This window comes from Ranitomeya imitator, chromosome 5, assembly GCF_032444005.1.
Source record: "Ranitomeya imitator isolate aRanImi1 chromosome 5, aRanImi1.pri, whole genome shotgun sequence".
Classification (NCBI taxonomy): Eukaryota; Metazoa; Chordata; class Amphibia; order Anura; family Dendrobatidae; genus Ranitomeya; species Ranitomeya imitator.
Genome location: NC_091286.1, coordinates 622,507,638 through 622,629,486, shown reverse-complemented (window position 1 = coordinate 622,629,486; position 121,849 = coordinate 622,507,638). Strand labels below are relative to the sequence as shown.

The 121,849-nt window shown below is 47.7% G+C and overlaps 3 protein-coding genes across 6 annotated transcripts; 1 reads left to right on the top strand and 2 right to left on the bottom strand.

The window, feature by feature from the left end:
• Positions 1–6,795: 6,795 nt before the first annotated feature.
• On the bottom strand, positions 6,796–32,963 carry IAH1 (isoamyl acetate hydrolyzing esterase 1 (putative)). Of its 2 annotated transcripts, none has more exons than XM_069728073.1 (7): positions 32,889–32,963; positions 12,508–12,576; positions 10,760–10,812; positions 10,385–10,533; positions 8,576–8,737; positions 7,847–7,968; positions 6,796–7,208 (listed from the first exon to the last, which is right to left on the bottom strand). In XM_069728073.1, the coding sequence occupies exons 2-7, from the start codon at positions 12,553–12,555 to the stop codon at positions 6,996–6,998; spliced, it is 747 nt and encodes a 248-aa protein (XP_069584174.1). In that variant the 5' UTR covers positions 12,556–12,576; positions 32,889–32,963; the 3' UTR covers positions 6,796–6,995. The 2 variants fall into 2 exon arrangements, with proteins under 2 accessions (XP_069584174.1, XP_069584175.1); XM_069728074.1 differs by having other exon boundaries at positions 32,901–32,921.
• A 5,067-nt stretch (positions 32,964–38,030) lies between these two features.
• CPSF3 (cleavage and polyadenylation specific factor 3) lies at positions 38,031–91,509 on the bottom strand. The gene is made up of 18 exons (XM_069728069.1): positions 91,357–91,509; positions 90,617–90,680; positions 89,951–90,048; positions 81,665–81,793; positions 73,189–73,366; positions 72,457–72,546; positions 71,361–71,511; positions 69,086–69,261; positions 68,830–68,988; positions 67,635–67,781; positions 66,004–66,156; positions 65,379–65,487; positions 65,185–65,283; positions 63,670–63,764; positions 54,152–54,239; positions 39,499–39,568; positions 38,629–38,725; positions 38,031–38,361 (listed from the first exon to the last, which is right to left on the bottom strand). Exons 1-18 carry the CDS (start codon positions 91,425–91,427, stop codon positions 38,257–38,259), a joined length of 2,079 nt encoding a protein of 692 aa, XP_069584170.1. The 5' UTR covers positions 91,428–91,509; the 3' UTR covers positions 38,031–38,256.
• ITGB1BP1 (integrin subunit beta 1 binding protein 1) lies at positions 91,456–117,729 on the top strand. Of its 3 annotated transcripts, none has more exons than XM_069728071.1 (7): positions 91,456–91,585; positions 95,394–95,493; positions 96,962–97,040; positions 101,895–102,031; positions 104,095–104,187; positions 112,624–112,773; positions 116,300–117,729. In XM_069728071.1, the coding sequence occupies exons 2-7, from the start codon at positions 95,422–95,424 to the stop codon at positions 116,381–116,383; spliced, it is 615 nt and encodes a 204-aa protein (XP_069584172.1). In that variant the 5' UTR covers positions 91,456–91,585; positions 95,394–95,421; the 3' UTR covers positions 116,384–117,729. The 3 variants fall into 3 exon arrangements, with proteins under 3 accessions (XP_069584172.1, XP_069584171.1, XP_069584173.1); XM_069728070.1 differs by having other exon boundaries at positions 91,462–91,585; positions 95,394–95,488; positions 116,300–116,527; XM_069728072.1 differs by lacking the exons at positions 91,456–91,585; positions 95,394–95,493; positions 96,962–97,040 and adding an exon at positions 101,764–101,817.
• Positions 117,730–121,849: the final 4,120 nt, after the last annotated feature.

Sequence of the window (121,849 nt, the reverse complement as noted above, 5' to 3'; positions counted from 1 at the left end):
TGTGCATTACTCTGGTCATTGTCGTAGTTTCCTTGCTCCACACAGAAAGCCACCTCTGTTATATCTATGCAGGCTGACACAGTACAGCAGGAGCAGAGCCAAAGACCTGCCCCTACTTCCTGTGGAGAGGCAAAAGACCTGCCCTACTTCCTGTGGAGAGGCAAAAGGCCCACCCCCACTCCCTGTGGAGAGGCAAAAGGCCCACCCCCACTTCCTGTGGAGAAGCAAAAGACCTGCCCCGTTTCCTATAGAGTCAAAACACCCACCCCCACTTCCTGTAGAGAGGAAAAAGACCCGCCCCCCACTCGCCATAGAGAGGCAAAAGACCTTTTCACCCACTTTCTTTAGAGAAGAAAAAGACTTTCACCCACTTTCTGCAGAGGCAAAAGACCCACCCCCACTTTCTGTAGAGAAGATAAATACCCTTTCACCCACTTTCTGTAGAGGCAAAAGACACGCCCCCGCTTTATGTAGAGAAGAAAGACCCGCCCCCACTTTCTGTACAGAGGCAAAAGACCCGCCCCCACTTTCTGTAGAGAGGAAAAAGACCCGCCCCCACTTTCTGTACAGAGGCAAAAGACCCGCCCCCACTTTCTGTAGAGAGAAAAAAGACCCTTTTACTCACTTTCTGTACAGACAAGAGACCCGCCCCCACTTTCTGTAGAGGAAAAAGACCCACCCCCACTCTCTGTAGCGCGGAAAAAGACCCGTCCCCACTTTCTGTAGAGGCAAAAGACCCGCCCCCACTTTCTGTAGAGAGGCAAAAGACCCGCCCCCACTTTCTGTAGAGAAGATAAATACCCTTTCACCCACTTTCTGTAGAGGCAAAAGACACGCCCCCGCTTTATGTAGAGAAGAAAGACCCGCCCCCACTTTCTGTAGAGAGGCAAAAGACCCGCCCCCACTTTCTGTAGAGAGGCAAAAGACCCGCCCCCACTTTCTGTAGAGAGGCAAAAGACCCGCCCCCACTTTCTGTAGAGGCAAAAGACCCGCCCCCACTTTCTGTAGAGAGGCAAAAGACCCGCCCCCACTTTCTGTAGAGGAAAAAGACCCACCCCCACTTTCTGTAGAGAAGATAAATACCCTTTCACCCACTTTCTGTAGAGGCAAAAGACACGCCCCCGCTTTATGTAGAGAAGAAAGACCCGCCCCCACTTTCTGTACAGAGGCAAAAGACCCGCCCCCACTTTCTGTAGAGAGGAAAAAGACCCGCCCCCACTTTCTGTACAGAGGCAAAAGACCCGCCCCCACTTTCTGTAGAGAGAAAAAAGACCCTTTTACTCACTTTCTGTACAGACAAGAGACCCGCCCCCACTTTCTGTAGAGGAAAAAGACCCACCCCCACTCTCTGTAGCGCGGAAAAAGACCCGTCCCCACTTTCTGTAGAGGCAAAAGACCCGCCCCCACTTTCTGTAGAGAGGCAAAAGACCCGCCCCCACTTTCTGTAGAGAAGATAAATACCCTTTCACCCACTTTCTGTAGAGGCAAAAGACACGCCCCCGCTTTATGTAGAGAAGAAAGACCCGCCCCCACTTTCTGTAGAGAGGCAAAAGACCCGCCCCCACTTTCTGTAGAGAGGCAAAAGACCCGCCCCCACTTTCTGTAGAGAGGCAAAAGACCCGCCCCCACTTTCTGTAGAGGAAAAAGACCCGCCCCCACTTTCTGTAGAGGGGCAAAAGACCCGCCCCCACTTTCTGTAGAGAGGCAAAAGACCCGCCCCCACTTTCTGTAGAGGAAAAAGACCCACCCCCACTTTCTGTAGAGAGGCAAAAGACCCGCCTCCACTTTCTGTAGAGGAAAAAGACCCGCCCCCACTTTCTGTAGAGGGGCAAAAGACCCGCCCCCACTTTCTGTAGAGAGGCAAAAGACCCGCCCCCACTTTCTGTAGAGGAAAAAGACCCACCCCCACTTTCTGTAGAGAGGCAAAAGACCCGCCTCCACTTTCTGTAGAGGAAAAAGACCCGCCCCCACTTTCTGTAGAGAGGCAAAAGACCTGCCTCCATTTTCTGTAGAGAGGCAAAAGACCCGCCCCCACTTTCTGTAGAGGGGCAAAAGACCCGCCCCCACTTTCTGTAGAGAGGCAAAAGACCCGCCCCCACTTTCTGTAGAGGAAAAAGACCCGCCCCCACTTTCTGTAGAGAGGCAAAAGACCTGCCTCCATTTTCTGTAGAGGCAGAAGACCCGCCCCCACTTTCTGTAGAGGCAAGACCCGCCACCACTTTCTGTAGAGGCAAAAGACCCGCCCCCACTTTCTGTAGAGGGGCAAAAGACCCGCCCCCACTTTCTGTAGAGAGGCAAAAGACCCGCCTCCACTTTCTGTAGAGGAAAAAGACCCGCCCCCACTTTCTGTAGAGAGGCAAAAGACCCGCCTCCACTTTCTGTAGAGGAAAAAGACCCGCCCCCACTTTCTGTAGAGAGGCAAAAGACCTGCCTCCATTTTCTGTAGAGGCAGAAGACCCGACCCCACTTTCTGTAGAGGCAAGACCCGCCACCACTTTCTGTAGAGGAAAAAGACCCGCCCCCACTTTCTGTAGAGAGGAAAAAGACCCGCCAACACTTTCTGTAGAGAGGTAAAAAACCCGCCTCCACTTTCTGTAGAGAGGAAAAAGACCCACCCCCACTTTCTGTAGAGGCAAAAAACCCGCCTCCACTTTCTGTAGAGAGGAAAAAGACCCGCCCCCACTTTCTGTAGAGATGAAAAAGACCCGCCGCCACTTTCTGTAGAGAGGAAAAAGACCCGCCCCACTTTCTGTAGAGAGGAAAAAGACCCGCCCCACTTTCTGCAGAGAGGCAAAAGATCCTCTCACCCACTTCCTGCAGAGGCAAAAGACCTTGTCCCCCCCAGTTCCTTTATTTTTTTCTGTGCTGTTTAAGGGTATGTGCACACGTCCGGATTTCTTGCAGAAATTTCCTGAAGAAAACCGGAAATTTTCTGCAAGAAATCCGCATTTTTTTTTCGCGTTTTTCTTAGCATTTTGCAAGCGAAATTAGCTTGCAGAATGCTAAAGTTTTCTGTTGGTCACACTTGTCAAACATAGTGTTTGACAAGTGTGACCAACTTTTTACTATAGATGCTGCCTATGCCGCATCTATAGTAAAAAATAGAATGTTTAAAAATAATAAAAAAAATAAAAAAAGGTTATACTCACCCTGCAGACAGCCGATCTCCTCAGCGGCGTCCATTCCTATAGATGGTGTGTGTGTGCAGGACCTTCGATGACGTCGCGGTCACGCGACCAATCACAGGATCGCGACGTCATCGTAGGTCCTTCACACACACCATCTATAGGAACAGAAGCGGCAGCATGCAGCGCAGAGAGGCGGGAGGACTCCGGGGCCATCAGAGGGTGAGTATATGACTATTTTTTATTTTAATTCTTTTTTTTTTTTTTTACTAATTATATGGTGCCCAGTCCGTGGAGGAGCGTCTCCTCTCCTCCACCCTGGGTACCAACCGCACATAATCTGCTTACTTCCCGCATGGTGTGCACAGCCCTGTGCGGGAAGTAAGCAGATCAATGCACTCCTAGGTGTGCGGAATCCCCGCAATTCCGCATTTTTAATGAACATGTTGCTTTTTTTTCCGCAATGCGATTTTTTTCGCGGAAAAAAAAGCAACATTTGCACTAGAAATGCGGAATACACTGTAATTAATAGGAGGCATATGTAAGCGTTTTTTTTTGCGTTTTTATCACGTTTTTATAGCGAAAAAACGCGAAAAATCCTGAACGTGTGCACATGGCCTTAAGATGGCTTATACTTGGATTACACAACAGACCGTGAATAGCATGTTGAAAGGGAGTCACTTATCCTGCAGGTGTATGGGCTGCCAATCACCTGATGAAATTACGGTAAGTATTATTCAGACTATAAGATTCACCAAAGGTTTAGGTATGAGAATTCAACCCAAATCATTCATCAACCATAAGAAATTCTAATTTAGTAACTTGTGATAAGTGGGTGACAGGTAGTCCCATTGTAATTGCTGGTCTACATGCAGCTCATGGATGCCTCCATGGAGGGAGGGGGTTGCATATTAAACAGAACATGTTCGTATATCACTGATCTTGTTAGATACAGATTCAGAATATGGAGCCCACAGACTGCAGAACTGTAATAAAAGACAATTGTGGAAGAAGGTGCCTCACAAAGGCAGATGGCACCTACCATATGATACGCATTACTGACAATAATTTGCTTACTTGTTTCCCAGCACATTTCTGGATACAGAATGAGTTATTGAAGCCTCTGTCAGTGAGCTCATTTTGGTCTGATGAGGAATCTATTGTATATGTCTATTTCTGCTGCTGTGAGAATCAGTGGGGGGCGGGATTATGTGTGGTGGTGGGGGGCGGGATTGTGTGTGGTAATGGGGTGGAGGGCGGGATTGTGTGGTGATGTGGGGGGGGGGCAGGATTGTGTGTGGTGATGGGGTGGGAGGCGGGATTGGGTGTGGTGACGGGGTGGGGGGCGGGATTGTGTGGTGATGGGGTGGAGGGCGGCATTGTGTGGTGATGGGGCACGATTGTGTGTGGTGATTGGGTGGGGGGCGGGATTGTGTGTGGTATTGGGGTGGGGGGCGGGATTATGTGTGGTGGTGGGGGGCAGGATTGTGTGTGGTGATGTGGTGGGGGGGATTGTGTGTGGTGATGTGGGGGGGCAGGATTGTGTGTGGTGATGGGGTGGGGGGCGGGATTGTGTGTGGTGATGGGGTGGGGGGCGGGATTGTGTGTGGTGATGGGGTGGAGGGCGGGATTGTGTGTGGTGATGGGGTGGAGGGCGGGATTGTGTGTGGTGATGGGGTGGAGGGCGGGATTGTGTGGTGATGGGGTGGAGGGCGGGATTGTGTGTGGTGATGGGGTGGAGGGAGGGATTGTGTGTGGTGATGGGGGGGGCGGGATTGTGTGTGGTAATGGGGTGGAGGGCGGGATTGTGTGTGGTGATGTGGGGGGGCGGGATTGTGTGTGGTATTGGGGTGGGGGGACGGGATTGTGTGTGGTATTGGGGCGGAGGGCGGGATTGTGTGTGGTATTGGGGTGGAGGGCGGGATTGTGTGTGGCGATATGTGTGGCGATGTGGGGGTGGTATGTGTGGCGATGTGGGGGGCCGGATTGTGTGTAGTGATGTGGTGGGGGGCGGGATTGTGTGGTAATGGGGTGGGGGGTGGGATTGTATGTGGTGGGGGGGCGGGATTGTGTGGTAATGGGGTGGAGGGCGGGATTGTGTGGTGATGTGGGGGGGGGGGGCAGGATTGTGTGGTGATGGGGTGGGAGGCGGGATTGTGTGTGGTGACGGGGTGGGGGGCGGGATTGCGTGTGGTGACGGGGTGGAGGGCGGCATTGCGTGTGGTGACGGGGTGGGGGGCGGGATTGCGTGTGGTGACGGGGTGGAGGGCGGGATTGCGTGTGGTGACGGGGTGGAGGGCGGGATTGCGTGTGGTGACTGGGTGGAGGGCGGGATTGCGTGTGGTGACGGGGTGGAGGGCGGGATTGCGTGTGGTGACGGGGTGGAGGGCGGGATTGCGTGTGGTGACGGGGTGGAGGGCGGGATTGCGTGTGGTGACGGGGTGGAGGGCGGGATTGCGTGTGGTATTGGGGTGGAGGGCGGGATTGCGTGTGGCGATGGGGTGGGGGGGGCGGGATTATGTGTGGCGATGGGGTGGTATGTGTGGCGATGTGGGGGGCGGGATTGTGTGTAGTGATGTGGGGGGCGGGATTGTGTGGTAATGGGGTGGGGGGGCGGGATTGTGTGTTAATGGGGTGGAGGGCGGGATTGTGTGGTGATGTGGGGGGGGGGGCAGGATTGTGTGTGGTGATGGGGTGGGGGGCGGGATTGTGTGGTGATGGGGTGGAAGGCGGCATTGTGTGTGGTGATGGGGCAGGATTGTGTGTGGTGATGGGGTGGGGGGCGGGATTATGTGTGGTGGTGGGGGGCAGGATTGTGTGTGGTGATGGGGGGGGGGGCGGGATTGTGTGTGGTGATGGGGTGGGGGGCGGGATTGTGTGTGGTATTGGGGTGGGGGGCGGGATTGTGTGGTGATGGGGTGGGGGGCGGGATTGTGTGTGGTGATGGGGTGGGGGCAGAGCTACTGTGCAGGGGGCAGGATTAGCGAGTAATCACGATGCTATATATATATATATATGTGTATATATATATATTATATATACACACCTCTAAGATTGTTCATATCCATTAAAGGGATTCTGTCACCGAGCTTTTGCTACCTCATCTGAGTGCAACTTAATGTAGGGACAGAGACCCTGAATCCAGCGATGTGTTACTTAGTTTACTGCAGTTATGATACAGTTGTTAGCTGTAGCAGAGCTCAGTAAGCTGCCCCCGCCTATACCAAGTGTACATTATTGGACCAGTGCTCACATGGTCTGACGGTGATAATCTCCTTCTGGTAAAACACTATTTGTATTGGTCATTCTTCATAAATGCAAAAAATGGTCGGTCAGTGTTTTGGATCCAAATTTCATCAGTATTTGCTCAGTGTCCGTTTTGAACATGAGTGATTTTCATGGATAACAAAAAAAATTGAAAAGCTTCTGCAATATAAATCAGACAGTGCACTTCTGCAATCTGTGATTTTCATGGACCCATAGACTCGTATGGGTAATTTTGGTCCACGGGACAAATAAAAAATGGACAAAGTTCACCAAAAAACCCCAGACATGTAATCCGCTCCATAGATTTTAATGGGTACGTGTTGTATCCATGAGAAACACTGATGTGAAAAACATCCGACTGCACGAGGCCAGAGTTATAGATCTATGTGACACAGAACCTTCAGACATTTTGGTGTCAGATTTATTGTTTTCTGTCTCTAAGACCCCGCCGGTCACCGTGAGGAATGATGGGATTAGGTATAGAGCAGCAATGTAAGCTAGCGATCCGGAGAAGAAAGGTGCAATGTTGTCTATAGATTGTATGGGGGGATCTTGTCAATACAACGTTGCGTATCCCCCATATTCCTGATTTTGGGGTATAACCTAGAGAGCAGGAGCTCGAGGCAGTGGATCATTATTCCACAGCTTTGGAAAAAGCGAGGATTCTGGGTTATTATTGTCTACGTCGTTCCAATAAGGTAATATAAAAGGAAGGGCCCCCAACTTCTTCTCCAAGAGGGGCCACAATTTGGACTCAAGGAACTGGTTCCCTTCATCTGATAAATGGAGCCCATCAGACAGGTACAGCATGTAGTCCTGAAATCAACACAACACAATCATCAGGCTACAAGTAACAGGGACGTACGAGTACAACATGACGACTACCCCCGAAATCAAAGTCACGGCCTCCTCCACATAAACCCCCTCGTATAGTGAGAAAACCACCCGTTATGGTGCCAGAAGAAAAATAATGTCTTGTTGGGTTTTCAAACCTTTATATTCCCATTTAATTAACATATATTTTATGCAAAACTGAACGTTCGAGTTGAAGAAAACGAGTTGCAGAAGTTGATACAGCGGCCCCCTAAAGAGGTGCGGTACCAGTTTCAACCACTAGATGGTAGAATTATCTTTGAATTCTCATTACCCCTTTTCCAACAAGCACTGTATGTGTATGGCGCCTGTCTCATGCGGGAGTATAGGTCTGAGCTCGCTTCATACATTCCCGCTGCCGGATGTGCTATACAGCTCTTACCACAGCGATCGGAGCTAGCTCTGTCAATCTGACAGCGGAATTCAATAGCCGGCAGGGGTGGTAATATATATATACTCATATATTTATATATATATATCCCTCATTCTCAGGTCCTGTTATTGCGGCCCTAGGTTCTCTCTCAGCATCTCATCCTTTGGTGGCATTTTTCTGATATATATATGTTCCCGATTCCTCTTACCGAGCCCCCATCCTGCATCAGCGTCCACAAATCCACAACGTCTGCCCCGTATTCCTTGCCAACCTCCGCACAGGCCTTGGCATAAGCCCCAGTCACAGAGTTCAGGCGATTTAGCTTGGATCCTATAAAATTAGCAAATGTACAGCGTTATCTGTGTGAGTTAATCTATGTCACCTGCAATTATCGTACACAACTGGTAATGGGGTTAGTGTAAGACCGATGTTCTTCTATAGGACTGTTCAGATGAGTTTTTGCAGACGGACCGAAAAATGGGAGCATGCACTATTCTCTTTCGTAGCTTCGATGAGACTCGCCCATTCAAACATATGGTGCGCAAATAAATTGGATCCCATAAGGATCATCCGTATAGCGTCTCGCTTTTACTGCCACATTTCCATTTATTACATTGACCCTGTACAATTTTAATCACCGCTGATGTATAAACCCGAGTGATGTACCGACGATGATACAGAAGGAAAAACATGTTTTCTCTGGATGAAAATTAGTTTATTTTTTATGTGAACTCAGCCCTGACTTTGCAACTGTCCCAAAAGTTCGGAATCTCTGCGATCCATAAAAGGCTGCTTGCCCCTTTTCCTATGTGACTTGCTGAATGGGGGAAGCAGCGTGGCAGCAATCCGGCTGCGATATAAATTAGATGGAGAGCGTGAAAAAAAAAGCGTGAAGGAGGATTGATGGCGCTCAGCAGTCTTATCCTGACGCTAGTACCTTTAGTGAAGCACTGCTTTTCCCAAGACGGTTCATGAATAGGTGGCGGCGTAATCAAAACGATCTTCTCCTGCTTGATACCGACGCTCATCAAATGCTGGATCATACTTCTCAGATTCTCGGTGTATTCTTCCAGGGGGACGTGCTGCTGAGGGTTTTCTTCTATGTAAACGGAGGTAAAAGAAAAGAAAATGAAAAGTAATTGTGTATTATTCCCAGCATGGCGCTGAGCGGTGGAGCTTTGTGCCCAGCAAGGGGCGTCCTCATTACTTGTGAAGGACGTTTTGCAGGCAGAGTCTGGAGCGATGAATAATGCAGAGTAGAGGAGACATTTCCAGGGATCATCAGTATGTAGGATTAAATTGAGAGACATATAATGTGAGAACCCTGGACGATGGTGGAGGTCGACCAACACTACCCCCCCACTAATCTTTTATGGATCCCCTCAAAACAAAGAGGGAGAACCCATGCACATGGGTATTCATCGCTCCATTAATTTGCTACCTAGGTTACCGGCCACTGCTGCAGCCTATGAGAGGTGGCCCGTCTTCTAGCCAAGGAGCTTGCGCTTGTAAGCGCTGCTCTGATGGATCCGGCCAGGTTCAGCTTCCCCGCAATCTTCCGATGCTGGCACTGGTTGCAGAATCGGCGATCGCACAGTTTGGGTCAGCAGTACGACCCTGCCACGGGTCCGAACTGTCAATCATCAGGAGCACACCGCGCCCCGACAGGAAGCTGAGAGGCTGGGGAGCGGTGTGCTCCTGAAGAAAGAAGAGGAGAACAATAATTTACAATATTTCTGTGGGTTATTATGGTCAGGGTAAGTGCAGGATTTTTTTAATGTAATGATTGGGGAAAAAGTTATTTGATACTAATTGCAGTTTTTTTATTATTATATTTTAACTTTGGTCATGAGATTATTATATAGAATCCTTCTATAAATCCTATCAGGTATTATAATTATTGTCATTGAGGGACAGGTTGGTGTTAGAGGAACAGTTAAGGTATATTCACACCCAGCGTTATTACTGCATTTTTTCATTTTTCATTCAGAACGTTCATTCATTCTACAATCTCATTCACATGGTGCGTTATTTTTAATTTGCGTTTTTTGACCCTCGGTGCGTTTTTTTAATGCTATTTTTCAGCTGCTGTGCGTTTTTTTTTTTGAGCTGTGGTATGTTTAGTTTCTTTAAGAGTCAGCATGTCAATTTGTTCAGCGTCTTTTTGCGGTGGTTTTTTGACTATTCACCTGAATACTTAAAATAAACGCATAAAAAAAATGAAAAACGTATGTAACGCAGCATTTTTCCTACTAACACCGAGTTTTTCATGTGGGATAAAAAGCACTGTGTGAACATTCCCTTATTTAGACAGTCCACCGTGGTGGGGGTATACAGATTCCCTATTCCCTAATTAAGTAAGTGGAAATCCTGGTGACCTGAAGAAACGACAGAAACCTCTTTTGATCATGATTGGGTCACTCTTGAGCCAAGAATTAAATGAGATGTCACCGATCTCGGCAATTAGAGCAGAGGGTCGACTATCAGTAGACAGCACTAGGACACCGATCCGGGTGTGAAGTATGTTAAAAAAAATAAAAAAAAAAGGGTTTCACTTGCAGAAACCAAATAGTCGATACCAGCATTGCAAAACTGAAATAAAACGATTGTCATTTTGCTGCATGGTACTCGGCCACGTGGCACCGTACCACAGCCCGTAACCCCGGACTCCTTCCTAACAGGGCATAGTATATCCGGTACTTATAGAGGAAGCCATACACAATGATGTCACATAAAGTGAACTTACCTTTTAGAGAACCATCATTGGCACCGAAGAAAATGGTAACAGCAGCAATATTCTCAGCATGGGAACTATTAGGGATGAGTTTGGGCAGGATGTGTTTAGCCCATCTGGTGTTGTACCCCGACAGGCCACGGTTGAGGACATCACACTTTCTGTAAAAAGAGAGAAACCGCATTATATTCCCGTCCAGCATCGGGAAGAGGTCACAAAATGTCGTATTCATGGAGACTTTTCCATCAATTACGCCTGTTTGAAATGAGGACGGGGCTTCAGATTGTATACAGTAAGTGTGGCAGAAGAGGAAAGACTGGTGCACGGCGGTACGGGCTGCCATGATAACACGCTGCCCCCTGTATGTCCTAGGAAGCCTGCACTCACCTTACAAGCTTATTAGCCAGTGTTGCTCCCCAGCCATTTGTTTCAAAAGAAAACTAAAAAAAAAAAAGAGAATATTACAGATCTGTGCTAAAAATAGTCTTGATCGCCTGCAAATAGGGACAATATGCTGGGACCGCACAATGATTTTATGGGACTGCGTGCGCAATGTATTAATATTGCCTGAGGGGGCAATCCTAAAGCATATGGACACCCTCAGAGGCCATTACTTTTTGCTAAATTGCACGTATTTTGAGCAAACAGGTTTTGCTATTGGGTTTTTACTTAGAATTATGCATTGTGTGTATTTTACAGGCTTTGTTATGCTGCACATTGCTGAAAGCAGAGTGAGTTAACTAAGAATCTGTCAGTAAGCTTCAACGGATAGGGCTCATTCATATATCCGATTTTCATGTGCGAGTACTATCTGTGGTTTTCTCCGAGAGCGCTCCTACCTGTGATAGTCTGTGGAGTCATTCACTTCTCTGTGATTTTTCATTTTCAGATCAAAATCAGCCATTCAAGTCAATGGGTCCAGGAACAAATTAGACCGCACTCAGATGACATCCGAGTGTGGTCCAATTATCACAAACTGTCAGAATGGAGAAACTTACATTTTACCAAGTACGAGATTGATTGATCTATGACCACATCAAAGTTCAGCTCTGCTTTGATACGGTCGTAAATCAGTACAAAGGAGTCCAGAAAAAAACTATGCAAAAAAAAAAGTCACAAACTTTCCATCAGAATGAGCTCACAGTTGGATTCTCAGATCACTCATTCTGCAGCCAGCAACATGAAGGAAAACAAAGAGGCTGTGAAAACCAAACGGAGAACATTTTTTGATAAAACCGAGTTGCAAAAAATATGTTGCACTTCTGTACAACAAATATAAAACTAGAAATCTGTAAAAGTGAAGTCTGACAATCAGCTGCTCTGTAACAACTCATACTGGTAAGCCCCCAGTGACCAGCGGAGCGAGGCCACGGCTGCCCAGACTGTTCTTCTGCAGTTGCCAAACATCGGGTATTAGCATCTATCAACGGGATAGATGATAACTAGTGATGAGCGAGTGTACTTGTTGCTCGGGTGATCTCCGAGTATTTGTTGGTGCTCGGAGATTTAGTTTTCATCCCGGCAGCTGAATGATTTACAGCTACTAGCAAGGCTGAATACATGTGGGATTCCCTAGCAACCAGGCAACCTCCACATGTACTCAGCCTGGCTAGTAGCTGTAAATCATTCAGCTGCCTGGATGAAAACTAAATCTCCGAACACTAACAAATACTCGGAGACCACCCGAGCATGCTCTGGAAAACCTGAGCAACGAGTATACTTGCTCATCACTAACGATAACTGTTAGATCGTTGTGGATCCGAGCACTCGGAACCTCACACATTTCCAGAATGCGGGTCCGGTGGTCCACCGAAATGGAAGACTCTGAGATGGCAACTTTCTACTCTAATAGTGTGGCCCCCAGAACATATAGGAAGGGGTGTCTTGTACATTTTGATTGCCAAGGAGCGGTACATTGCAGGAGCTCGGATGCCAGCGCTCAGATAATCTGCCAGCGATGTCTTTATAGCGACACGATGAGGCTGCAGGGCGGTAATGATTATAAATGACCCTCTCCGGACAGGACGGGGTTTATACACTGAAGCGACATCTCAGCACTTTCTTCCACTTACAGCGACTGCAAATCACGTTCAGTATGAAGACTGCGGATGCAAGCAAGCGGAAAATCTCCTTACCTGGGTGATTGAATCTCCAAAGAGGAGGATGAGCGGCCAAGAAATCATCTCGATAATCAGGGTGGAATTCTACAAGACGCAGAGGATGGAGATTAATAACGGCTCGCTGGCGGATAGGCAGCTTTCATTATCGGTGTATCACATACTATGAGAAATTGTCCATGTAAACGACCAGAGTAGAATAAGTCACAATGATGGGGCTACACTGGGCACCTCCCCATGGGGTCCTATGCAGACCCTACATCGTCATCCAAACCCTGCTAGTTTCCCTGACTCCCCGATGCTGCAGGGCGACATCGCCCCACATTTACTAATGTGCTACTATGTGACCCGTTTGGTACCACTTACATGTAGTTAGGACTTTCTCCAACATACGCCCTTAGGACCATCTGAATCCAGTCATTTGAACTTAAAATTCCTGATCCTTCCTATCCTCCAGAAGATCCGGCACCGCCACGTGTCTAGGGAAGCAACTTGCCCCCACTCTCTATTGAAAACACACGAACGTTCAACAAGCCGAGTGTTCATCTGTAGGACCCCACTGTGTGCTAAAGGGGTTCTCCAACTTTCAAAGAAATAACTCCTAACCAATAGAGAAATTAAGTAGCAACACGATCAAAAATTTATAAAAATATAAAGAACTCTTTATTATTAATGTTACAAAAATCTTGAGAAAAATTAATCTAAACAACAATATCACATCCTATAGATTCCAAGTGGAAGGGTTGTACACTCCCTGACATCATGGACAATCATAACAGTAGACAGTACATTATAGGGGTCTATGACCTATACATCCTAATAAAAATGCATACTAAAATAGTCATATGTGCATCTATGCTGGTAAGTAAATAATTATAACAAATAAATAATAATAACAAGTAGAAAACTTACATGCCAGCATACATGTCCATATATATATAGGGTTAACAGGCCCGCAGTGTATGAAACAAGTACTCATTATTTACCATCCGAAAAGCTATGTGAAAGCTATCTATACTGACGGCTAGGTATATAGTCATGCGTAAGAGATACATAAATTACCTGCGGCCATATTAACAACAGGATGAAGGTCTGTGGCTACACCTCGACACGCGTTTCACCGCCTCTGCAGTTTCGTCAGGAGGTAGATAGTGTGGTGTCCGGAGTCTTTTTATATCGTAAGCTGATTAGGTGCCTGCAGCTATAACGGCGTGTTCCTGGCATGCTGCCACTCCGGAACGAGAGCGTCGCTCTGAGCTCACGTCTTCCAGTCACATGATCCATAACCAAGTCAAAGCAACGCCCATATACAGCGCTGCCTCTTGCACAGAGTAGCGGCGCATGCGCAGGACGCACTCAAGTCTGTACATCCCTGCCATTTGTTATCTATAGGATGTGATATTGTTGTGAGATTATTTTTGCTCAAGATTTTTGTATTATTTTTGTAACATTTATAATAAAGGGTTCTTAATATTTTTATAAATTTTGGATTGGGTTGCTACTTCATTTCTCTATTGGTTATGAGTTGATGGACGTGAAGAGGATCATTGTCATTTCTAAGAGGATTTGTTTTAGTTTTTGTGATTACAAAGAAATAAGCAAGAAAAGGAGATTTTTGTGTACTCACCGTAAAATCTTTTTCTCTGAGCCAATCATTGGGGGACACAGGACCATGGGTTGTATGCTGCCTGCCACTAGGAGGACACTAAGTTAACCACAGAAAGATTAACTCCTCCTCTGCAGTATACACCCCTTCACTGGCCAGGATTCAACCAGTTTGGTAGTAAAGGGGTAGGAGTATTAAACGAAAGACAATAAAACTATGTCAAAACCAAATAAGTAACAACAAGCCAATAGGCTAACAGGGTGGGTGCTGTGTCCCCCTATGATTGGCTCGGAGAAAAATATTTTATGGTGAGTACACCAAAATCTCCTTTTCTCCTACGCCTCATTGGGGACACAGGACCATGGGACGTCCTAAAGCAGTCCCTGGGTGGGGAGCAACATATCTGCTAATACCCCATGTACCGCTGGCTTACAGCTAAGGTACCGCCAATTGCAGAATGCGCCTGACAAGGGCGGCGTCTGCAGAAGATAGAGAATAAATATGGTAATGCTTTGCAAAACTATGTAAGCTGGACCATGTCGCAGCTTTGCAAAGCTGTTGTGCTGACGCCTGGTGTCGAATGGCCCAAGAGGCGCCCACCGACCGAGTAGAATGGGCCTTAATCCCTGCTGGGATAGGAACACCCTTGACACGATAGGATTCCTGAATAGCCGATTGAATCCACTTGGCTAGAGTAGCCTTGGAAGCGGGAGAACCCTTCCTTGGTCCCTCTGGAAGTACGAATAGGACATCCGACCTGCGGAAGGGAGCCGTCCGTGAGACATACCGTCTAAGAGCCCTCACCACATTGAGAGTGTGCAGAGCTTTCTCAATGCGATGGACTGGAGCCGGACAGAACGAAGGCAGAATAATCTCCTCGTTGAGGTGAAAGGAGGAAACGACTTTGGGCAGAAAAGAAGAAGTCCTCAAGACTGCCTTGTCCGTGTGAAAAATCAGAAACGGAGGTCGGCAGGAAAGTGCCGCCAACTCCGAAACACGCCTGATGGATCCTGATGGATGTAATAGCCACTAGGAAAACTACCTTCCAGGAAAGGAAGTTCAGAGAGACGTCCTGCAGTTGTTCGAAGGGGGCCTCCTGAAGGGCTCCAAGGACCAAATTAAGATCCCACGGATCCAAAGGCATCTTGTAGGGAGGCGCCACATGGGAAACTCACTGAAAGAACGTCTTAACCGGTAATCTATTGGCAATTTTTCGTTGGAACAGGACTGACAATGCTGACACCTGTCCCTTGAGGGAGCTAAGTGCGAGACCCGACTCTAGTCCTGATTGGAGAAATTCCAATATGGAAGGGATGGAAAAAGCCAGAGGCGATCGTCCATGTGCGTCGCACCATGCGAAGAAAATTCGCCAGATACGGTGGTAACTGTGCATGGACACAGGTTTCCTAGCCCTGATCATGGTGGAGGACACCTTGGGAGTGAAACCCGCTTGGCCTAGAATCCAGGATTCAACGGCCAGGCCGTCAAAGACAGGGCCCCTGAGTTCTGGTGGTAAATCAGGCCCTGTGAGAAGATCCATGCGATCTGGAAGATGCCAGGGGACGTCGGCGACAAGCTGAACCACTTCCGCGTACCATGCTCGGCGCGGCCAGTCCGGCGCCACGAGGATCACTGGCACCCCCTCTGCCTTCATCTTCTTGATGACCCTCGGTAGCAGGGGGAGAGGAGGAAAAATGTACAGGAGGCGGAATTGACGCTACGGCAGGACCAAGGCATCAGCTCCGACGGCACGTGGGTCGAGGGATCGGGCAATGAACTGTGGGACTTTGTTGTTTAGCCTGGAGGCCATGAGATCCATGTCCGGGATCCCCCAACGATGACAAATCTGTTGAAAAATTTCCGGGTGGAGGGACCACTCGTCCAAGGCAAGACCCTGGCGACTGAGGAAGTCCGCCGCCCAATTCTCCACACCTGGTATGTGGATTGCTAAGATGGGCGAATGGTTGGTTTCGGAGAATGTGGGACACCTCAAGCATGGCCGTCTTGCTACGGGTTCCCCCCTGACGGTTGATGTATGCCACAGCTGTGGCGTGGTCAGACTGGATTCTGACGGGGTGACCCGCCATAAGATGGTGAAACCTGAACAACGCTAGCCTGATAGCTCGTATTTCCAGGATATTGATGGGGAGACGAGACTCTCGAGTGGACCACCGCCCCTGTGCTGTGTGGTGGTTAAAAACTGCCCCCTAGCCCATGAGGCTGGCATCAGTGGTCACCACCAGACACTGCAATGGGAGAAAAGACATTTCCTGGCTCAGGGAGGACTTCAGCGTCCACCACCTGAGGGTCTTTCTGACCTGTGGGGATATAATGAAACGGCGGTCGAGGGGGGACGGGTTCCCGTTCCACGCCGACAGCAGCGCATGTTGTAGGGGACGGAGGTGAAATTGCGCGAATGGAACCGCTTCCATGGCTGCTACCATCTGCCCGAGAATGTGCATGGTGAAACGAATGGAGTGGGAGACTGGATGGGAAAGACTCCGTGCTCCCCGCTGCAAGGCCAAGGTCTTGTCTGGAGGTAGAATGACCAAACCGCGGGAAGTGTCCAGTGTCATTCCCAGAAAGGTGATCCGTTGAGTCGGGATCGGAGAGGATTTTTCGAAGTTTATCTTCCAACCCAGGCAAGAAAGAGTATCCACCGTGAGATCGACGGACTCTTTTCAGGCTGGGTATGATGGGCCTTTTATCAGTAGGTCGTCCAGGTACAGAAGTACCACCACTCCCCTGTAATGAAGAATGGCCATGGCAGCCGCCATGACCTTTGTGAAGACTCGCAGCGGTGGCGAGGTCGAAAGGTAAGGCCACAAACTGGAAGTGTTCCTCGCGAAATGCGAAGCGAAGGAACTGTTGAAGAGGAGGAAAAATTGGGATGTGGAGGTAAGCATCTTTGGTGTCTATAGATGCTAGGAAATCTCCTTTTTCCATGGACGCGATGACAGAGCGGAGAGATTCCATTCTGAAGCGCCGAATTTTGACAAATTTGTTCAGAAGTTTTAGATGTAGAATCGGACGTAACGATCCATCCTTTTTTGGGACCACGAATAGGTTCAAGTAAAACCCTTTGAACCTTTGGTCTTGGGGAACAGGAATGATGACTCCATCCTTTTGTAGTGCCCGTATGGCCTGGAGAAAAGCCGTTGCCTTTGGATTGGAAGGATACGACTGGAAAAACCGTGTCGGGGGGGGGGGGCGGCAGAAAATTCTATTTTGTATCCGGAGGACACCAGTTCCCTGACCCACTCGTCGGAGACGACCGAGAGCCAGGCTTGACGGAAAGAAAGTAGGCGACCTCCTACTTTGTTGATGTCCTCTGGATGTTGCAACGAGTCATTGGGTGAAGGATCTAAGGGATCTGGATCCCTTAGACCCAGATGACCGTGGTCTAGGTTTCCAGTTACGGTTGGGTCTGTATGAGACCTGGGAGCCTCGGTACCCGCGCGCACCTCATCCTGATGCGGGGGAGAAGGATAAAGATGACCAATTGGGATTGTTGCGAAAAGGCCGGAATCGAGATTGTTGTTGATACCGAAACAGCCGGTAGGCTTTTGTTGGGGGAGAAATTTACTTTCCCCCCGGTAGCATCCGAGATTATTTGGTCTAATTTTTCTCCAAATAGGCGACCGGCTTGATAGGGTAGAGATGTCAATGAACGCTTGGAAGCACAATCTGCTCGCCAATCCCTGAGCCACATGGCTCTTCTGATGGAAACTGCGTTTGCGGCTGCCTGGGCAGCGCAATTGGCCGCGTCTATCGAGGCGTTAACTACGACGTCCCTGGCCTGGGCTATCTGGTTAGCCAGGTTGATCGCCTCTGGAGGGAGATTACCGTCTTGGATGGTCATGGTAAGCACCTCAGCCCAAGCGACCATAGCCTTAGCCACTCAAGAAGTGGCGAAGAATGGAAAGAGAGACTCTCCTGTGGCTTTAACCCCTTTACCCCCAAGGGTGGTTTGCACGTCAATGACCAGGCCAATTTTTACAATTCTGACCACTGTCCCTTTATGAGGTTATAACTCTGGAACGCTTCAACGGATCCTGGTGATTCTGACATTGTTTTCTCGTGACATATTGTACTTCATGATAGTGGTAAAATTTCTTTGATAGTACCTGCGTTTATTTGTGAAAAAAACGGAAATTTGGCGAAAATTTCGCAATTTTCAAACTTTGAATTTTTATGCAATTAAATCACAGAGATATGTCACACAAAATACTTAATAAGTAACATTTCCCACATGTCTCCTTTACATCAGCATAATTTTGGAACCAAATTTTTTTTTTGTTACGGAGTTATAAGGGTTAAAAGTTGACCAGCAATTTCTCATTTTTACAACACCATTTTTTTTTTAGGGACCACATCTCATTTGAAGTCATTTTGAGGGGTCTATATGATAGAAAATACCCAAGTGTGACACCATTCTAAAAACTACACCCCTCAAGGTGCTCAAAACCAAATTCAAGAAGTTTATTAACCCTTCAGGTGTTTAACAGGAATTTTTGGAATGTTTAAATAAAAATGAACATTTAACTTTTTTACACAAAAAATTTACTTCAGCTCCAATTTGTTTTATTTTACCAAGGGTAACAGGAGAAAATGGACCCCAAAAGTTGTTGTCCAATTTGTCCTGAGTACGCTGATACCCCATATGTGGCAGTGAACCACTGTTTGGGCGCATGGGAGAGCTCGGAAGGGAAGGAGCGCCGATTGACTTTTCAATGCAAAATTGACAGAAATTGAGATGGGACGCCATGTTGCGTTTGGAGAGCCACTGATGTGCCTAAACATTGAAACCCCCCACAAGTGACACCATTTTGGAAAGTAGACCCCCTAAGGAACTTATCTGGATGTGTGGTGAGCACTTTGACCCACCAAGTGCTTCACAGAAGTTTATAATGCAGAACCGTAAAAATAAAAAATCATATTTTTTCACAAAAATTATATTTTTGCCCCCAATTTTTTATTTTTCCAAGGGTAAGAGAAGAAATTGGACCTCATAAGTTGTTGTCCAATTTGTCCTGAGTACGCTGATACCCCATATGTGGCAGTAAACCACTGTTTGGGCGCATGGGAGAGCTCGGAAGGGAAGGAGCGCCGTTTGACTTTTCAATGCAAAATTGACAGAAATTGAGATGGGACGCCATGTTGCGTTTGGAGAGCCACTTATGTGCCTAAACATTGAAACCCCCCACAAGTGACACCATTTTGGAAAGTAGACCCCCTAAGGAACTTATCTGGATGTGTGGTGAGCACTTTGACCCACCAAGGGCTTCACAGAAGTTTATAATGCAGAGCCATAAAAATAAAACAAAATTTTTTTCCCACAAAAATTATTTTTTAACCCCCAGTTTTGTATTTTCCCTAGGGTAACAGGAGAAATTGGACCCCAAAAGTTGTTGTCCAATTTGTCCTGAGTACGCTGATACCCCATATGTGGGGGGGGGGGGGGGACCACCGTTTGGGCGCATGGGAGGGCTCGGAAGGGAAGGAGTGCCATTTGGAATGCAGACTTAAGGTACTGTCACACTAGACGATATCGCTAGCGATCCGTGACGTTGCAGCGTCCTCGCTAGCGATATCGTCCAGTGTGACAGGCAGCAGCGATCAGGCCCCTGCTGGGAGATCGCTGGTCGGGGAAGAAAGTCCAGAACTTTATTTCGTCGCTGGACTCCCCGTAGACATCGCTGAATCGGCGTGTGTGACACCGATTCAGCGATGTCTTCACTGGTAACCAGGGTAAACATCGGGTAACTAAGCGCAGGGCCGCGCTTAGTAACCCGATGTTTACCCTGGTTACCAGCGTAACAAAACAAACAGTAGATACTTACATTCAGCTGTCTGTCCCTTGCCGTCTGGTTCCTGCACTGACTGCTGGCCGTAAAGTGAAAGCAGAGCACAGCCACAGCGGTGAGTCACCGCTGTGTGACTCACCGCTGTGCTGTGCTTTCACTTTCACTTTACGGCCAGCAGTCAGTGCAGGAACCAGACGGCAAGGGACAGACAGCTGAATGTAAGTATGTACTGTTTGTTTTTTTACGCTGGTAACCAGGGTAAACATCGGGTTACTAAGCGCGGCCCTGCGCTTAGTTACCCGATGTTTACCCTGGTTACCGGGGACCTCGGGATCGTTGGTCGCTGGAGAGCTGTCTGTGTGACAGCTCTCCAGCGACCAAACAGCGACGCTGCAGCGATCCGGATCGTTGTCGGTATCGCTGCAGCGTCGCTAAGTGTGACGGTACCTTTAGATGGAATGGTCTGCAGGCGTCACATTGCGTTTGCAGAGCCCCTAATGTACCTAAACAGTAGAAACCCCCCACAAGTGACACCATTTTGGAAAGTAGACCCCCTAAGGAACTCATCTTGATGTGTTGTGAGAACTTTGAACCCCCAAGTGTTTCACTACAGTTTATAACGCAGAGCCGTGAAAATAAAAAATCTTTTTGTTTTCCCACAAAAATTATTTTTTAGCCCCCAGTTTTGTATTTTCCCAAGGGTAACAGGAGAAATTGGACCACAAAAGTTGTTGTCCTATTTGTCCTGAGTACGCTGATACCCCATATGTTGGGGTAAACCCCTGTTTGGGCACACGGGAGAGCTCGGAAGGGAAGGAGCACTGTTTTACTTTTTCAACGCCGAATTGGCTGGAATTGAGATCGGACGCCATGTCGTGCTTGGAGAGCCCATGATGTGCCGAAACAGTAGAAACCCCCCAATTATAACTGAAACCCTAATCTAAACACACCCCTAACCCTAATTCCAACGGTAACCCTAACCACACCTCTAACCCTGACACACCTCTAACCCTAATCCCAACCCTATTCCGAACCGTAAATGTAATCTAAACCCTAACCGTAACTTTAGCCCCAACCCTAACTGTAGCCCCAACCCTAACCCTAGCCCTAACCCTACTCCCAACTGTAAATGTAATCTAAACCCTAACCCTAACCTTAGCCCCAGCCGTAACTGTAGCCCCAACCCTAACCCTAACACTAGCCCTAACCCTAGCCCTAACCCTAATCCTAGCCCTAACCCTAGCCCTAATGGGAAAATGGAAATAAATACATTTTTTTTTATTTTTCCCTAACTAAGGGGGTGATGAAGGTGGGTTTGATTTACTTTTATAGCGGGTTATTTAGCGGATTTTTATGATTGGCAGCTGTCACACACTGAAAGACGCTTTTTATTGCAAAAAATATTTTTTGCAATACCACATTTTGAGAGCTATAATTTTTCCATATTTTGGTCCACAGAGTCATGTGAGGTCTTGTTTTTTGCGGGACGAGTTGACATTTTTATTGAAAACATTTTCGGGCACGTGACATTTTTTGATCGCTTTTTATTCCGATTTTTGTGAGGAAGAATGACCAAAAACCAGCTATTCATGAATTTCTATTGGGGGAGGCGTTTATACTGTTCCGCGTTTGGTAAGATTGATAAAGCAGTTTTATTCTTCGGGTCAGTACGATTACAGCGATACCTCATTTATATCATTTTTTTTATGTTTTGGCGCTTTTATACGATAAAAACTATTTTACAGAAAAAATAATTATTTTTGCATCGCTTTATTCTCAGGACTATAACTTTTTATTTTTTTGCTGATGATGCTGTATGGCGGCTCGTTTTTTGTGGGACAAGATGACGCTTTCAGCGGTACCATGGTTATTTATATCTGTCTTTTTGATCGCGTGTTATTCCACTTTTTGTTCGGCGGTATGATAATAAAGCGTGGTTTTTTTGCCTCGTTTTTTTTTTTCTTACGGTGTTTACTGAAGGGGTTAACTAGTGGGACAGTTTTATAGGTCGGGTCGTTACGGACGCGGCGATACTAAATATGTGCACTTTTATTGGTTTTTTTTTTATTTAGATGAAGAAATGTATTTATGGGAATAATATTTTTTTTTTTTTCATTATTTTTGGAATATTTATTTATTTATTTATTTTTTTACACATTTGGAAAAATTTTTTTTTACTTTTTTACTTTGTCCCAGGGGGGGACATCACAGATCAGTGATCTGACAGTTTGCACAGTACTCTGTCAGATCACTGATCTGACTTGCAGCGCTGCAGCCTTCACAGTGCCTGCTCTGAGCAGGCTCTGTGAAGCCACCTCCCTCCCTGCAGGACCCGGATCCGCGGCCATCTTGGATCCGGGGCTGGAGCAGGGAGGGAGGGAGGTAAGACCCCCGCAGCAACGCGATCACATCACGTTGCTCCGGGGGTCTCAGGGAAGCCCACAGGGAGCCCCCTCCCTGCGCGGTGCTTCCCTGCACCGCCGGCACATCGCGATCATGTTTGATCGCGGTGTGCCAGGGGTTAATGTGCCGGGGGCGGTCCGTGACCGCTCCTGGCACATAGTGCCGGATGTCAGCTGCGATAAGCAGCTGACACCCGGCCGCGATCGGCGGCGCTCCCCCCGTGAGCGCTGCCGATCGCTATGATGTACTATCCCGTCCAGGGTCAGATAAGCCCAGGGCACCTCGACGGGATAGTACGTCTAAGGTCACAGAGGGGTTAAAGACGAAGCGAGCCAGGTAGTCAATTTGGCGGTCAGAGGGGTTCTTGACTGAGGAAGCGTCTGACAGTGATAGTATCGTTTTGGAAGCGAGAAGCGATACTGCAGGATCCACTGAGGGAGACTGTAGCCAGTCCTTGGCTAGTTCCTGAGCAAAGGGGTATTTGGCCTCAATAGGCTTTTGCCCCATGAAGCGTTTGTCAGGGCGGTCCCTGTGTTTTTGTACGATTTCTTTAAACTCAGGATGAGTGACAAATACTTTTTGGACACGTTTTGTCTTCTTAAAAGGCACCGCGTGTTCCGGAGTGGATACGGATTCCTCGTCCACCTTCAGGGTCTTGTTGACCGCTTCAATGAGAGAATCCAGTGTCTCTTGGGAAGTAGAAGAATCCTGGACGCAAGAGTCCTTGGACTCATATTCAGAGTCATTTAGGTTCTCTGGAGAAGGGAGAACGAGAGACTGAGCTCGCGGATGCTGAAAAACAAACACGCCCGTGGTCGGGGGGTGAAACATGGGTACATAGTAACATAGTAACATAGTTAGTAAGGCCGAAAAAAGACATTTGTCCATCCAGTTCAGCCTATATTCCATCATAATAAATCCCCAGATCTACGTCCTTCTACAGAACCTAATAATTGTATGATACAATATTGATCTGCTCCAGGAAGACATCCAGGCCTCTCTTGAACCCCTCGACTTAGTTCGCCATCACCACCTCCTCAGGCAAGCAATTCCAGATTCTCACTGCCCTAACAGTAAAGAATCCTCTTCTATGTTGGTGGAAAAACCTTCTCTCCTCCAGACGCAAAGAATGCCCCCTTGTGCCCGTCACCTTCCTTGGTATAAACAGATCCTCAGCGAGATATTTGTATTGTCCCCTTATATACTTATACATGGTTATTAGATCGCCCCTCAGTCGTCTTTTTTCTAGACTAAATAATCCTAATTTCGCTAATCTATCTGGGTATTGTAGTTCTTCCATCCCCTTTATTAATTTTGTTGCCCTCCTTTGTACTCTCTCTAGTTCCATTATATCCTTCCTGAGCACCGGTGCCCAAAACTGGACACAGTACTCCATGTGCGGTCTAACTAGGGATTTGTACAGAGGCAGTATAATGCTCTCATCATGTGTATCCAGACCTCTTTTAATGCACCCCATGATCCTGTTTGCCTTGGCAGCTGCTGCCTGGCACTGGCTGCTCCAGGTAAGTTTATCATTAACTAGGATCCCCAAGTCCTTCTCCCTGTCAGATTTACCCAGTGGTTTCCCGTTCAGTGTGTAATGGTGATATTGATTCCCTCTTCCCATGTGTATAACCTTACATTTATCATTGTTAAACCTCATCTGCCACCTTTCAGCCCAAGTTTCCAACTTATCCAGATCCATCTGTAGCAGAATACTATCTTCTCTTGTATTAACTGCTTTATATAGTTTTGTATCATCTGCAAATATCGATATTTTACTGTGTAAACCTTCTACCAGATCATTAATGAATATGTTGAAGAGAACAGGTCCCAATACTGACCCCTGCGGTACCCCACTGGTCACAGCGACCCAGTTAGAGACTATACCATTTATAACCACCCTCTGCTTTCTATCACTAAGCCAGTTACTAACCCATTTACACACATTTTCCCCCAGACCAAGCATTCTCATTTTGTGTACCAACCTCTTGTGCGGCACGGTATCAAACGCTTTGGAAAAATCGAGATATACCACGTCCAATGACTCACCGTGGTCCAGTCTATAGCTTACCTCTTCATAAAAACTGATTAGATTGGTTTGACAGGAGCGATTTCTCATAAACCCATGCTGATATGGAGTTACACAGTTATTCTCATTGAGATAATCCAGAATAACATCCCTCAGAAACCCTTCAAATATTTTACCAACAATAGAGGTTAGACTTACTGGCCTATAATTTCCAGGTTCACTTTTAGAGCCCTTTTTGAATATTGGCACCACATTTGCTATGCGCCAGTCCTGCGGAACAGACCCTGTCGCTATAGAGTCACTAAAAATAAGAAATAATGGTTTATCTATTACATTACTTAGTTCTCTTAGTACTCGTGGGTGTATGCCATCCGGACCCGGAGATTTATCTATTTTAATCTTATTTAGCCGGTTTCGCACCTCTTCTTGGGTTAGATTGGTGACCCTTAATATAGGGTTTTCATTGTTTCTTGGGATTTCACCTAGCATTTCATTTTCCACCGTGAATACCGTGGAGAAGAAGGTGTTTAATATGTTAGCTTTTTCCTCGTCATCTACAACCATTCTTTCCTCACTATTTTTTAAGGGGCCTACATTTTCAGTTTTTATTCTTTTACTATTGATATAGTTGAAGAACAGTTTGGGATTAGTTTTACTCTCCTTAGCAATGTGCTTCTCTGTTTCCTTTTTGGCAGCTTTAATTAGTTTTTTAGATAAAGTATTTTTCTCCCTATAGTTTTTCAGAGCTTCAATGGTGCCATCCTGCTTTAGTAGTGCAAATGCTTTCTTTTTACTGTTAATTGCCTGTCTTACTTCTTTGTTTAGCCACATTGGGTTTTTCCTATTTCTAGTCCTTTTATTCCCACAAGGTATAAACCGCTTACACTGCCTATTTAGGATGTTCTTAAACATTTCCCATTTATTATCTGTATTCTCATTTCTGAGGATATTGTCCCAGTCTACCAGATTAAGGGCATCTCTAAGCTGGTCAAACTTTGCCTTCCTAAAGTTCAATAAAGTACGTTTCCTGGCACCCCGAGCTCTTAGTGACAGAGGTCGCCCCCTGCCGATGGACGGATCCGTACCGTCGCCAGAGTCCTCTGCAGGCTGACTTAAAGAGGGACCCCGGAAGGAGTCAATTGCCTTGGCTAGGGAAGCCATAGATTGTGACAGGGAAGTGGTCCACTCAGGGGGACTAGGCTCTGCAGGGTCGGCGGCGGCTGCACAGAGGCCGGGTCACAATCCATACATAATGGGGTATTGTGAGCTCGGGGCAGGGCCGTATTGCAAGTGGCACATGAAGTGAAAAACACTGTGTGCTTCTTGTTACCCTTTTTGGTCTCCTTAGGTTGAGATATAGTGTTTTTAGAGACAGGATATGCACTGTGGTGCAGGGAAGGGGTTAAGCTTTCTTGAAGCAGCTTACCCACAGTCCTGTGCCTGTGTCCCCAGGAAGGAATGTAGCTGCGGCGGTCCTGGTAGTACCAGTCAGCGTGAGCCACCTTCGGGGTCTTGCGTCCCCGCAGGAGATGAGTGGCAATATGGCCCCCGAGATTCTGCAGGGTGCCTCTCGTTCTAGATGAGAAGCGCCGATATAGGGGGCAGGGTTACGGCCATGGGCGGATCTGCACTCTGCGGCCTAGTCCGGCTGAAAAGCCTGGGACTAAATTTCTGGGCCCTGCCGGCGATGCGCGGCGGCGGCCACGACGGAGCGGTGTTGACCACCGCTGACCCCCGGCGCAGGGAGGGTATGTACTCACAGTGTTGCAGGCCCTCCTGTCACTGTGAGGGTGCGGACTCAATCCATTCACCCCTGATGGGGGATGGAGAGGCCCCTGATACATATTCGTCTGTCCCCTAAGGGGGCTTTGTCTTGCGGATGTGTGATGCCATCAGATGTGGGCCTTGTCTCAGGTGGTACATCCTTCTCTGTCGGGCCCCGGAGAGGGACATGAGAGCCGGGCTCTATGTGCTCGCCGTCTTGCAGGGGGGGGGAGATCGGGACCAAGGAGGAACCGTCGCCCCAGTAAAATTTGGCGTGCCCCAGACGTCGCAGGAGAGGGACGGGGAGGTATACTCGCCGTGCTCGCCTGTTGATGGTTCGGGGGAGAGCGGACCCTATAAAAGGAATTTGTCGCCCCCTTCGCTCTGTTAAATAAAAAATAAAAATTTACGGAAAAATAAGAATTAAAATTAAAATAAGAAAGTTGGGGTCTGAAAACAGACCCAAGTGCCTCCTACAGACTCTAAGCAAGGACTGGTTGAATCCTAGCCAGTAAAGTGGTGTATACTGCAGAGGAGTTAATCTTTCTGTGTTAACTTTGTGTCCTCCTAGTGGCAGCAGCATACAACCCATGGTCCTGTGTCCCCCAATGAGGCGAAGGAGAAATGATATTTAATAATAAAATAAGGTACAATCACTGCATCTAACCCACGTGGGTCCAGCACAGGCTCTGGTGGTCTCCGCCAGGCCAGATAACGCTCTAAGAGCTGACGCCTGAGATGTACTACAGTGGTCTGGTGATTTGGGTGGATTTGGTTAGATACCTACTCCAGGTTTACATCTGGGTAGAGTCTGAAGGACCCTCAGGCCACTGGCAGCAGAGAAGCAATGACACACAGGACAGAGGGATACGGAGGTGGAGGCATCAAACTGTATGGGGCATCATAGTATGTGTGGGGGGGATACGGGGATGGAGTCATCAATCTGTATGGGGGCATCATAGTATGTGTGGGGGGATACGGGGGTGGAGGCATCAATCTGTATGGGGGCATCATAGTATGTGTGGGGGGATACAGGGGTGGAGGCATCAATCTGTATAGGGGGCATCATAGTATGTGTGGGGGGGATGCTGGTGTAGAGGCAGCTGTATGGGGGGCATCATAGTATGTGGGGGTATAGGGGGGTGGAGGCATCAATCTGTATGGGGCATGATAGTATGTGTGGGGGGATACGGGGTGGAGGCATCAATTTGTATGGGGGCATCATAGTATGTGTGGGGGGGATACAGGGGTGGAGGCATCAATCTGTATGGGGGGCATCATAGTATGTGTGGGGGGATATGGGTGTGGACGCATCAATCTGTATGGGGCATTATCGTATGTGTAGGGAGGATACAGGGGTGGAGGCATCATTCTGTATGGGGGGCATCATAGTATGTGTGGGGGGAAGCTGGTGTGGAGGCATCAATCTGTATGGGGGGCATCATAGTATGTGTGGGGGGAAGCTGGTGTGGAGGCATCAATCTGTATGGGGGGCATCATAGTATGTGTGGGGGGAATGCTGGTGTGGAGGCATCAATCTGTATGGGGGGCATCATAGTATGTGTGGGGGGAAGCTGGTGTGGAGGCATAAATCTGTATGGGGGGCATCATAGTATGTGTGGGGGGATGCTGGTGTGGAGGCATCATAGATGGCACTGTACTGTGTGGGCACACTAATGGAAGGATACTGGAGAACATGGAGGGATCCACATGGGATTATCGGGTTACCAACGTAAATAAATCCAATAACTCTTCAAGACATTTTGGGGAGATTTTCACACCTAGAATAGTCTGGGCTTCTCTTGGTTGCTGGACAGAATGGGGTTAGTGATGGCCGCAGACTTGTCATTGTTTGACCCATGGGGTGGCGATTGCAAGGTATTAAATTCAGGTAGTTAAAGGAAGCGATTGGGTTGAGGATGCTGTTGCAGGAGAGCAAACCTAATTTTCTCCCTCAGTAGCACTGGGTTATTAGTTTAGGAAATCCTATATCTATGATATATAATATATATATATACATACATATACAGTATCTACTATATAATTGTCTAAGGGTCACTTCCGGCTGTCTGTCCTTCTGTCACGGTTATTCATTCGCTGATTGGTCTCGGCAGCTGCCTGTCATGGCTGCCGCGACCAATCAGCGACGGGCACAGTCCGATTAGTCCCTCCCCTACTCCCCTGCACTCACTGCCCGGCGCCCGCTCCATAACCCCCTCCACTCACCGCTCATACAGGGTTAATGGCAGCGGTAATGGACCGCGGTGTAACGCACTCCGTTACCCCTGCTATTAACCCTGTGTGTCCCCAACAATTTACTATTGATGCTGCCTATGCAGCATCAATAGTAAAAATATGTCGTTAAAAATAATAATAAAAAAAAAAACCTGCTATACTCACCCTCCGCCGCCTTTCCCGCTCCTCGCCATGATCCCGGGACCACTCCATTGCAAGCGGCAGCTTCCAATCCCAGGGCTGGTGTGCGACAAGGACCTGCCGTGACGTCACGGTCATGTGACCGCGTCGTTATCATAGGTCCTGTTCACACCAGCCCTGGGACCGGAAGCTGCCGCTTGCAATGGAGTGGTCCCGGGATCATGGCGAGGAGCGGGAAAGGCGGCGGATGGTGAGTATAGCAGGACTTCAACGGGCCTTCGGAAGGTGAGTATATGTTTTTTTTTTTTTTTTAAGTCTCTATACTACGTGGCTCTGTGCTGTATACTACGTGACTGGGCAATATACTACGTGGCTCTGTGCTGTATACTACGTGGCTGGGCAATATACTACGTGGCTGGGCAATATACTACGTGGCTCTGTGCTGTATACTACATGGCTGGGCAATATACTACGTGGCTCTGTGCTGTATACTACGTGACTCGGCAATATACTACGTGACTGGGCAATATACTGCGTGGCTGGGCAATATACTACGTGGCTGGGCAATATACTACGTGACTGGGCAATATACTACGTGACTGGGCAATATACTATGAGGCTGGGCAATATACTACGTGACTGGGCCATGTACTACGTGACTGGGCAATATACTACGCGGCTGGGCAATATACTACGTGACTGGGCCATGTACTACGTGACTGGGCAATATACTGCGTGGCTGGGCAATATACTACGTGACTGGGCCATGTACTACGTGACTGGGCAATATACTGCGTGGCTGGGCAATATACTACGTGGCTGGGCAATATACTACGAGGCTGGGCAATATACTACGCGGCTGGGCAATATACTACGAGGCTGGGCAATATACTACGTGACTGGGCCATGTACTACGTGACTGGGCAATATACTACGTGGCTGGGCAATGTACTATGTGACTGGGCAATATACTACGTGACTGGGCAATATATTATGTGGCTGGGCAATATACTACGTGACTGGGCAATATACTACGTGGCTGGGCAATATACTACGAGGCTGGGCAATATACTACGTGACTGGGCAATATACTACGAGGCTGGGCAATATACTACGTGACTGGGCAATATACTACGTGACTGGGCAATATACTACGTGGCTGGGCAATATACTACGTGGCTGGGCAATATACTACGTGACTGGGCAATATACTACGTGACTGGGCAATATACTACGTGGCTGGGCAATATACTACGTGACTGGGCAATATACTACGCGGCTGGGCAATATACTACGTGACTGGGCAATATACTACGTGGCTGGGCAATATACTACGTGACTGGGCAATATACTACGTGGCTGGGCAATATACTACGTGACTGGGCAATATACTACGCGACTGGGCAATATACTGCGTGGCTGGGCAATATACTACGTGACTGGGCCATGTACTACGTGACTGGGCAATATACTGCGTGGCTGGGCAATATACTACGTGGCTGGGCAATATACTACGTGACTGGGCAATATACTACGTGGCTGGGCAATATACTACGTGACTGGGCAATATACTATGTGACTGGGCAATATACTACGTGACTGGGCAATATACTACGTGGCTGGGCAATATACTACGTGACTGGGCAATATACTACGCGGCTGGGCAATATACTACGCGACTGGGCAATATACTACGCGGCTGGGCAATATACTACGTGACTGGGCAATATACTACGCGGCTGGGCAATATACTACGCGGCTGGGCAATATACTACGCGACTGGGCAATATACTACGCGGCTGGGCAATATACTACGTGACTGGGCAATATACTACGTGGCTGGGCAATATACTACGTGACTGGGCAATATACTACGTGGCTGGGCAATATACTACGCGACTGGGCAATATACTACGTGGACATGCATATTCTAGAATACCCGATTCGTTAGAATCGGGCCACCATCAAGTCTACTATATAATAATTGTCTAAGGGTCATTCCCGTCTGTCTGTCACGGTTATTCGTTGGCTGATTGGTCTTGGCAGCTGCCTGTCATGGCTGCCACGACCAATCAGCGACGGGCACAGTCCGATTAGTCCCTCCCCTGCTCCCCTCCACTCACTGCCCGGCGCCAGCTCCATAATCCCCTCCACTCACCGCTCATACAGGGTTAATGGCAGTGTTAACGGCCCGCGGTGAAACGCGCTCCGTTACCGCTACTATTAACCCTGTGTGTCCCCAACTACATAAAGTTGTATGGAGCTTCCTGCAGAATGCCTGTGTTCCTCCAGCTCCTCCCTTTCCATAGAACTGTGAAAGCACCAACTGTCATCTCCTATCTCAGTAATGGGAAGTTTCATTAATCTGGGAGGAGCAAAAAGCAGCTTTCTCCGATAAGATCAATTATAAAGTTTCTTATTTCCCACGCTGCTTCTACTGTAGGCGCCATCGGGGCGGGCGGACATGTAGCCCCCTGGGCCTCACTAGGACCGTCTCTGTGTAATAATATACAGGTCCTTCTCAAAAAATTAGCATATAGTGTTAAATTTCATTATTTACCATAATGTAATGATTACAATTAAACTTTCATATATTATTGATTCATTATCCACCAACTGAAATTTGTCAGGTCTTTTATTGTTTTAATACTGATGATTTTGGCATACAACTCCTGATAACCCAAAAAACCTGTCTCAATAAATTAGCATATTTCACCCATCCAATCAAATAAAAGTGTTTTTTAATAACAAACAAAAAACCATCAAATAATAATGTTCAGTTATGCACTCAATACTTGGTCGGGAATCCTTTGGCAGAAATGACTGCTTCAATGCGGCGTGGCATGGAGGCAATCAGCCTGTGACACTGCTGAGATGTTATGGAGGCCCAGGATGCTTCAATAGCGGCCTTAAACTCATCCAGAGTGTTGGGTCTTGCGTCTCTCAACTTTCTCTTCACAATATCCCACAGATTCTCTATGGGGTTCAGGTCAGGAGAGTTGGCAGGCCAATTGAGCACAGTAATACCATGGTCAGTAAACCATTTACCAGTGGTTTTGGCACTGTGAGCAGGTGCCAGGTCGTGCTGAAAAATGAAATCTTCATCTCCATAAAGCATTTCAGCCGATGGAAGCATGAAGTGCTCCAAAATCTCCTGATAGCTAGCTGCATTGACCCTGCCCTTGATGAAACACAGTGGACCAACACCAGCAGCTGACATGGCACCCCACACCATCACTGACTGTGGGTACTTGACACTGGACTTCAGGCATTTTGGCATTTCCTTCTCCCCAGTCTTCCTCCAGACTCTGGCACCTTGATTTCCAAATGACATGCAAAATTTGCTTTCATCAGAAAAAAGTACTTGGGACCACTTAGCAACAGTCCAGTGCTGCTTCTCTGTAGCCCAGGTCAGGCGCCTCTGCCGCTGTTTATGGTTCAAAAGTGGCTTTACCTGGGGAATGCGGCACCTGTAGCCCATTTCCTGCACACGCCTGTGCACGGTGGCTCTGGATGTTTCCACACCAGACTCAGTCCACTGCTTCCTCAGGTTCCCCAAGGTCTGGAATCGGTCCTTCTCCACAATCTTCCTCAGGGTCCAGTCTCCTCTTCTCGTTGTACAGCGTTTTCTGCCACATTGTTTCCTTCCAACAGACTTACCATTGAGGTGCCTTGATACAGCACTCTGGGAACAGCCTATTTGTTGAGAAATTTCTTTCTGGGTCTTACCCTCTTGCTTGAGGGTGTCAATGATGGCCTTCTTGACATCTGTCAGGTCGCTAGTCTTACCCATGATGGGGGTTTTGAGTAATGAACCAGGCAGGGAGTTTATAAAAGCCTCAGGTATCTTTTGCATGTGTTTAGAGTTAATTAGTTGATTCAGAAGATTAGGGTAATAGGTCGTTTAGAGAACCTTTTCTTGATATGCTAATTTATTGAGACAGGTTTTTTGGGTTATCAGGAGTTGTATGCCAAAATCATCAGTATTAAAACAATAAAAGACCTGACAAATTTCAGTTGGTGGATAATGAATCTATAATATATGAAAGTTTAATTGTAATCATTACATTATGGTAAATAATGAAATTTAACACTATATGCTAATTTTTTGAGAAGGACCTGTATGTATACCCGACCCGAGGTGGGAGGTCTGCTCCGACCCTGCAACTACAACTCCCAGCATGCCGCATCATCCAGTGGCTTTCATGGCATGCTGGGAGTTGTAGTTTTATATCTATACCCAGGAAGCATTCTTATATTCGGACTATAGTGGGGTGCTGGCGCTGCAGTCAGTGGGCACAGGGTCCGGTTACGGGAGGGCGTGGAGTTTCCCCATGTATTTGATGGCGCCGGTCAGAACTCTCTGCTGTCCACACCTCACACGCACTCAGCCCACGACGCAAACACTCACAGATCCACGCACGAGTGTGTGCCGGTCCCAGCTCCGGGAGAGGACGTGTCACATGACCAGCTCTGCACACAAGCCCCGCCTTCTTATGAGGAACCTAGTGCGGCGGCTGCTTTTCCCTCCTCTTCAGTCAGAACAGCGCCATCTAGTGTCTGTTACTGGGTACTGCGGACGGACCGGCCACGACCAGAGGATTTCCCTCAGTGATGGCTCCTGTGTTCACATTTTACTTTCCAAAAGTAGGAGGCCAAAAAAGTCTAGTTGCCGTCTATGCAAGAGGTAATTATAGAGTTAAAGGGGCATTCTCACAGGTGATGGCCGGTCCTCAGCGGAGGTGCGCATTGCTCCAACTCATCCATTTGTGGTGCATGGGACTGATGAAAAGTGCCAAGTGTGCACTCTATAGGCCACGTTCACACGATCAGTATTTGGTCAGTATTTTACATCAGTATTTATAAGCCAAAACCAGGAGTGGAACAATCAGAGGGAAAGTATCATAGAAACTCGTCACCACTTCAGTATTTATCACCCACATGACCTTTGAATGAAGAGAGGGGGCTCCGTAGTGCGGCCTTCTTGGGGGTCCTAGAAGTCAGACCCCCAAAGATCAGTAATTTATCCCCTATCTGCCCTTTGAAGACCCCACTATGACGGCCACATGGTAAGCTGACACTTTACTGCACAAGACTCTGTTCACATCTGTGATCTTCAGGCCTGTCATAGGGCCAGTAACAACAAAGTGGCAGCATTGCTGGATCCGTCTTGACAGACACCGACCATGCCCATTGGTGTCCATAGACTTCTATAAGGGCTGCAAAGTTTCTACCATTCACCTTAGGAAAAAACATAGCGCAGCGTGCGGACGCCACCAACACGGAGAAGAACGCAGCCGAAACGCGTGGTCACTGACAACCATCCAGCTGTTGGTACAATTTTAGACGCATCAATGAGAACCCAGGGTAAAGGAAGCATGTGAGACCCTCGCGGTACTGTAGGCCCAATGCGCTCATTCTCTGTGCCAAAAAGTCTGGGAAGAATGAGACTTTCTGCCCTCCAAGCTGAGTATCTTGAGTCTCCCGAGACTTCCTTAAAATTACCTCCCAATTTTGATCAGGACAGGCCGCAGGGGTCTGCTCGCTGGGCCCGGCCTTGTAGGGACCCTGTGAGCTCTCTCTACTGCAAGAAAATGTGAACGGACATCTTACCGAAGGTATCAAGGAGCCATTTTTCAAAGTTATCAGGGTCACTCCCCTCCGCTTTCTTCGAGACCCCACCAGCCTGATATTATTTAGTCGCTGGCCATTTTCCATGTCCTCCACCCTGGCCACAGATTTGCCGCCACCTGTGTATGACTATCTCTATGGACAGGGCGACAGTCACCCTCCAGCTCACTAACTCTTCCCTCACCAGCAGTGGGACGCTGCACCCCTTCTGCACTTCGTGAGGGAGCATTGAGATGGTCTCCAGAATGAATCCCACCAGCCCAGCCAGAATATCAAGGGTGGGATTGCATTTATTGACTGCGTTCAGCACAACCAGTAATGAGGGAGAATCTCCCAAAACTTTACTTACAGGTGCAGCTTTTCTTTCTCCCTGCCTCTGGGGACCTCTGAGAAGTGGAGGTCATTTCTGGGGGACTATCGTCTACCTCCTCCATTTCTAGGGCTGCATACCTAGACCCTGTTGAGGACTTATTTAAGGATCCCAAGTGCTCCCTCATGACTTTTTGCTCCTTTACCCTATGAGGAAACTTCTCCAATCTGGTGGCCACTTCCCCCCTGATGTCTCGCTGTCTCTTCACACCAGGTGTATGGACGTCATCCTTAATTTAACGCTGTGTTGCACTTTCTCCCTCCCAGATCTTTTATTGAGTGCCATTTTGCCTGCCCTCCGGCCAAAGACCTTAACACAAGGCCCTCTTCCCTCACAGTAGGGATATTGCCAGAAGCCGGGGACAGGAAAAGCAGTCTGTGCAGAGATGGTAAATGGCGCCAAGGGGCGGCGGCGGGGGAGAAGTGGAGAGTGACCACCACACACTCACCCAATCGCTTTGAAGGCTTCCCCAGCAGAGGCACCTCGTTCTGTAGCAGACAAGGTTCCCCTGTACCCAGGCACCTTCCTTGCTTGCCTGCGATCCACACACTATTTGTTCTTGCGCAGTTCTCGGACCCGACCCAGCAGCGTCTCTTTCTCCCGCCCGCTGAGAAGATAAGAGACCTTACATCTCATGGAATCGGAGATTGCAGGACCGACAGGACCACCGGATTCACAATGATGCCGGTGGGTAACTGCGGAGTGACCCCTCACAAGCCCCTCTCCTCCACAATATTTCAGCAAGGACAAAAATTACCACTAACCAAAATTTTCTAAATCTAGCAGCAGGTTAGAGATTACACATTAAAACTTAACTTTTACTTATATTATTAAAATCACAAGCGTGACCATAGGTGAACAGGGTGCCAGTGTTTTTAAAAACCAAAAACAATAACAAAGACCACAACACAACGAACAGGTAAGAGTTCAATGGAACAATATTTGTGGAGCATTCATATGTTTCAAAGATTTCATACATATGGAGCTACACAACAATGAGCAAGCTCAAAAACCATATAAGGTGGGCCAATCCCCAACCTATTTTATTCGCACCACCGATAGCACTGGAATACATATATGCCTCACCACATTCTTTGTGTACATTAGCATATGTTCAGTGTCTATGCGTGGGTTCATCTAGTAACAGCGTTTTCAATTTATACTCATCTCTGGGGCCAATGCTGTCAGCGGTGCCTCCTTAGAGTGTCCGGGGCTTAGGGGCGGATCATACCGCACTAGCTATAGATCCCCGTTAGATCCTATGTATCCCGATGCGTTTCTTCTTTTGATTCATCAGGGGAGCAGTGACAAAGGTGCTGTCAAATACGCGAGCATTGCTAACCCATGTGCCCCTTTACCTGTCTTAAATAGACTCCATGTGTTCCTTCATGCGGCGCGTACCCGGCTGCCGGTGACTCATTTCCGGCTGTTCTCACCCGCGCGCTTGCGTAGTTTGTATGACGCGCCCACCTTGTGCATCCTGCGGCCGCGTACTTCCGGCCCGACATGCACGCGCTGCGTGCCGCGCACCTTCTGGTGCCGTGTAATGCTGCAGAGCCTGAGTGGGCGGATATATGGGGATGCACCCGTCATTTCCAGTGGAGAATCACAGACGGTGCATTGCCCATAAGCGTCACGTCCGGCTTGCGATCAGGTGATCAAAGCCGAGGTATAAGTTAAACATGTGAGCTCCCGATTGGTCGGGCCGGCCCACGATGCTAAACATCCACCGAGGTGCATAACAGTGCACACACGTGGATGCTGTCCGTTCAATAAAGGTAATGTGCCGATTTATACAGTCCACATCCTTCCCATACCAAAGGAGGAGTATTGGTCATTACAGTGTCTCCTTATCCGTACGGCACACACACGCAGATACAGGTCCTTAAATAAGATGTAAAATACCACTAATGATGGATGTGCATCCACAAATACGAAAAGACCATAAAAAAGGGTGATAAGACCGGAAAAATAGATAAAAAACATATAAATCCAAATACCATTTGGGACTGCATTTATCGACTGCGTTCAGCACAACCAGTAATGAGGGAGAATCTCCCAAAACTTTACTTACAGGTGCAGCTTTTCTTTCTCCCTGCTTCTGGGGACCTCTGAGAAGTGGAGGTCATTTCTGGGGGACTATCGTCTACCTCCTCCATTTCTAGGGCTGCATACCTAGACCCTGTTGAGAACTTATTTAAGGATCCCAAGTGCTCCCTCACGGCTTTTTGCTCCTTTACCCTATGAGGAAACTTCTCCAATCTGGTGGCCACTTCCCCCCTGATGTCTCGCTGTCTCTTCACACCAGGTGTATGGCCATCATCCTTAATTTAACGCAGTGTTGCACTTTCTCCCTCCCAGATCTTTTATTGAGTGCCATTTTGCCTGCCCTCCGGCCAAAGACCTTAACACAAGGCCCTCTTCCCTCACAGTAGGGATATTGCTAGAAGCCGGGGACAGGAAAAGCAGTCTGTGCAGAGATGGTAAATGGCGCCAAGTGGCGGCGGCGGGGGAGAAGTGGAGAGTGACCACCACACACTCACCCAATCGCTTTGAAGGCTTCCCCAGCAGAGGCACCCTCGTTCTGTAGCAGACAAGGTTCCCCTGTACCCAGGCACCTTCCTTGCTTGCCTGCGATCCTCACACTATTTGTTCTTGGGCAGTTCTCGGACCCGACCCAGCAACGTCTCTTTCTCCCGCCCGCTGAGAAGATAAGAGACCTTACATCTCGTGGAATCGGAGATTGCAGGACCGACAGGACCACCGGATTCACAATGATGCAGGTGGGTAACTGCGGAGTGACCCCTCACAAGCCCCTCTCCTCCACCAAGCGCCCCTCACCTCACAGCACTAGGTCCTGACCTCCAGATGGTCACGGTCGTCCCCTTGGCAGGCAGCGAGGTGGAAGTTTTCAGCCCAGAGATATCATCCAGCCTCCTCTTTTCAGCCCCGCAGAATCTTCACAGCCTCAGATAGGCCCAGCGCAGGGAAGCGTGAACACGTGGATTCCTTTACAGGTTATATCAAGATGATGGGAGTTCTGCTGAACAATGAGCGTTCCGCTCTACAGCATAACCAACGCTGCCGCTACCCTCACTGTACTGTAACCTGCGCCCGCAGGACACGATCACACGACCAGGACGGCAAACAACAAGCATTGTGAACAATGGCTGCAGAACCGTCTTTATACAATGAGCAGAATTAAGGGAATTTCTATAGATGAGTGCAGCCAATAGTGATCCTATCGTGTGAGGCGCGCTTATCAGTTTCCATGCAGAACACACAATTTCCACTATTCCTTTTTTAAATAACACTTTAATACAAGAGGTTTGGGGAGAGAGTAGAAACATAATTGGTTAATTGCAATTATTTAGGTTTTTTTACAATATTTCAGCAAGCTGCCATGTTTGCACATCCTGTGCTTGCCGATATTGTACTTGTAATTTACTGGCGATCATCACCTTCGCTCCGGACGGCTTCCCCTTCATCCATCCATGTGGATAATACTTTATTTTTTTGGGTCATTGTATATAGAATAAAATGCACTGGAAGAAGCGACCATTTATAAAATATTTATTGTTCCTATTCACAGCGCCGGTGTCAGCCATTTCATCTATTTACATCATGGGACGATATTTTATAAATCACCTCTTGAAAAAAATTGTGAGCGCAATCACAAAACAAGCCGTAGGGACATTAAAAAAAACAAAAACAAAAAAAAACAATAACTAGAAAAACAGAAGGAAAGAAAACAAATAAAACACAGCAGAGTAACAAGTTACAGGCAGGCGGGGCTGATAGCATCGTACAGTCTCTGAGCCGCTAACTGCACCAGTTCCCGCAGGGACTCGTCTTCGTCCAACCCTTCCTCACACTCCACCGTCTGAGAGGGAAAATAAAGGAGATTATCGTAAGGAAAACCAAAGGCATTGATAAAAGACAGTCGTGTGATGTGTGAAATCCAGACACGGGACCCTCCATTTCCCCCAGTATAAACCCTGTGGCCGTAAATGGCCGCCATATTGGTTGTGACTTGACCTTCACAAATAGATTTTTTAAAAGCTCCGATATCATCAATGCTGGCTTATATGGCAACGGTCTGTATACCCGCACCTCTGTGTATCCAGATTAATGCTAGTATCTCACATACCCGAGTTTCCAAACACAAGTTGGCCGACTTCCCGTCCACGGTGACTGTGACAGTGGTGTCATTTTCATTGCTCACACACTCCTCGCCAAACATGTCCCTGTAGGAAGAGGACCACGTCAGACATAACCCAGGCATTTTATATACACACAGTGATAATCCCATAACCCTGAAAGTGAGACTGCAGTACAACATGGAGTCCCATGGGACCCGACTGCGCACAAGGGGATAAAAAAAACGATCAGACACCTAGTGTGGCAGATTGCGGTGTGCACATTATTACAGGTTTCTTTCTACACCCACCTAACAATCCAGAAGATTTGATAATCTTCCACATTGGAGAGAATCTGTCAGAGCAACATAATGTAGGGGCTGAGCTCCTGATTCCAGCATGTGTCACTTGCTGTCATTTTCATGCAAATCCCGGTATTCTCTGCTGCAGATCTAGCAGTGCTCTGAATGCTGAGCAATGTATAACCCCGCCCACACCACTGATTGGCAGTTTTCTGTGTACACTGTGCATAGGCAGAAAGCTGCTAATCAGTGATGAAGGCGGGGCTGGACCAGGAGGCACAAGACACCCAGTCTTCTAGTGATAATCTTCTGCTGATAAAATGGAATTTATTGAAACAGACACACAGGCTAGTAAGTGACACATCACTGGAATCAGAGTCTCTTCTTCTACATTATGCTGCTCTTAAATTACACTGCAAAAACCTGTAGACAGACTCCCTTACACGCTAGATAAAAGACATCTGCATGCATCAGTTGGAAGGAATAGTTCGGTAGTACAGGGACCTTTATAAGGAAAGCGTTCATAAATTATAGCCAGAACCTCAGAGAACAGCTCCATAACCTTCCGGCCAAACTTACTGCAGCATAATCTCCAGTCTCTTCTTGTACGCTTCCATGTCCACCTTTTTACTGGCTCCATGGCTCACCGCTAGGGAAAATATAAAAATACAGACACAGGGAGTCATTGAACAAACCAGGCACCAAGTAATATTTCCATAATTCTAGAATATGCAGGAGACAACAGAGTCGTCGAGAAACTAGGGAATCCTGAATCTTCAGTACCAACGCTGGCACCTGATTTTTCTATCCAGAGCTCCTTGCTTAAAAGTAGAGGCGGGAAATGCAGAGTGATCACATGCAGAGGGCAGCAAGGTGACAGAACTTGTCTATAAAACAATTGCTAATACTCAAAATCTGATAAATTGTAACAGCAGCACATAAGTGGATACTGTCAGGAAGCTCTGATCTTTCCATTAGTATGATGATCATGGCTGGACTATAGGGAAGGGGAGAGACTGCGGTTTAACGACTCCACTTTTACAAAGCTCCTGGTCCATAAGGCTTTGTCCTCACAATTCACAAGAAACCCAAGAAAGCTATATGCAGGCACGAGTCCCTGGAGCTCTCCCGCTGTGCGGCCGCTCACATGTCCGGCCAAACCACCCACCACATACAAGTGCTTCTCACTAACTTAGAATATCATCAACACGTTAATTTATTTCAGTTCTTCAATACAAATAGTGAAACTATATAGAGTCATTACACACAGAGTGATCTATTCCAGGTGTTTATTTCTGTTAATGTTATGGCTTCCAATGAAAACCCAAAAGTCATTATCTCAGTAAATTAGAATAACAAAAGACACCCGCAAAGGCTTCCTAAGCATTTAAAAAGGTCCCTAAAGGTACCGTCACACTCAGCAACTTTCCAAGGATTACGACCAGCGATACGACATGGCCGTGATCGTTGGAAAGTCCTTGTGTGGTCGCTGGAGAGCTGTCACACAGACAGCTCTCAAGCGACCAACGATGCCGAAGTCCCCGGGTAACCAGGGTAAACATCGGGTTACTAAGCGCAGGGCCGCGCTTGGTAACCCAATGTTTACCCTGGTTACCATTGTAAATGTAAAAAAAAAAAAAACACTACATACTTACATTCCGGTGTCTGTCACGTCCCCCAGCGTCAGCTTCCCGCACTGACTGTGTCAGCGCCGGCCGGCCGTAAAGCAGAGCACAGCGGTGGCGTCACACTCGCCGATCCAGCGATGTCAGTGGGTGATCCAGCAACGAAATAAAGTTCTGGCCTTTCAGCGACGACCAGTGATCTCACAGCAGGATCCTGATCGCTGCTGCGTGTCAAACACAACGATATCGCTATCCAGGACGCTGCAACGTCACGGATCGCTATTGTTATCGTTGTAATGTTGTTCAGTGTGAAGGTACCTTTCGTCTGTTTCAGTAGCTCCACAATCATGGGGAAGACTGCTGACTTCACAGATGCCCAGAAGGCAGTCACTGACACTCTCCACAAGGAGGGTACGCAACAAAATGTCATTGTAAAGAAGCTGGCTGTTCACAGAGTGCTGTATCCAAGCATATTAATGGAAAGTTTAGTGGAAGGAAAAAGTGCGGTAGAAAAAGGTGCACAAGCCCATGGCAATTGGCTATATTGCGTGGGAATTCTTGTGGGCAGTACTTTGAAAAGTTGGCATAGACCCAAGCCTAATTTCATGGATAAAATTGTTATATGGGAGACCCATGGCTAGGTTAAGAGTAATGGTGGGGTATCAGGGGTTATCCGGGCATTGTGTGTTTTTGGCTAGGCTAAATCAGGCATTAGAAGTACATAAGTTTAACCTCATGCGATTTGATTTTCTGTTTTTTTTTTGTGGGCTTTTATTTTTTGCTCCACTTCTTCCCAGAGCCATAACTTTTTTATTTTTCAATCAATACGGCTGCGTAAGGGCCTGTTGTACTGGAAAACGGGGAAAAAATTCCAAGTGCGGCGAAATTAAAAAAAAAAATGCAATGCCACAATTTTTATTTTATACCATGTTTACTATTGTAAAACTGACAAAGCATTATGATTCCCCAGGTCAGTATGAGTATGCAGATGCCAAACATAAATAGGTTTGTCAAGGTGAAAAGATATATCTTCATACACTTTTTGTACTTTTATATTCTTATGCTGTGCAACAATAAGTTTTCCCCTTTGCTTGCTTATGCAAATGTAACTGTATTTAACCCCTTAAGCCCCGAGGGTGGTTTGCACGTTAATGACCGGGCCAATTTTTACAATTCTGACCACTGTCCCTTTATGAGATTATAACTCTGGAACGCTTCAACGGATCTTGGCGATTCTGACATTGTTTTCTCGTGACGTATTGTACTTCATGTTAGTGGTAAAATTTATTCGATATAACTTGCGTTTATTTGAGAAAAAAACGGAAATTTGGCGAAAATTTTGAAAATTTTCCAACTTTGAATTTTTATACCCTTAAATCACAGAGATATGTCATGCAAAATACTTAATAAGTAACATTTCCCACATGTCTACTTTACATCAGCACAATTTTGGAACCAAAATTTTTTTTTGTTAGGGAGTTATAAGGGTTAAAAGTTGACCAGCAATTTCTCATTTTTACAGCACCATTTTTTTTTTTAGGGACCACATCTCATTTGAAGTCATTTTGAGGGGTCTATATGATAGAAAGTACCCAAGTGTGACACCATTCTAAAAACTGCACCCCTCAAGGTGCTCAAAACCACATTCAAGAAGTTTATTAACCCTTCAGGTGTTTTACAGGAATTTTTGGAATGTTTAAATAAAAATGAACATTTAACTTTTTTTCACACAAAATTTATTTCAGCTCCAATTTGTTTTATTTTACCAAGGGTAACAGGAGAAATTGGACCCCAAAAGTTGTTGTACAATTTGTCCTGAGTACACTGATACCCCATATGTGGGGATAAACCACTGTTTGGGCGCATGGCAGAGCTCGGAAGGAAAGGAGCGCCATTTGACTTTTCAATGCAAAATTGACTGGAATTGAGATGGGACACCATGTTGCGTTTGGAGAGCCCCTGATGTGCCTAAACATTGAAACCCCCCACAAGTGACATCATTTTGGAAAGTAGACCCCTAAAGGAACTTATCTAGATGTGTGGTGAGCACTTTGACCCACCAAGTGCTTCATAGAAGTTTATAATGCAGAGCCGTAAAAATAAAAAATCATATTTTTTCACAAAAATGATCTTTTTGCCCCCAATTTTTTATTTTCCCAAGGGTAAGAGAAGAAATTAGACCACAAAAGTTGTTGTGCAATTTGTCCTGAGTACGCTGATACCCCATATGTGGGTGTAAACCATTGTTTGGGCGCATGGCAGAGCTCAGAAGGGAAGGAGCGCCATTTGACTTTTCAATGCAAAATTGACTGGAATTGAGATGGGACGCCATGTTGCATTTGGAGAGCCCCTGATGTGCCTAAACATTGAAACCACCCACAAGTGACACCATTTTGGAAAGTAGACCCCCTAAGGAACTTATCTAGATGTGTTTTGAGAGCTTTGAGCCCCCAAGTGTTTCACTACAGTTTATAACGCAGAGCCGTGAAAATAAAAATTCTTTTTTTTTCACAAAAATGATTTTTTAGTCCCCAGTTTTGTATTTTCACAAGGGTAACAGGATAAATTGGACCCCAAAAGTTGTTGTCCAATTTGTCCTGAGTACGCTGATACCCCATATGTGGGGGGGAAGCACTGTTTGGGCGCATGGCAGAGCTCGGAAGGGAAGGAGCACCATTTGGAATACAGACTTAGATGGATTGGTCTGCAGGCGTCACGTTGCATTTGCAGAGCCCCTGATGTACCCAAACAGTAGAAACCCCCCACAAGTGACCCCATATTGGAAACTAGACCCCCCAAGGAACTTATCTAGATGTGTTGTGAGAACTTTGAACCCCCAAGTGTTTCACTGCAGTTTACAACGCAGAGCCGCGAAAATAAACAAATCTTATTTTTCCCACAAAAATGATTTTTAGCCCCCCACATTTTTATTTTCCCAAGGATAACAAGAGAACTTGGACCCCAAAAGTTGTTGTCCAATTTGTCCTGAGTACGCTGATACCCCATATGTTGGGGTAAACCCCTGTTTGGGCGCACGGGAGAGCTCGGAAGGGAAGGAGCACTGTTTTACTTTTTCAACGCAGAATTGGCTGGAATTGAGATCGGACGCCATGTCGCGTTTGGAGAGCCCCTGATGTGCCTGAACAGTGGAAACTCCCCAATTCTACCTGAAACCCTAATCCAACAACACCCCTAACCATAATCCCAACGGTAACCCTAACCACACCCCTAACCCTGACACACCCCTAACTCTAATCCCAACCGTAAATATAATCCAAACCCTAACCCTAACTTTAGCCCCAACCCTAACCCTAGCCCCAACCCTAACCCCAACCCTAAACCTAGCCCTAACCCCAGCCCCAACCCTAGCCCTAACCCTAGCCCTAACCCTAGCCCTAACCCTAGCCCTGATGGGAAAATGGAAATAAATACATTTTTTTTAATTTTATTATTTTTCCCTAACTAAAGAGGGTGATGAAGGGGGGTTTGATTTACTTTTGTAGCGTTTTTTATATCGGATTTTTATGATTGGCAGCTGTCACACACTAAAAGATGCTTTTTTATAGCAAAAAAGTTTTTGAGTCTCCACATTTTGAGACCTATAATTTTTCCATATTTTGGTCCACAGAGTCATCTGAGGTCTTGTTCTTTGCGGCTCGAGTTGACGTTTTTATTGGTAACATTTTTGGACACGTGACAGTTTTTGATCACTTTTTATTCCGATTTTTGTGAGGCAGAATGACCAAAAACCAGCTATTCATGAATTTCTTTTGGGGGAGGCGTTTATACCGTTCCGCGTTTGGTAAAATTGATAAAGCAGTTTTATTCGTCGGGTCAGTACGATTACAGCGATATCTCATTTATATCATTTTTTTATGTTTTGGCGCTTTTATACGATGAAAGCTATTTTATAGAAAAAAATAATTATTTTGGCATCGCTTTATTCTCAGAACTTTAACTTTTTTATTCTTTTTGCTTATTATGCATTGTGGCGGCTCGTTTTTTGCGGGACAAGATGACGTTTTCAGCGATACCATGGTTATTTACATCCGTCTTTTTGATCGCGTGTTATTCCACTTTTTGTTCAGCGGTATGATAATAAAGCGTTGTTTTTTGGCTCTTTTTTTCTTTTCTTACGGTGTTCATTGAAGGGGTTAACTAGTGGGACAGTTTTATAGGATGGGTCGTTACGGACGAGGCGATACTAAATATGTGTACTTTTATTTTTTTTTTTAGATAAAGAAATGTATTTATGGGAATAATATTTTTTTGTTTATTTATTTAGTAATTTTTTTTTTTTTTTTTTTTTTTTACACATGTGGAAATTTTTTTTTTTTAACTTTTTTACTTTGTCCCAGGGGGGGTCATCACAGATCGCCGATCTCACAGTTTGCATAGCACTCTGTGAGATCGGCTATCTCACTCATCGCTGCAGGCTTACAGAGCTGCAGCTGCAGCCTGCTCCTGACCCGGAAGTACTCCCTGCAGGACCCGGATGCAGCCCCGCGGCCATTTTGGATCCGGGGCCTGCAGGGAGAAAACCTCGGTACAAGGTGAGCACATCACCTTGTACCGATCGTCTCAGGGAAGCACGCAGGGAGCCCCCTCCCTGCGCGATGCTTCCCTGTACCGCCGGCACACCGCGATCATGTTTGATCGCGGTGTGCCGGGGGTTAATGTGCCGGGAGCGGTCCGTGACCGCTCCTGGCACATAGTGCCGGATGTCAGCTGCGATAGTCAGCTGACACCCGGCCGCACTCCCCCCGTGAGAGCGGCCGATCGCCTATGACGTACTATCCTGTCGGTGGGAATTAAGGCCCACCCCACCTCGACGGGATAGTACGTCATATGGGATTAAGGGGTTAAGATGGCTGCCAGTATTCACCTTTGCCCTAGTTTCGTTTCTGAAAAGTTAAGTATCATTTCTGCTGAAATTGAAACCAGAGTGACGTGGAGAGAGGAGGATCCACCAGATGACGTCAGGACCAACCAGAAGGACTGGATACTAGACACATATTGCTTAACCCCGCCTATTGCACACCTTCCCCTCATAGAGTATATAATGCTGTGTATCAGGAAATAAAGTCAGTTGCTGTGATCGTTGCAAAAACTTGTAGAAGCACGAGCATGCACTGAGATTGAACCAGCACTTTGTCTGACTCATTCTTACCCGGTACCAATGCTCATAGTCTAATTTGGAATGACTGGTGAATGAAGGGTATTGTCGTGACGACCCCAACAATTTGGCGCAACCAACGTGGGGCGTGGCCAGCGATCTGAGACCCCCTGGACCCATCCCTGGACGTCCGTGGACGACACCCGTAGTGGCTGACCTCGAGGACTGATCACCCTCCAAACACGGTAAGTGGAGATCACATACTCTTTATGTGTCACACTTGCTAGTGTTTCAGCCATTATTGGTTTGTCTGTGGTCTCCTTGGGTCCGAGGGGTGACCGGTCGAGTGGTGAGACCGAGCGCGATCCCGTGCCACGCTTCGAACCAGCAACTGAGAGACGTTGCATTCTGCGCGTCCTCGTGTACACCATACCTCCTTCACCGGTCATTGTACTCCATTCAACCACCCTACCCGTGACTATTGTCTAGTAGCGAAGTAGAGTGAAAGATTGAGAAAGTTGTAGATTGGGGGGCGGCTTAGAGAAAGGGATAGGAGACGCAGCCTCTGTGATATTGTCCAGATAGGTAATTAAGACGTCCCGAGAGGGGACCACCTACATTTCCGTGGAGGGCTCTCACTAGGAGACCGCCTCTCAACGTTTAGAATATCGTGACAGGACAGACTGTAATCACTGGTGTTCAGGTTAGGGACAGGATATCGAGCGCGAGGCTCTTTATTCACGTTGAACGAGAGGTTCCGTGCTTTTAGGGACACAGTGTTGTTGTCGTTGTCAGCGGCCTGCTGCAGAAGGGCGTAGTATTCTGTGAGTCATGTTGCGTCTCTTAAAGCAGAAGAAGTCCGTGCCCCACAAGTTAGATGAGGATGCTGTGGAAGTCAAGACAATAGTAGAGTCACGGGAGGGCAAGAAGGCAGTCAAGAATGTTGAGAGGTTGTACAAGCATGTAGGATTGCCCTCGTCAGGGAGATTGTAGCCGTCTACATGGCACAATCTCATAGAGAACAAAAGGGGCATGTTGAAAGATAAAGGATTGTTAGAACAAGCGCAAGCTCATCTGCGAGTTGCGCGAGGCTTAAAGAACGAGGGATGGAAAGAGGTTGATGGAGAGGGAGGATCAGAGGATGCAGAGCCCGTGTTTGGTTATAAAATGCCTCAATCATTGGTTTTTCTAAGGTGTTCTGGCATATGAATTGTGTGATGAAGGTTTTGTAGAAATTAATTAAGTCTGAGAACTGCTGTATTCCGTTACTGTGTGTAGATTTTTAAGATACCCGATGGGAGGGGGGAGTCAAACAGCTGCGTTATTGTTTTTTTTTTCCTTCCTGTGCTGAGGAATGCGGTGATGTTCTTATCTCTGTGTCTCTGGTATGGAGGGGGCAAGTCGCTGCGTTCTCTCGGAATTTTATGTCCTTGTGTAGTATGTGCTGGGAGATCTGTGTTTTGTTTGAAGCAATAGTACAATATTGTATTGAATTAGAAAGAAATATTGTAAGTTTAAAGTAAAAAAAAAAAAAATGGCGCCTTGTTTTAGAAGGAAACTTGTAAGTGATAATTTGGTTATCAGTGTAATTGAAAGATTGGTAAAAGATTCACCTGCTTCAAGTTGAGTGGTTGATATATAGCAAATTGAGGATTAACAGAGGAAGTGAATTCGGATTTGTTTTTGTTACGTTGAAAAAGGAAAGTTGTCTATTGCTATGACAAACACTGAATGTTTGTGGTGCAAGAAGGAACTGAGAAAGTGATTGAGGGTAATGTGTTAGAAAGACAAGTAATTAAAAAAATAATAATCTGGAACAGGGGGGCTCCCCTTTAGATAATATGGTCCCTCCCCAGGAAATTAAGCCTCTTCTCCCGACTGTAAGCTCTGTGCCCCTTAACCCCAAGGCACCAATATATCCTGGGCTGCCGAGAAGTTCTATGGGCGTCTTATGGTAGTATTTAAAGATCTGGGGTTTTCACTGTATAATAAAGCCCATTTACACCTTTTTGTGGCAGCTTTGATGTCCGAGCCTTAAATCTGAATTGAAAGAGGCAATAATGTCAGTCAGATCCGATATTGAGATTTCCATTCCGGACGATGCATTGAAAAAAGTAGTACAAAGTTTTCAGAAGAACTTAACCCATTCTGTATCAGCAGGGAAATTAGAGGTTAAATCAGCAGCTGCAGTGATCTTTGCTCACTCTCTAGCCCCCACCGCAGCAGCTTCAAGGAGCCGCAGCTTCAAGGACACAGCTCCGTTCCTTATCAGTGGCTCAGACTCCAGCTCCAGCCCTCCTCCCTTACACAAATCCAGTCCCATACTCCAATATCCCTTTTTAACCCTATGTCTGGGAATCTCCCTCGCTATGTCAATTCTCAGATCAAGAGCTTGTTTTAATTAGAGTAGATGGCAGACCAAATAAATATACTCTCACAAAACCCATCCCTGTGGGACCTTTCCCTGAAGTTACTGCTAAGTTCGTAATCTCTCCCTCATGTCCGGTAAATTTACTGGGGGCAGATTTATTATAACAGTTCCGCTCCAGAATATAATTCCAAGATGATGGTCAAATGGTATTTACGTTATATAACCCCTATGCAGATGAACACAATGAGATGTGTATCTTACATGTCCTTTCCACGGTTATGATGGCCCTGATAGGCCCAGATTCACCCCAATAATACCTGTAGAACCAGTAAAAGTGTTTCTCCCAGATTGCCAGTTTCTGTTTGCATACACTTATCAGGGACGACAATTGATGTGGACAGTTAAGTCACAAGGGGCCCAAAACAGTCCCAATCAGTTTGCAAAAAAAAATAAATAAATATGGGCGAGTGTCTTTTACCCTGGCAGTTAGAATATCCTTATGTCACGCTGCTTCAGTATGTGGGTAATCTTTTGTTGTGTGCACAGACAGAGCAGGAAGCCATTGTTGCCACTGTTAGCCTTCTCAAGTATCTGGCAGATCTGAACTGTCAGGTTTCGGCCTCGAAACTTCGGTTCTGCCTTGGTCAAGTGATATTTTTGGGTCACTGTCTCCTTCAGGGTGCCAGACACCTCACAGAAGAAAGAAAAATAGCTGTCAGCTCCCTTCCTTTCCCAAAAGATGAGACAGCACTCCAGCGTTTTCTTGGACTATGTACTTATTGTTGTCAGTGGATACCGGATGCATCCCGCATAATGCAACCTCTCTACAATGCCCTGAAAGACTGTTCAAGATATGCTGATGATTTTGGCAGATTCCACACCGGATACACTGTTACTACGGAAGACACTGTAGTGCCCGGAACTGCACTCCCTCCCTCACTGTCAGCACAAGAAGCAGAACTTCAGGCTCTGTCTACTGCATGTGTTCTGGCCAAAGACAGGCGGGCTAATATATACACGGACTCACAGTATGCATTTGGTATTGCTCATGATTTCGGAGCCCTATGGGCCAATCGAGGGTTTATTACTACTGCCGGGACTCAGTGAAGAATGCTGAAGCTGTTAAAACTCTCATGGACTCAATCAAATTACCTACTCAGGTGGCCATTTTCAAAGTTAAGGAGCACGGTACTATGGAACAGTCCACAGACTGTTGGTAACACCTTTGCGGATATGCAAGCAAAAGTTGCTGCTCTCTTACCCGTTGAACCGACCATACCAGCTTTGGTGACCACACGCTCTAAGCGTAAACAGTTACAAGAAACACTGACTCTACAGGAACCTGATGATCTATGCTAGACTGAAGTTTTCTGCCGGACCCCGCGAGACCGCTTAATGACAATGCAGAGAATGTCCCCAAAGGAAGAAGTGAAGCGGTGGAAAGCTGATGGAGCATGTATGGACAATGGTCACTGGAAAAAGGACCAACTTGTGTGTCTCCCTAAGCGGATGTACCCTGCTATTGCCATGTGGGCACATGGGCCCACATATCGAGGTAAAAACCAGGCCCTAGCCCTGGTACAAAAATTCTACTGGGCTCCAGGTATTTCCACTGTCCTGACAGCACTCAACCGTGCATGTAACATCTGTCAGACCTGCAATCCCGGTCAACTTCAACGTGTACCCCCAAAGCATCTTGCTAAGCCCGACTATCTTTTCCAAAGGCTCCAGGTGGACCACATCACGTTGCCTAAGTCTGGAAGGTATGAATATTGTCTGGTGGTTGTCGATATGTTCTCTAGTTGGCCAGAAGCATTCCCCATTACCAACATGACTGCAAAGACCACAGTGAAGAGTTATATGCAGATATGGTGTTCCAGAAGTTGTCGAAAGTGACCAAGGCCCGGCCTTTTCTTCTCATGTGTATCAGGAGGTTCTGACAATGCTTGGATCCACTGTAGCCCTCCATACTCCGTACCATCCACAATCCAGTGGGAAAGTTGAGAGGCTGAATGGCACACTGAGGGGACAATTGACCAAAATGATGCAGGAGACTACGGCTCCATGGCCAGAGCTCTTACACATTCGTACTACTCCTATTGCAAAACATGTCCTGTCCCCATATGAGATATTGTTTGGTGCTAGCTCCTCAGTTGCAAATTTCCAGTCTCAGTAGTTGTCAGAAGAAACTGACCGTGCTGTTCAATATGTTATTCAGCTTAGTAAAAATGTTGCTAACACCCATGTTTTAGTTTCTACTTCCCTTGCAGATTCAGCAGAAACCGACATTTGTCACAACTTGAAGTCTGGTGGTTTCATGGTCGTGAAAAGCTATGTCAGAAAACACGGACTAGAACCCTTGTATGACGGTCCCTACCAAGTCCTCCTCATTACTCCTATGTGAGTAAAGCTGGAAGGAAGGCCGACGTGGATCCACGTATCGCACTGCAAGCTGGTCAAACAGACTAGTAGCAAATAAGGGGACATAATGTTTTAGTTTTTCGTATTTCCATTTAATAATATTGGTAACCGCATGGGACAGCCTAAATTCCCCAATATCCTTTTTTTTATTTAAATAGATTTTTATTGAGAATAAACATGAACATTACATTTTATCCATCTTCCAGTGTATTACAAACAAAGTTTCTTCATTTTCCAAACCCCCTACAAACCCCAAACACCCCCCCCCCCCCCCATGACAGCTCCTTCCCAATGATACTTTTATTACTAGTATTGATGGCTCTTTGAGCCGCTTGACTCACTTATGACAGCTTATTCCTCTAGCAATCTCCCCCCTTCAAAGGCCCTCATCCTCACATTTCCTATACCTAATCATCCCAGCTCGAGCCACGGAGACCACATTTTGTCAAACATTTCTGTTTTCCCACGTCTTTTGTAGACCCCCTTTTCCAGATTGAGACAATGTTTAACATATTTCAGGAATTCACCCCTTGTAGGCGGCTCCTCCTTGATCCAATTCCGTGCTATCACCTTCCGAGCCATATATAATAGCCTAGCTATTGCTATCTTCCAGGTGTTATCCACTCTAATTTCCTCCACATATCCCAGTAGGCACACCATCGGATCTCTCGGCACTCTGCATTTATACGCCCCTTCCACACGACTCAGTACTATCAGCCAAAAAGCAATCAGTCTTGGACATGTCCACATCATGTGATATATTCCTGCATTCTCAGTCCTACATCTCGGGCATTCAGAGTCAGCACGCAACCCTGCTCTATGTAACACTTCCGGTGATTTATAGACTCTGTGCAACAAAATTAATAAAGGGGATGGGAGAACTACAATACCCAGATAGATTAGCGAAATTAGGATTATTTAGTCTAGAAAAAAGACGACTGAGGGGCGATCTAATAACCATGTATAAGTATATAAGGGGACAATACAAATATCTCGCTGAGGATCTGTTTATACCAAGGAAGGTGACGGGCACAAGGGGGCATTCTTTGCGTCTGGAGGAGAGAAGGTTTTTCCACCAACATAGAAGAGGATTCTTTACTGTTAGGGCAGTGAGAATCTGGAATTGCTTGCCTGAGGAGGTGGTGATGGCGAACTCAGTCGAGGGGTTCAAGAGAGGCCTGGATGTCTTCCTGGAGCAGAACAATATTGTATCATACAATTAGGTTCTGTAGAAGGACGTAGATCTGGGGATTTATTATGATGGAATATAGGCTGTACTGGATGGACAAATGTCTTTTTTCGGCCTTACTAACTATGTTACTATGTATAGCTGCGATAGTCTATACGGCTCGCTTAGTGACACTCGTGGAACCCACTCCAACACCGACTCCCAGGTTTCATTCTCCATTGGGCCTAAATCTCTTTCCCACTTAGCTCTCGCTTTTAGAGGAAAATCCAGCAAATATGCATGCAGTAGGTCCTTATAGAGGGTGGAAATGACTCCCCTTGTGGACCCATCCCCACACACGTATTCCAAAACTATGTCCTCTTGGATCCTAATGCCATCGCCCCTGTTTTGAGCTCCAAAAGCATGCTTCATCTGGGCATATTGATACTCCCCAGTCGGTCTCAGTCCAAACTCCCCCTGCAGCTGAGAAAAGGATTTTAACACTCGTTGTTGAATTATCTGAGCAACAAAATAAATTCCTTTAGCATGCCACTCTGTCAGCACTCCCAGAGCCGCAAACTCTACCAAATTATTATTAAGCCATATCGGCGTAAATTTAAATTCCCCAATATCCTTGAATAATAAGTTTGTACAATGTCATGAAAGATTAGTAGTAGAGATGGGTATAACCAATAAAATTGTCAGTTACACAAATGTGGGATAAATTGGTTAGGGCCACAGATTATCCAGATGATCAAATTTGGGATATATTGGATATACTTAATACTACTGTCGCTGTCCAAAACTAACTTATCATAGTCACTAATCAATACACTGTAGTACTGGACTACTTAACAGCAGCACAGGGTGGTATGTGTCAGGTTATTGGACCCACTAGAGTATGATGGCACTGATCCAGGGGAGATCCCTAAGTACGTCCCCCTCAAGAAATTAGACAATACCCCCTACTCTCAGATGAAGCTAAGAGACTTACTCTAGGGACAGCGGGAGAACTCTATGTGAGGCTAGTGAAGGGTTCAGCTGCCTGGAGGCCTCTCGCAAGGGGAGAGCTTCTGAGGTGTCTGGATGAAGAAATCCACCTCCCCTTTCCCCGTCACATGGATAGTCTCGAAGGATCTTTCTTTTTAGGGAAAAACTTAGTGTTTAGGGGGGATTGTCAAGGTGAAAAGATATATCTTCATACACTTTTTGTACTTTTATATTCTTATGCTGTGAAACAATAAGTTTTCCCCTTTGCTTGCTGATGCAAATGTAACTGTATTTAAGATGGCTGCCAGTATTCACCTTTGCTCTAGTTTCGTTTCTGAAAAGTTAAGTATCATTTCTGCTGAAATTGAAACCAGAGTGACGTGGAGAGAGGAGGATCCACCAGATGACGTCAGGACCAACCAGAAGGACTGGATACTAGACACATATTGCTTAACCCCGCCTATTGCACGCCTTCCCCTCATAGAGCATATAATGCTGTGTATCAGGAAATAAAGTCAGTTGCTGTGATCGTTGCAAATACTTGTAGAAGCACGAGCATGCACTGAGATTGAACCAGCACTTTGTCTGACTCATTTTTACCCAGTACCAATGCTCATAGTCTAATTTGGAATGACTGGTGAATGAAGGGTATTGTCGTGACGACCCCAACATGTTATTTATTTATTTTTTTAAGTGGTGAAAAAAAATCCAAAAATTGTTAAAAAAAAAAGAAAGAAAAAAAGTCATTTTCTGAGGCCCGTAGTGTCACCATTTTGGGGTGGGTGAGGGCTTATTTTTTGCGTGCCGAGCTGACGTTTTTATTGATACCACCTGCCTTGATCCACTCCCGCCTGGACTACTGTAACGCTCTATTAATTGGCCTCCCCCTCATTTGACTTTCCCCTCTCCAGTCTATCCTTAATGCAGCAGCCAGGGTCATCTATCTTGCTAATCGGTACTCGGACGTGTCCGCACTGTGCGAGTCATTACACTGGCTGCCCATCATTATAGGATCCAATTTAAACGGCTTGTTCTCACCCACTCCACAGTGCGGAACCCCTACATCTCCTCCCTCATTTCTATTGGCCTACCTGCTCGTTACGCTCTGCAAGCGACTTTCGACTAACCTCTGCACTAATCCGTACCTCCCACTCCCGACTCCAAGACTTCTCCCGCGCTGCGCCAATCCTCTGGAATGCTCTACTCTCAAAACACATTAGTTCAGAGCGGCCTATCACGTTCACTAATCAAAGTCATGTTATGTTTGTGTGTGTGTAGTGTAGCCCCTTCACTACTTCCATCTATCCCCCACCCCCTGAAGATGGCTGGACCATAATTGTAAATACATCTTTGTAAATACACACCTGTACTTTGTATCTCCCCACCTCATTGTAGATTATAAGCTCTGACGAGCAGGGTCGTCTTATTTTGCTTTAATTATTGTATTATTTTAAACGTTGTTACTTATGACTGTTGTGTTACGTCCAAGCTCATTAAGAGGTTAAGGTTCAGCTACGGCCATGATATCCTGGCCGTTTTACCTTTCTGGATGCGAGGATTTGATTGCAGCTCCAGGACCACTGTGGCCACGGTGTCTGCATACATATCATTGGAAGGGTTAGCCACCCACTGGAAGGAAAAAGAAAATGTATCCAGAATAAGCATGTGGATAGTAAATCCGATAACAAAATAACCCTTTATTCTAAACATCCAATTCTATAAGTCACCGCGTCTCCCACCAGACTGTTAGCAACACCAAGGTAAGGCAGCAGTGCTAACCCGGAGCCAGCGTGCAGCCACACTCAATGCTTATGACACTTCTGAAATAGGGATTTTTGTGTTACTCACCGTAAAATCCTTTTCTCCGAGACGCTCATTGGGGGACACAGGACTGTGGGTGTATGCTTCTGCCACCAGGAGGCTGACACTAAGTAAACTTGAAAAAAAAGTTAGCTCCTCCTCCATCGTATACACCCTGACACTGGCTACCAGAGACTCCAGTTTGGTACAAAAAGCAGTAAGAGAACAAAAACACAAAAAATAGTATAACTGCATAAATACAGAAACTTTATGTCTAGAAAAGATCCTACTGACTAATGTAATCAGATATAACCAAAGCAGCCATAAGGCTACCAGGGAGGGAGCTGTGTCCCCCAATGAGCGTCTCGGAGAAAAGGATTTTACGGTGAGTAACACAAAAATCCCTATTTCTCCTTCGCCTCATTGGGGGACACAGGACTGTGGGATGTCCTAAAGCAGTCCCTGGGTGGGAAAAATAACTCACCAGTAAAAGACATCCAGATAATGTTTGTCTACAAATGCGCCACTGCCGCTTGAAGAATTCTTCTACCCAGACTTGCATCTGCAGAGGTCTGGGAGTGAATATTATAATGCTTAACAAATGTGTGCAGACTAGACCAGGTCGCAGCCTTGCAAACCTGCTCTGCTGAGGCCTGGTGCCGAACGGCCCAGGAAGCCCCTACAGCTCTAGTCGAATGAGCCTTGATTCTGGCCGGAACCGTCATGCCCATGGAGCGATAAGCCTCCTGAATGGTCGCCCTTATCCACCTGGCCAAGGTAGATTTTGAAGCCGCGCATCCCTTCCTGCGACCCTGCGGAAGGACAAACAGAGCATCTGTCTGGTGAAAAGGAGCCGTACGGGAAACGTACCTCCTCAGAGCCCTCACCAGATCCAACGTATGGAGAGCTTTTTCTACACGGTGCGCAGGTGCCGGACAAAAAGAGGGCAGAACAATATCTTCATTGATATGAAATGATGAAACAACTTTCGGCAAAAAGGACGGTGATGGTCTGAGCACCACCTTGTCCTGATGAAAACGCAAAAAAGGAGGACGACAAGAAAGGGCTGCCAGCTCCGATACCCGTCTTATGGACGTTATGGCCACTAAAAATACGACTTTCCAAGAAAGAAACATCAAAGAAACCTCTTGAAGAGGCTCAAAAGGAGCGTCCTGTAAAGCCCTTAAGACCAGATTAAGGTCCCAAGCTTCCAAAGGAGTCTTATAAGGAGGGACCTTATGAGCGACTCCCTGAAAAAAAGTCCTGACTTGACGATTAGGAGCAATCTTGCGCTGAAAAAGAACTGATAAAGCCGAAACCTGCCTTTTAAGAGTACTAGGAACAAGCCCAGAAACCAGGCCTGCTTGAAGGAAGGCTAGAATGTTTGGAACGGAAAAACGCAGAGAAGGCAGCCCGCGCTCTCTACACCAGGAAAGAAACACCTTCCAAGTATGATAATAAATCCTGGCCGAGACGGACTTACGTGCACTGATCATGGTATCAGCCACTTCTTGAGAAAACCCAGCCTGAGTTAAAACCCAAGATTCAACGGCCAGGCCGTCAAACGTAGGACCTCTGAGTTCTGGTGGTAGATCGGCCCTTGAGATAGAAGATCCGGCCGATCGGGGAGCCGCCAAGGAACCCCGGCGAGAAGTTGTACCAGGTCTGCATACCAGGTCCGTCGTGGCCAATCCGGAGCTATCAGGATAGCCGGCACTCTCTCTGATTTGATCTTCTTGATTACTCTCGGGAGCAGTGCCAGAGGAGGGAACAGATAAGCGAGACGAAATTGGTTCCAAGACAGTACCAGCGCATCCACAGCGATAGCCTGGGGATCTCGGTACCGAGAGACAAAACTGGGCACCTTGGCATTCAACTTGGATGCCATTAGATCCACGTCTGGAGTTCCCCAAAGATGGCATATCTGAAAAAAAACCTCGGGATGGAGAGACCATTCCCCGGAGGCTAGGCCCTGACGGCTTAAGAAATCTGCCGCCCAGTTTTCTTCGCCCGGAATGTGGACCGCCGAGATCACAGAGTGATTTCTCTCCGCCCAGAGTATAATCTGTTTTACCTCCTTCATGGCTGCCTTGCTGCGGGTGCCCCCCTGGTGATTTATGTAGGCTACCGCCGTTGCGTTGTCCGATTGAATTCGGACAGGGCGACCCGCCAGAAGGTGGTGGAAACGCAACAAGGCTAGCCGGACTGCTTGAATCTCTAAGATATTGATGGGGAGATCTGTTTCCTGAGGAGACCAGCGTCCCTGAGCTGTATGATGGAAGAACACTGCTCCCCAACCCAGGAGACTGGCATCTGTTGTGACCACTAGCCAATTGGTTGGGGGAAAAGGCTTTCCCCTGAGTAGAGATGAGCTGTTTAGCCACCAAGCGAGAGCCTGCTTGGTCTGGAAAGACAACTGAAATTTGCGGTTGAGAGAGAGAGGATTTCTGTTCCATACTGAAAGGATTGCACGCTGGAGGGGTCGAAGATGAAACTGTGCAAACGGAACCGCCTCTATGGTTGCAACCATCTTTCCTAACACCGTCATCCACGACCGAATCGTATGAGGGTATGGTTGTAGAAGATTCTTCACTTCCCGCCGAAGGGCTAAGACCTTGTCCTGGGGAAGGGTAGTTAGGGCTTGAGAGGTGTCGAAGATCATGCCTAAAAAAGAGATTTTTCGAGACGGCTGTAGGGAAGACTTCTTTAAATTTACCACCCAACCTAGACGGGAAAGGGTGTCCAGAGTGATGCCGACATTTTCCCTGCAAGATAGAAATGTCGGTCCCTTGATCAGCAGATCGTCTAGGTATGGCAAGACGACTATACCTCGGGAGTGCAGAATGGACACCACAGTCGACATGACTTTTGTGAACACCCTGGGAGCGGAGGCCAGTCCGAAAGGTAATGCCGTGAACTGGAAGTGTAGATTGTTTACGGCAAACCGGAGAAATCTTTGATGGAGCGGAAAGATGGGAATATGAAGATAAGCATCCTGAATGTCTACTGAGGCCAAAAATTCTCCCTTTTCCAGAGAAGCGATGACCGACCGTAGAGACTCCATCCGAAAGTGACGAACGCGGACAAACCTGTTTAAGAGCTTGAGATCTAGGATAGGCCTCACTGCTCCATCCTTTTTGGGGACTACAAAAAGATTGGAATAAAAGCCCTGAAACCTTTCTTCCTTTGGAACAGGAGAAATGACACCGCTGATACGGAGAGACTCTATGGAATTGAACAGGCTTTGACGAAGAGATTTGCACCTGGGAAGACGGGATGGGAAGAACCGAGGAGGAGGCAGCTGAACCAGCTCTATCTTGTAACCTGAAGATACGAGCTCTGCCACCCACTGGTCGTGGATTACCTGACACCAGACCTGGCGAAATAAAAGTAGACGTCCGCCTACTTTTTTGGAGACGTCCGGAAGAGGCCTCCAGTCACTTGGCCGAAAATCTTTGCGTCCTAGAACCTCTGGATCTAGAGGACTGGGGACGCATTCTTCCCCCCTGGCTGGCTGTATAAGGGGTCCGACCGTCTCGGTCCTGCTTGGGCTGACCCTGCGCAGGAGAACCTGCTGCTGGGGCCCATCTGACATAGCGAAAGGTTCTGAAACGGGCCTGGAATTGGCGCCGAAAAGGCTGTCTAGCCCTCTGCTGAGGAAGAAACTTACTTTTCCCTCCTGTGGAGTCAGAAATGAGCTGATCCAGCTTTTCTCCGAACAAACGACCACCCTGATACGGCAGGGATGTAAGAGATTTTTTAGAGGTAGAATCAGCCCGCCAGGACCTTAACCAAAGGGCCCTTCTGATGGCAATAGCATTAGACGCAGCCGAAGAAGCACAATCTGCCGCGTCCAGAGATGCGTTAATCAGATAGCTACCGGCCATAGCTACCTGAGACGACATTTCAGCCAATTCTGCTGACACATTACCTTCTTGGAGAGCCTTAGATAATGAGTCTGACCAAGAAATCATAGCCCTGGCAACCCAAGTTGCTGCAAAGGAAGGAAAAAGTGCTGAGCTTGAGGCCTCAAAGACGGAACGAGCCAAGCTCTCTATAAGACGATCCGTAGGATCCTTAATTGATGATCCATTAGGGAGAGATAGCAACGTGTTAGAGGCTAAATGGGACACTGGAGGATCTACAGAAGGATTTTCTGCCCAATCGCTACAAAGTTCCGAAGCAAAGGGATACCTAGCCTTCAGAGCTCTTTGCCCTGAAAAGCGTTTGTCCGGGTGCTCCCGATTGCGACGAATCAGGTCCTCGAACTCAGGATGAGAGGAAAAAACCTATGGGCCCGTTTAGTCCGCTTAAACGAGACCTTATGATCGGAGGCAGAGACGAGCTCGTCCTCTATCCCCAAAGACTGATTGACAGCTTCAATTAGGCTATATCCCAGAATAGAAGAAAGACAGCGCCACAACGGTCAGTGATGAAGACCTTACGTGTTTAATCTGCCTCCTGCGGCGACGTTTCGGTACAATAACCTTTATCAAGCACCGAAACGTCGCCGCAGGAGGCAGATTAAACACGTAAGGTCTTCATCACTGACCGTTGTGGCGCTGTCTTTCTTCTATTCTGGGATATGGACTTGCAGCCGGGCCGGACCCCTTGGCATTGACTTGCGCCAATATGCGAATGGAAGCTGTATGGACATAGGGTGCGGTTTTTCTCTTTTTGGATAGCTTCAATTAGGCTGTCTACTGACTCCTGAAATCCAGGTTTATCAAAATTAAGAGACCCTTCCGACTCTTCAGTCTCAACTTCACCGCTTTCTGCAGGGGAAGGAGAGCGAGATACGGAACTCCAAGATGCGGAAGCACCTGAGTGCCTGGGAGACGCTTTGCGAATCCGCTTTCCATGCGTCTGTCGAGTGAGAGCGCGGCCCCTGCAGGCCGAAGACTCCTGAGATCCCGAGGCCCTCTCTGAGACAGGTGGATTATCGGTCCCGACCGCCGGGGTCTGCAGAGATTTGATCGCTTCAGTAAGGGACGCCATGGATTGTGACAAGGACGTGACCCATTCCGGAGGGGCTACCACAGCGTCTGCCTGAGGGACCGGAGCCGGAGAGACTACTGGAGGACTGTCAGGGGGGGGCTCCTGGACACGTTCAGCGTCACAGGCCTCACATAGGCGACTACTTTGGGCGTGCGGAAAAAGGGTACTACAAGATACACAACTGGAAAAAAGAACCGTGTGAGTCTTAACCTTTCTAGACATAACGATCCGTAATGCTATACCCAGGGCCAGAGACTGGGACAAAAAAGAATGCTTCAGCCAGATGCAGGAAGAAGCACTTACCCCAGTCCTGTGTCCCCACGAGTACCGAGATGGATCCTAAAGGCACGATGTGAGGCCCAACAAACACTGTCTTAAATGTACAGCAGGCCTTAGGGGGAGGGACCGCCAGAGATGATGCGGCCTGGAGCAGGCCCAAAGCCGGGGCTTCAATTTTCCCCCTGTAGGGCACGGAGAGCCGGAACCGGAAATGACGCACCGGAGGGGGCGGAGCCTCACAGCGCGGTCCGAAGGCCGGAAGTCCCGGCTCCAGGAAGTTGCCCCATGAGGAGAAGCAGCCAGGCAGGTCCGAAGCCTATGGGGGGATAGCGGCGCCGTACCTGCAGCGCTGCTCCTAACACCGCGCACCGCTGGACCACGCTGCAGCGTCGCTGCGCTGCAGCGCCGACAACGCTACAGCGCCGCATGACACAGCAGCCGGGGCCACCCGGATCATGCCGCAGCGTCGCGCCGGCCGCTGAAAAGAGGTACCGCACTCCCGGAGGATGTACAGGTAAAGCCAGAAGCCCCCCTTGTGAACCCTCCTATAGATATTGGCGGGGGGGGGGGCTGTGAGATGGCTCGTAAGTGGACATATCCTTTCCAGCACAAACCAGTGGACAAAGAATCCACTGGATAGACGCCGACTGTTAGATTGGTGCCGACGTCCCCGCCACTAGATCCCTCAACGAGGGGTAGAAAAAATGACGGTGCAGGAACCCTATCTCCATTATCCCCAGGATAAGGAGAGGGACCGTCACCACCCCAGCTAACACCCACAGGGGTGTAGAAATCAGGGGGAACACACGGACAACTCACGGGCACCTGTACAGCCTGGAGTCTAGGTACCTCAGGGTGGTCAGGGCTAAGTCCGGTGAATAATCCCACGTAGCGGGAAAGGATACGTGGAGAAATATCGCACGTACTTGCCCGTTGATGGTTTGGGGAGATCGGACCCTCAAAAAGGTCCGTCGCCCCTTCAATCCAAAGGTGTTGAAAAATCGGGTCCACGATCCAGGACCCAGAGATGTGCCTCCTTGAGACACTAAGCATAAACTGGAGTCTCTGGTAGCCAGTGTCAGGGTGTATATGATGGAGGAGGAGCTAACTTTTTTTTCAAGTTTACTTAGTGTCAGCCTCCTGGCGGCAGAAGCATACACCCACAGTCCTGTGTCCCCCAATGAGGCGAAGGAGAAATGAGAATTCAATTCTGTCCTATTGAGGTCACTGAGTGATGCCGTCAATACATTATAAAAGTGTCAGGGGTGTACTCACTTTTGGGATATAGTAGTAAATATTTTATTATATATTTTCATGGGACAATACTGAAGATCAGACACGTAGTTACAATGTACAGTAGTCAGCGCACAGCTTGCATAACAGTATAAATTTGGTGGCCTCTAATAACTCAACACACAGCCATTACTGTCTAAACTGCTGGCAACACAAACAAACAAGTACACCCCTATGTAAAAATGGTCAAATTGTGCCAAAGTGTGAATATTTTGTGCGGCCATCATTATTTTCAGCACTGCCTTAACGCTCTTGGGCATGGAGATCACTGGAGCATCACATGCGGCCACTGGAATCCTCTCCCAGTCCTCCATGACGACATCACGGAGCTGGTGGATGTTGATGACCTTGCGTTTCTCCAACATCTGCTCGAGGACGCCCCCCAGATACTCAGTATGGTTAAGGTCTGGAGACATGCTTGGCCAGTCCGGCACCTTTACCCTCAGTTTCCTTACCAAGGCAGTCTTGGAGGTGTGTCTGGGGTAGTTATGTTGTAATACTGCCCTCCGGGCCAGTTTCCGGAGGGAGAGTATCATGCTCTGCTTCTGTATGTCACAGTACATGTTGGTATTTATGCATCCCTCCATGAACTGTAGCTCCTCACAGCCGGCAGCACTCATGCAGCTCCAAACCATGACACTTCCACCACCATGCTTGACTGTAGGCAGGACATATGTCTTTGTATTCCTCACCTTGTTGCCGCCATACACGCTTGTCACCACCTGAATCAAGTTTATCTTGGTCTCATCACACCCCAGGATATGGTTCTAGTAATCCACGTCATAGTGTCCTTGTCTTCAGCAAACTGTTTGCGGGCTTTCTTGTGCATCATCTTAGAAGAGGCTTCCTTCTGGGACGACAGCCATGCAGACCAAATTGATACGGTGTGCAGCGTATGGTCTCTGCACTGACAGGCGGACCCCCCACTCTTGTAAGCTCTGCAGCAATGTGTATGGCCTGAGCACTGACAGGCGGACCCCCCACCTCTGTAACCTCTGCAGCAATGTGTATGGTCTCAGCACTGACAGGCGGACCCCCCACCTCTGTAACCTCTGCAGCAATGTGTATGGTCTGCGCACTGACAGGCGGACCCCCCCACCCCTGTAACCTCTGCAGAAATGTGTATGGTCTCAGCACTGACAGGCAGACCCCCCTCCCCTGTAACCTCTGCAGCAAGGTTTATGATCTGAGCACTGATAGGCAGACCCCCCACCCCTGTAACCACTGCAGCAATGTGTATGATCTGAGCACTGATAGGCAGACCCCCCACCCCTGTAACCTCTGCAGCAATGTGTATGGTCTGAGCACTGACAGGCGGACCCCCCACCCCTGCAGCAATGTGTATGGTCTGAGCACCGACAGGCGGACCCCCTCACCCTGTAACCTCTGCAGAAATGTGTACGTCTCAGCACTGACAGACGGACCCCCCTCCCCTGTAACCTCTGCAGCAATGTGTATGGTCTAAGCACTGACAGGCGGACCCCCCACCCCTGTAACCTCTGCAGCAACGTGTATGGTCTGGGAACTGACAGGCGGACCCCCCACTCCTGCAGCAATGTGTATGGTCTGAGCACTGACAGGCGGACCCCCCTACCCTGTAACCTCTGCAGCAATGTGTATAGTCTGAGCACTGACAGGCAGACCCCCCACCACTGCATCAGTGTATGCTCTGAGCACTGACAGGCGGACCCCCACCCCTGTAACCTCTGCAGTAGTGTGTATGCTCTGAGCACTGACAGGCGGACCCCCACCCCTGTAAACTCTGCAGTAGTGTGTATGCTCTGAGCACTGACAGGCGGACCCCCACCCCTGTAAACTCTGCAGTAATGTGTATGGTCTGAGCACTGACAGGCGGACTTCCCCACCCCTGCAGCAATGTGTATGGTGTGAGCACTGACCGGCGGACCCCCCACCCTTGTATTTTCTGCAGCAATTCTGGCAGCACTCATACGTCTATTGTGAACAGACCATCTCTGGATAGGAGACTGAGCAAGTGCCCTCAACTTCTGTGGTCAACCATGGTGAGGCCAGTTCTGAGTGGAACCTGTCTTGTTACACCGCTGTATGGTCTTGGCCGCAGTGCTGCAGCTCAGTGTCAGGGTGTTGGCAATCTTCTTATAGCCTCGGCCATCTTTAGAGAAACAATTCTTTTTTTCAGATCCTCAGAGAGCTCTTTGCCATGAGGTGCGGCCAAGAGTGTGAGAGCGAAAACACCAAATTTACCGCACCTGTTCCCCATTCACTCCTGGGACCATGTAACATTAATTAGTCACATGACACCGGGGAAGGAAAATGGCTAACTGGGCACCATTTGGCCATTATCACTTAGGGGTGTACTCACTTTTGTTGCCAGCGGTTTAGACATTAATGGCTGTGTGCTGAGTTAGAGGGCACCAAATTCACACTGTAATACAAGCTGTACTCTGACTACTGTACAGTGCATCACAGTGTCAGATCTTCAGTGATGTCCCATGAAGATATAATTAAATATTTACAAAAATGTCATGGGTGTACTCACTTTTACTCACTTTTGTGATATACTATATGTGTAAAACTTCACTGCAGGCCAACAGATATCAAGAATCTTTTTTTTTATTTTTTTATATGCAGATATTTGGGTTTTCATAGTTTTTGTTCTACAAAAAATGCCCCAAAACAACCTTGAGAGAAATCAGAAGATTCTGCTCACCTCCAGTATGACCATGCTTTCCTCCTTCACCACTGTGATTGCTTTGAAGACCCTCAGACACTCCTTCTCATTTACTTCAATTTCTTCCACTTCACCTGAAAGAAGAATAATACATTTAAAGAGATTGGGTTTTTTTTTCAAAGAAGTGAACAATGCTGTAAAATAAAGCAAGAAAAACTATTACTAACTTCTTTATTCCCACACTAATCCAGTGCATATGTGCTGACGGACCCAAGATGACTTATTTACAAGCCGTCAGTGATATGGCACGCTACTAGCCTTCGGCAGCCACGCGGGGGGGAGCTACCGGCCTTCGGCAGCCACGCGGGGGGGAGCTACCGGCCTTCGGCAGCCACGCGGGGGGGAGCTACCGGCCTTCGGCAGCCACGCGGGGGGGAGCTACCGGCCTTCGGCAGCCACGCGGGGGGAGCTACCGGCCTTCGGCAGCCACGCGGGGGGGAGCTACCGGCCTTTGGCAGCCACGCGGGGGGGGGGGGGGGGGGAGCTACCGGCCTTTGGCAGCCACGCGGGGGGGGGGGGGAGCTACCGGCCTTTGGCAGCCACGCGGGGATGGGGGAGCTACCGGCCTTCGGCAGCCACGCGGGGGGGGGCTACTGGCCTTCGGCAGCCACGCGGGGGGGGGGGGGGGGGGGGGGGGAGCTACTGGCCTTCGGCAGCCACGCGGGGGGGGGGCGGCGGAAATACTGGCCTCAGCACTAGGATACACCAGCAAGTGCGGTACATCATCACTAGGGGCAACGATTGGCATTTGAGGGGCTATCACTCTAAACACTGTAAATAAATGGCGGTCCATGAAAGCATCTGCACTGGATTGGCAGTAAAGTAAAAAGAGGAGCACTGTTTTTTTTTTTTTTTTCCTCTTTTCCTGTAAAGATACCTTTCTGAAATAAACCTTGCAAGAATTTCTTAAAGAAAGGGGGTTGTTTGGCACCGCTCACTTCCGCAGTGGGAGGCAAGCAGAGCCGGATGATTTTGCGTCCACACACTGATTTGCCAGGGCTCGTGCACAATTGGCAGGTATCATGCACAAGTCTTCTTTATTAGAATATGCCAGATGAATGATAGCAGCCGATTGTACACACGCCCCGGCAAACGTGTAGACGCAGGTTCAGCGCACACTTCGCCGCCTGATGTTAAAGTGACAACCATTCTAAGGAATTCTGCAGTTCGCTAAGTACAGTGACACATGAGAGGTTTTAGAAGATAAACTGCTGAGTTATAGAGAAAACATATTGCAATAAGAAGTAAAAAAAATACACACAAAAAAACAAAATAAATATCCGTTGGGGTCATTACAGTGAGAAGAAAGGACATTTGTAGGTTTATTTTAATATACTTAAAATTATTTTTATTATTATAGCTCCATTTATTCCATGGCGCTTTCCATATAACATCTTCTTGCTGGAGATTGCAGAGTATAATACATCTGCTAATAGAATCAGAGGGGATTGTGCAGTCCCATTACAACGGGAGCAGCGTGGAGGAATCACAGACCTGTGAGCTGCTGTAAGTGGTAAGATAACAAGTTGAAAGGGCCGGTGTAAGGAATGGCTTGTGTCTGTGTCACAGTGCTCATCGCCAGATCTGTGTAACCTGCAGGAAAGCAGAGACATACATGTACACCGCAGTTTTAGGCAGAGCACTCAGAAATGTAATAATAAAAGGTGTGTTCTATACGGAGCGCTCACTGGAGAGGTCACTTGGAGAAAGGATATGGTAGTTGAAGTTTCTTTTCACGAGGATCCCAGAGACTCTCTGACTTTGTTCTGGCTTCTTATCAGCAAGCAAACCCATCACCTTTGAGGAATAAAGATAAATCTTAGAAGGATACTCCACATCCAAAATGGGTACAGTATGATTTCAAAGTGGTTGTAAAAACAATCATACGTTACTACAATTTTTCCCCGTTCTCCCACAGGCCCCACTTTTTTTTTTACCATTCGAAGCCAGGGAAGCATGGTACAGCTGCTGTCCAAGAGTGGTGGCCAAAAACATGCAATGTTGGCAAGCTCCTTCTGCTAGGGCCTGTAAGTCCTGCACAGAGGCCGTCTGTGCTCGCTGGAGTGCACCGTCCGCTCTCGGTCCCCAGCAGCTCGGATGGTGCGGATGTGAAGCCGCCTGGTGTAGCGGCATCTGGACACACACAGGCTGGCAAGCATGTCCCAGACATGAACAGTCACTTAATCAGGAGCGCCAGTAACCGGGGAGTCAGGAGGTTGGGGTATTGAACACCTCAAGATAGTGTCCCTTACGCAGAGATGGGCATATCCCATAGACTGACGCTCACAAGGCTACTGGTATAATGCTTCCTACCTTAGCAAGTTTTTCTCCTCTGAAGTTTAGGGTCACAGCTTCTGTATTCCTGGGATTGTGAACCTCAATATCGACCTCATCGTTATCTTCATATTCGCGGATAAGAGCAGCTTTAAGACGTGCCATCTCATTCTGCTCACCGTGCACCAGTATCTGGAGGTTTTGCAAAGACACAAATAGGCGGGCACCGCACACAATATATCCCAAAGGGATCAGCCACGTGCATATAAAAAGTATCAAAAAAAACAAAGAAGAAAAAGGACTATGCACAAAGTGGGATCAACCTTATAAATTTAATTTTATTCCAACAATACACCTTACACAAAGGCACAGAAAGGGAGAAACAGACATTAAAAACATTTAAAACTAAACGGACCCACCCACATCCCCCCATATGCAATAACAAGGATCCATATAGCACCATATAACAAATATGACAGTAATACAAAAAGGCACTTGAACAGCTAGGCAGATCAATATAATGACCAACACATATATTTAATACTTTATGCTGCCCACTTAAAGGACCCTAATAAGAAAAAGGCGTTATACGATGTAAGGACCCAAAAGTGAAAAGAGATACTCCCCTAGAGGCCTCCATCCCCCCTTTCTTTTGGATCTCCCCGGTCTTGGTTCCATCTTTCTGTCCATCCTGACCTTACCTGGATGCACATATTTTTGTGTGTTTGCTGCTCTTTATTCTTTGCTCGAGGGCACATCCTGCTACTGATATCATTGGGGTATTTACCCCTTAGGAACTGAAAAATCGGTGCCACATTTTGGTATAGTATTATATGGGGTGTTAGTATTAGGGTCATATGGCAAGTTAGATGCATCAGGTATTTCACTGACTTAGCACCTGACTTTTGCCTAGGACAGTACGTCTATTGATCACAGGTTTGCTGTGTGACTAGGGGAGTATCTCTTTTCACTTTTGGGTCCTTACATCGTATAACGCCTTTTTCTTATTAGGGTCCTTTAAGTGGGCAGCATAAAGTATTAAATATATGTGTTGGTCATTATATTGATCTGCCTAGCTGTTCAAGTGCCTTTTTTGTATTACTGTCATATTTGTTATATGGTGCTATATGGATCCTTGTTATTGCATATGGGGGGATGTGGGTGGGTCCGTTTAGTTTTAAATGTTTTTAATGTCTGTTTCTCCCTTTCTGTGCCTTTGTGTAAGGTGTATTGTTGGAATAAAATTAAATTTATAAGGTTGATCCCACTTTGTGCATAGTCCTTTTTCTTCTTTGTTTTTTTTCAGTATCTGGAGGTTACCACAGATCTACATAGTTATGCTCCATTCATTACATCACTAATATACCATTCTTTGCAGGTCTGTGAACATTTTTTTTTTTTTTTTTTATTACTGAGGCTACCTTGATAGCCCAGCCCTCTGTGCTGTCTGTATAGTGGTAATGTTATGGCAATCGGTGGGCATGTGACCCTAATCGTCATTCAGCCTCACCCCCCACACCTGCGCTAGTCACCTGCGCACAGAGTGTGTCACAAGAGGAGACGTCCCTCCATCAGCAGCCACCATGCAAACGACACAGGGGATGGGACGATCAATGGGAAGTGACCTCAGTATAAGAAAATTGTGTGAAACATCAGTCTGAATGCCTTACCACATGAGGGGGCTTTAAAGCTCGGATAAACTCGCTGGTTTGCTGGTAATCGGTGTGCGCAGAAAAAGAAATGTAATCCACAGACATCTTCAGAGGCAGCTTCTGGCCAGACATGGTGGTGATCTCCTCAGGCTCCGACATGATGTGCTGGAAAGAGAGGATGTCATTAGGTATCTGGTATAAATCAGCCATGGGTTGGAAAGATTATTTACCCAACTTATTGTGCTGGTTTTCCAGTACACAAAGTAGTGCTTTCCAATACCTCTTGAAAAAAAACAAGTCAAATACACCGGGGATAAGGTGTCGTACACTGGGGACCGAATATTATACACACCGGGCAAGGGGGACTGAAGGATAAACCTGAATTCAAAGATTAAAAAGTGCATCCAGTAGTTTTATCCATACAGTGCATTGGCATGTTATACACTGTATAGATCTGGGGTAAATCGAGTCTCCACTTGGGTCATGCCGGTGGTAGCTGCATAGGAGCAGGAGTATCCCGCCCTGGCGCTATGTCATGTGGGCCACACTACAGCCATGACATCACGCCAGCCCGGCTATTCAAAAGACCCACACAAGCCAACAGGTAAAAGACAATCCTACTGCTCCCGTGATGGGCCGCAGATCACGGTCGTGGCTGATTGAATGAGATGTATGAAAACATTTGCATGAAATAATACTGTAGGGTGAAATATCACTACTGGGAGAATTCCTTTAATTATATATTACCGTAAAACACCACCAATTGTTAGACTCCGATTCCGATGCCTATTTCAATTGATTTTCTTGCAGACTTTATCCTATCATCTGCAAAAAAACGCTCTTACCACAGTGACGATGGCCACCAGTTTTCTTGCAGTACAGGACAATGCATTTCCTGAAGACAGACCTGCTGCCGATCACATGCTAATAACATGAGCACACGGGAAGCGTCGGACAAGCACGCCTTTCACAAATAATAGTACATGGCGCTGAAAGAACGATCTAAGTAATGAATGTATGTTAAGTCCTCCAGGGTGAGAGTTATACTTTGTTGGGTGCTTCTGCTCTGGTTATGGGGGCTTCTGAGGAGAAGACATACATGTCTGCGGTGTCCATATGGAAAAGAGGGACGAATCTTCTCGATGTCACTATCACATAACTGCAGTTTTTCAGCAAAGCTAGCGAAGATCTGCTGACGGAGACGGCCCCTTACCTTGGCTAGCGTTCCCTCCACACAGTATCCGGCGATAATCACTCCGTTCCTCTTATCGGTGCACCAGCTCTCGAACAGCTCTCTAGACAGACCGCTTTGCATCATACCCGGGGAAGCCATCACCACGCTGGGGCCAATGTCATCAAAGTGATCCATGCTCTGAAATAACACCGGACATGTTCCTCTTGCAAATACAAAGTATTTACTGCATTTATATGATGTCTACAAGCTCACAGCGCATAATATAAAATCAGACCTTCAGGTTGCTGATGTGCTTGAAGACAAAGGGGTTATTGATGTTGATTTGCTTGCGGATCTTGTCATTCATGGCGTTCACGTAGGTCTGGTACACTGCCATACATTTCTTAGCCAGCGATGAGGCATAGTATATGGGGATGTCGTGCAGCTCTGGGTGGTTCTGCCAGTATTCATCTGTAGGGAAGATTAGGATCAGTCTATTATGTATCGAGAGGTCAGCACACAACTTCTCTGTATGTAGTTATGGGGAAAGAGTTGTGCTGATGACACTCCACCAGAAGTTGTGAGTGAGGTGGAAGACTGGCAGAAGGGATTTTTCTCTTTAGATACTGAACACATACAATTGCAAAATAGATTTATTAGCAAAATGCACAAACTTTCTGCTGTCACCAGTAAAATAATTCACAGGAACACTGCCAGAAGATGGTGTCTGGCTTTACATCACAACTGCATAGAGACCAAGTACTGAATATGCTCATCATGGAGGAGATGAAGATTTCTGAGACTCCAGTAATCAATAAAGGAACTATCTAGAGGAAGTAAAAGTCGTAACAGTAATCAATAAATGGTGTCTGTCAGACCCAAAACGCAAATTAAACTACCGTACTTATATAGGGGACTTAGGCTTTTTTTTTTTTTAAATCACACTAGCAGTATACATTTTTGTATTTTAGTGTCAAAGAACAATTTTTATTTCATATGAAAACGATGAAGCTTAGGTGCACCCTTGCCGTGGCCAAGGATGCCATGCACAGTTGCGTTACCAAAATTTGGATTCGGTGCAATGTCCCTGATTGAGAACGCTCACTTTCCTACAGTGAACAGTGCATGAACTTAATCCAGATTACCCGTCACTGACAAAGCCCGGTGGCACTCACACAGGGTCAGCATAGACGCAGTGCAGTGTTGGTGCTGGCACACTCTCATACCTGGCTGTTGTCGGTAGCCAACGTTCGCTGCACTTCCAGTATCAGAGTAGTGAATGGCAGCCACAGACAGGAGCCAGGGAAGAGAACCCGATGGCACCCACACCGTGAACGTCTATGCTGAACCTGTGTGAGTGCCACCGGGCTCCTTCAGGGTTGAGGTACCGCAGTTTGGGTTCATGAAGCGCTCGTTGTGGGAAGGCGAGAACCATCAATCAGGATCAGTACTCAGAATGCAAAATGAGGCAGAGTAAAGAGCCAAGCGTACGCTGAAGCTCACTTCTTTACATATGAAATAAAACTCAGTTTCTCAGTCACCAAAATGTAACATACATAGTAACATAGTAACATAGTTAGTAAGGCCGAAAAAAGACATTTGTCCATCCAGTTCAGCCTATATTCCATCATAATAAATCCCCAGATCTACGTCCTTCTACAGAACCTAATAATTGTATGATACAATATTGTTCTGCTCCAGGAAGACATCCAGGCCTCTCTTGAACCCCTCGACTGAGTTCGCCATCACCACCTCCTCAGGCAAGCAATTCCAGATTCTCACTGCCCTAACAGTAAAGAATCCTCTTCTATGTTGGTGGAAAAACCTTCTCTCCTCCAGACGCAAAGAATGCCCCCTTGTGCCCGTCACCTTCCTTGGTATAAACAGATCCTCAGCGAGATATTTGTATTGTCCCCTTATATACTTATACATGGTTATTAGATCGCCCCTCAGTCGTCTTTTTTCTAGACTAAATAATCCTAATTTCGCTAATCTATCTGGGTATTGTAGTTCTCCCATCCCCTTTATTAATTTTGTTGCCCTCCTTTGTACTCTCTCTAGTTCCATTATATCCTTCCTGAGCACCGGTGCCCAAAACTGGACACAGTACTCCATGTGCGGTCTAACTAGGGATTTGTACAGAGGCAGTATAATGCTCTCATCATGTGTATCCAGACCTCTTTTAATGCACCCCATGATCCTGTTTGCCTTGGCAGCTGCTGCCTGGCACTGGCTGCTCCAGGTAAGTTTATCATTAACTAGGATCCCCAAGTTAATGTATCCTGCTGGAAATATTTTTCTTAATAGGGGCCTAGTCCCCATCGTATGTCTGTTGTGTGACCGACTAACTTTCAACAAGGTGTCATTTTTTGCTGAATTTGGAGAAACCACTTGTGATACTCGCAGTGTTGAGCCATTTATATTGTTCTCGTGTCATTGCTTTATTGCAAACAGCAGAAAGTTTGTAAATTCTGCTAATAAATTGAATTTGTAAAAGGAGACACAGAACTTCCATTGCACCAGAATACAGGCTGGCTTTCAATAAATACTATTTGGCGATTAATTTTCACCTAAGATTAACAGAAGTTCTTGAGCTCGACCAAGAGCAAACACCGGGATGAGTCCCCGTCCTCCTCTGTTCACAATGTCATGCACGGTGTTACAGAACCTGGCTTCTCTCTCCTCCCGCTTCTCGTGTATGTGCGTGCCATATGTAGACTCCTATAGAAGATTGACAGCAAAAAACAGAGATCGTAAGTAAAGACAAGACCAAGGCAAGATCATAGTCCCCCCATTTGAGACGCTGTCTAGCCCATATCTCTTTCCCAGTTGCACACTTTAACAAGTTGGACAGGATAACATTTAGATTCACTGAACCATCCTTTCGTCCTGATGACACTACATGGGTATAGTAGAAAACAGGATATATAGCAAGTCCCTCTTGTGTATTTACAATCAGATGTGAGAAGGGAATTTCTTCCAGGCTCCAGGGCGTGCGGTGCACTGGAAGAAACCTTATCCGCCCTTGTAATGGTAGTGTATTCATCAGTAGCAGTAACTTGCCTGCGCAGAAGCATGAAGAAGACACTGCTATTACAAGGGTGGATAAGGTACCCAGAACAGCGCGAGTGCAGGGCTCTAGCGCGGGATCATGGCACCACAAGCTGATTGTCACGGGGTAGTTTAACATCCATGGTAGAGGGTGGTATTATAATGAAGTCAGGAGGCGAAGATTTCTTCCAGGAACCGCACGCCCCGGAGCCCGGAAGAAATCATTAACATAAAACATTAAAACTATTTCTCCACAACTAGACTGCAGCTATGAGGCATACAGATAGGACTATTTTAACCATTCTATTACTTGTATGCCCATAATAATAGCTTGAAAGCGTCCAGGGGCTGACAGATTCCCTTTAAAGGGATGACAGAAGAAAATTTTATGGCTTTAATGTCCCAGTCGGCTAACTTGGGCACATACAAGGGCATAAAACTGATGACAAACACAGAATGAGGAATTATATGCCACTCACTAATGTGTAAGCCCAGGGTCATGTACATCTTTAGAAAAGAGCGACACTATAGGGTCGCTATAGCTCTGACTTTATTAACCCTAACCTGATCACTTAATTTGCAAATTTATGATATCGCCATAGAAATAAAACTTACAATAATAAGAATATCTGGCTTAATGTTTGGAATTTCTGCCGCCATGAGATGTCTGTCCTCTTGTCTGGAGAAATCGCCAGTGTACAGCAACTGTAAAACAAAGACTTGCACGGTCACAAACACCATTAGTATTGCTGAAGAAGACTTACTCTTGGATTTTATATCAGGCAGGGTGACATTTTGCATTGCATAAACCATCAAAATCCTGATTGAGTGCAGAGATCAGGACTTGTAGAGGGGCTGTATGGCACCCACCGATATACTGTGCCGTAGTCCCAGCTCCAGGAAAAGTGCCTATTATATAACAAGTTCATTGGAGCGGAGGTCAACGACACAACATAAGGAATAAGTATTTGGGTCGGCATATTGTTCTTGCGCCAGCTGCAGATTTTCATTTCAGTACAAGAATCCTTTACAAGGAGAATGACTGTTCAAACCAAGCATAGGCACTCTGTACATCATGGCGGGGCAAAACATTTAACTGCACTTTTCCCACCTTGTTTTCCATCGATCTCCACCCCACCTCTTACTTGATTGACAGCTCTGGCTTTATAGAGCCAGAGAGGGGTGGAGTTAGATGGAAGACAAGGAGTTGATAATGTGCACTTCGTGTTTAGCCACGCCACGGTGCACTGAGCGCCAGTGCTTAGTTTGAACAGTCATTCTGTGCAGAGATAGGCCCTTTCACTACAAGGGATTAAGCATTAAATGTTTAAGACAATGGCTACGCACTTTGACCCCTGCAATCTCGATCATAAACATGGCAGCTCCCAAGACGTGTCCAGCGTGGTAACACCAAAACTTGATTCCTGCTACTTCTTTCACTTCATGGAAGTTGATGGTCTCAATTTTGTCCATGCTTTCTTCTAAGTCTGTCTCTGTGTAGAGCATGTCATCCGCAGAGATGTTACTGAGGTCAAAAGGAACAAAAAGTATGTTACAAGCGATGTCGCTGGTTGGATAAAAGAAAGAAAGAAAAAAACAGGATTTTTGGTTGCTTACCGTAAAATCTGTTTCTTGAAGCCTCCATTGGGGGACACAGGAACCATGGGTGTATGCTGCTGCCACTAGGAGGCTGACACTATGCAAATAAAAAAGTTAGCTCCTCCTCTGCAGTGTACACCCCACCGACTGGCATTATACTCTTCAGTTAGTGAGAAAGCAGTAGGAGATAAGTAGCAAGGTTGAAAACCATAACCACAAACTTGAGAACTGTAAACGTGAGAACAGTCATAGAACAGAAAAATTGGGAGGGAGCTGTGTCCCCCAATGGAGGCTTCAAGAAACAGATTTTACGGTAAGCAACCAAAAATCCTGTTTTCTTTATCGCCTCTCATTGGGGGACACAGGAACCATGGGACGTCCCAAAGCAGTCCCTAGGGCGGGAAAAACAGACTTCCATCAGGTCAGGGGACTCACCACTGCTGCCTGCAAGATCCTTCTGCCTAGGCTGGCGTCCGCCGAAGCGTAGGTATGGACCTTGTAAAATTTGGCGAACGTGTGGATGGAAGACCAAGTTGCCGCTTTGCAAAGCTGTTAGGCGGAAGCCCTGTGGTGCACCGCCCAGGAGGCACCCACTGCCCGGGTAGAGTGAGCCTTAATCCCAGGAGGGGCACTCTGTTCTTGACCCGGTAAGCCTTCAAAAATTGCCATTCTGATCCAGCGAGAAATAGTCGCTTTAGAAGTCGGCTGGCCTCTGCACGTGCCATCAGGAATGACGAAAAAGTAATCAGTCTTCCGGAAAGCGGACGTTCTATCCCGGTAGATCCTCTCTGCCCTGACGAGGTCCAGCCTGTTCAACGATCACTCCAGGGGATGAGCCGGAGCTGGACAAAAGGAAGGTAGAACGATGACCTCGTTGAGGTGGAAAACCACCTTAGGAAGGCAGGAAGGCGGAGGCCTGAGGACCGCCTTGTCCTGGTGAATGTCCAAGTACGGAGGTCAGCAGGACAGGGCCGCCAACTCGGAAAAGCGGCAGATAAAGGTGATGGCCACAAGAAAGGCCACCCTCAAAGATAGAACCGACAGGGGAAACTCCTTGAGAGGCTCAAAGGGGGAAACCCTCAGAACGTCCAGAACCAGGTTTAAATCCCATGAAACCACGGGGGCCCTGTACGGAGGGACAGCGTGGGCTACTCCTTGAAGGAAGGTCTTAACCTGTGGCCGAAAAGCTACAGTCTTCTGAAAGAGGATGGAAGACGCAGAGACCTGGCCCTTCCGGGAACTAAGAGCCAGGCCCGAATCCAGTCCTGCCTGAAGTAAGGCCAAAATGGAAGGCAGGGAAAAGGACATAGGTGAAAAGCAGGTGGACTAGCACCAACGAAGGGAAGCCTTCCAGGTACGCTAGTAGATCCTGGAAGATGAAAGCTTCCGAGCCTGAATCACGGTGTGAATCACCCGGTCCGAAATGCCGGACGCTCTTAGAACTGCGGTCTCAACAGCCACGCCGTTAAACTGAGCGACCGAGAATTCGGGTGGCAGATCGGACCCTGAGACAGCAGATCGTGCCTGTTTGGAAGGCGCCAGGGAGCGTCCGCAAGAAGATTGACGAGCTCCGCAAACCAAGTTCTCCTGGACCAATCCGGGGCGATCAGAATGACCGGCACCTTTTCCACTTTGATCTTTTTCAACAGTTTGGGAAGTAATGGAAGGGGTGGGAACAGGTAGGGCAGCACGAACTGTGACCCAGGAATGGCCAGAGCATTGACGCCCACTGCAAGAGGATCGCGAGACCTGGAGATGAACTGCAGAATCTTCCTGTTCATTCAAGACGCCGAGAGATCCACGTCCGGAGTCCCCCATCAAAGAAAAATCTTGATGGAAGACCTCCGGATGCAAGGACCATTCCCCTGCCGCGAGGCCCTCGCGGCTGAGGAAGTCGGCGGCCCAATTGTCCACGCCGGGGATATGCCCCGTGGATAACACCGGAGCCGTCGTCTCTGCCCAAAGCAGGATCTCGGATACCTCAGCAAGGGCCAAGGAGCACAGAGTCCCCCCCTTGATGGTTGACATATGCCACAGCGGTGGCGTTGTCAGTCTGGATCCGGATTGGCAGACCCCTGAGAATCCTTTCCCAGTGGTGGAGGGACAGAAAAAGGTGGCCCGAATCTCGAGGACATTGATCGGCAGAGACGACCAACGGCCCTGAACCGTGAGGTGGCGAAAAACCGCACCCCAGCCGAGAAGGCTGGCGTCCGTCGTCACCACTTACCAGGAACTGGAAAGAAGGACCTGCCCTGGGAGATGAGAGGTGACATCAGCCACCAGTTGAGAGACCGTTTGACCCGAGAAAAGAGTCGGATCGGACGGACCAGGGAGAAGACAGAACTGTCACAATGAGACAGAATGGCATGCTGAAAGGGTCGCGAATGAAATTGGGCGAAGGGAATCGCTTCCAAGGTAGCTACCATCCTCCCCAGAACCTTCATGGCCGATCGGAGGGAGGGAGGCCGAGGACCCTGGAGCAAGCGTATGTCCCGACATAGAGAGGATCTCTTGTCTTTGGGAAGGAAGACTTTGGTCTGACAAGTGTCGAAGAGCATGCCCAGAAAAATGATGCGCTGAGAAGGAATAAGGCAGGACTTCTTCCGGTTGACCAGCCACCCGAAACGGCTAGGCTGTCGAGAACGACGGACAGACTTTCGTGAGCCTAAGAAAAGGACAGAGCCTTGATGAGGATGTCGTCGAGGAATGGAAATAGGACCAGGCCTCTGACTCTGAAGATGGCCAACAGCGCCGCCATGATCTTCGTGAATACCCTTGGAGCGGTTGTGAGACCGAACGGCAGGGCAACGGATTGAAAATGTACCGGGAGCACCGCAAAGCGCAGGAATCGGTGACGTCCAGGAAATATCGGGACATGGAGGTAGGCGTCCTGAATATCTATGGAACACAGAAATTCTTGAGCCTGCATGGGAGCAATTATTGAACGAAGGGATTCCATCCCGAAGTGTCTCAGACGAACTCTCCTGTTCAGTAATCTGAGGTCCAGAATGGGGCGAACCTTGCCGGTTTTTTTTTTTTTTTTTTTTTTTTTGGTACCACAAAAAGGTTCGAGTAGAAACCTGTGAACCGTTCTTTTTCTGGGACGGGAACGATTTCCCCGGCTTTGAGAAGAGAAGCGATGGCTGCGAGGAAACCCGGAACTAGAGCGGGATCTCTGGGAGGTCGGGATTCGAAGAAACGATCCCGGGGTCATGAAAACGAACTCTATCTTGTATCCCGAGGATACAACTTCCCTGACCCATGCATCCTCTACTGCGGAGGTGCAGACGTCCCTGAAAAAGAGAAGACGGCCACCCAACCTGGGAGGTGGGTTGGAGTCTTGTCAGAGTCATGCTGAGGTGGATCTTCCAGTCCTGGCCTGGAGGATCTACCCGGGGAGTAGCGAGGACGCCAGGACGGAGTGGGCCTAAAGGGCACCGCTTTCTTCTCTTGACGTGCCTGTGGACTCTGGTGCTGCTGAGAAAAGGAGGTTGGTACCGTGAGGCGATGAAAAAGGCCGAAAAGACCGAAACTGCCGTCTAGGAGGAGGGCGACGAGGATTAGCCTGGGGGAGAGGGGACTTGTACCCCCGGTGGTGTCCTTAATGATTTGGTCCAGCTTGGAACCAAAGAGACGTGAGCCCTGAAAGGAGAGACTGGTGCGGGACTTTTTGGAACATAAGTCTGCCCCCCAGGCCTTGAGCCAAAACGGTCCGGCAGATGGTAACGGCATTGCTGGATGCCTGAGCCGCACAAGACGCGGCATCCAGAGAGACGGAGACCAGGTATTCACTCGCGTGGGAAATCTGGATGGCAAACTCCGCCAGTTGCACAGGAGGCGCTCTGTCCAGGATATCTCGACGGAGCTCTTTGGCCCATTTGGAAAGGGATTTCGAAACCCATGTGGAAGCAAAAACTGGGCATTTGAAGCGGCTGCAGCTGCCTCAAAGGCTGACTTCGCAAAGGACTCTATAACTATCGTTAAAGTCATTCAGGGCTGCTCCGCCGGACAGTGGAAGCACCATGTTGGTGGAGAGCCTGGAAACGGGGATCCACCGAGGGGGAGACCGTCCATTTGGCAGTAAGTTCTGGAGAAAAACTTAGAAGGTGGTATAGCCCGTCTAAACGAAACCGCCTGATCTGCGGGTTCCGTAGAGGGATCCATAATGCCACAGGTTTGGTTTATAGCTCCAATGAGATTCTGGACCATATCCCTCATGGTGGCGATTTGGTTAGAATCCAGCTCCGAAATGTCCTCCGAGGGCTCATCAGATAACGCCTCGCCTGATTCAGGGGAGAAGGATCGGGAGGACGCCGACCGCAGAGGAGGACCGTGTGGCGAGATGGAGCGAGAAGAGGACTCAGACCGATGTTCCTGTCTGGACCTTTTGCGGCTTATCAAGGAGGGCTCGGGCGGAGGCTCCTGCAACCCGCTGGCCACTGTGGGGGCTGCGGAGGTAATCGGTCCAGCACGGATAACAGAAATTTTGAGACACCCGCATTAGATCGGCCACCGATTGAGACAGAGAGAAAACCCAGCCTGGGATGGGGGTATCACTCTCGGGCGGACCGGCCGGAGGATCCTGGGCGGTGGGAACAATCGGGTTGCTGCAGGCCTGACAGAGCGGAGAGGCAGAAGAGGATGAAGTAGGAGGAAGAGAGCGGCCCCCTTTAGAGTTAGACATTTTAGAGAGGTCCGTGAAGAAAATGCCTGAGGGTTAGGGGACAGAGGGGAGTGTCAGTCTGCAATTGCAGAACTACTCACGGCAGATGGATTGCGGAGTGAAGCTGACCAGCTTGATGCATTGACCTCTGGCGAGAAGTGGACCCTTAGGCAGGAGGGTGGAATGGCCTCCTGGCGCAATTTGGCCGATCTGCGGCTGTCTTGTATCCTGTGTGGAGGAGAGGGCTCGTGGCTAGGGAGTCCCAAGATGGCGCCGGTGGGCAGGGAAAAGAGGCGGTGCCTCAGTGCAATTGTCGGGCGGGAGAAAAGCCCGCCCGATGAAAGAGGGAAGGGGGCGGAGCCCGCCACCGGAAGTAGGCCCGGGCAGAAGCCGGGGCCTAAATTAGGAATAGGAGACCGGCGGAGAAGGGCCGCGGCGTAGGCACAGTGCGCCGCATGGAGGAAGCGATGCGGCAGGTGAGCGACCGTAAACAGCGGCCGCATGCCCAAGCGGTGTGGCGACCTGGCAGGCCGCCACGCTGAGGGAGAAGGAACGGCCGCTTACCGTGGCCGGATAGTAGTGGTGGAGAAATGCGGCGGCTGTCAGAGCCCCCGCGCTGATGAAAAAGAATAGCCGCTGTAGGAGCAGGGAGAACGCCGGGGGCCAAAGCGATGTGGCGGCTGGCAAAGCCGCCGCGCTCAGAGGAAAGGAACGGACGCTTACAGCGCCGGAGCAGGGAAGCCGCAGGGGCCCGAAGCGGTGTGGCACTCAGCGGCCTCCTTAAAAGCGCGGCCGCCGAGAGCACAGCGCAGTGACAGATAGGAAGTGGCGCGGTAATCCGAAAAGGCAGCCGCGCCGGAACTAGGAGAGAGGGCGGCCGCAGCCGAATAGGCGCGGCGGCTGGGAACAAATGTGACCCACATAATGAACCCCTTAACAGGCACCCCCTTTTTGAGGATCCAGGGCCGCAGAAAAAAATAATAAATAAAAAATACTCACCTTAGACATCCCACGCCGGTACTAACCTGGAAAAAATGAGACGTCCAGGGAGCTGATGGACGTCCTCGTCTCCGCAACCGACAGGCTCTGGTGGGCGAGTGGGTGGGGGACGGAGCCAGGACCGGACTTCTAAGCACGCTGGTGTGCTAGGATCTTGGTCCTGGTGAGGGATCTATGAGGAAACGGGGTGGCAGTACACGCCGTACTCATAGTCCGCATTGTGGGAGTACAGGTGTGACTGTTCACCCTGTATCCCTCCGGTAAACCTGAAAAGAAACGACGCACATTGAGGTAGATAAGGGTCTAATGAAAGACCCATGTCCACCTCCTACTGACACTAAGCTAAACTGAAGAGTATAATGCCAGTCGGTGGGGTGTACACTGCAGAGGAGGAGCTAACTTTTTTATTTGCATAGTGTCAGCCTCCTAGTGGCAGCAGCAGCATACACCCATGGTTCCTGTGTCCCCCAATGAGAGGCGATAAAGAAAAAGCTGCAGCTTAATTGTTCGAAGTCAGGCATTTCAAAAATTACCAGTTGAATCTGTTAACAGCAACCATCACAGTGGCCGCTGAGGGCCATGACCCAGCTTTCCACAGAGCATAATTATGCCATAATATTCATAAGTCCAGCTCAGGTGCAGGACAATAGCTTCTTACAGCTACCAGAGAATCAGCCGGGACACAGGAATAAGCGTTGTAAATCTGCAAAGTATCTGACCGTTTTATAACCCAGTAAAAGTGCTATAAAGAGGCCCAATCTGATCGTGGAATGGCAGAGTGTACAGATAAGGTTGGCATTGACCAGACAAAACAGATTACAAATCTGGCTGATGTGCAAACTACTATGTAAAAAAAAAAAAAAAAAAAAACATTCGAGACTACATAAATTATTACTGATACCCAAAAATATGCTAGCGTCACATTAGGCCCCTGAGCACCAGAATCAGAAAACTTCTGTCTCCAGTTTCACCCCTGGCCACGAACAAGATAAGGAAAGTCACGAGTGTGGCCACGCCATTCTAAGGAATAGGTACTACAAATACAAAGCAAGCAGAGGACAATGCTGGACTCTACTGTCTTTGTCAGTGCCATAGACTTGGAGTAATGCAGCAAGATGCATCGCAAAAACCTGGCCACAATTGCAATGGTCTGAGCAGGCAGACGTCATCTATCCAGTGGATATGTTGTAATTTATAGGAAAGATAAAGAAATCCCTCCATTCAAGCGTCACAAGACCTAGTATAAAAACAGAGCAAAGCGCAGCAAGCTCCGGTGTCCTGTCACAGACATGCTGGGGAGAAAAATAGATACCCAGCAATACTAAAACACAGAGTCAGCACTGAGGATGAGGAAGGATAAGACAGAAGCTAATAGATAAATGACTGAACTGGTAACAACCTGTAAGTAGATCACAATAAATGCAGCCAGAACTTGTCACTATATGTGTGCAGAACCGAAAAGACAGAGGAGTGTCAATTATTTTGGGGCCCAGTGTCAATATTACCTCTAAATTGGGTTAGTGGATCTCCTTCTTAATAATGACTGGTGTCCGATTGAGAGTCCATCCAATTCTGTAATGTGTTAGGAGGTTTTCTGGATGACGGAGACACTAGTTCTGGCGTTTACAGTCACCTCATATCCCATTTGGGCACTAGTCATTATTAGAAAGAATTTTCAGGTACTACTAGGTCTGACCCCAATTAGTGATAAGTGAACATGCTCAGATAAAGCATTATCTGAGCATGCTTGTGTGCAGAATGTCTTTGCTGCGCTCGAATAATATGTTCGAGTCCCCACCGCTGCATTTCTCACAGCACATGCAGGGATTGCCTGTTTGTTAGGCAATCCCTGCATGTTGTTGAACAGCCGCGAGACATGCAGCGGGTGGGGACTCGAACATATTATTCGAGAACGACAAAGACATTCTGCCCACAAGCATGCTCAGATAACACCTTATCCCAGCACGTTCGCTCATCACTAGCCCCAATATAATAGACCCCCTTCTTTCTTTTCGGTACTATACACATATTGTCGTATGTCCTGATAACATTATGATCTACTTACAGATTTTCACCTTTATCACTATCAGCATCTGTGTGTATCTTGTCCTCCGAGCACTGATGCTTTTTTGTATTCATGTTGTAATTTATTTTGACGAGAAGACTCCATTAAGGGCTCACACACATGAAAATGATATACGATGAGGTAGGATCCTATCCTATCATAAAGATTCTTTATGATTTCACAGGTCACGTTCTTGGCTCTAAAAATTCAGTGAATTCAAGCTTGGGACAGATGAATTAATAATCAGGAACAGGATCCTTTGTGAATTCAGCTGCAGTGTTATTTTAAGACTGTAAACAATGAGAACTAGTGGTTGCTTTTCTAAAAAGTGGACAACATATCTACGTTATATACAGCGATATGGTCACCCAAATAAATCTGATTATAGTATGACAGCAATTCCCTTAGTTACAAGACATAGAAACAAATGGCCAAATGTAGCATCTTATCCAACCGCTTTCTCCTAACACGTGTGTGATTATTCTGATCCAGATTACCTGACTTTGACGTAATCCGACAGCAGCCATCTGTAAATTGCCTTGGTGGCGTGTGTCATAAATGTCCTGCCTTTAAAGCTCGTCTTCTGCAGAAACCATGGCAGTGCCCCGCAGTGATCTAAATGAAAGCTAAAGAGGAGGAAAGAAAACAGTGAATTAAAAATGGAGGACTGCTGAATAAAATAGGCAGCAGGGTGGATCAGTGGTTAGCACTGTATCCTTGCTGCGCTGGGGTCCAGTGTTCAAATCCCACCAAGGAGAATATCTGCAAGGAGTTTGCTATGTTCTCCCTGTGTTTGTGTGGGTTTCCTCCGATTCTCCGGTTTCCTCCCACATTCCAAAGACATACTGATAGGGAATGTAGATTGTGAGCCCCGATGGAGACAGGGACTATGTATGTAAAGTGCAGGGGAATTATTGGCGCTATGTAAGTGAGTGAAAAATAAAAAAATCAATACAAATAATTTGGTTATTAGCTCACTGTTTCTTATACATCAGTGAAGAACAACCGAAACAGGACAAAGTGGTGTATTAAGTCCAAAAAATAGGGATTTTTGTGTTACTCACCGTAAAATCCTTTTCTCCGAGACGCTCATTGGGGGACACAGGACTGTGGGTGTATGCTTCTGCCGCCAGGAGGCTGACACTAAGTAAACGTGAAAAAAAGTTAGCTCCTCCTCCATCGTATACACCCTGACACTGGCTACCAGAGACTCCAGTTTGGTGCAAAAGCAGTAGGAGAACAAAACACAAAAAATAATATAACAGCATAAATACAGAAACTTTATGTCTAGAAAAGATCCTACTGACTAATGTAATCAGATATAACCAAAGCAGCCATAAGGCTACCAGGGAGGGAGCTGTGTCCCCCAATGAGCGTCTCGGAGAAAAGGATTTTACGGTAACACAAAAATCCCTATTTCTCCTTCGCCTCATTGGGGGACACAGGACTGTGGGATGTCCTAAAGCAGTCCCTGGGTGGGAAAAATAACTCACCAGTAAAAGACATCCAGATGATGGTTGTCTATAAGTGCGCCACTGCCGCTTGAAGAATCCTTCTACCCAGACTTGCATCTGCAGAGGTCTGGGAATGGACATTATAATGTTTGACAAACGTATGCAGACTAGACCAGGTCGCAGCCTTGCAAACCTGTTCTGCTGAGGCCTGGTGCCGAATGGCCCAGGAAGCCCCCACCGCTCTTGTCGAATGAGCCTTGATTCCGGCCGGAACCGTCATGCCCATGGAGCGATAAGACTCCTGAATGGTGGCCCTTATCCACCTGGCCAGGGTAGATTTTGAAGCCGCGCATCCCTTCCTGCGACCCTGCGGAAGGACAAACAGAGCATCTGTCTGGCGAAAAGGAGCCGTTCGGGAGACGTACCTCCTCAGTGCCCTCACCAGATCCAACGTATGGAGAGATTTTTCTACACGGTGCGTGGGCGTAGGACAAAAAGAGGGCAGAACAATATCCTCATTGATGTGAAATGAGAAAACAACCTTCGGCAAAAAAGACGGTGCTGGTCTGAGCACTACCTTGTCCTGATGAAAACGAAGAAAGGGAGAACGACAGGAGAGGGCTGCCAGCTCTGATACCCGCCTTATGGAGGTTATGGCCACTAAAAAAAACAACTTTCCAGGAAAGGAGAGTCAAGGAAATATCCTGAAGAGGCTCAAAAAGGAGCGTCCTGTAAAGCCCTTAAGACCAGATTAAGGTCCCAAGGATCCAAGGAAGTCTTATAAGGAGGGACCTTATGAGCGACACCCTGGAAAAAAGTTTTGACCTGAAGATTAGTAGCAATCCTGCGCTGAAAAAAAAAAAAACAGATAAGGCAGAGATCTGCCGTTTAAGAGTACTTGGCGCAAGCCCGGAATCCAGGCCTGTTTGAAGAAAGGCTAAAATGTTGGGGACGGAAAACCGCAGAGGGGGCAGCCCGTGCTCTCTACACCAAGAAAGGAAAACTTTCCAAGTGTGATGGTAGATTCTGGCCGAAACAGTCTTACGTGCACTGATCATAGTATCTGCTACCTCTTGGGAGAATCCAGCCCGAGTTAACACCCAAGATTCAACGGCCAGGCCGTCAAACGTAGGACCCCTGAGTTCTGGTGGTAGATCGGCCCTTGCGAAAGAAGATCTGGTCGATCGGGGAGCCGCCATGGAACCCCAGCGAGAAGCTGCACCAGGTCTGCATACCAGGTCCGACGAGGCCAATCCGGAGCGATCAGAATAGCCGGTACTCTCTCTGCCTTGATTTTCTTGATTACTCTCGGGAGCAGAGCCAGAGGCGGGAACAGATAAGGGAAGAGAAATTGGTTCCAAGACAGTACTAGCGCATCTACCGCGATAGCCTGAGGATCTCGGTACCGAGAAACAAACCTGGGCACCTTGGCATTGCCCTTGGATGCCATTAGATCCACGTCTGGCGTCCCCCAATGATGGCATATCTGCAGAAAAACCTCGGGATGGAGAGACCATTCCCCGGAAGCTAGACCCTGACGGCTTAGGAAATCTGCCGCCCAGTTCTCTTCGCCCGGAATGTGGACTGCCGAAATCACAGAGTGATTTCTCTCTGCCCAGAACAGAATCTGTTTTACTTCCTGCATGGCTGCCTTGCTGCGAGTGCCCCCCTGGTGATTTATATAGGCCACAGCTGTGGCGTTGTCCAATTGAATTCGGACAGGGCGACCCGCCAGAAGATGGTGGAAATGTCGCAAGGCTAGCCGAACTGCTCGAATCTCTAAGAGATTGATGGGGAGGGCTGATTCCTGAAGGGACCAAAGCCCCTGAGCTGTGTGATGGAAGAACACTGCTCCCCAACCCCGGAGACTGGCATCTGTTGTGACCACAAGCCAATTGGTTGGAGGAAAGGGCTTCCCCCTGAGGAGTGATGAGCTGTTTAGCCACCAAGAGAGGGATTGCCTGACCTGGAGAGACAACCGGAATCTGTGGTTGAGGGAGAGAGGATTTCTGTTCCACACTGCCAGGATAGCTTGTTGGAGAGGACGAAGATGAAGCTGCGCAAAAGGAACTGCCTCTATAGTTGCAACCATTTTTCCTAACACCCTCATGCAAGACCGGATCGTATGAAAGTACGGTTGTTGAAGCTTCCACACTTCCTGCCGAAGGGCGAGGACCTTGTCCTGGGGGAGAATTGAAAGGGCTTGAGAGGTGTCGAAGATCATGCCTAAAAAAGAGATTCTCCGAGATGGTTGAAGGGATGACTTCCTTAAATTTATTAGCCAACCTAGACGAGAAAGGGTGTCCAGAGTGATGCCGACATTTTCCCTGCAAGATTGAAAAGTCGCCCCTTTGATCAGTAGATCGTCTAGATAAGGCAGGACAACTATGCCCTGGGAGTGCAAAATGGACACTACAGTTGCCATGACTTTTGTGAACACCCTGGGGGCGGAGGCCGGCCCGAAGGGTAGAGCCGTGAACTGGAAGTGCTGATCGTTTAAGGCAAACCGGAGAAATCTTTGATGAGGTGGAAAGATGGGAATATGTAAATAGGCGTCCTGTTGTGATAGGCAATTCAGTATCACAATGGACATAGCGGTCAGAGCACATACAGTGATACAACAGTGTCCTGAATGTCTATTGAGGCCAAAAACTCTCCCTTTTCTAGCGAGGTGATGACAGACCTGAGGGATTCCATCCGAAAGAGACGAACGCGGACAAACCTGTTTAAAAGTTTTAGATCTAGAATAGGCCTGACTGTTCCGTCCTTTTTGGGGACTACAAAAAGATTGGAATAAAAGCCCCGAAACCTTTCCTCCCTTGGAACAGGAGAAATTACTCCACTGAGACGAAGGGTCTCTATGGAGTTGTACAGGTCTTGTCGGAGAGACTCGGACTTGGGAAGACGAGATGGGAAGAACCGGGGAGGAGGAAGACGGACCAGCTCTATCCTGTAACCTGAAGATACGAGCTCCCCCACCCACCGGTCGTGGATTACCTGAAGCCAGACCTGGTGAAACAAAAGTAGACGTCCGCCTACTCTGTTGGAGGAACCCTGAGGAGACCTCCAGTCACTTAGCCGAAAACCTTTGAGTCCTAGATCCTCTGGATCTAGTTGACCTGGAACGCATTCTTCCCCCCTGGTTGGCCGAATAGGGGAACCGAACGTCCCGGTCCTGATTGGGTCGACCCTGCGCAGCAGAACTCGATGCTGGAGCCCATCTGGCATTGCCAAAGGGTCTGAAACGAGCTTGAAAATGGCGGCGAAAAGGCTGTCTAATCCTCAGCTGAGGAAGAAACGTACTCTTCCCTCCTGTGGAATCCGAAATCAGCTGATCCAGTTTTTCACCGAACAGGTGACCACCCTGATACGGTAGAGTAGTAAGCGATTTTTTAGAGGTAGCGTCAGCCCGCCATGATCTTAGCCAGAGAGCCCTTCTAATAGCAATAGCATTAGCCGCCGCTGCAGAGGCACAATCTGCAGCATCCAAAGATGCATTAATCAGATAACTGCCCCGCGAAGGAAGGAAAAAGCGCTGAACTAGAAGCCTCGAAAACGGAGCGAGCCAAGCTCTCAATAAGACGATCCGTAGGATCCTTGATCACCGAGCCATTAGGGAGAGATAGCAATGTATTAGAGGCTAAACGGGACACCGGAGGATCCACAGCAGGATTTTCTGCCCAATTACTACAAAGTTCAGTAGCAAAGGGATACCTAGCTTTCAGAGCCCTAAGCCCTGAAAAGCGTTTGTCCGGGTGTTCTCGGTTACGGCGAATCAGGTCCTCAAATTCCGGATGAGAGGAGAATACCTTATGGGCCCGTTTTGCCCGCTTAAACGAGACCTTATGATCCGTGGACGAGGCGAACTCGTCCTCTATTCCCAGGGACTGATTGACAGCCTCAATGAGGCTATCTACTGACTCCTGAAAACCAGGATTCTTAAAATTAAGGGACCCTTCCGACTCATAGTCTGTCTCAACTTCCCCGCTTTCTGCAGGGTAAGGAGAACGAGATACAGAGCTCCAGGATGCGGAAGCACCTGAGGGTCTGGGAGACGCAGTGCAAATCCGCTTACCACGCGTCTGTCTAGCGCGAGCGCGGCCCCTGCAGGCCGGAGGCTCCTGAGACTCCGAGGCCCTCTCCGAGACAGATGGACTGCTGGCCCTAACTGCCGGGGTCTGAAGGGATTTGATTGCTTCAGTAAGGGACGCCATCGATTGCGACAAAGACGTGACCCATTCCGGCGGAGCTGCCCCAGAATCTTGAGGGCCAGGAGCCGGAGGGATTACTGGGGGGCTGGCAGGGGGACTCCTGGGCGCGTTCAGACTCACAGGCCTCGCAGCGGCGATTACTCTGGGCGTGCGGGAATGGGGCATGACAATCTACACAACCGGTAAAAAGAACCGTGTGAGACTTAACTCTTCTAGACATAGTGATCCGTAAATGCTATACCCAGGGCCAGAGACTGGGACAAAAAAAAATACTGCTTCAGCCGGAGGGGAAGCACTTACCCCAGTCCTGTGTCCCCAAGGCTGTAGCGACAGATCCAGACGCACGCTGCGGAGCAAAAGGAAGTTGCTTTTATCCTCTCAGAGCCCCTAGAGCAGATGTCAGGGGGAGGGACCGCCAAACAGCGCTGCGGCCTGTAGTAGGCCTAAAGCCGGGACCTCAATTTTTTCCCCCCCGAGAGAGAAAAGGCGGAACAGGAAGTGGACGCGCCGGAAGGGGAGGAGCCTAACGGCGCGGTGTGCAGGGCGGAAGCCCGGGCCCTGTGCTGCCCGAAGATGTCCCCATGAAATCTGGAGACCTGGCCCGCACCTGGAGATAATAGTGCGGTACTAGCCGCACGTAGCGCCGCCGCACCATAGCGCCGCGGCGCCAGAAGCACCGTAGCGCCGCGGCGCCGGCCGCAACGCAGCATCGGCAGCACCGCAGCGCCGGCCGCATACAGAGACCCCACCACAGCGCCGCAGAAACGGCCGAAAGAAAGAAAAAAGGGGTCAGCAGCAAAGCAGCGCTGCAGCGCCGCAGCACAACCACTCGCAGGCGACGGATCCCCCTCCAGCACTGGAGAGCCCCTGTCGTCGCAAGATGCATAAAGGTAAAACCTAAGGCGCCCTGTCAGGAGCCCCCCCATGTTAGATGCCAGCAGCGAGGAGGGAGGCAAAAAAGACGGTGCAGGAGCCCTATCTCCATTATCTAGGATAAGGAGAGGGACCGTCCACCACCCCATCTATCACCGCAGCAGAGCAGGGGTGTAGAAATCCGGGGGGAAGCACGGACGTCTGGGGGTGCCTGTACAGCCCAGGGTCTAAATACCTTAGGGTGGTCAGGGCCAAGTCCGGTGCAGAATCCCACGTAGCGGGAAAGGGAACGTGGATATGGAATCACACGTGCTTGCCCGTTGATGGTTTTGGGGAGATCGGACCCTCAAAAGGATCCGTCGCCCCTTCAATTCATAATGTAGAAAAAAGGAGTCCAAAGGAACAGGACTCAGAGGTGTGCCTCCTTGAGACACTAAGCATAAACTAGAGTCTCTGGTAGCCAGTGTCAGGGTGTATATGATGGAGGAGGAGCTAACTTTTTTTCACGTTTACTTAGTGTCAGCCTCCTGGCGGCAGAAGCATACACCCACAGTCCTGTGTCCCCCAATGAGGCGAAGGAGAAAGTGAATATTTGAACATTTGAAAGAGGCTTTCCCTATGTAAAAAAAAAAATAAATAATCCTTACTTAACCCCCCTCCATTGCTGCCCTGCTCCTTATTAATTTAGTATGTGACTGCAGCAGCCAATGAATAGGCTTAGTGATGAGCGAGTATACTCGTTGCTCAGGTTTTCCCAAGCACGCTCGGGTGGTCCCCGAGTATTTGTGACTGCTTAGAGATTTAGTTTTCATTGCCTCAGCAGCATGATTTACAGCTGCTAGACAGCTTGATTACATGTGAGGATTCCCAAGCAACCAGGCAACCTTTAAAACACATTAAAGGAGGAAACACAGAATGACTGTTCAAACCAAGCACAGGTATTCGTTGCACGCTTGGCATAGCCACTTAGATCTTTTCCGTCTATTGCCGCCCTTTTCTGGATTTATAAAGTCACAGCTGTCAAAGAAAATGGGGTGTGGACATAGAGGGGGAACCGAGTAGGTAGGAAGGTGCCCATAACTGTTTGGCCCCACCATAGAGCACCGAGCGCCTGTGCTTGGTTTGAACAATGATACTTTACTGACAGATTAATAATGCAATTGGGACAGTTTTCTGGAGCTGTTGCATTCAAAGGAAATGTGGTTGACATTTTCTCTGCAGTGAACCCTTTCATTGGACGCTTGCAAAGTTGTGGAAAACAATGGTGCAAGCGGCAAAAATTTTCATGCAGTGAGTCTTATGTACAACGTCAGTTTCTTACTCTAAAAAAGTGGCAGCGAGTAATGACAGGAAAGATCCAGTCATCAAACAGCAAACCTGTCACAGCTCAGCAGCGGTGCCATATTCATTAATACGGTCTGTGCGGTTGAGAAATAGCACAAGAGGCATTTATAATACATCATGGTGCACCACTAGGTTATGTCAGTGTTACAACATGGCCCAAATGTATTTACCAGGTGGTGGGAATTATGGCATCTTTGTGATACAGACCCCAGTGCACAAATACTGATCGTATTAACTAGTGCCAATGGGTTCTGGAAGCAGAATTCAGAAGGTTTTGGAATTGCTTTCCTGACACGTGTTGTAAGTCCACAGATGGTGAAATACTAACCACACAACACAGTAATTGTAGGACTCTATATTCTACACATTACATCTATATACCTAGATGGCAGCTCAATATTTTAGCTGTACCCTCTGATGAAAGTGTTTATGGTGTGATATGCACAAATACTATTTACAGAAGGTTTTGCAATGTAATCCGAGAGCAGTGTGAAGTAAAAGCAGAGACCCTGATTCCAGGAATGTGTCACTTACAAGTCTGTTGCTGTAATTTCAATAAAAACACTTTTGTCAACAGATTATCACTAGAAGGCTAGTAAATCTGCTGCCATGTAGTCATCTGTATTCATGAGCTGTGTATAAACACGCTCCCACTATTGATTGGCAGCTTTCTGCATATGCACAGTGTAGGCAGAAAGCTGCCAATCAGTGGTGTGGGCAGAGTTAACAAAGGCTCAGCATTCAGAGAACTTGTAGATCTGCAGCAAAGAAGACTGACTTTACCAAAGCAGATGAGTATATGACATCGCTGGAATCAGGGTCTCTGTCCATATATCATGCTGCTCTCAGATGAAGGAGTAAAAACCTGGTGACAGACTCCACATGTATGGACATTACTTACTGACTAATCAGAAGGAGATCAATCTCTGCAGGATCAATCAAATCAATATAAGGAAGTGCATCCATTCCTTCTAGCCCGGGGTGAATGCCACAGTCCAGCTAATGTAAAGAAAGAAAAAAGTGTTAGTAATGTTAAGGCATAAAATAAGACAGCGCAAGTTTCTTCCATTCTACAGGCTGGGTGGGAAGATGTTTATCCAAACATTCATGAATAGTCAGTGATATGTTACATATGTAGCCATAAAGGGGTTGTCCGATCAAAAACTCCAAGTCTGCAGTCACTCTATATCACACTGCGCGCTGTCAGGAGTCACTGATGACAGGAATAGTGGTCATGTGACTGCAAGTATTCGATATGCATAGTAACGGCCAAAATCTGACTAGACGTAATTGCCACAGTCCAGCAAGTGTATTGAGTGAGGCCGGATACAGTCTGGTCGGAACATGACGATGAAGATGCATATCGCATACTCCAGCACCGCAGACTCATCACAACGCTCAGAATAATCAGACCGGTTTTCTCACACGTGGAAAATACTGAAGTCTGACTGAGCCCTTGGAATAGGTTATCAATACTGGATGACCCCTTTAATCTCAGGGGACAAAACTGACAACTAAATCACACAAAAAAATAATAAAACTGGTGATGTTGGAGGTGGTGACTCACCATGATCTTCCTTCCTTTGAATTCCAAGATGATACATGATCTGCCGACCTCCTGACCTGCCCCGCTAGAGAAACACACAGAAAAGCATTAGAGCGCAGCGGTCATTGTAGGAGAACCTGCAGCAGAATGTCTGCGAGCGCCTCTCCATAGAACATTACAAGCACCAAGCGTCAGCTACTCAGCGATGGGAAATCTGCCTTCACTGAACGAAGAGTGAGCAATCCGTCCTGGAGGAAGAAGCGGATTGCTCTGATTTATTAGAAAGTTGTGTATTTTCATGTGTAATACTGTTTTGTGGAATAAAAGGTAAAGTGACGGTCACGCTGTACAATCAGGAAGCTGGAGAAGGACGATCAGTGAGACACGGCGGCGTCACTAAACAGCTCCTGACAGACACGGGCCGGAGGCAGGGGAACAGCTCCATTCTGGGGGGTCGTGTCCGTGTAAACATGGGGACATGTAGGAGGGCGTTTACACAGGCCGGAATAGGCACAAATCCCAACACAATCTGCAGCCAACCCCGGCGATGAAGACACATCTAAGAGAAATCACAATTTTCAGGATGGATTGTAGTCACAGCTGAGAAAGAAAAAATCTGCTTCAGAAATAAGCCCCGTCCTATTTAATTGGGGGTGGTGGGGGTGGGGCGAGAATTGTCCCTATCTGCATCCTGAGGACATGCTGAGACTTGTAGTCACACACAGTCTGACACTGCACACAGCCATGGAGGCCGCACTCACAGCGGTCTGATCAGCAGCTGGTCGCTCTCCTCTGCCGGGATCACACTTTCCGCTTTCCTCTTCACAGACATCTTCACATCAGCCTCATTCCCAGTCGGTCAACACGACTTCCGGTCGTTCTCCTTTCCCTCTATCAGTCCGTGTCTGAATATCTTCCGCCACTTCCGGTGTCCAGTGTTCTCTACCGTAAGGTTCCACATGATTTTTACTCCCGGCCACGGAGACGAAGGTATGTCAGCTGTACCCTAGAGTGAGGGCAGGAGAGGCTCGGTAGGCGAGCGGTTACCCGGGCTGGTGGGGGAAAGTAAAGTAATGAATGCTGGGTAACACTATTGCTGAATAGCTGAGCTGTTAGCCAGCGACCAATCAGGTTGCGGCTCTTATATTTGCAGCGCAGATTAGAACATGAAAGAAGTAATCCTATTGGTGCTGAGAGCAGTTACCCACAGAAACCAATCACATTGCAGCTCTCTTCTTTGCAGCACTTTGTAGAACATGAAAGAAGTGCTCCTATTGGGTCTGAGAGCAGTTAGTTACCCACGGAAACCAATCACATTGCAGCTCTCTTCTTTGCTGCACTGGGTAGAGCATGAAAGAAGTGATCCTATTGGTGCTGAGAGCAGTTACCCACAGAAACCAATCACATTGCAGCTCTCTTCTTTGCAGCACTTTGTAGAAGATGAAAGAAGTGTTCCTATTGGGTCTGAGAGCAGTTAGTTACCCACAGAAACCAATCAGATTGCAGCTCTTTTCTTTGCAGCGCTGGGTGGAACATGAAATAAGTGATCCTATTGGTTACTCTGGGTAATCAATGCCCTATTTATGAGAAAGGGCCCTGTTGCTGGCAGTATAATCCCGACACCCTAGCAGTAGCTGGTGTGCTGCGATCAGGGGCACAGGCCTGGGAATGTGAAGGGTGGGTGGAAGAATAATCCTCTTGGCTTTTAATATTGGTCCGACAAAAAAAGCAAAAAACGATGTTTCTATTGTTAAGACCATTTTCAAGAGCGGCCTAGGATGCAGATTTTTTTTCCACTTGTGAAGGAATTGGTAGAATACCCATCCCAGATACACAGCAGACAGGAAGATACAGATAAGCAGACAGGAAGGGGTTACACCCTATAGCTATTATTTTTGGGATTTTGGTGCAACTTTTTCTCTGAACTATTGTTTTGCACCCCCTCCCCCATGTTAGACCTAGGCCTCACATTCAATTTATATCTTTGTACTTCATTGATGTCAGGCCACGGTCACACGTTCAGTATTTGGTCAGTATTTTACCTCAGTATTTGTAAGCCAAAACCAGGAGTGGGTGATAAATGCAGAAGTGGTGACGTGTTTCTATTATACTTTTCCTCTGACTGTTCCTCTCCTGGTTTACAAATACTGACCGTGTGAACGTGCCGTGGCATGGACCCATTATAGTCTATTGGTTTGATCATGTAATTGTTTTGTGGACCATTTTCTTTCTTTCTAAATAGACATGTCCAATGTGTGGGTCAAATCTCACAGATGAAAGTGAACGCCAACATTGGTTTTACCAAATAATGAGCAGGAGAAGCTTGGAAAATGTTTTTATTTTTGCATGTGAGAAAAACTAATGTGATGATAAAAGCAGACAAATGGATGAAAATTGGATACAGGACACTGTTGGAAAAACAGTCCATTTTTTTGTACATTAAAAACAAATGGATGTGTGAATGAGGCCTTATGGTTACAGGACATCACCGGTCACATATGCAGATCTCAGACAAGTCACATGTCCAAAATAATATGTGCAACTATTTTAGAGCTGCAATTTGCCTGTAAGTCTATAAGGGGCAAAGTTGCGTTTGACCTGCAACCAAAATTCCAACAGGTTTGGTCCCTTGGGGTCGTGGGTCGCAACATGTCCTCCATCATTCGATGCAATGTTGTAGTGCGCTACCCAGGGGCAGGAATTTGCAATAAGCCCCATTTGGTTATCTCGCAGCCAGCTGCAGAGTTGATGTGCAGGTAAAATCCTTTTTTTCTGAGGGTTCTGGTGTAAAATCCTTTATTACAGTGCCTTGCAAAAGTATTCGGCCCCCTGGAATTTTTCAACCCTTTCCCACATATCATGCTTCAAACATAAAGATACCAAATGTAAATTTTTGGTGAAGAATCAAAGAAGTTTAAAGCCGGATTTGGATACAAAATGATTTCCAAAACTTTAAACATCCCAAGGAGCACTGTGCAAGTGATCATATTGAAATGGAAGGAGTATCATACCACTGCAAATCTACCAAGACCCGGCCGTCCCTCTAAACTTTCATCTCAAACAAGGACAAGACTGATCAGAGATGCAGCCAAGAGGCCCATGATCACTCTGGATGAACTGCAGAGATCTACAGCTGAGGTGGGACAGTCTGTCCATAGGACAACAATCAGTCGTACACTGCACAAATCTGGCCTTAATGGAAGAGTGGCAAGAAGAAAGCCATTTCTCAAAGATATCCATAAAAAGTGTTGTTTAAAGTTTGCAACAAGCCACCTGGGAGACACACCAAACATGTGGAAGAAGGTGCTCTGGTCAGATGAAACCAAAATCGAACTTTTTGGATATAATGCCAAACGATATGTTTGACATAAAGGCAACACAGCTCACACCCTGAACACACCATCCCCACTGTCAAACATGGTGGTGGCAGTATCATGGTTTGGGCCTGCTTTTCTTCAGCAGGGACAGGGAAGATGGTTAAAATTGATGGGAAGATGGATGGAGCCAAATATAGGACCATTCTTGAAGAAAACCTGTTGGAGTCTGCAAAAGACGTGAGACTGGGACGGAGATTTGTCCTCCAACAAGACAATGATCGCAAACATAAAGCAAAATCTACAATGGAATGGTTCACAAATAAACGTACACAGGTGAGAGAATGGCCAAGTCCAGACCTCAATCCAATCGAGAATCTGTGGAAAGAGCTGAAAACTGCTGTTCACAAACGATCTCCATCAAACCTCACTGAGCTCGAGCTGTTTGCCAAGGAAGAATGGACAAGAATATCAGTCTCTCGATCTATAAAACTGATAGAGACATACTCCAAGAGACTTGCAGCTGTAATCACAGCAAAAGGTGGCGCAACAAAGTATTCAGCTAAAGGGGACGAATAATATTGCACGCCCCACTTTTCAGTTTTTGAATTTCCACAAAAATTTAACATTAACCAATAAATTTCGTTCAACTTCACAATTGTGTTCCACTTGTTGTTGATTCGTCACCAAAAATTTACATTTGGTATCGTTATGTTTGAAGCATGATATGTGGGAAAAGGTTGAAAAGTTCCAGGGGGCCGAATACTTTCGCAAGGCACTGTATGTCAGTCATGAGTTTCCTGGCATTCAGACCCTTAACAATTAGATGGTGATGGTACATTCCATTGATAAACCCTTTTACAATGAGGTTGTTTGCAAAAAGTGATAGATAGCATGCAGTGATGAGCGACCGTGCTGGGATAAGGTGTTATATGAGCATGCTCTGGTGCTAACAGTTTGTTCTGTGTGCTCAAAATATGTTCGAGTCCCTGTAGCTGCATGTCCCACGGCTGTTTTATAGTCACACCACATGAAGGGATTTCCTGTTTGTTAGGTAATCACTGCATGCGTTGCCGTTGTCAAACAGCCGTGAGACATGCAGCTGCTGGGACTCAAAGATAGTATTCAAGCACGCCGAAGTCACCCAGTCAGCACCTGAGCATGCTCAGATAACACCTTATCTGAGCATGTTTACTTATCAGTAGTAGCATGAAAATGGGGGAAAAAACCATATACGATTTTCTCTTTCAGATCTCACAGTAGACAAACTTGCCCAAGTAATCGCACATTAAAGTGGTCAAAATAGAACAATATTTAAGACAGAAAGTTATGCAACATAAATAAATAAGAAAACGTAAAAGTTACAAGCAAAAACTCTGTCACTATTTAGATGGATTGTAAACAAATAATACATAATAATTCTGTACATTGTATACAGTGCTGGATGCAGCGATATTCACCCTCCAAATGTCTTTTCCCCACAGGACGTCCGGATGGACCTGAGATAAGAGGATGTTCCGCAAGGGGAAAAAGAGACACAGCAGCAGCAGCTCACAAAGCAGTGAGATCAGCACCAAGAGTAAGGTCCGTGCTCTGGACCCGAGAGGTTTCCTGGTGTGTCGGGGTGGACAGTAGAAAAAGGTTTTGGTGCCCCGTTAGCTACAGATAAAAAGGGGACGTCCGATACTTCCACTGTTTCTTCTAAAACCTTTTTTCTTTTTCCAACAGTCGAATAAAAAAAAAAAGATTTTAAAATAATACTTTACATGTAGTACAGACTGATGCATTTCTGGCATCCACAGCTCTCTGGAAAACACGTTCAGTATTTGGTCAGTTTTTTACATCAGTATTTGTAAGCCAAAACCAGGAGTGGGAAAATGAGAGAAAAAGTATAATAGAAACATATGCACCCGCTCCTGGTTTTGGCTTACATGACCTAAGTCGTAGACTCGGGCTATGACTATGGCTACAGTTACACATCAATGTGGTCCTTTTTTTTTCTCTGTCAGCACACAGACCCTTAGAGTTTCATTGATCCTTACACACATACACATCGGATCCTTATTTCCCTTTTGTGAGACTAAGAGCACGTCCTTTTCTCATCCGTTTTGTGCGGATCAGGCTCAGCCATTAAAGTCTATGTGGATCCGTGTAAACCTGAAGAAACCCAGAAGATAGACTTTGTTCGTCAGTTTTAGATTTACATCCAAGTTTCATCCGTTTTTTAACTGATGCATCGTTAAGAATCAATGGATAAAAATCGTTCACACAGTCTACCTGCCTCGGTGGGAAAAAAAAAAAACGGATTAGAAAAAAACGGGTGCAGCACGTAGAAGCAAAACTGTTATATTTTACATGGATGTGTGAATGCAGGGCTATGGGTGGGTGCAGTACATGCCAAAAGCATAGCCCTCTGTCTACATTTAGTATATTATTGTAAAATTATTTTTTTCTTCATTTTTTGAATGAAGATGTAAAACTGTATTCACATTGGAATAGTGGCTGCAGAGTGGAATAAAAGGATTTATTTTACTTTAATTACGCCTCTCCCTTGGAGAGATATTAGCAATCAAAGTATTTGGCACCTAATGAGTTAATTTTTGTTAAGTCCAAGTGGGTGTTTTCAGATAGTTTTCACTTGGGGCGTGCACTTCTTCTCCCTGTATGATGTTGACCAATCATAACCAGGCAGCAACACAGCAGATAAAGAACACGCCTCCATTATAGCTTAGAGCAGAGCTATCAGTGTGCGAGATGTAATGACTGAGTTTTGACCTCCCGGTCTAACCTTCTGCAGCTGCCCCTGCAGGGAAAGTGTGGTATTACATGGCGCACAACAGCTCACACAGGAAGGTCCTGAGAGATGGGCTGTACTATTATATCCTTTTGCTGTAATAGTCTATGTAGTCGGGTGTTATTTTAGGCGATGGTTCAGTGGCTGCTCTGATGTCTTTACATGAAAGTTACAATGTCTTGATATGAAGAGGGGGAAAGGAGATCTTGAATTTATTTGCTGGGTTTGTGGTTTTGACTGGTAATGTTGGTTTCTTAGTCTGTAGATTCCAGCCTGGGGGGCCTCTCCAGATCCAGCACCGTGGCTAGCCTTGATACAGACTCTACTAAAAGCTTTGGTAAGTTACTTTCTGAGCCATCCAAGGGTGATCGAGCTGCACCTCTAGGTGTCACTTCTTTTCGTCACTTACAAGTTTTCCATAATTCTGAAACTGTTAAAAGACGGCACATAAGACGGAACATGAGCCCAACAATTTTATGTGCAAGTGAATAAAAAAACAGTAAAAGGTAAAAAAATTAAATTATATATACATACATACTTACTTACATATATATATATATATATATAATATATATATATATATATATATATATATATATATATATATATATATATATATATATATATACTAGCTATTGAACCCGTTCTACGCCCGGGTGGCGAGCATTTATATTGGTATATGGTCTCCATCTTGGTATGTGCTGCTCCATCCTGCGTCCCCATCCTGTCATGTGCTGCTCCATCCTGCGTCCCCATCCTGTCATGTGCTGCTCCATCCTGCGTCCCCATCCTGTCATGAGCTGCTCCATCCTACGCCCCCATCCTGTCATGAGCTGCTCCATCCTACGTCCCCATCCTGTCATGTGCTGCACCCATCCTGCCATGTGCTGCACCCATCCTGCGTCCCCATCCTGTCATGTGCTGCTCCCATCCTGCGCCCCCGTTCTGTCATGTGCTGCTCCCATCCTGCGCCCCTGTTCTGTCATGTGCTGCTTCCATCCTGCACCCCCGTTCTGTCATGTGCTCCTCCCATCCTGCGCCCCCGTTCTGTCATGTGCTGCTTCCATCCTGCACCCCCGTTCTGTCATGTGCTGGTGCCATCCTGCACCCCCGTTCTGTCATGTGCTGCCCTATTCTGTCATGTACTGCTCCCATCCTGCGCCCCCGTTCTGTCATGTGCTGCTCCCATCCTGCGCCACCGTTCTTTAATTTGCTGCTCCCATCCATATGCCCCGTACACTGCTCCATAAAGGTTTATGGCCCCCATAAGATGCTCCATAGTATATGCCCCGTACACTGCTCCATAAAGGTTGATGGCCCCCATAAGATGCTTCATAGTATATGCATATTTCAAGAAGTCTAATATTGCACAGGGGTATTAGCAACAAAAAATCATATAAATCTCCATAAAATTCTTTTATTTCAAAAATATTAAAAAGGCCACCAACCTGTGGTCTACCCAAAACATCACAAAAACAAACATGTGTCCCGATGAACCTTATCTGTTATCATCGGGACACATATTTGTTGATCAGGGCCTCCTGATGAGCCGACGAGGCGAAATGCGTTGAGGCGGTACTGGGGAGAGGAGGATGACATGCGGTGGCTGGATGAGTATACTAACAATTACGTCCCTATGTGGAGATATACTCACCAGCATATCTATGTATTCTATTGAAGAGCATGTGTGCAGTCTATTGATGTGAATATTGTGTTTCTAGTGGAGTGGAAATCAAGTGCTCCTAGACTGCTCTGATTTATCTATGTACCTCCTCTCTTACATGTTCCTTATTGTTTTTATGGCACGGTTTGGGGTCTAGTTAACCCTTAGTCTATAGGAGTGTTTATGTATAGCTGTGAGGGGTCCCTTTAGATTAACGATTGGGTAGTGGGACCCGGGATCTTCAAGGGTTCAATAGGGACCTTAGGGCCAGCCGCCGTGGAGTGGGGGCGCCATAACGTTTCCCCTAGGGCGCCAACCCCCACAGGTAGGCAGGTACCAGTATAGATTCCATCGTAGGGTTAATATTTTTCCCAACCAGTTTTTTCACGGTGTGTTTTTGTGATGTTTTGGGTAGACCACAGGTTGGTGGCCTTTTTAATATTTTTGAAATAAAAGAATTTTATGGGGATTTATATGATTTTTTAGTATATGCCCCGTACACTGCTCCATAAAGGTTTATGGCCCCCATAAGATGCTCCATATTATATGCCCCGTACACTGCTCCATAAAGGTTGATGGCCCCCATAAGATGCTTCATAGTATATGCCCCGTACACTGCTCCGTAAAGGTTTATGGCCCCCATAAGATGCTCCATAGTATATGCCCCGTACACTGCTCCATAAAGGTTTATGGCCCCCATAAGATGCTTCATAGTATATGCCCCGTACACTGCTCCGTAAAGGTTTATGGCCCCCATAAGATGCTCCATAGTATATGCCCCGTACACTGCTCCATAAAGGTTTATGGCCCCCATAAGATGCTCCATAGTATATGCCCTCGTACACTGCTCCATTATGGTTGATGGCCCCATAAGATGCTCCATAGTGTATGCCCCGTACGCTGTTCCATAAAGGTTTATGGCCCCCATAAGAAGCTCGATAGTATATGCCCCGTACACTGCTCCATTATGGTTTATGGCCCCATAAGATGCTCCATAGTGTATGCCCCATACGCTGTTCCATAAAGGTCTATGGCCCCCATAAGATGCTCCATAGTATATGCCCCCATACACTGCTCCATTATGGTTGATGGCCCCATAAGATGCTCCATAGTGTATGCCCCGTATGCTGTTCCATAAAGGTTTATGGCCCCCATAAGATGCTCCATAGTATATGCCCTCGTACACTGCTCCATTATGGTTGATGGCCCCATAAGATGCTCCATAGTGTATGCCCCGTATGCTGCTGCGATATATAAAAAAAAAAAAACCATACTCGCCTATCGTCGCTGGGCGCCGAGTGCTGGGGGGCCTGAGCAGGCAGGGACACCGGCGCGCTGTGGGGGTCAGGTGCCGGTATCACCGCTAGCTCAGGCCCCCGACACTTGCTATATTCACCTGTCTGTCCCGTTCCAGCGCTGCGTGCCGCTCTCTTCCGGGTCCTCTGACTGTGACTGTTCAGTCAGAGGGTGGCGCGCATTAAGCGTGTCATCGCGCCCTCTGAACTGTGAACGTCACAGGCAGAGGACCCGGAACAGAGCGGCATGCAGCGCTGGAACGGGACAGACAGGTGAATATAGCTCATACTCACCCTCCTGGCGCGTCCCTGCTATCCGTGAGATCGTGGTGTGCGTTCAGCGCTTACGCATACTGCGATCTCCTGGGAGCGCCACTCGTGGGGTCCAGACTGCGCCGGCGCTTGCGCTTGCGCAGTCTATAAAGGCTTCGGACACAGTGACGCTCCCAGCGTTATATTATAGATATCACAAAGTTTGAAATCCCCACCTTCTTCCCCATTAAAAATAAGGATGTTTAAAAAATGCCTTTTTTAAAAAAATGCTCCAAAATTACATTTTTTTTAGTTGCACACACCTGCTCACAAGAAAACACAACAAAAAGTCATTATGTACCACAAAATGGTATCCATAAAAACTACAGTTCGCTCCCGAAGAAATGACCCCACACACAGATCCATCGATGGAATCATAACAAAGGTACAAGACAAAAAATTGCGACACAAACCCAATTTTTTTTTATATACATATTTCAAAAATATTACTAGTTTGGTATTGTTGTGATTGTAAAATCCTGAAAATCATTTCGACATTTATTATTATTATTGTGAGCGCACCACTGTCGGTGTAAAAATAAAACTTAAATAACAATGGTGGAATTTTAATGTTTTTTTTTTCTCCATTTGATTGCAATTGGATTTTCTTCTCTATTTTTCAGTACATTATATGGTAAAATAAATGGTGTCATTCAAAATTATAATTAGTCCTGCAAAAAACAAGCCCTCGTACGGCCATGTTGCCTGAATAATTAAAAAAAAAAAAAAAAAAGCATTATGGGAAAACTGTTAGGAAAAAATGAAATCGCCTAACAAAAAAAAAAGGAAAATTGCCTGGTCATGAAGGGTTACAGAGGTTTGTTATTATTTTACATCAATGGCTTATTCTTAGTATAGAACATCCCTGTGTAATTGCTGGTGGCCTCCATACTTGGTGGATTGAGCTGTAGTGCCAGACATAGAGCATACATGGGCATTGCTGTGCCCGTGAGCATCGGTGCAGGTTTCCAGGTCACCAGTGCCGGTTCCTTGGTACCTGGTCACCGGTGCCGGTTCCTTGGTACCTGGTCACCGGTGCCGGTTCCTTGGTACCTGGTCACCGGTGCCGGTTCCTTGGTACCTGGTCACCGGTGCCGGTTCCTTGGTACCTGGTCACCGGTGCCGGTTCCTTGGTACCTGGTCACCGGTGCCGGTTCCTTGGTACCTGGTCACCGGTGCCGGTTCCTTGGTACCTGGTCACCGGTGCCGGTTCCTTGGTACCTGGTCACCGGTGCCGGTTCCTTGGTACCTGGTCACCGGTGCCGGTTCCTTGGTACCTGGTCACCGGTGCCGGTTCCTTGGTACCTGGTCACCGGTGCTGGTTCCTTGGTACCTGGTCACCGGTTCCTTGGTACCTGGTCACCGGTGCCGGTTCCTTGGTACCTGGTCACCGGTGCCGGTTCCTTGATACCTGGTCACCTGTGCTGCTTCCTGGTCATTGTGGCAGGTTCTAGGTCACCAGTGCAAGTACCCCAGATACTATGCTCACATATTACACATAGGTGACCTATCCTAAACTGCAAACCAAAAAAGTCTTTCTTAATTAAAGGAAATATTTTTGGTTTTCTTGTTGGGTGTATAAAATATTGAGGGGGGAGTAAAACAAAAAAAATGCTTACTCCCCCCTCAGTTAACCTTGTTTTGCATTTTCATAGTTTTTTTTTATTACACTAGTTAGCAGGGGATTTGCCCGTTATGTCTGGTCCACATTATGTACTGCACAGTGGTAAATGTGTGCGTCTCCTTTAACAAGATGATTGCATGAGCCGAGCTCACAGGAAGTGCGCTTCCTCTCACAGCTCGGGAGCCCACGATGCAGCAGGACACCCGGGCGCAGCAGAGAAGTAATCGGGCACTATAATCGTGGGTGAGGCTTACATGTATATCTGTAAATTAACCTCTTCATCTCTGCTCCCGACAGGACAAGCCTCAAGTAATTCAGAGCCTTGCGCTGAGTTCAAGGTGAAATATGTGGGATCCATTGAAAGAGTGAAGCCGGAGGAAAGCAAAACATTGCAAGGATCGCTGGACCTAATAAACTACATTGATGTTGCACAGGTAATGGTTATAACAATCAGACGTATAGGACGATATAGACGTATAGACGATAGGAAACTTACCTGGAGCAGCCAGTGCCAGGCAGCAGCTGCCAAGACAAACAGGATCATGGGGTGCATTAAAAGAGGTCTGGATACACATGATGAGAGCATTATACTGCCTCTGTACAAATCCCTAGTTAGACCGCACATGGAGTACTGTGTCCAGTTTTGGGCACCGGTGCTCAGGAAGGATATAATGGAACTAGAGAGAGTACAAAGGAGGGCAACAAAATTAATAAAGGGGATGGGAGAACTACAATACCCAGATAGATTAGCGAAATTAGGATTATTTAGTCTAGAAAAAAGACGACTGAGGGGCGATCTAATAACCATGTATAAGTATATAAGGGGACAATACAAATATCTCGCTGAGGATCTGTTTATACCAAGGAAGGTGACGGGCACAAGGGGGCATTCTTTGCGTCTGGAGGAGAGAAGGTTTTTCCACCAACATAGAAGAGGATTCTTTACTGTTAGGGCAGTGAGAATCTGGAATTGCTTGCCTGAGGAGGTGGTGATGGCGAACTCAGTCGAGGGGTTCAAGAGAGGCCTGGATGTCTTCCTGGAGCAGAACAATATTGTATCATACAATTATTAGGTTCTGTAGAAGGACGTAGATCTGGGGATTTATTATGATGGAATATAGGCTGAACTGGATGGACAAATGTCTTTTTTTCGGCCTTACTAACTATGTTACTATGTAATATCTTTATTATTAATAATGGCACCCATGTATGTATGCAAATGACAGGTCTGCGCTGACCATGTGCAGCCCTGTAGGACTTATGGGGGATCGGTAGGTGATTTGTGTGCTACCATATACCGTATTTTTCCGACTAAAAGACACGCTTTTTCCCCAAAACAATTGTGGGGAAAATGGGGGGTGCATCTTATAGTTAGAATGCACGCTATCCGGTTGGTTGTGGCAGTGGTGTGGCGGTGGCAGAGATGCGGGGATGATGAGGCGAGGTGAGCGGTATGGCGTGAGCAGAGTCCCTTCCACAGATGACGTGACGCCGCGGCCCGGTATCCAAGGCGAGTAGCAGAGCCAGGTGAATCACAGCTTTCTCGGTGGCGGTGGTCATCTTCCTGAGGCCACGTGTGCGCAGGTTGAGTTCTCTGCTTCCCGGGGCTTCAGGAAAATGGCCGCGCGTGCGCAGATTGAAATTGCAGCGGCCATTTTCCTGAAGCCGAGTTCGCAGATTGAGATCTCGACTTCATGAAAATGGCCGCCGCAATCTCCATCTGCACACGCGCTGCTTCCCACGGCCATTTTTTTGAAGCCTCAGGAAGCAGATCACACAATCTGCGCACGTGCGGCCTCAGGAAGATGGCCGCCGCCACCGAGAAACCGGTAATTAAACCAGCTCTGCAACTCGCCTTGGATACCGGGCCGCGGTGTCATCTAACTTGAGGAGGTGACCGCACCTCTGCCGCCTCCACACCACTGCCGCAACCCCCCCATGGACGCCAGGCCGCGGCGTCGCCCACCTAAGCTGGCAGGCAGGTGCACGCCGTACCGCCCACCACGCCTCAGCATCACCGCACCTGTGCCGACACATGCCTCCTGTGACCCTGCTCTGCCACTGCCATCCCTCAGGTAAGATAACTTAAATTCGGACAATAAGACGGACCCCCATCTTATAAAAAAACTTTTTTTTCTGCAATTTTCACCCCAAATTTGGGGTGCGTCTTATGCTCCAGTGCGTCTTATAGTCCGAAAAATACGGTAGTACTTTTCTCGAGCCCGATAGTCTCTTCTACTCTGCGCCTTCTAGGAGGTGCCAGAATATGTGTATGTCCTATTCAGTGTAGTACTAGACACGTCAGATCGCCACAATCACAAAGATCAGTGTGTTTTTCCTGTGTCCGGGCTCTCATTGCTTATTGCTGCCTTATTAACCTAGAGCGCCATCTTCAGGAAATGCTTCATAGTCTCGGCATGCCTTTATGGCAGCCCGTTAGCACCTATACAATATCTGTAAGTGATTGAGATTTCATAATTTCATGTTTCTATTTTAGCAAGATGGAAAACTTCCTTTTGTGCCTTCGGATGAAGATTTCATTATGGTCGTTTCAAAATATGGCATTAAAGTAATGACGTTGGATCAGTATGTGAGTAATCGTAGATGTCTTGTATCTTCCTTATGATGCCGGCTATAACATACCACACCCTGTAATGCTGGAAAGGCAGAAAAAACAGGATTTTTGGTTGCTTACCGTACAATCTGTTTCTCGGAGCCTTCATTGGGGGACACAGGAACCATGGGGTGAATGCTGCTGCCACTAGGAGGCTGACACCATGCAAATAAAAAAGTTAGCTCCTCCTTTGCAGTGTACACCCTACCGACAGGAAGTAGGATATTCAGTTAGTGAGAAAGCAGTAGGAGAAGCAACATGTGAAAGATAGAAACTCAAACTGTAACAATATAACAGAATAAAACAGAGCTGTTCAACTTGGGAGGGTGCTGTGTCCCCCAATGGAGGCTCCAAGAAACAGATTTTATGGTAAGCAACCAAAAATCCTGTTTTCTCTATCGCCTCATTGGGGGACACAGGAACCATGGGACGTCCCAAAGCAGTCCCTGGGGTGGAAACAGCAGAAAACTCCATTCAGGGTGGAGAAACCACTGCCGCCTGCAAGATCCTTCTGCCTAGACTGGCATCTGCCGAAGCGTAGGCATGGACCTTATAAAATTTGGAAAATGTGTGGAAGACCAGGTTGCCGCTTTGCAAAGATGTAGGGCGGATGCCCCATGGTGTACCGCTCAGGAGGCACCCACTTCCCAGGTAGACTGAGCCTTAATCCCAGGAGGAGGCATTCTGTTAACCCGGTAAGCCTCCAGAATAGCAGTTCCGATCCAGTGAGCAATCATAGCATTGGAGGCCGGCAGGCCTTTTCGCGCACCTGGAATGACAATTGGTCTGTCTTCCTAAAGGAGGCGGTCTTATACAAATAGATCCTCACCGCCCTGACCAGGTCTAGCCTCCAGAGAATGAGTAGGAGCAGGATAAAAGGAGGGAAGGACGATCATTGAAGTGAAAGGAGGTCATCACCCTGGGAAGAAAAGAAGGTGGAGGCCACAAAACCACCTTATTCTGTTGAAAAACCAAGAAATGGGGCGACAGGAATGAGCCGCCAACTCCGAGACTCACCTAATGGAAGTGATGGCCACCAAAAAACGCCACCTTCCCATATGGAACAGACCGTGGGGCCTGGTGGAGAGGTTCAAAGGGAGAAACCCCACTGAGCCTCCAGAATGAGATTGAAGTCCCAGGGATCCACGGGAGTCCGGAACGGGGAAGCCGCATGCGTCACTACCTTGAAGAAAAAAAGTTCTGACCTGAGAACGGGAGGTTAAACACTTCTGAAATAGAATGGAAAGGACTGATACCTGGCCCTTTAGAGAACTAAGGGCAAGGCCAGCATCAAGTCCCACCTGGAGAAAGCCAACCTGGAAGGAAGAGACAGGGTCAGTGGCGGAACGTAATGGTACTCACACCAGTCAAAAAAGGCTTTCCAGGTCCAGAAATAGACCCTGGAAGACAACGACTCCCTAGCCTGGATCATGGTGTGTATCACCCTATCAGAGAAACCGGACGCTCTCAGGAATCGTGGTTTCAACAGCAACGCTGATAAATTGAGCGACCGAGAACTCTGGTGGCAGAACGGTCCTGTGGACAGAAGATCTGGCCTGTTTGGGAGCCTCCACGAGGCGTCCGCGAGGAGATTGATGATCTCTGTGAACCAGAGCCTACTGGGTCAATCTGGTGCGATCAGAGTGACAGGCACCCCCTCCATATTGATCTTCTTCAACAGATTGGGAAGAAGGAGAGGAAACAGATAGGGAACTACGAATTGCAACCGAGGAATGGCCGAAGCATCGGCATCCACCACGAGAGGATCACAGGATCTGGAAATTAAATGTGGAACCTTCCCAATCAGTTGGAACGCCATGAGATCCACGTCCGGAGTTCCCCATCAAAGGCAAATTTGATGGAAGACCTCCTGAAGCAGGGACCACTCTCCTGCCGCGAGGTTCTCGCAGCTCAGAGAAACAGCGGCCCAGTTGTCCACGCCAGGAAATTGCACTGCAGATATTGCTGGAACCGTCGCCTCTGCCTAGAGGAGGATCTTGGATACCTCCGCCATTGCCAAGAGACTCCGAGTCCCTCCCTGGTGATTGGCGTATGCCACCGCCGTGGCAACGGATGTTTGGTGGGAAGCTTGTGTCCGTCAACACCACCTGCCAATGGGCTGGAAGGAATGACTGGCCCTGAGGAAAGAGAGGGGATGACAGCCACCAGCTGAGAGACCGTTTGACTACGGAGAGCCGAATCTGATGATACAGAGACGGCACATACCAGTCCCACTGAAAAAGGATGGCCTGAAGTGGTCTCGCATGGAATTGCGCAAAATGGATTGCTTCCAACGCTGCTACTATTCGTCCCACAACCTTCATTGCTCAGCGGAAGGAAGGCAGACGGGGGCCTTGCAGAGAGCAAACTCTGTCCTGGAGAATTGCTCGCCTCTCCTCGCCGCGAGTCCCTGAGAAAAAACCCTCAACTGACAGGTATCGAACAGCATGCCTAAGAAGACAAGTCGCTGAATCAGGACAAGGCAAGACTTTGTTCTGTTGACCAGGCACCCGAAACGGGACAGGGAGTCAAGGACGATGGTCAGACTCTCCTGGGCCTAAGAAAAAAAACCAGAGTCTTGAAGAGAATGTCTTCGAGGTACGGAATGAGCACTAGGCCCCTGAACCTCAAAATGGCCATCAATGTCGCCATGATCTTTGTGAAGAACCTGGGAACTGTCGTGAGACCGAACGGCAGAGCGACAAACTGGAAATGATTCTTCTGCACCACGAAACGCAGGAACCTCTGGAGTGCTTGGAAAATCTGAAACATGGAGATAGGCGTCTTGATATCTATGAAGCACCGGAATTCCTGCGGTTCCATGGAAGCGATTACTGAACGGAGGGACTTCATCCTGAAATGCCGCAGGAGGACCCTTCTGTTCACTGACTTCAAATCTAGGATGGGCCGAACCATACCGCCCTTCTTTGGCACTACAAACAGGTTTGAATAGAAACCTATGAAGCGTTCCCGCACTGAGACGGAAACGATAACCCCCGATCTAAGAGAGGGATGGACGCAAAGAAACCTGGGAACAGAGCAGGATCTTTTGGGGGCGGAATTTGGAGAAGCGATCCCGGGGCCACGAAGTGACCCCTAACATGTATCCTGAGGATACCACCTCCTTGACCCCGGTGTTCTCCGCTGAGACAAGCCCAAACGTCCCTGAAAAATAGAAGACGCCCGCCCAACCTGGGAGAAACGCTGGGCTCTTGACACGAGTCGTACCGAGGAAGATCTGCCGGGTCTGGACCTGGTGGACCTACCATGGAAGTTTTGGGAGAGCCCGGAAGGGGTGCACTTGAAGGAAGTCAAATATTCTGCCGGATGGCCACCATATTGCTGGATGCCTGAGTCGCGCAATACATGGCATCTAGGGAGGCAGATATCAAAAATTTCCCTGCATAGGAAGTCTGGTCCGCAAGGTCGGCTATTTCCCCCAGAGGTGTTCCGACCTGGATGTCCTTACGAAGCTGTTAGGCTCCTCTAGCTATGGCCCTTGAGACCAAGGTAGAGGTAGAGGCCAGGGACAATGCAGGAGCAGCCGCTTCAAAGGCTGACTTTGCCAGCGATTCTATAAATCTATTATTGGAATCCTTGAGTGATGCTGCATTAGAGAGCGGGAGGACCGCGTGGATGGGCAGTCTGGAGACTGGCGGGTCCACTGCCAGGGAAGCAGTCCAGTTAGCGGTGAGCTCAGGGAAGAAGGGATATAGGATGCCGAGACGCTTCCCTCTCTGAAAGCGTCTGGTAGGGTTCACCCTTTCCCTGGCAAGTACCTCCACATATTCACTGTGTGGGGCAAAGACCTTGGAAGTTGGTTTTGACCATCTAAACGAAACCGCTTAATCCGCGGGTTCTGTAGATGTATCCGTGATGCCTAAGGTCTGGTGACCACAACAAGAAGATTCTGTGCCGTATCTCTCCTGTTAGAGGCCTGTACTGAATCCAAGTCTTAGTCATCCTCTGAAAAACGCGACCGAGGACGCCACGCCTGACTCGGGAGAGGAGGATCTGGAAGAGGGATCTCGCCGTGCCAAAACGGAGGGCGAGATGGAGCGGGAAAAAGGAATTAGAATGGCGCTCCTGTTTAGATATCTGCAGCCTGTGTTGAAAAGGGGTCAGACGGAGAATCCTGTGACCCACTGGCAACTGCGGGAGCTGGAAGGGACAATCTGTCAAGCACGGACACCAGGGTCTGTGACACCCTGGTGAGGTCCGCCACAGACTGCGACAGAAAGGAAAACTGCCCAGGGATAGGGGTCTCGGGCTCACCCGGGGTAGGAAGGGACTCCTGGGCGATGGGAACAGTGGAGATGCTGCAGCCCTGACAGAGGGTAGCCTAAAGGGAGCCTGCCATTTCCCAGAGAGCACACAAAGTGTCTGACAGGAGTAGAGGAGGAAGAGGGAGCAGGAGGAAGAGAACGCTCCCCTATAGGATTAGACATGGAAAGCATACCTACTAAAGAATGCCAGAAGGTTAGGGAAACAGGAGAGATGCAGAGAGGAGTGCCAAACTGCTAAACAGCGCTACTCCCAGCAGGTGTAGTGTCCTGTAGTCTGTTCCCAGGCTGTAGCTGCGACAGGCATCAGGGCACAGGTCCAGGGCACCAGCAGGAAGATGGAGGCGGGGAAGCCGGCCGGTGAAGACGCTGGTGGGAAAGGACCCGCTCTCGGCGGTCGGAAGGGGGCCGGAATAGCCACCGGGTCCGGAGGCGAACGCTCCCCAGCAAGATGGCGGCGATCCCAGGCCGATTGGGGCGGCTGGGAGTAGTGGGTGGAGCTAGCTGCCCTGCATAGGAATGGGTACAGACAGAGTCGGGCGGGAGAAAAGCCCGCCCGGATGTTGAGGACGGGGGGGGCGGAGCCAGCGCTGTAACTAGGCCCGAGAAAAGCCGGGACCTAGATTTGCAGCAAATAACCGCCGGAGCATGGGGGGGGGGGGCGCGGAGGCCTCAAAATGCCGTGGTGGGATACTCTGTGCCGCCACTACCATCGGAAAAGGCAGGGAAAGCCCCAGAAGCTATGGCTTAAGGGGGGCCACAAGTATGAAAGAAATAAAGGATTTTTCTCCTTATCTTCTCATCTTCTTACCTTCTTCCTGACTTCGCCAGAACCTGGGGAGAAAGAAAAGTACCTCCCTGTCCAGCATGGATCAGACGTCCGAAAACCTATGTAGTGGGACGTCCTCGTCTCCTCAGACCGACAGGCTCTGGTGGGCGAGTGGGTAGGGGTACGGAGGCAGGACCAGGTCCGGATCACCTGAACACGCTTCTGTGTTAGGGCTGGGGTCCTGCCGACTAGACGTATGAGGATACGGGGTGGCACTACACGCCGTACTCATAGGCTCTTTGTGGGAGTACAGGTGTGACTGTTCACCCTGTATCCCTCAGAGGGACCTGAAAAGGAACGACGCACACTGAGGTAGATATGGGTCTAATGAAAGACCCGTGTCCACCTCCTACTGACACTAAGCTACACTGGATATCCTACTTCCTGTCGGCAGGGTGTACACTGCAGAGGAGGAGATAACTTTTTTACTTGCATAGTGTCAGCCTCCTAGTAGCAGCAGCATACACCCCATGGTTCCTGTGTCCCCCAATGAGGCGATAGAGAAATGAGCACTCGCTCTCCCTCGGTAAAGTGCTGGCTCCCACCTGCTGCTCCGTTGTCTGTGTTTTGGCTGCAGCGACGACATCAAGACTACAGCGCACATGACCACTGCAGCCAGTCGTTGATGGCAAGTTCAGTGATTGGTTGCAGCGGTGATATCCATGGTAGTTGTGAAGTCACTGTTACAGGTGAAATAAAGGAGCCAGCGCTGGACCAGGGGAGGGTGAACCGTGAATACTGTATTTGTTTCTTTTATTACTATCTGATAACTCTTTTAATAGTAGAAAACTCCTTTAGTAATTCCATGCCAGGGACACAAAGGAGCTTCCTGGGACTCAGTGTCTTGCAGGCACGCTCTTCCATCCAATCTGACGTCAGGTGTGGAGGGATTGTCCGGTCACCAGAAAGCAATAGGCATGGATCCTATTCTAGTTAATGAGACCCGGGCATGATATTAGCAGGGCATCAAAGTGGCCTTATCAGCTGTACTGCCTAGCGAGTATCCCCATGTTCGGTGTCAGATCACCTGCGCCATGCATACAACTTTGATGCCCTTAGGATAGGCTTATTGCATGCTCCGTGCGCCCAACAAAGCGGCATCCATGTTTCGTTCTGCATCTCTATGCAACTGAATGGGGCTGAGCAGCAAAAAGCTGAGATGTATTGGACGAAAACCCCGCTATTACACTGGTGATCACCCTCCCTATTGAGGATAAAGAGCCTCCATTACTGTTCCCAGGGAGCTTTTGCTATTCAGTGGGTGAAGCCTACTATACACCATGTTTCTCCCCTGTATAAATCATTATCCGATGTTTGCAGCCTCTTCTCAGTAAGTTTCTGTTTTAAGAAAATGATGAGGAATCCAGCTCAGCGAGATATGTGAAAAAAAACTTTTCTTTATTTACTTGAAAAATTTGTTCAGTGGAGGATAAAAACATCAGCAATTACAGAGAATAAAATGCGATATCAACGCGTTTCTGGTGACCAAGCACCCTTAAGGTACCTTCACACATAACGATATCGTTAACGATATCGTTGCTTTTTGTGACGTAGCAACGATATCGTTAAGGAAATCGTTATGTGTGACAGCGACCAACGATCAGGCCCCTGCTGAGAGATCGTTGGTCGCTGAGGAAAGTCCAGAACTTTATTTCGTCGCTGGACTCCCTACAGACATCGCTGGATCGGCGTGTGTGACGCCGATCCAGCGATGTCTTCACTGGTAACCAGGGTAAACATCGGGTTACTAAGCGCAGGGCCGCGCTTAGTAACCCGATGTTTACCCTGGTTACCAGCGTGAAAGTAAAAAAAAAAAAACACTACATACTTACTTACCGCTGTCTGTCCCCGGCGCTCTGCTTCTCTCCTCCTCCTGCACTGGCTGTGAGCGTCGGTCAGCCGGAAAGCAGAGCGGTGACATCACCGCTCTGCTTTCCGGCCGCTGTGCTCACAGTCCGTGCAGGAGGAGTGCAGAGAAGCAGAGCGCCGGGGACAGACAGCAGTAGGTAAGTATGTAGTGTTTGTTTTTTTACTTTCACGCTGGTAACCAGGGTAAACATCGGGTTACTAAGCGCGGCCCTGCGCTTAGTAACCCGATGTTTACCCTGGTTACCCGGGGACCTCGGGATCGTTGGCCGCTGGAGAGCTGTCTGTGTGACAGCTCTCCAGCGACCAAACAGCGACGCTGCAGCGATCGACATCGTTGTCGGTATCGCTGCAGCGTCGCTGAGTGTGAAGGTACCTTTAGTCATGATATCCAATGTGTAGCTTGTCTTGCATTTTTATACTAAGATCCGGTGAACACACCGGTACAATAATTAGGTAATTAACATAATTGATGAGCAAGGTAAAAGCACATGAAAGTGAGTACAAATTAAAAATTAAAAACAAGTACTTTGGCTGGATAGAAATACAATATAGACAATGTGTTATTCACAATATTAAGTAGTTTTTGGATTATAGATCCTGTTAAATAAAAATAGCAGCAAAAATATCTGAAATCTAGTACAGACCAAACGTTTGGACACACCTTCTCATTTAAAGATTTTTCTGTATTTTCATGACTCACCCGGCTCCCTCGCAGCGTCCTGTCCTGGCCGCACCTTCTACTGTATGAGCGGTCATGTGGGGCCGCTCATTTACAGTAATGAATATGCGGCTCCACCTCCCATAGGGATTCATGACTGTAATCGGCGGCACCACGTGACCGCTCATACAGTAGAAGTGCGGCCAGGACAGGAAGCAGCGCCAGCGAGAGAGCGAGCCGGGTGAGTATTTTCATCACAGTGGGGGGGCGCACAGGGTGTGGGAGGGGTGTGGGGACCTGGATCTTGATTTTACACACAATTATTCATATCTTCTCTACTACAGCAAACGCTGCTGCAGGGAAGTTATGAATGGGGCTTCAGATGCAGGGGACAGCGCTAAACTTTAGCGCTGTCTCCGACACGGTGTGTGTGGTACCCAGTGGGCACACGAGCGGCACACGTGTGCCACACTGATGTGCCACAGAAACGCATCGGCACACGGACACGGATAATTCCGGTACCGGAATTATCTGGACGTGTGGGACTGGCCTGACACAGCGGTTCCGTGCTCCGAGTCTCCAAGGATGTCGACCATGGTGAGCTGGACTTTGCTTGATTAAGTTTCTGTTTTACATTTTGTTTTTCAATTAATCGCAAGGGTTCAGAGGTGTTTTTAAATCAGCAAGTTCATGCATGAAGACGGCTCAGCCCTCGGGAATGGTTGGGAACTACAGTGCCAAGTTGTGTATTCACCTGTTCCCTGTGCTTCCAGGATGTGCTGCATCGGCACCCCCTCTATCTCGTTGTCTCCATGGTGTGCTATGATGACGGGCTGGTGCCTGGGAAGAGTCTGCTAGCTCTGAAGACCAAAGATGCCAGTGAGGACCAGTGTAGCCTGTGGGTTTATCAGTGTGCCAATCTGGTGAGTGCTGGTCAGATCAGATTTCTCCAGCTTTGTGGTAAATCTAAGGTGCGCCTCACTGCACTGCTCAGCATTACATTTAGCCCGTATGGTAGGAAAGCTCTATACATACACACTGAACCTAGCCATAGGGCTCGTTCACTATGATAGTGTGTGTGTATGTATGTGTGTATGTATGTGTGTATGTATGTGTGTATGTATGTGTGTATGTATGTGTGTATGTATGTATGTATGTATGTATGTATGTATGTATGTATGTATGTATGTATATATATATATATATATATATATATATATATATATATATATATATATATATATATATATATATATATAAAAAATTTCTTGCCTTGTACTGATATACACTGGTCAGACGGAGGCCAAAAGGGCACGGTCTCGATGGTATATGTTAATATAACGCGAAGAAGGAAGTGTGGAATATTGTAGTGTATGACATTACTCCGTCATGCAAAATCCTGTTTAAAATATCCATTTATTAATTTGTTTATAATATCCATCTATGATAGCCTGTGAGTTAGGGATAACCCTGTACCTTCGTGAATCCCAGTGAGCTTTTCTGTACCCAGCTCTGACCCTGCGGGCAATAGCTCTCACGCTACAGGCACTAGCTTGGACGCTGTGGGCAATAGCTCAGACGCTGCAGGCACAGCACTGACCCTGCGGGCACTACCTTGGATGCTGCGGGCACAGCACTGACGCTGCGGGCACAGCACTGACGCTGCGGGCACAGCACTGACCCTGCGTGCACTAGCTCGGACTCTGCGGGCACTAGCTCGGACGCTGCGGGCACTAGCTCGGACGCTGCGGGCACTAGCTCGGACTCTGCGGGCAGTAGCTCGGACGCTGCGGGCACTAGCTCGGACGCTGCGGGCACTAGCTCGGACGCTGCGGGCACTAGCCCGGACGCTGCGGGCGCTAGCTCGGACTCTGCAGTCACAGTTCGGACGCTGCGGGCGCTAGCTCGGACTCTGCAGTCACAGTTCGGACGCTGCGGGCACTAGCTCGGACACTGCGGTCACAGTTCGGACGCTGCGGGCACTAGCTCGGACTCTGCGGGCACTAGCTCGGACTCTGCGGGCACTAGCTCGGACGCTGTGGGCACTAGCTCGGATGCTGCGGGCACTAGCTCGGACGCTGCGGGCACTAGCCCGGACGCTGCGGGCGCTAGCTCGGACTCTGCAGTCACAGTTCGGACGCTGCGGGCACTAGCTCGGACACTGCGGTCACAGCTCGGATCCTGCGGGCACTAGCTCGGACGCTGCGGGCACTAGCTCGGACTCTGCGGTCACAGTTCGGATGCTGCGGGCACTAGCTCGGGCGCTGTGGGCACTAGCTCAGACGCTGCCGACACTAGCTCGGACACTGCGGTCACAGCTCGGACGCTGCGGGCACTAGCTCGGACGCTGCAGGCACAGCACTGACCCTGCGGGCACTAGCTCGGACACTGCGTGCACTAGCTCGGACGCTGCCGATACTAGCTCGGACACTGCGGTCACAGCTCGGACGCTGCGGGCACTAGCTCGGACGCTGCAGGCACAGCACTGACCCTGCGGGCACTAGCTCGGACACTGCGTGCACTAGCTCGGACGCTGCAGACACTAGCTCGGACACTGTGGTCACAGCTCGGACGCTGCGGGCACTAGCTCGGATGCTGCAGGCACAGCACTGACCCTGCGTGCACTAGCTCGGACGCTGCAGTCACAGTTCAGACGCTGCAGTCACAGTTCGGACACTGCGGTCACAGCTCAGATGCTACGGGCAGTAGCTCGGATGCTGCAGGCACAGCACTGACGCTGCAGGCACAGCACTGACGCTGCGGGCACAGCTCAGACGCTGCAGGCAAAGCACTGACCCTGCGGGCACTAGATTGAACGCTGCGGGCACTAGCTGGGACGCTGCGGGCACTAGCTGGGACGCTGCAGGCACTAGCTGGGATGCTGCGGGCACAGCTCGGATGCTGCGGGCACTAGCTCGGATGCTGCGGTCACAGCTCAGATGCTGTAGGCACAGCACTGACCCTGCGGGCACTAGCTTGGACGCTACGGGCACAAGCTCGGACGCTGCGGTTACAGTTCGGATGTTGCGGGCACTAGCTCGGACGCTGCAGGCACAGCACTGACCCTGCGGGCACTAGCTCGGACGCTGCGGGCTGTAGCTTGGAAGCTGCGATCACAGCTCGGATGCTGCAGGCACAGCACTGACCCTGTGGGCACTAGCTCGGACGCTGCAGTCACAGTTCGGACACTGCTGTCACAGCTCGGACGCTGCAGTCACAGTTCTGACGCTGCGGGCACTAGCTCGGACGCTGCGGGCACTAGCTCGGACACTGCGGTCACAGCTCGGACGCTGCGGGCACTAGCTCGGACGTTGCAGGCACAGCACTGACCCTGCGTGCACTAGCTCGGACACTGCGGTCACAGCATTGATCCTGCGAGCACAGCTTAAACCTGCAGGCTCCTGGGATCTCCATTGCTGGGACTTACTGCTTTGGCACTGTCAGTTTAGATCCTATCTCCATTGCCAGGATTAGTGGGGAATACACATAGAGACACATAAATCTCCTTATTTTGGCAAGCTGTGATGGCTTCTATTGTTTTACATTTTCCAATGCATAGAGGTCTGGATATGCAGGAACTAGCAGCCAAGAAAGGGTTAATAGTGTGCACTGACGTCATGGGTGGTGTATAGGGGCAGCGGCCACCATACTCCTGCTTCTCTATGATTTCAATAAACCATAATTCCAGTCGGCCCGCCATCCGTGGTGCTCGTGCCGATGGTTGGTGTCCCATTGCAAATAGCAGAAGACCGGCGCTCACTTGTAAGTTTGCAGAATCTGTAGAATTTATTCCATGAAAACCTACAAGTGAGCGCCGGCCTTCTGTTTTTTGCTTCTCTATGATGACTACGTACAGGGCTGTCCGGCGTGCTAAAAATAAGGTGGCCGATTTATCAAAGCTTATACTACAGATAAGTGGCGTAAAAGCTTTGAAAAGTTGCAGCATTTTTGTGCAGTTGCGCAAAAATGTTGCAACCTTGACTTTTTTTTTTGCGCTTTCACACCAGTATGAATCGGCTCCACCGAAATGACCGGAGCTAGGTACTTGGCATGACAACGCCTGCCCGTCACACTCATCAAATTACCGGCATTTCTGGCAGGGTGCACGCCTCTTATGACATGCAAAGAATTCATTAAGTGGCGTGCGGTATTTTTCTTAATGAATTTGGCACCTTGGACTGGTGGAGTGTGAACGTGTGCTATGCTACTGTTGATGAATCGGTCCACCAGAGTGCGGACCACCGGACAAGCTGCTGTGTAGGGCTGGAGGATATTTTGCATCCTGTGAGGTATGCCTGGTGTCCTCCAATGCACAGAGAAGGCTCCAAGTGCTGTCTGAACAGGAGCTAACCTGGCGGATCAATAGACGGCCTGGAGAATTGTATGTAGTGTGCAGTTACATTAATGGGAGTTCCCAGTACTTACCCGTCTGCTCCATTCTTCTTACAGGAACATGCGCAGTCCATCTGTAAGGTCCTTTCCACAGCGTTTGACTCTGTTCTCACTGAGAAGACACAAGTGCCTACAGAATGACCACGTGCTGGGACACAGACGACCCCACCAGGATTATCCTACAATGTCTCATGGAGAAGAAGCCGCAGTCCAGGATCTGTGAGGACATGGATATATCCCAGAACTATATTTTATATGCATCCATTGCTGCCTTTACTCACAGTCCTGAACCTGTGAGGTTCAGGTATGAAGCTCCGTCCCCTTATTACACGGGTGGAGGAGCCATGGTACAATACTTATGTGCGTATAGATTTACCTGTACCAGTGCGGCCTCGGAGCCGGGCTACAAGGTGACATATGGTAGAAGCTCAATGAACACTGAGAAGACTACAACTCTCAGAGCAACAAGGGGCCGGCTTCATGTTACAGGATGGCAGCCACGGCGGAGTGCTCGGTACCTCTGCCTGGTAGTCACAGAACAATGGTGGACTCTCCCAGCCTGCGCTGATATCACAGTGCTGCTAAAAGCGATCGGTACAAGATGTTTGATGCCCATCCTGATTTTAACACATTTCGGTCCAATTGAATATCTGCATTTTCCAATATCTGCATTTCCAGGGTATTTTGGGAAGTATTTTAGCTGCTCATATATTCTCATCAATCGTTAACATGGTCAGTATTTGACATCAGTATTTCTAAGACAAAACCAGGAGAGGAACAACCAGAGGAAAAGCGTCATAGAAACACGTCACCACTTCTGTATTTGTAAGCCAAAACCAAGAGTAGGTAAAAAAATACAGATGTAAAATACTGATCAAATACTCAACGTGCAGGTTTGGATATGGTTTTTTTTGCCGCGGCCTCATTGGTTATGATGGGAAAAGATTCAAGAAAACACTGAAAGAAGCGAAGGCAGCATTTAGAATAAAAACAAAACCGCACTCCGGAAATAAAAGCAACATGTGAAGGACATTTTAATCATATCTTTAGGGTGTGTGCACACATTGCAGACTTCCTGCAGATCTGCAGATTTTTTTTCCACGCAGAAACGCTGCAGATCTGCAAGTGATTTACAGTACAATGTAAATCAATGGCAAAAAAAAAATGCTGTGCTAATGGTGCAGAAAACGCAGCAGATTCAAAAAAGGACCATGTCAATTCTTTGTGCAGATCTGCTGCGTTTCTGCACCCATTCCATAACAGAAGTCTGCAAGGGTAAAAAAAGGAAGAAATCCGCACAAAAATCTGCAACGTGTGCACAGACCAAAAAAAGGAGAAGATTCTCACCTGCGTTTTCTGCCAAGAAATACAGAATCTGCACAGAAAATTCCACAGTCAGATCTGCAATGTGTGCACATAGCCTTACTTTTGCTCCTACTGTAAAATACTGCATTTTTTCTGCCCTATTAAACGTTAGGTACCGACAAGCCTTTTTGTGCAGTAGTTTATTAGTGGAGTGTCTGCACTAAGCGGGCACTCTGGTACTTGTAGTGTTTACTCATCTGCAACAACTCATATGTTAAAGTTGTAAACTACATTTCCTAGTATGCAATGCAAGATATGTCTTATAGGATCTCCGCTATGATCGGGTTATTGCTGTCATGCTGTAACAAGGGCTAGGACTGTCTACTTTTGCTAGGTTTGTGTCTACTTAGCACCCTGGCAGCCACGTATAGGATGGCCACGTTGGCAGCCACATATAGCAGGGCCAGGCTGACAGCCTACCACTAGCATTCCAATGTTACATGGCGTCTTCACAGCGAGGTGATTTACACATGTACTGTACATCTTAATGCTGCATTTCTTATTGTGGTACATCTTATTTATCAGATTTTTATTTTTTTCCTTGTTACGTTGATGTAATTGCCTTATGTCTGTCTGAAAAGGTCATTAAAACTTATGCACTATAATAAACCTCAAGAAGAAAAAAAAAAACATACTGAGCATGTTCTTGTGGATTGAGTCCGATGTTTGATTCCTTTATTGCCATCAACCTTTTCCTTTCCCATTCAGTGCAGACATTGGGTTTTGGTTTCAGTAGTCTCCATCAAGGATTGGTTATTAACCCCTTTACCCCCAGGGGTGGTTTGCAGGTCAATGACCGGGCCAATTTTTACAATTCTGACCACTGTCCCTTTATGAAGTTATAACTCTGGAACGCTTCAACGGATCCCAGTGATTCTGACATTGTTTTCTCGTGACATATTGTACTTCATGATAGTGGTAAAAATTCTTTGATAGTACCTGCGTTTATTTGTGAAAAAAACGGAAACTTGGCGAAAATTATGAAAATTTCGCAATTTTCAAAATTTGAATTTTTATGCAATTAAATCACAGAGATATGTCACACAAAATACTTAATAAGTAAGATTTCCCACATGTCTACTTTACATCAGCACAATTTTGGAACCAAATTTTTTTTTAGTTAGGGAGTTAAGGGTTAAAAGTTGACCAGCAATTTCTCATTTTTACAACACCATTTTTTTTTAGGGACCACATCTCATATGAAGTCATTTTGAGGGGTCTATATGATAGAAAATACCCAAATGTGACACCATTCTAAAAACTGCACCCCTCAAGGTGCTCAAAACCATATTCAAGAAGTTTATTAACCCTTCTGGTGCTTCACAGGAATTTTTGGAATGTTTAAATAAAAATGAACATTTAACTTTTTTTCACAAAAAATTTACTTCAGCTCCAATTTGTTTTATTTTACCAAGGGTAACAGGAGAAAATGGACCCCAAAAGTTGTTTTACAATTTGTCCTGAGTACGCCGATACCCCATATGTGGGGGTCAACCACTGTTTCGGCGCATGACAGAGCTTGGAAGCGAAGGAGCGCCATTTGACTTTTCAATGCAAAATTGACTGGAATCGAGATGGGACACCATGTTGCGTTTGGAGAGCCCCTGATGTGCCTAAACATTGAAACCCCCCACAAGTGACACCATTTTGGAAAGTAGACCCCCTAAGGAACTTATCTAGAGATGTGGTGAGAACTTTGACCCACCAAGTGCTTCACAGAAGTTTATAATGCAGAACCGTAAAAATAAAAAATCATATTTTTTCACAAAAATTATCTTTTCGCCCCCAATTTTTTATTTTCCCATGGGTAAGAGAAGAAATTGGACAGCAAAAGTTGTTGTACAATTTGTCCTGAGTACGCTGATACTCCATATGTGGGGGTAAACCACTGTTTGGGCGCATGGGAGAGCTCGGAAGGGAAGTAGCGCCGTTTGACTTTTCAATGCAAAATTGACAGGAATTGAGATGGGACGCCATGTTGCGTTTGGAGATCCACTGATGTGCCTAAACATTGAAACCCCCCACAAGTGACACCATTTTGGAAAGTAGACCCCCTAAGGAACTTACCTGGATGTGTTTTGAGCGCTTTGACCCACCAAGGGCTTCACAGAAGTTTAACCCCTATCTGACCTCGGACGGGATAGTACGTCCGAGGTCAGATCCCCTGCTTTGATGCAGGGCTCTGCGGTGAGCCCGCATCAAAGCCGGGACATATCAGCTGTTTTGAACAGCTGACATGTGCCCGCAATAGGTGCGGGCAGAATCGCGATCTGCCCGCACCTATTAACTAGTTAAATGCCGCTGTCAATCGCAGACAGCGGCATTTAACTACCGCATCCGGCCGGGCGGCCGGAAATGACGTCATCGCCGACCCCGTCACATGATCGGGGGTCGGCGATGTGTCTCCATTGTAACCATAGAGGTCCTTGAGACCTCTATGGTTACTGATGACCGGTGGCTGTGAGCGCCACCCTGTGGTCGGCGCTCACAGCACACCTCCATTTCTGCTACATAGCAGCGATCAGCAGATCGCTGCTATGTAGCAGAGCCGATCGCGTTGTGCCTGCTTCTAGCCTCCCATGGAGGCTATTGAAGCATGGCAAAAGTAAAAAAAAAAAAGTGAAAAAAATAAAAAATATATAAAAGTTTAAATCACCCCCCTTTCGCCCCAATCAAAATAAATCAATAAAAAAAAAATCAAATCTACACATATTTGGTATCGCCGCGCTCAGAATCGCCCGATCTATCAATTAAAAAAAAGCATTAACCTGATCGCTAAACGGCGTAGCGAGAAAAAAATTCGAAACGCCAGAATTACGTTTTTTAGGTCGCCGCGACATTGCATTAAAATGCAATAACGGGCGATCAAAAGAACGTATCTGCACCAAAATGCCCTCACCCGACCACAGATCACGAAAAATGGAGACGCTACGAGTATCGGAAAATGGCGCAATTTTTTTTTTTAGCAAAGTTTGGAATTTTTTTTCACCACTTAGATAAAAAATAACCCAGTCATGTTAGGTGTCTATGAACTCGTACTGACCTGGAGAATCATAATGTCAAGTCTGTTTAAGGCTAGGTTCACATTGCGTCAAGTACATGGCGTTAAACGGATGCGTTAAACGCATGTACAGAAACGGAGCAAAAATATGTGAAATTCGTCGTCACGGTAACGCTAGCGTTAACGCATGTGATCGCGTTTTTTCATTTTGATGTCCGTTTACGAAGTATCCGTTTGTCTGCGTTTGTCACTGTCAATAAAGTTGTTTTTTTTTTTTTTTTCCCTTTTGTCATTGTCGGGTGTGGGCACAGACTCATTCTCCATTTTGAAAGCATTGAGTGAACTTCTGCTAGCAAGATGTTTGTGTCTGAGCTCGTCAGATTTCGCTTGATGCGGTTGCGACTTCGGCAGAGAAAGCGTAGTTCGCAAAGGAGATATTGGATCCACGAAGTGAATTTCTTGCGGAGTACATATGGTGCCTTTCACACCCTGTATGTGCAGCTTCGGGATCATCCCTTCAAATTCCAACGCTATCTACGGATGTCCATTGAGACCTTTGATGTGAAGGATGAGATACATCATCATCGCAGCACTTTTCGTGAAAGCATCAGTGCGGAGCAACGTTTAGTAGTGACTGTGAGGTAATTATACATTTTTTTTATCATTCTATTGACAAAGACTAGATCTCGGTATCGTGTGGCCTAATGTTCATTTTGCAATTGTATATTATATTGTAAACTAGCCTTTAGATGATCATTAAAATCCTAATTTTTTTTTTTTGTTTTTGAATGTCAACAGATATCTGGCTACCGGAGAAACTTTTGCGTCACTGCATTACCAGTTTCGACTTGGGAAGTCAACAATTTGTCAACTGGTTCGGGAAACTTGTGATGCCATTTGGAACAACTTGCAACCACTTGTGCTACCAACACCAACATCAGAAATGTGGCTAGCAATTTCCCAACAGTTCGAGGATGTGGCTAATTTCCCCAATTGTATTGGTGCCGTGGACGGAAAGCACATTCGGATTCAGAAACCTGCACATAGTGGTTCCCTCTACTATAACTATAAGAAATACTTTTCTATAGTATTGATGGCGATTGCGGATGCCAGGTACCGTTTTGTTGCTGTGGATATTGGAGCTTATGGCCGGACTAACGATTCCAGAGTATTCAGAGACTCCAACATGGGCCAATGTTTGTACAACCAAAGTTTAAACATACCGTCATCACGACCTCTTC

Bases quoted from the DNA above. Each gene is read 5' to 3' on its own strand.
- IAH1 (XM_069728073.1), bottom strand. From the start codon at position 12,555: ATGATTTCTTGGCCGCTCATCCTCCTCTTTGGAGATTCAATCACCCAG. The intron at 10,813-12,507 runs GTAAGGAGATTT...TTTTTTTTTTAG, and splicing joins TTGGAGATTCAATCACCCAG to TTTTCTTTTGAAACAAATGG. The intron at 8,738-10,384 runs GTAAGTTCACTT...CCGTTTACATAG, and splicing joins CAATGATGGTTCTCTAAAAG to AAGAAAACCCTCAGCAGCAC.
- ITGB1BP1 (XM_069728070.1), top strand. From the start codon at position 91,555: ATGATTTTTACTCCCGGCCACGGAGACGAAG. The intron at 95,489-96,961 runs GTAAGGTCCGTG...TTGGTTTCTTAG, and splicing joins CAGTGAGATCAGCACCAAGA to TCTGTAGATTCCAGCCTGGG. The intron at 102,032-104,094 runs GTAATGGTTATA...TTTCTATTTTAG, and splicing joins ACTACATTGATGTTGCACAG to CAAGATGGAAAACTTCCTTT.
- CPSF3 (XM_069728069.1), bottom strand. From the start codon at position 91,427: ATGTCTGTGAAGAGGAAAGCGGAAAGTGTGATCCCGGCAGAGGAGAGC. The intron at 90,049-90,616 runs GTGAGTCACCAC...TCTTTACATTAG, and splicing joins TCAAAGGAAGGAAGATCATG to CTGGACTGTGGCATTCACCC. The intron at 73,367-81,664 runs GTAATCTGGATC...TTTTGACCTCAG, and splicing joins TCGGATTACGTCAAAGTCAG to TAACATCTCTGCGGATGACA.